The 134,643-nt window shown below is 44.2% G+C and overlaps 1 protein-coding gene across 1 annotated transcript; it reads left to right on the forward strand.

Annotated features, from left to right (window-relative positions):
• The first annotated feature begins 53,443 nt into the window (after window positions 1-53,443).
• Window positions 53,444-99,154, forward strand: GPX7 (glutathione peroxidase 7). Its single transcript, XM_020987786.2, has 3 exons — window positions 53,444-53,705; window positions 93,891-94,152; window positions 95,392-99,154. Exons 1-3 carry the CDS (start codon window positions 53,526-53,528, stop codon window positions 95,553-95,555), a joined length of 606 nt encoding a protein of 201 aa, XP_020843445.1. The 5' UTR covers window positions 53,444-53,525; the 3' UTR covers window positions 95,556-99,154.
• Window positions 99,155-134,643: the final 35,489 nt, after the last annotated feature.

Here is a 134,643-nt window from a genome sequence, read left to right on the forward strand (position 1 = left end):
TAGTTTACATCTTCATCAACTCTTGCCTGGACTATTGTGATTGCTTTCTAATTAGCATCCCTTCTACCAGTGTTTCCTCTCTCCTGTCACAACTGCCAAATTGTGCTTCTTCAAATATAGCTCTGACCATGTCATTTCCTTACTCAAAGGTCTTTAGTGGATCCCTATTGCTTCTGAAACAAAACAAAAATTCCTCAGCCTGACATTTAAATCCTCTACCTACCTTTTGAATTTTGTTTTCTATTACTCCCCTTCCTGGATTCTCTGTTCCAGACTGGTCTTCTAGCTGTTCCCTGCATGCAACATTCCAATTACAGCTCAGGCACCATCTCCTATGTGAGGGATTCTTTGAGGTGTTAGAACTCTCTTCCCTTTGAAGTTTTTTTTTAATCACTTTATATTCATTTAGGCATATACCTGGTTTGTCCCACTGGTGGGACATCAGCTGCTTGAGTACATGGACTGTTTTTTTGTTTTTTGTTTGAATCCCTGGCACCTACCATAGGACCTTGTGCATAGTAGGCACTTAAATTGGAATCAGATTGAATTGACAAACAGTTCATTACTTCCCACAGTGGTTAATTATACTTTCGTACCATTATAATTGTAGAAAGTCCTTCCTTGTCCCATGCTGACACCTCTTTCTCTCTTCTACCAGTTGTACCTAGTTCTGCCATGCAGAATCAGTCTATTCCCTTTTTTCCTATGACAGTTCTTCAAATATGTGGAGACAGTAAGCGTGCCTCTTTAATTCCCAAGCCTTGAATTCAATAGGTTAAACATTCTGGGTTGCTCCAATGGTTCTTAGGATAACATAGTTTTGAGTCCATTTGAGTTGCCTTCCTCTGGGCATTTTCTAGTGTGTCAATGTCCCACCTACAGTGTACTGATCCCAACTAGACACAACACCCTAGGTGTGTTCTAAGCCTTACAGAGTTCAGTAGGATTTGCATTCATTGTTTCATCCATTTCATCCAATTCCTTCACGTACCAGAATTTATATAGCTATCCCCCAACTGATGGGTACTCACTTTGTTTCTAGTTCTTTTCTCCCATACGGAATTTGATTATGAGAATTTTGGCATGTATTTTGCAATATCATCTTCCTTTCTTTGACTTCCTTTGGGTTTATGCTTGGCAATCAGATCTTTCGATCAAAAGGTGTGGACATTTTAGTCACTTATTAAAAAATGTATCATTCCAAATTGTTTTGCAGAAGGTTTGGCCTGATTCTCAGCACCACCAATCGTGTATTTCTTCCCACAACTCCTCCAGCATTGACCACCTAGCACATAACTATTGTGTATTTACTCACTCTATACTGTACATACTGTCCTTATGTATGGAGTTGCTGCCTGCCCCATGCCCCATTGGAATGTGAACGCCTCATAAGGGAAGATTGTTTCTAGGTCGTACCTGGCTCATAGCAGCCACTTCCTGGTGCTTGTTGATTGCTAGCTCGGTCTTTTGTTGTCAGTGCGGCACAGAAGAAGAAGAAGCAATAGTTCTGGAGTCTGAGGAGCCAGGTTCAGATCTTGCTTCTCTGATGCTCACTACCTGTGTAAGCTTGGGTGAGTCATTTTCCTTCCCTGGATCTCACTTTCTTTATCTGTATAATCAGGATGTTGGATTAAATGGTTTCTGTGGGTCCTTCCAGCTCTGGGTCTAGGATTCTATGGGTATCATCCCCTTTCTTTTTTTGGACACTGGACTTCCATTAAGGTCACATTAGCTCTTTTGGCAATTATATCACACTGTTGACTCATATGGTCTCCCCCACTAGAACATAAGCTTCTTGAGGGCAGGAACTGTTTTGTAGCCCCTCTTAGGACACACACAGTAAGAATTTAATTAAAATTAAATTAAGTTAAGTCACTGCCTATTGACTGATAGATTGGGTTTGTATTTTTTTTAATTTTATTAATTTATTTTGATTTATCAACAATCATTTCCATGTGCTTTTGAGTTGGAAATTTTTCTCCCCCTTCCTCTCCATCACCCTCCCCAAGACAGTGCACAATCTGATATAAGCTTTACATTTACATACCCATTAAACATATTTTCACATTAGTGAAGTTGTAAGTAAAAATTAAAACCAATAGAAGGAACCATCAGAAAGAGGAAACAAAACTCAACAGAAGGTAAGAATAAGTGATAGCGATTAGACTTCCATAGTTCTTTCTTTGGATGTGGACAGCATTGTCCATCCCGAGGCCTCTGGAGATGTCTTAGATCCTTGTAATGCTGAGAAGGGTTCAGTTTAACAATCTTAGTCATTGCATAATGTGGCTGTTATTGTGTACAAAGTCCTCTTGGTTCTGCTCACTTCACTCAGCATCAGACCATACAAGCAGTCTTTCCAGGTTTTTCTGAAGTCAGCCTGTTCATCATTTCTTATAGCACAATAGTATTCCATTACATTCATATACCACAACTTGCTCAGCCATTCCCCAACTGATGGGCATCCTCTCAATTTCCAGTTCTTTGCCACCACATAAAGAGCTGCTATGAATATTTTTGTACATGTGGGTCCTTTTCCCATTTGTTTGATCTCTTTGGGATATAGCCCTAGAAGTACTATTGCTGGGTCAAAGGGTATGCACATTTTTGTAGCCCTTTGGGCATAGTTCCAAATTGTTCTCCAAAATGGTTGGATCATTTCACAACTCCACCAACAATGTGTTAGTGTTCCAGATTGGGTTTGTATTCAACTAAATCCATCACTGTTTGTGCCATTGATTCTTTGAGTGTAAGTACAGGACACTTCGCATTCACAGTCATAGAATCATAGACTATCAGAGCTGGAAGGGACTTTTGAGATCAACTTGTTCAAGTACCTCATATTACAGTTGAAGAAACTGGGGTCCAGGAAGGGTGACCATCCCAAGGTCACACAGTACTTTAGTGGCAGAGCAAGAACCCCAATCTCCTAAATCCCAGTCCTACACTCTTTCTTCCAAACCAAATTGTCTTCTATTCACCTCTTATGGATTTTACCTTAGAATCAGCTCATTGTTCTGATCTGTTAAGATGGCTTGGGTTTTTGTTTGTTTGTTTTGTCCAGGCAATGGGGTTAAGTGACTTGCCCATGGTCACACAGCTAGTATCAAGTGTCCAAAGGTGGATTTGAACTCAGGTCCTCCTGACTCCAAGGCTGGTGCTCTATCCACTGTGCCACCTAGCTGCCCCATAGCTTGGGGTTTTGATCATGCCATACTGTACCTTAATGATCCTTCCAGGCTTTCTATAATCCTCAGATTTGATAAAGATTTTGTGCATGTTTCTCCTTCCAAGTCACTGACAAAGATATTCAGGGTCCTGTGCTACCTAGATGTGGAAGGGGATACTGTGATGATGAAGGAAGTATTGTTGCACTTGAATGAAGTAAAAGATCGGTGGGGAACGTAGAACATATTGATTATGGAACAATTCAAGGCAACGTGGGCTTAATGACAAATAATGCCTTAGATGGGAAATGTCAAAGAAAGAAATGACCACCATGAGCATAAATTTGGTGGAGTGGGAGGAAAGGGCAGGAAATGCTCCCCAGGAAGTCATGCCATGATTCGAACCTTTAAGGTTGAATCAGATTTGATCAAAAAAGAAAAGGAAAAGGGTGCACCTAGAGAGGGGACTGGATAAAGGCAGGCAGGTGGGGATACACTTGGCTTGCTCAAGAGGGTAGTGAACAAATCAGTGTAGCTGGAAAAGAAAGCTGTCATAGGGTCATGTGTATTAATGTGTTGGGGGTGGGGAAGGAGATAACGGGTTGGAAAAGTAGGTTGGCATCAGTGGAGGTTTGAATGCCAGTTTACAAAGTGTGGAATGTGTTCTTCTCATTGGTATAGGCAGTGGGGACCCATTGCAAATTTCTGAGCAATTGTGATTCACCCCGGGAGAGTGCACGGATGTTTTGCTAAGGTCACAGTCCCCAGATGATTCATGGGATTCTAGAATCACAGAATGTCAGAGTTGGAAGCAGCCTCCTAGATCAACATGTATCCCCTCTACAACATACATGATAAGTGGATCTCCAGGCTTCCCTTGAATACCTCTACTGAAGGGGAACTCACCTTCTCCCAAGGCAGCCCAGTCCACTTTGAGACAGCTTTAGTTTTTAGGAAGTTTTTCTAACAATCCAGCCACAATTTTCTAGCTCTGCCCTGAGGGTCCAGGCAGGGCTGGTCTAACCTCTTTTCCATATAACAGCTCTTCAGATGCTTGAATATACGTATCATGTCCCTACCAAATCTTCCTCTGTCCAGATGAAATGTTTCTAGTTCCTTTATCTGATCCTCAGATGTCATAAACTCAAGACTCTTCACCATCCTAATCTCCCTGCTTGAGATGCTTTTCTTCTTATCAATAGCAATACATATTTCCCAGAGCGGGATGCAGTAGTCCAGATGAGTCTGACCATGTCACAGTACAGGGAACCATTACCTCCCCTGTGCTAGGTGAGGGGCACCCTGGAAAGTAGTAGGAACAAAGTTCCCTTGAGCCTCTCACCCATGCCATCAGGCACCCAGGCTAGCCATAAGATGAAAAGTGACTTTGAAATCCTGTCAGGGAAAGCCAATTTCCTCAGAACGCAGCAACGACCACTCAAGAACTGTCTTCACATCCTTCACAAGAACGACGTCTGAAGCTTCTGGCCCAGCTGGAATAGAATTCTAGAATCAAAGCATGTCCGAGCTTGAAGGGACCTTTGGGTCTACCCTTGTTTCTACAGATAAGGATTCTGTGGTCCAGAGTAGGAACTGACTTGTTCAACTCCCTCATTTTACAAAAGGGGAAATCGAGGCTCAAACAGCTAATAAGTGACAGAGTCAGGATTTTGGTAGTGTGACTCCAAGCTCCCAGATCTTTCCACTACACCTTGCTGCCTACATCCACTGAAACAATGCATATCAAGTGCTTTAAAAACCTTGAAAGTGCTCTATAAATGTGGGGTAATATTGTGACCTTGTTTCACATAAGTGGGTCTTGTTTCCCCGACTCCATTCATTCATTCATCCAACAGATTCTTTTGGGGTTTTTTCCCTCTGAAAAGAGTGCTGGCTAGTTGAACAAAAAGTAAAATAAAAGTGATAAAAATGTTTATATAGTGCTATAATATTTGCAAAGCACTTTAAAAATATTATCTTATGGGATCCCCACAACAACCCTGTGAGATAGGGGCTGTTATCATCCCCATTTTACAGATGGGGCAACTAAGAGAGGGTAAATGACTTGTTTAGGATGTCACTGAGGCAAGACTTGAACTCAGGTCTTTCTGACTCCAGTTCTAGCATTCTATCTACTATGTTACACTGCCTCTCAAAGGCAAGGGCTTGAAAGTAGGAAGTGTGTGCTTTTCTTTGTTGTCAAGTTCTTTTTGTCAAGTCAGTCAAATCACCAAGCGTTTATTAAACATTGTTGTTGTTCAGTCATTTCAGTTATGTCTGACTCTCCACGACCCCATTTGGGGTTTTCTTGGCAGAGATACTAGAGTGGTCTGCCATTTCCTTCTGCAGCTCATTTTACAGATGAGGAAACTGAGGCAAACAGGGTGAAGTGACTTGCCCAGGGTCACACAGCTAGTAAGTGTCTGAGGCCAAATATGAACTCAGGAAGTATAGTCTTCCTGACTCCAAGCCCAGAGCTCTCTCCCCGGCCACCTAGCTGCCCTTAAGACAAGCTTAACCTGAGAATACAAATATAAGCATAAAGACAATTGCTGCCCTTAGGGAACTTACGCTGTAGTGGGGGCAGACAACACACAAAGGGAAAGTGAAAGGGGGTGAGAAAAGGGGAGCGAGGTTAAGTGCTGGGGCAAGGTCTACAGCGTCTGGGGACTCAAGAGTGCAGCCTGGAGAGGAAGGAAGATGGGGCTGGCCAGCGCATCCTCCTTAAAATGGGGGAGCAACCAGGAGAGAGAAGGGTCTTGAGCTTGTGCTCAAGGAGGAAGTGAGATATTCAGCCTAGAGAAGAGAATATTATTGGGATCATGATAACTATCTCCAACTACTGGAAAGGCAGCCACATGGAAAAGGGATCAGCTTTATTCTACTTGGCCCCAGAAGGCTGAACTAGGAGTAATGAATGGGAGGAAGCTGCTAAGAGACAGATTTTGGCCAGATGTAAGGAAACACTTCCTAAAAATGAGAGCTAGCCTTGGGAAATAGTGGACTCCTCAGCACTGGAAGTCTCTAAGCAAAGGCTGGGTGGACCATTCGTGGCCCGATGTCGCAAAGGGGACTCCTGGTCATGACATGAAGCTCAAACTAGCTCCCTTGCCCTTCTTTGGGCTTGCAGGTTGAAGAGGCTTCTTCCAGGCTTGCCATTGCAGGATTCTGTGACCAAAGGTGCTAAAAAACCTTTCCCAGCAACATCACATGTTGCTACAGAAGTGGCCTCTATGAGTATTCCAGTGCATTGTTTCCATTAAATAAGAAATAAAGGGTGACCTATTTAAAACAGACTGCCTATAAAGCCACAATTATGCAAGAGGAACTGGGCTGCATAGATGGTTTTATGAAGAAAAAAATTGCCTAGCAGGAATGATGAACTAGGCAGAGTGAGGTTTCTCCATCCTTAGAGCAGGACATGGAGGCTGATTCTTCTGCATGTTGCTTGGAATGATTGATTCCCAATAAATTCAACTTCCGAAGGGGTCAAATTTGACCATTTTTGTTGATACGTGCCATTCCTGAGAAGGCTAAGATTACAGTGGGTTCTACTGGCTTCAGAAGGAGGAAGTCTGGGGAACAAACGTGTAGTGAATCTGCCCTGGAAACTAGTGAAAAGACCCCTTAAAGAGTCTTCAGGCCACAGCAATGGACCCAAAGCTTTCTTGTCATCCCTAAGGTGTGCAGAGTATCAGAGCTATGCAAAACCAGCTAGAGCTACCCTTTTGGCAGACAAGAGTCATTTTTCTTGGCAATTTATCTCTTTTCCTTTTCCATCCCTTCTTCATTGTCCCTTTAAATAAGGGCAGCCTGCAATGTGCTGTTTTTAGCTGTCTTGTTTTCTATCTCTACATTTTCTCCCTTGATGAGTTCATCCAGTCTCAGGACTCCAACTATCACCTCGTTGTAAATGACTCCACAATCCATATCTCCAGACTTAGACACTTGCTGGATGACCAAACTTGCATTAATAACTGTTTGCTGACCATCTCCCCCTAGGTTTCCTGCTGACTGGTTCCTCAAGCTCAGCAATTCAACTGTGAGCTTGTTATCTTCCCACCAAACCAGCTCTGTCTCTTAATTTCCCATCTTCCTTCTCTAATCCACTCAAAACTTCAGAATGAGTTCTTTCTTCTCTCTCTCTCTCTCTCTCTCTCTCTCTCTCTCTCTCTCTCTCTCTCTCTCTCTCTCTCTCTCTCTCTCTCTCTCTCTCTCATCTTCCATGCCATCAACCATCAAGTTCCACAGATCCTTCTTCCTCATATCTTTCACTTCTTGCCTCAATTTTCCATTCTTGTTGTTGTGACCCTTAGCTCAGATTTTCATTGTCTCTAATCTGAACCATCGTGACAGCCTCCAAATAGTTCTCCCCACCTCCACTCTCTCTTTTCTATTCTTCGATTGCAATTGATTCTTCATATGCTGTCAGCTTAATCTTCCTGAAGCATACCTCTAATCACATCACTCCCTTGCTCAAAAATAATCAATGACTCCCTATCATCTACCAAAGTCCAAATCAGTCAACCAATCAGCAATAAACATCCATTAAGTGCTTACCATATACCAGATTCTGTGTTAAATACTGGGGCAACAAAGACAAAAATGAAACAATCTCTTCCCTCAATGAGCTTACATTCTAAAGAGGATGATGGCATATAAATAGATTAGATAGATAGATAGATAGACAGACAGACAGACAATATGATAGTAGCGGCCTGGTCTATGGTGGGGATAGTACTTAAAGTATATGCAGATTTATTCTGTCTGCACATTTCCAACCAGGAGTGTCTCAGGGGTTGATCCTGTATGATGATGAAAAATCTTCTAATTGGCTATAAAGCTGGAAGAAATGACAGCTCAGGAGTTGTTGAGCTAGAACTGATACAAAAGAGTGTTTTGCCCATCTCTGTCTCTTTCTTCCGTGGTGGTAAGTCGACAGGACTATTCTATGCAGGTCCTGAGAACTGGATAGGAGAAGAGCTCCAGCCCTGTTTCCCATCTAACCATGGCGGCTCTGAGCATATGACCACTTCTGTCTCTTTGTGTTTATTATTTTCTGATATTAGGTAAGTGAATACTTTGAAGTAAACATGTCAGACAGTATCTTTGTGGTTGCAGGAGATCCTGAGGTCCCACTGACAACCACAGTTAGTGGAAGCAGCCACAGGAGTTGGAAGTTGGTTGAGTAGTAACCTTGAGATAGATGTGCCCAACTGCCTCCAAGTAAAATCCTTTTGAACACTGCAAAGTTTGGAGAGACTGAGGGGTGACAGCTGAGCAGTCTAGCCCAGCATCAGCTAAGCCTGGTGGGGAATCAGTGCAATAGCCAAGAAATGTGCTTGGCCCATCCCAACAGCTGAATATCATATTCTAAGCCTTCTGCTCCTTTAACATGGTAGTTGCTAACTCTTATGTGATCCTGACTATACTTTTGCAGTATTTGAATGGTTTCTTTCTGGCTGCTTGAAGTATTTTCTCTTTAACCTGGGAGATCTGGAATTTGGCTATAATATTGTTGGGAGTTTTCATTTTGGGATTTCTTTCAGGTGGTGATTGGCAGATTCTTTCCATTTCCATTTTACTCTGGTTCTAGGATATCAAGGCAGTTTTCCTTGATAATTTCTTAAAATATAATGTCTAGGCTCTTTCTGTGATCATGACTTCCAGGTAGACCAATAATTCATAAATTATCTCTCCTCAATCTATTTTCCAGGTCAGTTGTTTTTCTGATAAATTATTTCAATTTTCTTCTATTTTTCTTTTGATTTTGTTTTATTGTTTTTTGATGGCTCTTCAAGTCATTAACTTCCATTTACCCAATTCTATTTTTTAAGGAATTCTTTTCTTCAGTGAGCCTTTGTACCTCTTTTTCCATTTGGCCAATTCTGTTTTTCAAGGTGTTATTTTTTTTTTCGTATATTTTTGTGCCTCTTTTACTAAGCTGTTAATTGTTTGCTTGTTTTTGTAATTTTTTTCTTTGCTTTCATTTCTTTACCTCATTTTTCCTCTACCACTCTTATTTGATTTTGAAAATCATTTTTTGGGGGCTATTCTGGGAATTCTTGTTGGTTTTTGTTCAGTTCCCATCTTTTCTTCGAGGCTTTGCTTGTAGCTGTTTTGACTTCACTGTCTTCTGACTTTGTGTCTTGCTCTTCCCTGTCACCATAGTAGATTCTGATAGGTTCTTTTTTTTAATTGTTTACTTATTTTTCTACACTATTTTTTTTTTTAAATTTTGAGCTTTAAAGTTGAGCTCTGTTCCCAGAATGGGGGTAGAGTATGAGGGTGGAGGGAGGAGCACTTTCCCAAGGCTTTTTTCACACTGCTCTTTTCAGAGACAGATCTAGGGTTTGGAAGTTTTCAGTATGTGCAAGATGGTGTGATCTAGGGAGAGGTGTGGCTAGTGCTCTCCTGGTCTGCCCTCTGGTTCTTATCCAGTGTTACAGGTAAAAGATGAAATGACCGATGAAAACAAAGGTTTGATCTTCTGAGTGTATCAATTTATCGAGCAACGCATGCCAGTTGCCCCACAAACTGGGACCAAACCTCTTCAGCTTAGGCCTGGACCCTGAATAGAGCAGAGAAAGGCTTTTATACATAAAAACAATTAATCAAATAAAGTTAATTAATTAAAAGGAAACAATGCTACATTAGGTAATCTTTTTTCTAATTGGAGGAAGGATTAGGGACTTTTCAAGTTGGAAGGGGGGGAGGGAAGGTGAACAGGTAGAATCCTCTAAATTCAGAAAAGGAGGTGTCCTACTCCCCAAGTATTTGTAAACAATCAAAGGAACATGGAAACAATAACTGGCTAATCAGTGTGGGCCAGTTTTCAGATAAGACATATGGGTTGCTTGAGATGTACAATTGTGAGAAAACTCCTTACACAATCTTTGGATCTGGCTGAGGTTCTGGTCAGCATACCCAAGGCCCTTGGTTAAGGGTCTCTAAACAGCAGGTAGAAGTGATCCAGTTTCTCAGACACACAGGGCTAGGTTCACACAATGAAATAAGATTTTCTCCCAGTTCTCACAATTGAATAAAGTTTTCTCACAAGACAGAAGTTGAATTAGACCCATAATTGAATAGAAATAGAACTGAGCTAGCTCCAGAATTGAGTCACAAGATGGAGTCAATGTGGTTCACTCAGTTCTCACAATGAACCACTTGCTATCCTAATTCCTAAATTTCCTCAATTTTCCTCACCAGGAAGGACCCCTGATCCCTTGAGATTGCAACTGACATTGCTCCTCAGTGCCTATGTTTCCTTGGGATGGGAAGTGATTTTGTACTTCAAGGTCCCTGATCTCTCATGATCAAAAGCAATACTGCTCCTCAGGGCCTCTGCTCCTTCTCGACTGAAAGTACTCCTTTCTGCTTTTGAACTGTACCCAGAGGTGGTTATGGGCAATGGAGTTGCCCAACAATGTTTGGTACTGCATCCAGTGCTTGCACAAGGGTCCCCTGTAATCTCTTTCTTACCAGTTGCCAGATTCCTTTGCTATCTCTGACTTGAGAGCTCCCAAAGATGCTGTTTCTTCTGTTACCACCACCTAGTCCCACCACTGGTGTTTCATCCATGTGTACCCTGGACCAGCCTCCACTTCCATGTCACAGATCTCTCTTTCTGATCTCCTAAGTTGTCTTGGACTGGAGGATTATCTCACCCTGACCTTTTGTTGTCTCTGCCACTCCAGAATTTGAATTGAGGCATTATTTTAAAGTTTTATGGAGGGGAATGTTGGGAAGGTTTGGCTTAGTGCTTTCTCTACTCTGCCATCTTGGTTCTGCCCCTGGAAGTCCCCTTTCAGCCAAGACCCCAGTCCCTACAAAGAGTAAGCTCAGCTGAGCACCAGAGTAATTATCCATCACCAGTGTCATACCTCACAGTGAACTTCATGAGGGCTCTTTAAAGGGGCTTCTAGGATCAGGAATCAGGCACACATGTGTTATTTATTGTTTCATTTTAAATCTGAGTCTATTCTTCCCAGGGACCTGTTGCGCACAAGGAGAGAGTTAGCCTCTGGTTTGGAGGTAATGCTTTGTACCAATTATTTTTACTATACCTTCTCAGTAAAATCCTTTTCTAAAAGCTAATGGAGTCTAACTGGTTGATTGCTAATGGGGATCACGCTAATGGGGGCTCAGGAAAAGCAGTTACCTTCTTAGGCTTATCCCCAGAAGTTAGAGGGGTGCAACATAAATGAGATGAAAGGGGTGCTATATGAAATGAGTTCAAAGTAGTTGGGGGGGAGCATTAGTAAAATGAAGGATCAGGAAAGGCTTCATGCAGAATGAAGTGTTTGATCTGAGTCTCAAAGACAGCTAGAAGTTCTAAGAGATGAGAATGAAGGAGAGCATTGCATACATGGGAGACAGCCAGTACAAGGGCACTACATGCGTGAAAACAGAGCATCCTATGGGAGGTACAAAGTAGGAATAGTAAGTAGGTCCGTATGGCAGGACCTAAATCTAAACTCCTTAGCTCGTCATTCCAGGCCTCAGTCTACCCCTCCAGGCTCATCTCTCAGTTCTTCCATACACATATCCCTTATACCAGCACAATAAGATTGCTCTTTGTTTTCTAAACATACCTATTTCTCCTGCTGCCTGTGATTTTGCTTGTGCTGTTCCTCACTCTTGGATTATTATCCTGCCAACTCTTCTCTTTGACTGTTGAAATTCTATCCATCCTTCAAGACCTATCTCCTCCTGTATCCTCTTCTATGAAGCTTCCCCTGAATATCCCAGCTAGAGCAATCACTCTTCTGATTAGGTGTGAGCTCCTTGAGTCTAGAGATCCCCAGCACCTAGCACAGAGCCTGGAACATAGTGGACACAATACATTCTTAGGGTTGGGTTGATTGATTGCTCCTATGTCAAGTGGCATAGTAGAAAGAGCCCTGGACTTGGAGAGGACCTGAGTTTAAATCCTTCCTCAGGCATTTATTAGCAGTGTGACCCTGGGCAAGTCACTTCTCCTTTCTGAGCCTCAGTTTCCTCCCTTGTAAAATGGGGATGATTATGGTCCCAACTTCCCAAGATTTTTGAGGGCATCAAATGGAATGATAAAGTTTATAAAGGGCTTTGTAAACTTTCCAGAGTTATATAAATGTAAGCTGCTATTACCAAAATGACTCCAATTTGAAGTGAGTTATAATCACACTGGGGTCTTTAGGGACACTACCCCATTGGGGGAGACCCAAGTGCTAGCCTAAAGTCTTTCCCCAGTTATTTACCAAATGGTTATGGAGATACCAAGCAGAAATCTGAGGATCCAGGCATGTTTCTCTTGTTTCTGGGTCAACAACACACTAATCACATACTCAGACTCTATCCCTTGGACCTCCTTTTTGGAGTTGAATCAGCCAAGGAGAGCTGACAGCTAAGGTAACCAGTACCTTTGGTAAAAGACAGAGGAGAGGGAAGCCTTCTTCTTTTGTATTTTTCCATATCCTCATAAGTATGGCCAGGGTACAGAATCCCAGCCACCAGACAGTGGCTATACCACTGAACGAACAGAATCCTATCAATCTTGACATTCTTGCTATAAGTGAAACCAGAAAACAAGAGGAAACTGCAGAGGAAGGATGGTTCACAGGTTCTCCTTAGAAAAGCAAATAAAAGAGTTGGCAGAGTTGGCTTCATCATGCATCCAAAGGAAACAAGAAACATCATTTCATAGGACAGCTGGTCATCTCGGATTTCAGTGCTCATGATAAATATTTGCAAAAAAAAAAAAAGACCACCCTGAAGTTAATTACAGCTTCTGGGCCAGCATTCCTTGTAGAGGATAAGGAAGCAGAGAAGTGCTACAAAGAACATCACAAGACCCTCCAAACTAAATCAACACAGACTCTTACACTCTGTGACTTGTAGTGCAAAGGTGAACATGGGGAAGATAGCAAAAAAAGTTGGAAAACACGGTTAATAAGAAACAAGGGTGGCCAGAGCCCTAGAGGTTCTATAGAAGTCACATATTCTCAAGAAGAGAGTAGAGAAGTACTGGACATGGTGAGCACTAAACAATATTACAAAAAAAAAAGTGATTTTACTCTAACAGGCAGGAAATTACTGGTTTCCAATATGATGGTTGTTTCCAAAATCAGCTGTCTGTATAATCAGAGCACTAACTTTCCAGAGCAAAGGTCAAAGTCAATGCCAAATTAGAAGAAAGAATGTGAAGGAGAACATATGGTGCCTACTTAAGACAACTCTAACCGTGGTGTATTTTAAGGAGATGGTAATACTAAATGTGGGAAATAGATGAAAGAACCAACATTAACACAAACTATCACCATTTCCTATCGAATTTTAACCAATATAAACCAATTACCATATTGAGAACAGCAAAAGAGATCAGAACTTCCCCTCAGTCAGCCATTATTATCCTTGCCACACAGAGAGATATGGCTGTTTGGACAACAATGCTTTAAAATATAAACTCATTTGTAAAAGCTTTATGGACAAGAATGGCGGAAGATTAGTGTAGTAGAAAGGGTGACAAATCTTGAAGGATAGCACCTGGGTTCAATTTGGGTCTGCCATATACAACACTGGACAAGTGACTTAGCCTTTGTGGGCCTATTTCATCATCTATAAAATGAGGGTGTCAAATAGATGACCTCTAAGGTCCCTTGCAATTATGACTAGGAACAGCATTTCCTCACAAAATAGGAAGAAGTTGAGGGGAGTAGGTGGAAATAAGGTAACAGAAAACTTGACAAGAGAACATAGTGAGCACTTAATAAGTGTTTGATGACTTGACTTGTTGATCAATTGTCAGATTATCCCAAGAAAATTTAAGGATGAAAATGAAAGAAATACAACAAACAGGTGGAAAAGTAGAAAAGATCTGTCAAGACTCTCATGCCAAACCGGGTTTTTTATCCATCAATGATAACTGAGTCACCATATTTGAAATCACATTACAATTTTTCACTTGCTACATAGAAAGTAGGAATAGCACAAAAGACAGAAATGTCAGAAATATATTGTAACTACTAGTTGGTCTAGAGCAAGTAGATCAAGTCTATTTTGAAGGTGACACAATTTTAAGGACACTTAGGGATCAATTCTCGAGATATCTGAAAGAGAAGACAATATCGAACTTGTATGTGGGGGGGATGGAGGGGGGGAACCAGACATTACTATTTTTTAAAAAAAGTCAGTTGAGAATATCTATCACCATCAACCTGCATGCATACTTTCCCACCTCTACAATATGTCTATGTTAATAATCTCCCCCTCAATGGAGGCACTCTTGAGTGTTATATGAGAAGAGAACAGTTGGGCATCATTTACAAATTATATTCTACAGTTGATGACATTTTCACACTCGCAAAATGGACTAAAAGGTGTAGAAGATACAAAATCTCACCCTGCTTATTGTTGTTGGACTATAAAAAAGGCCTTTGATTCAGTAGATCAAAACATCACCTGAAGGTTTTCCTCCAATAAGATGTCTCCTTTGCATATGTTAAAATCATGTAGGATTCCTTGAAAATATTAGCAGTCAAGTTAACTTTGTTCAACTAATGGATTGTTGGTGGAGTTGTGAATTGATCCAGCCATTCTGGAGCGCAATTTGGAACTATGCTCAAAGGGATATAAAACTGTGCTTACCCTTTGACCCAGAAATACCACTTCTAAGTCTGTATCCCTAAGAGATCATACAAATGGGGAAAGGACCCACATGTATAAACATATTTATAGCAACTCTTTTTGTGGTAGCAAAGAACTGGAATTTGAGGGGATGTCCATCAATCGGGGAATGGTTGAATAAGTTGTGGTATATGAATGTAATGGAATACTATTGTGCTATAAGAAATAATGAGCAGGTGGATTTCAGAAAAATCTGGAAAGATTTATATGAACTGATACTGAGTGAAGTGAGCAGAACCAGGAGAACATTGTATACAGTAACAGTAACATTGTGTGGTGACTAACGTTGATAGACTCAGCTCCTCTCAGCAATGCAAGGATCTAAGACATCTCCAAAAGACTAAAGATGGAAAATACTATTCACATCCAGAGCTATGGAGTCTGAATGCAGATCAAAGCATACTAGTTTCTCTTTTTTTGTTTTTTCTTCCTTGCGGTTATTTCCTTTAGTTCTGATTCTTCTTTACAACATGACTAATGTGGAAATATTTTTAATATGATTGCATATGTATAGCCTATATCAGATTGCATGCTGCCTTGGGGGGGAGGAGAGGAAGGAGGAAAAATTTTAAACTCAAAATCTTATAAAAATGAATGTTGAAAACTAAAAATTAATTAATTAATAAAAATAAAAAATAAAATTAGAAAAGGGGCATGACCAAAAAAAGGATGACTGTTCAAAAATGCTCTGGACATTAATATTAAATGAGGCATAAACTAGGGAAATGTAGGTTTGCCAAAGACATTTGACTCTTATAATGAAAGATGCCCAGCACAGAATCTACTCTATGGAAAATGGAACTCCTATAGATGACAAAATCCTCCAAATGCTCTTGTTTGTAGACAACCTTGTGCTTGACTGCATCAAGCCTGGAATGCTGCATAGGTATCAATAAGACCCATAACGGCTCAAAAGAGACTGACCTGACTATCCACACAGAAAAAGCCAAGTGGATGAAAAAAGCTTATGGTCCAGACTATGACATACAGTTAGATGGACAACCCATAGAGATATTCCATCAGTACATAGATCTTGGATAGATACACACTAGATGGCTAATGAACAAAAGGAGGAGAGTGGGCTAGATTAACTTTCAGAAACTATTATACTTGAGTTAAAAAAAAATCAGCATCATAGGCACAGTATGCGAGAGGAAGGAATAGGCAACCATTTGCCTGAAAAAGATCAGAGGTTTTTAGTGGACTCCAAGTTCAGTGAACAGTGCGGTAACTAGCTAACACAGTCTCAGACCAGGAATAGGGAGGTGATAGTCCCTCTGGCCTCTGGCCTGTTCAGACTACATCTGGAGTATTGTGTTCAGTTCTGGATGCCATGACTTAAGAAAGACATAGACCCGCTTGATACTTACTAGTTGCTCGACCCTGGGCAAGTCACTTAACCCTGATTGCCTCGCCGAAAAACAAACAAACAGACAAAATAAGACATAGATCTAGAGGAGAGCAACCTTAGGAGCCTTGATTCCGGGTCATATAAGGATCAGTTGAAGGAACCAGGTATGTTTATCTCGGAGAAGGCTCACGGGAAACGTTGTAGATATTTTCAAATATTGGAAGGGTTGTCTTGTGGGAGAACGTTTCAGATTTATTCTGCCTAGCCCCAGAGCGCAGAATCAGGAACAGCTGGGTAGAAGGTGCAAAAAAAAAAATCAAACTCAGGCTTGCTGCTGGGGGAACCTTCCTCATAATGAGAGCTCTTTAAAAGTTAATGGGCTTCAGACCTGGTGGATTCCTCCTCCTGGAAAGACTTTCAACAGATGTCGGTTGAGCTGTTCACTGGGGCTTCTGGCCTCATTGTTCAACTGAAAATGCTTGCACTGGGTTACTCCTTGAGGATGGTCTGAGCAATCTCTCAATGACCAAATCTAAAGATGTTTTCTCAACCTTCCTCTTTCTCTAGTTCTCTCTTTAGCATTTGACGCTAATGACCAGTTTTCATTCTGGCCACATTCTTCTCCCTAAGTTTTCATCACACTGCTGTCTCCTGGTTCTCTTCCTGCCGGTCTGCGCCCTCCTCCTCAGTCTCCTTTGCTATATTTCTGTCCATGTTCCACCCACTAACTACTTTTGAGACCTCTTCTATTCTATCTTTGAGGCAGCTGGTAGCACAGTGGATAGAATGCTTGCCCTGGAGTCAGGAAGATGTGAATCCAGTTTCAGATACCGACCAGCCATGCGGGCAAATCACTTCACCTATGTCACCTCAGTTTCCTCAACTATATAATGGGGATAACAACAGCCCTTCCCAGGGTTGTGGTAATGATCAAATGAGATAATAATTATAAAGCACTTAGCACAGTGCCTGGCACATAATTGGCATTATGTAAATACTAGCTACTATTAATGTTGTTATCATAATCATATCTCTACATTCTCATTTGGTGAAATCAGTTTCCCATGGGCTCAATGATCACTTCTATGAAGGTGACACCCAGGTTTATACATCCAGACCTAGCCCCTTTCCTGAGCTTCAGTCCTGTGTTACCAACTGCTTTTTGGATCATCAAAGTGAATTTTCTATAGGTATCTCAAACTCAGCATGCCCAAAACAGGAATTCACATTTTCCCACAAACTCCTCACTCTTTCCAACTTCCTTATTACTGTTGAGTGAACATGACCTCAGCGCCATCCTTGTCTCCTCATTGTCACAATACCCACATGGCCAATTGCCAAATCTTGTTATTTCTTCCTCCACATCTCTCCAAGGTGTCCCCTTTGCTCCACTCACAGTCACCACCTGGTACAGGCTCTCATCACCTGTTACCTCAACTATCGCAATAGCCTTCTGATTGGTTCCCTTGTTTCAACTTCTCACCCACTTGGGTCCATTTATAGCTACCAAAATGACTTTCCCAAAGTGAAGGTCCATCCATAGTACTGCACTACTCAATAAAAACTCCAATGGCTACCTACTACCTCTAAGATCAGATATAAACTCTGTTTGGCATTTAAAGCTTTTCACAACCTAGTCCCTTTCTGCCTTTCTAGACCTCTAACATTCTCCTTTCCTCCAAGTACTCTACAATCCAGTCATGCTGGCTCACTTGCCATTCCTCACATGTGATACTCCGACTCGTGACCTCACAGACCACAGCACACCAGGCCCTTCTCTCCTCCACTGTCTCCCAAAGCATGTCCAAGTTCAAGATCCTTGTTCCCATGACACTATCTATCCATCTCATCCTCTGCCATCCCCTTTTCCTTTTGCCTCCAATTTCTCCCAACTTTAGGTTCTTTTCCAATGAGTCCCATCTTCCCATTGTGTGGACAAAGCATTTAAGCTTCAGTATTTGACCTTCCAGTGAATAGTCTGAACTAATTTAAGTAGTGACTGGTTTGATCTCCTTGCTGTCCAAGGAACTTCAAAAATCTTCTCCAGCACTGCAATTGGAAAGTGTCGATTCTGGAACACCCATTTCTGTGTCTTTATACTGGCTAGCCTTTATGCCTTTATCTCTATCTCTTAGAATTCCTGGTTTCTTTCAAGACTCAGTTAACATACCACCTTTTCTTAGACACCTTTCTTCATCTCCCCAGGTTCTAATGCCTTCTCCTTGCTAAGTTTCCCTTATCTCTGCTTCCCATATTGCTTGTATATATCTCTTCGGTACATTTCCCAACACTCTCCCCGTCACCATTAGAATATAAGCACTTGGAGGGGAGGAACTCTTCTTGCTTTTTCCTCGTATCTCTAGTGCCGAGCACAATGCTTGCCACATGGTGAGTACTTAATAAATGCTTGTTGATCCATCAATTCCTTTGGGAGCGTGGATGAGATGGCTGCTGAGAGGTCCCTTGCAAGCCTAAAATTTTGTGATTCTGGGACCAAAGCTTCTCCCTGTAATGAAGGCTCATCTTTTTAACATCTAGATTATTCCAGTGATGCTGGATGGCTGCGAGTCATGGAACACTACAGTCTCCAAAGAATTCAAGCTGTGGGTCACCCAAAGGGCAATGCAGAGGCCTGTGGTGGGCGTGAGCGGCTGCAACCAATTTCCAGGAAGAAAGTGCACAGGAGATATATGTCCAGATTGTTCTACTGGCATCCATGCAGCATCAAGAGAGCTCTGGGGAGGTCCCCACCATGATGGGGGGTGGGGTGGGACCCTTTGGAGGTTCCAGGAGAGGATATGGATAAGAGATTGCTGAGGAGAAGATGGTATTTGGATGGGTTGCAATCTACACCTCTGGAAAGGGTTCCCATGCCCAGAAGAGTACAGATCTGTTAAACAACAATTTTGCTAGGGAGCTCCATCAGGACAAAATTCCTTCACTCGGCCCTGTGTGATACTTATCCCTCTCTGCCTTGGGTTATGGTTTTTGGAAGGATTGTGATTTTCCTCAGGGTAGAGATTCGCTCTGGGGCTGCACCCCACAACCACTTGGTGCCTCTTCCTCTCATGGGATCTTTATCCAAGTGTTCCCGTAAAGCCTCTTCTCCGTAAAGGATTTACCCAATTTGATGAAACCCACAAAACATCCAGACAGATCATCTAAAATAATTCTATAAAGAGGAGCTTTCAGTAGGATTCTGGTCTTGGAGTTAGCTGAGAGGGACTTCTGAGGCCAACCCCCTCACCTGATAGCTAGGGAAACTGAGGCCTGGAGAGGCAGAGTGAGTTGCTTCAGGTCCCACAGGTAGTCAATGAAAAGGCTGGGATCCTGTGCAGCATTAAACAGATAGAGCTCTAGTCTTGGAGTCAGGAAGACCCAGGTTTGAATTCCACCTCAGACACTTACTAGCTGTGTGACCTTGGGCAAGGCATTTTACTCCTCTGGGCCTCAGTTTCCTCATCTGCAAAATGAGAAGATTGGTCTCAGTGATCTCTAAGGTCCCATCTAGCTCTAAATCTGTGATTCCCTTTCTATTACAGAGACAGGATAGAGACTGGAGCTGTGATTTCATTGGTTTAGGGAATTCTCAAAAGAGGAAATTCCCTCTACCAATGCAGGTTGGCACATTTTCTGCAACTTATAATCTTAAAGAGTTGCCCAGAGTTGTGAAATGATCCAACCATTTTGGAGAACAATTTGGAACTATGCCCAAAGGACTACAAAAATGTGCATACCCTTTGGTCCAGCAATAGCACTTCTAGGGCTATATCCCAAAGAGATCAAACAAATGGGAAAAGGACCCACATGTACAAAAATATTCATAGCAGCTCTTTTTGTGGTGGCAAAGAACTGGAAATTGAGAGGATGCCCATCAGTTGGGGAATGGCTGAGCAAGTTGTGGTATATGAATGTAATGGAATACTATTGTGCTGTAAGAAATGATGAACAGGCTGACTTCAGAAAAACCTGGAAAGACTGCTTGTATGGTCTGATGCTGAGTGAAGTGAGCAGAACCAAGAGGACTTTGTACACAATAACAGCCACATTATGCAATGACTAAGATTGTTAAACTGAACCCTTCTCAGCATTACAAGGATCTAAGACATCTCCAGAGGCCTCGGGATGGACAATGCTGTCCACATCCAAAGAAAGAACTATGGAAGTCTAATCGCTATCACTTATTCTTACCTTCTGTTGAGTTTTGTTTCCTCTTTCTGATGGTTCCTCCTACTGGTTTTAATTTTTACTTACAACTTCACTAATGTGAAAATATGTTTAATGGGTATGTAAATGTAAAGCCTATATCAGATTGTGCGCTGTCTTGGGGAGGGTGGGGGGGAGGAAAAGGGAGAAAAAATTTTCAATTCAAAAGCATATGGGAAAAAAAAAAGAGTTGCCCAGAGCACTGAGAGGGTCACATGACCATTACTTGGGGTTTCTCGGGGTCACATGACCATTATATGTCCAAGGCAGGACTTGAACCTGGCTCTCTATTTTCTACACCTCCCCACTGCCTCTCTTTTGTACTATGCATTATAATCTATCAGCTCTTGTTTTCCCCATAGGGCCATCTCACTTCCTCTTCTGGCCATATCCTCAGTCATGTTCTTGTTGTCACTTTTTGTACACAAGTGTAAATGCTGCAGACCAATCACAACCACTGGGTATCTTTTCTTTGTCCTCTGTGTTATTTGTCATTCTGAGATGCTGCTGCTCTCTGATTTACAGCCCAATCACATCCCCAGAAGAGTATTGGGGTTGAAAAGATGAACTTCTAGAGTCATCAGAAAATCGGGGTCATCAAAACACTGCACAATTTCCCAAATTCAAACCAGTCTGTGCTCTTCCTCCTCAATTCATGGCCCATCTTATTATCGCTCTCTAGTATCTGTCTGAGATTCACCTGTTGGTCAGCTCAGTCAATTGACTTCCCATCCAGCTAAATGTTATCACCTGAGCAATATGAATTTTTCATCCACTTTGTTTTTCTGTGTAGATGGTTAGACCAAGCTCTTTCACAAGTTCATAGATGATTAGACCAAGCTCTTTCACATGAGAATTCATCTGAAAAGGATCTGGGGGTTTTTGTGGACTGCAAGTTCATTATAAGTCAACAGTATGTTGTGAAAAGCTAACAAGATCTTAGACTGTACTGAAAGCTAAGGTATCTAGAGCTAAGGAATTGATTGTCTCACTGTACTCTGTTCCAGACTGACCGCATCCAGAAGTGCTGCATTCCATTCTGGGGGCTACATTTCAGGAAGGACATTGATGAACTGGAGAGTGTCCAGAAAAGGGAACCGTGGAAGGATGATGCCATGTTAGAATGACTGGAAGGAGCTGACAGCGTCTAACTTGGAGAAGAGAAGAGTCAGTGAGGAAATTGTATCTGTCTTCAAGTGTTTGAAGGTCTGTCATGCAGAGGAGAGATTACTCTTGTTTCACTTGGTCCCTGAGGTCAGAATCAGGAGTAGCAGGTGGAAACCACAAAGAGGCAGATTCAGGCTTGGGATAAGCCAACATTTCTAACAATTAGGACTATTTGAAAGTGGAGTGGGCTGCCTGGGGAGTTAGCGGTTCCCTCTCACTGAGCATCTTCAGGCAGAGATTGGAGGACCACTTGGGAAGTTCGTTGTAGCAGGAATTCTCGTTCAGGGATGTGTTGTGCTGGGTAGCTTCTGAGATCCCTACCAACTTTAAAACTCTATGATTCCTCAGACTGACACGACTCGGGTGCATCATGCTTGCAGGACCACAATGTCATCTGCCAATGGAATCATTTAGAGCTTGATCCCCTCTGTGGAAAATTCTTCCTTTCTGTAGCTCTTCCATGAAACTAACATATCTCTGGAAAATACGCAGCTCCTTGCTTAACACTTCTGTCATCGTCAGTATCAATCAAATAATCTATCAACAAACATTGATTAGATATTCACCAGGTGCCGGGCGCTGTGCTCCATTCTGGATGGGGCTCAGTTACCTCTGCATCTGTGGCTGATACAGGGCATTGTATGGTGCTTATTTGAAATGAGACATAGCCAAGATCGCAAAACTGGTAGTGGAGGGGCAAGACTGGAATTCAAAAATGACGCACAATGGAAAAGGACTGCCTTTGGAATCAGTGGATATGAGTTAAAATCCTGGTTCTGCCTCATGCTACTTATGTGACCTTGGACTTCTTGTACCACTGAGCTCTTCTGGGTCTGTTTCTTCAACTCCAGTGGAGAGGATGATGGAGATAATGTGTGCTTCATCCCATCCCCACATGGTGTAGATTTCTTTGGCTGGGTTTCTATATTTTGGAAGCATTTTGTAAGGGTGCTAAGTGGTAGAATCAGGATTCGAACCCATCCAAAATCTGAACTCATTTTCCAGAAAGGGATATGCTTAAGCCCAGAGCCACCTGCGCCCGTCTTGCAGGTGAGAGTCAAAGAAAGAACCTTCCTGAAGCACAGATAACGGGACTGTCAGGATGAATAGAAACCTTCCAGAGGCTCATTTAGTCCAAATCTCTTCTTTTACAGATGAGTACATTGAGGCCCAGGGCAAGGGAGGAGTGTGAGTGGAAAATGTTATGCATTTGCCAGGAGACCAGGGTACAGATAGAGAGCTTGTGTGTACAGGTCAGATGCATGGAATGCTTTTTGTGGTCCAAGCCAACCTGCCCATCCCCCAGAGCCAGCTCCAGCCCTACCCCTGACCATTCTCTCTTTACTGAATTCTTAGAGCACCTTTTGCCCTCACTGCTCCCCTCGGGATTGTTTTGCCTTTTGGCATTGCTCTTTTGCTATCTCTGGGGGAGCTATTAAGGAGCTCACAATTGAGGTGGGGCTCGAGCTAGACCCCTGTAATAGTCTCCCTGAGGGGAAGGACTGAGGTTTTTTTGTTTTTGTTTTTCTTTTCCACATAAGTCCATTCAAAAAACACTTGTAAGCTCCTACTGTGTGCTCAGCAGTGAGGACATGAAGATGAAAAATTATACAGCCCCTGTCCTCTAGAAGCTTATTATCTAATAGAGGTGGGGTGGGAAGGTATAAATAGGTCCACAAATAAACACCAGGTCTACAAAGGTGTAATACGTGCCAGTGCAAGGAAGAATGCCTGAATGAAAAGACATTTATTGAACACTTACTATGTGCTAGGCACAGGGTATATATGGTGAATGCGATGGATTACAAGAGGCATCCAGACAAAATACTCTAGGAACACTGGGGGAGAAAGCGATCGTTTTCAGTTGGGGGTGGGGCGGAGAGGAGAAGGGGAGATTTCATGGAGATAGGCGAGAACCTGAGCTGGGTTAGGACTGGGAGATGAAGCTGGGGAGAAAGAAGGCTATTCCTTAGTGTTGATTGCACAAGCGTGGGCTGTTAAGGAGTGATCAGGACAGTTATTCATCGCTGATAATCACATGGTAGAGGGGATGTCATCCTGAGCCTGTCCCCTGGGTGGTTGGCATAGAGCTGTTATTAAGAAAAGAGAGCAGCTATTGAATGAGATGTGAGAGAACATGTGAATGGTGTGTGGATTGTTGGGGAAGGTGAGTGTGTGCAGGGAGAAAGAGCTCCAGGATACGTCCCCTCCCCCATCAGAGTCACTTCTGTGGTAGCCCCAGCTGGACATCCCTGGGACAGATTCTGTGGTGGAGGCACAAGGTGGGGGTCCCAGGCAGAGGAGCAAAGAGCTCTGGATGCTAGAATTAATCCCTACCAAGTAACCCAGAAGGTGGGCTTGTCTCGGATAGGATTTTGCTTCCTCGCTATCTGCATGTGAATCAACAGGCATGTATCTAAAAGGCAGTGTCACATAGACTGCCTGACTCATATGCAATCAGGAAGACCCAGGTCCAAAGCCTTTCTCTGGAACTTACAGGCTCTGTTACCATAGACAAATCACTTAAGCTCTCTGAGTCTCAAGCAACTAAAGACAGGATTTGAGGCACTATGTCCGTGGTGAGAGTTCCCACACTGATTGAATTATAGGTTATTGATGGGTTGGCATGTCTGTGTCAACATTTCTAACCCTCCCCCACCCCCACCCCAAGTCTCTAGAGAGAGAAACCAATGTGCTCAGAGCTTGGAAAGTGTTCTCTGGGATTGTAAACAAGCTTGATCTTGAAGGAGGAGGAGGATTTTAACAGAAGGACGTGAGGAGTGAGTGTATCCCAGGCAAGGGATGGAGATGGAATAAAAGCCTGGACAAATGTAAAGAGGCAGGAGAATGCAGGTCGAGGTCAGGGAATGCATTGCTTGCCATTTGACTGGAACAGAATGTGTGAAGAGGAGTAATAGGAGCTAAGTCTGCAAAGAGAGTGAGCAGGGAACTAGACAACTGAGAACCTTAAATGCTGGATAGAGCCCTAACCAGGGTGGAGTGGCTGGGATGTTGTCCCAGGGTCCTTAAATTTAAGACAGCAATAACAGCACTTGCCCTCCTGAATCATAGAAACAACTGAGCTTAACAATTACTTAGCAAGAAGAATTAGTTAAAATAAAATCTGCCAGATGGTGCCTTCACGTCCTTCCCTATCACAGGCAGAGTACTCTAGGTGAGCTCCTCCAGAGCCTGCCCTTCACTGCTTCCTGACCCCCACTCCAAATTGGCCTCACAGTGCCCAAGGTCTCTGTTTCTTACCCCTTCAATAAAATTTCCCCAGGTGCTCAAATTATTTATAAACAAGATGCTGGAGGCTAAGAGTTTGCATCTTATCCTTTAGACAACAAAGAACTGTTGAAAGTTTTCTTTGAGCAGGGGAATGACATGGTTAGATTCATGTATTAGAAAGATTATTTTAGCAGCTGTGTAGAAGATGGCTTGGAGAGGAAGAGATGGTAAGCAGTCCAGGAAAGAGATTGCGGGTCCCTACATTACAGTAGAGCTGATATCAGTATCAGCTGAGGGGCTGGATGCGAAGGACATTGTTGAGATATGGTCCAAAGGGCTTGCTACCTGAGAACTGAGATGACTCAGGTCTTGTGCTTGGGTAACTGGGAGGATGCTGGCCTCATCAACTCAATTCAATTCAACAAGCATTTATTGTGCACCTACTATGTTCCAGGCACTGGACTAGACACTAGGAATATAAAGACAATCAATCAGGAGGCATTTGGTGAGTGTCTAATTTGTGTCAGGTGCTGTGCTAGACATGAAGGATACAAAGACAAAGTGAAACGGTCCTTCCCCTCAAGGAGCTTACATTCTTTCGGCTTAGGGAAGTTGAGAGAATGGGCAAGTTTGTTTGTTGTTGTAATTTAGTCTTTTCAGTAATATTGGACTCTTTATGACCCCATTTGGGGGTTTTCTTAGCCAAGACATTAGAGTGGTTTGCCATTTCCTTCTCCAGCTCATTTTACAGATGAGGAAACCGAGGCAAACAGGGTGAAGTGACTTACCCAGGGTCATGCAGCTAGTAAGTGTCTGAAGCCAGATTTGAATTTAGGAAGGTGAACCTTCCTGATTCCCAGCCCAGCACTCTGTCCATTGGCTGTGGACTCGCTGAGTTTTGAGTGGCAGGAAGGATGTCCCTGTAAAGAGTCCAGTGGAATACTGGAAATCACAGGATTATAGCTTTGGGGCTGACGGGGCATTGAATGCAATCCCCTCATTTTTCAATTGAGAAAAATGAGACCCAGAGAGGGTAAACAATTTGTCTAAGGTCACACAGCCAGTAAAAGATCTGGGATTAATTATTTGACTCCAAATCCAGCACATTTTGAAGTCTATCATGTATTTTAGAGGTTTTAGAGAAGCAACTAGGACTGAATGTAGGAGTTGTCCAAATGAAGGTGAGATGTGCATAGATGCACATGACATCACTAAAGGAAAGAGCGTATAGAGAAAAGGAGATTCAGGATGGAAGCTGGATTGCTTGTCTACACGTAATCGGGGGCAGTAAGCAGATAATGAACCCACAAAGGAAGTTGTGACAAGGTGGTGGGGGATGGAAGAAAAGTAGGAGAGATCGGTAGAAGGGAGGAGAAAGTATTCGGAAGAAAAGAGAGGCAAACAATGGTACATGTTTCAGAAATATCAAGGGTGGTAAAGACTGAGAAACAATCACTAAATCTGTCAACTAAGAGGTCATTGGTAACCTTGGAGAGATTTAATAGGAAGGTATGTCTGGAAGCCAGATTATAAGGTATTGAAGAGTAGTGGGAGAAGTGGAAGCGTTGAGTGTAGACTACTTTTTCTACAAATTTAGCAGTGAAGAGTAAGGGAGATCTATGTAACAGGTTTCCCACTTGACCCTGGAATCCCACCATTACAATGTCGAGGCTTGTGTTCAGTTCCTGGCCCCCACCCAGTCCATTCCCTCCCCACACACCAGGCAGGAACCTTAATCAAATAACAAAGAATTTAATTGGATCACAATTGCACAATAAGTAACGAGGAAAAAGAATTGAGCAATAGAAACATTCTCAGCTCCTATGCACAAATGAGTACAGTCTCCTACAGGCTCCCAAAGGATTATAATCTAATCCCCCCAAACCCCTAACATATGGGAGGAGGGAAACATTTGCCTCCATGGCTCACATGCTCTACAGCTCCGGGGACTGATGTCTCAGCTTTCTCTCTCAGCTTTGTCCAGTACCCAGCACAGAAACTTGGTAAGGGTTTAGTTATAGGGATCTATCTCAATTGGCTCCAAAGTCATCAGGATTATTTTGGACTCCTAGATTTGGGAACACCGTGGCAATCTTACTCCATTTGACTCCTGTTTCCTTTTCTTCCTTTGACCAATTAATCAATCAATCAACAACCATCTGTCAAGGACCTACTATGTGCTAGGCACTGAGACTACAACAGTCCATGTGAAGCAACATGTACATATATGTTTATGTAAAATAAATGCAAGATGATGTGGGGCAAGGCTGTAATAGCCCCAAAATATTTTTAAGTAGGAGGTAGCACTAGGGATTCTATAGAGGCCAAGGTGAGGAACAGATCTAGGCATGGGGGAGACACATAGTGCAGACATCAAGGCAGAAAATGTCATGGGTGAGGAAAAGCAAAGAGCACAGTTGATCTAGATTGCACAGAACATGAAAGGGAACTGGATAATAAGTCTGGAAAGCCAGACTGTGAAGACTTTCAATACTAAATAGAGGAATTTACACATGATTTTGGAGAGAATAGAGAGCTACTTCAACTTAGTAAGTGGGGAGCAGTAAGGACCAGACTTGAGCATTAGGAAAATCATTTTGGCAGCTCTGTAGAAGATGGATTGTTGAGGAGAGAAGCAGCATCTGAGGAAGGAAGACTAATTAGAAGCCTTTTTAGGTAATGAGGGCCTGAACTAGGATGGTGGCCATGGTAGAGAGAAAGGGGACAGATATAAGAGATGTAGTAGAGAGAGTATTGACAAGACTGAGAAGGGTGAAGGAGAGTGAAGAGTTGAGGATGACTGAAGATGGAAGCCTTGAATGGAAGAATAGTGGTACATATCCCAGATCATTCTGTATCGCAAAAACTTTCTGCTTCTCTTTGAAGACTTTCCAACAATGAATCTTCCCTTCATGCTCTGTGCCCATACATGCAAGCCCCTGAGAAATGCAGTCTTGGGGATTTTTGCCCATGAGTATTGTCCTTTGGGCCCTTTGTATCATGGGAGATGAGTATGTCTCTATTACATCTTCCCCTCAGCAAAAATTCTTGCAGTCCCTACAAATTACAGCAGGTGCACAGGTACAAACTGTAGGTACATACCATAAAAAAATCCATTTGTTTGCCTAGAGCACAGTCATAGGCAATTATCCTATACACACAGGCCACATGTAAGAACACAGTATATAACATCCAGATTAGAGTTTTGTGCAATAGGTTATGCATAGGTCACATGCAGAAACAAAATACATAGGTTCACGTAGCAAAGTTCTATATGGAATATTAAATACACATTAGACACATGCAACCATGTAGTATATAATAGCATCACGTGTAAGGTTGGTTACAGGCCCCAAACCTGATTATGTCCTCCTCAGCTTTCACCTGGGCTGCAGCCTTCTAGGAACTTTTCAGTGACCCTTATCACCTTTAAGTTAAAATATAAACTCCTTAACCTGACATTGAAAAACCTTCACTAGCTTACCTCTCCAGACTTATGTTCTTCTTCATTCACTCTAAGTTCCTCCAGCCAAACTGACCTGCTTATTGTTCTCTGAATTTATAATTTTGTCTTTTGCCTCCATGCCTTTGCCCAGGCTGTCCCCCCTTCCCCCCCCCCCACCCCATGTCTAGAATGCTCTCATGCCTCACTTCTAGAATCCTTAGAGTCTTTCCAGGCTCAGTTCATGACATCTATTTAAAATCTTTCCTCATCTCCCAAGATACCAGTGTTTTCTCCCTCCTCAAACAAGCAGGGTTAGCAATCTACCAGGGCCATCTTGCCATCTTCCCTGCTGCCATTTTACTTCTCTTGAGTGGAAGAGTATCCTCTGAATGTGGCCTCCAAACATCATGCCCCCGGGGAAGTTAGTCTACTCAGTTTTGGAACGCCCTCCTGAATCTCACCTATCTTGACTCCAGTGATTCAGTGCAAACTCACTTAACCCACTCTATCTGGCCATGGCCAGACACATCACATTTAGTCATCTAGTCCACCAAGATCATCTTGCATCTTCCCTGCTACGATTACCCCCACCCCTCTCAATCAACCAATTGCCCCTATGACTCCATTCACCATTCTTTGGACTCCCCAGACCAATACTTTTCCCCATTCACTAACTTCTCTGTAAATGTTGTCTTCTATTAGAATGTAAATTCCTTGCAGGTAATCAATCAATCAGCCAGTCAATTAACATTTATTAATTGCCTACCATGTATCTAGGGCCATTCCACTTGTATTTTTATTCCCAGCACTTAGTACATATTAAGAACATAATTAAGTCCCTTCAGTCTTTCATCTATTAAGTGTTGTATCTTCCTAGTAGAATGTAAGCTTCTTGTGGGCAGGGATTATTTTTAACTTTGTTTTTGTTTCCCCAGTGCCTAGCACAGTTCCTGGTATATCGTAGGTGAAAAAATGCTTGTTGAATAGGACTGGATTACAAGTTCATAACAGAACCTTACCTGTTGGAGTTTTATCACACGTACCTCGTCAATAGTTATCATCAGGCTATATGTGTAATGTTCTCACCTATCTCCCTCAGTACACCATACATCAGCCTGGTCAGGGGCTGGGTCGTCTTGGCACTCTTGAAGTGACTCACTGTTGGTGTTACCTGTAGGGCCTCTAAAGGCCCACTGGTCTGTATACACAAATCTGGCTCAGGATTGGACTCCACAACTTCCTGGAGCCTTCGTTGTTGGAATTTTAGGCAGGAGCCGGTGGGCCTCTCCCTCTTTCTACCATCTGGGAAGAAGTCCTGATCAGTACAGGGCAGCCTTAGCAAGCTTCATCAATCCCCAAGATAGTACCAGCCTGCAGCTTCCTCTGCACCTGGACCCTTTCCATATAGACCCAGCACCACCTGTCTATCCGCAACTGGTGAATAAGCCCTTTCTTGGACACCATTTCCCCAAGCCTCTGTTGCTCCTATCCTACTGATCTCCAGAGAATCCAATTAACTCCTCTATGGGCAACAGGTGGTTAGGATATGCTGCCTTTACAAGCTATTTTGTAGAATGACGGATGAGGCAACTTTCAATGACTTGGGCTAAGGCCACTCCTCACTAATTCGCCATCTTGTGTTTTCCCCAAGCATCGGGATTTTTTTTTTTGTATGTCACTGTCCTGTGACTGGAGTCAGTAGGATCCTAGGATCAGAGGTTTAGCCGGTAAACAAACATTTATTAGGGGACACACAGTGCTAAGCAATGAGGATACCAAAAAAGAGGTTGGGGAGGCCTGCAGGTCCTGGAGAAGGTTCTGATACCACCTGGATACTGCTTGTCCTTCCCGTCTCCTTCTGGGGATTAGAAATCTCTGCAGCAAGCTCCAAAGGTGTTTGGTGTTGGGAATCCCCACCCCAAGAGGCGCAGTGAGACTGCAGCATAAGACACCGAGTATGGAGTCAGGGGAGCAGGGTTCAAAACTCATCTCTGTCACCCACTCATGCTGTGATCTTGGGCAAGTCACTTCATCTGTTGGCCTCAGTGTCCTCATCTGCAAAATGGGAAGAGGGTTGGATTCACTGGTCTCCATGTTCGTTTCTAGCTCTAAATCTATGTTCCTACCTCAAGCACAACTCTCTCACATCTCTTCCACACATCCTCTGCCAGGTTGGGCCAGTGGAATCTGTTCATTACCCACTCTTGTTGCGCCAAATGTCCAAAATCATCATGGAGGGTTTCACAGATAGCCTTTGGAACCCCAAGCATATTCTCCTACTTCTCACAGGTGGGTTCACATCCTGGCCCAGGACTCCATTCGCAATTACTCAGTACTCCAAGCTGCAACGTCTGTTGCTCCCTCAATAGCAAGAAAGGAACCTTCTGGGAATTGAGACTCAAGCTCCCACCCACCCAAGAGCCACGCCTCTTGAGGCTGTGGAAAGCACCACACTTGGGATTGTGGGACTTGAGTTCAAATCCTCACCCTGCCATTTCCTACTTGTAGGACCTTGGGTCTATCACCTCACTTCTCCAGACCTCAGTTTCCCCATCTGCAAAAATGAGGGGGTTGGACCAGATGACCCCTGAGGTGGCCTCTTCCAGCTTTTATATCTCCATGCTTAATCCCATATCTATAACCTTACATGTGATCTTGGGCTGGTCCTTTCTCCTCTCTGGACCTCAGTTTCCTTCTCTGTAAAACAAGGGCATTGGACTTAATGGCCGCTAACTAAGGTTTCTTTCAGCCCAGCGTCAGAGATCCCGTGCCCCCTTTTCTTGGCCTGTAGACATCCGTCCTGCAGCTGCGCACACTGCCAATCACCCAAGGACAACTGGGGCGGGGGCCCTGGTTGAGTGCTATCACATCTCTCCCCACCGACGGCTCTCTCCTTGGCAGGAGGCCCAGGCCCTTGGCTGTGCTTTCTTGGGTGAGTGGCCCAGCTGGCTCGCCTTTGCCCCTTACATGGTCATCATGAAGCTTTCCGATGCGTGTGCAGAGGGCATCTACAAGGTATGGGGCATCTGCATGAGGGCTTGACCTCCCTGGATGGTAATGTGCGCTGAACTCATGGTTGGGTGGTGCCACTACCCAGCTCTGATTGGTGGCTTGCAGCTTAGCACTTGTCAGAAAATAAATCAGGGAACGAGTGTCCGTCCATACTTGGAGTCAAGCTCTATGCATAGCTTTGGAATTCACCAGTGACAATGTACACCAAAGCTAAGGTCTCCAGTTTGGGGACAGAAAAACTCAAGCATCTCCCTGTCAGCAGGAGCAAGCAGTAGGCCCTGCCTTTGGCTGGCCATCATCCCCCCTGCTCCTCCAGACCGCCCCAGCAGGGCGACATAAAAGGCCCACATGGGCCCGCCCCAACCCCTCTGCTCCTGCGCTAGGGGCCCAAGTGAGGTCCACTGGGTCCTCAAAGGCCTCCGCACGTTTCCCATCCTCATGATTTCCAATGAGGCCGGAAGATCTGGGCTGGAGCTCACTTGTAGCTCGTGGGGAAGAGGACAGAATTGTTCATAGATTCCCAACAGGAGCCCTTGCATGGCATGGTGGAGGGGCACCGCCAAGAGTGTGTTGGGTTTGGTATCCTGGAAGGCCTGGGTTTGAATCCTGCCCCTGCCACTTACTAGCAGTGTGACCGTGGGCAAGTCCTTTTACCTCACCTCCCTCCCACCATGGGCCCCAGTTTCCTCAGCTGCAAAATGAGGGGTGGGGTTGGACTTGGTAGTCCCTGGGGCTCCTTCCAGGTCTATCTCTTGGATCTTGCCCTCTTATGACTCCTCAGACGTGGCAGGGGAGGCGAGCGAGCTGGATCTATCGAGGCCAGGGCTCCCTCCCTGCTGCTCTATGTTCCAGGTACCAGACAGAGCCTCTGCAGACCTGGAACTTGTCAGCTGACAGCAGGAGACCAGAGGCTTTGGACTGATCTAATTCCTTCAGCCGTCTTTCCCCATGCTCTTCCAGCATCTTTCCAAACACAGTGAGATCACCACAAAGCCGTTCCCATCACCAGCCGCTTTTTCCATGAGTGGCTGGACAGTAGTTGGAGGGGGGGGGAGGACGAGGGTTATGGGGGAGGGGCAGGAACCCTCAGGACCTACGCCCAAAGGGGCAGGCTCCCACTTGGCCCACGAAGGCTGTTTTCCCTTTTTTTCCTGTGTCGTGGGGATCCGTTGAAGGGCTCCAGCCCTGAAAACCAGTGGCTGCTCAGAGAAAGTCCAGGGCATTCTTGACTTCGGCTTTGTATACACCTACATTGGTACATGTGGTTGTCTTTGTACCCCTAGAACCTAAAGAACATCAACTCTTTGAGAGAAGGGATGGCCTCAGTTTTGTCTCTGCATGTCTAGTGCCTAGCACAGTGACTGGCCATTCAGTGCCAATGATTGTTTGAATCGATTGCAGTACTCTGACAGTCCCTTGTAGAGGCCAGAGCTGACCCTGATCAGTGTCGAAACTCCAGGAATGTTTGCTGGGTCTGGCTCTACTAGAGTTATAGTGTCCTTCTTTCTGATGCTCACAATTCACCTAGGAGATTACAGACCCACTCTAACATAACCCAATATGGGGAGTCTTTCTCATTCAGTCCATAGAGACCAAGACCCCTACAGGCTGTAGACGTGTATGGTACAAGTCAAGTCATACCTAGTCAACAATCATTTATTGAGTGGTGCAGTGGATAGAGCACCAGACCTGAGTCAGAAAGACCTGAGTTCAAATCTGGCCTCAGACACTTACTAGCTGTGTGACCCTGGGCACATCACTGAACCTCTATTTGCCTCAGTTCCTCTTCTATAAAATAGGGACACACCGGAGAAGGAAATGGCAAACCATTCCAGTATCTCTGCCAAAAAAATTCCTTGGACTTTGTCCATGGGGGCATGTAGAATGGGACATAACTCAGCAACAACGATAATGTGCCTAGCTCTGTGCTAAATGCTAGGGATACAAGGAAGGCAAAAAACAGTTCCTGCCCTCAAGAAGCTTATGCTCTAGTGGAGGAGACAACATGGAGACAACTGTGTAACCACAAGATATACACATTATAAATGGTAAATGATTTCAGTGGTGGAGAGGAGTGAATGGGAAGGGTCTCCTGCAGAAGGCAGGGTTTGAGCTGAGTCCTGAAGAAAGTCTGGGGAACCAGGAGGTGGAGGTGAGGGAGGAGGGGCATGGAAAAAAGTTAGTGCAAAGTCGGGGAGTCATGGGATAGAATGTGTGACACGGTCAGTCACAGGGTTCACAGAGGGGAACGAAGGGTGGGAAGGCTGGAAAGGCGGGAGGGGGCTAGGTTACGAAGGCCTTCTAAAGCCCCCAAAGCATTTTATATTTGACCCCAGAAGTAATGGGGGGTCTCTGGAATTTATCACGTTGGGAAGTGACACGGTCAGTCCTGCGCTTCATGAAGGAAGATGACTGTGGCTGCTAAGCAAAAAAACGGACTGGAGCAGGGAGAGCCATGAGGCAAGGTGACCGATGAAGATGCTATGGCAGTAGTCCAGGTGACGAGGCCGTCCTTGGGCGCTGGCTATGAGAGTGGAGAGAAGGGGTTGCTTTTGGAAGAGGTTATGAACACAGCAATTAGAAGATCCGACAATCTGGCTGCGTGGGGTGAGCACCAGTGAGGGATCCAGGATGGTACCGAGCTTGTGAACAAGCTTCCTTAATGAAATGGCTGGAATATAGCCATCACTTGGGATCCATTGGATATGCTAACTCTTTTATCCGTGCTATCACTGCCAGTCAGGGTCCTATAATCCAGCCGGTCAATTAATCATCAAGAAGTTATTAACCACCTACTACGTTCCAGGCTCTGGGCCAAGGGCTGGGGCTAGAAAGAACACCAAAAGCCATGGCCCCTGCTCTCAAGTTGCTCGCAATCTAATGGGGGAGATGGCATGTAAATAAAAATGCACAAAGAAGATAATATATGCAATTCTCCAGCACAGGATAAGTTGGCAGTAATCTCAGAGGGAAGGCACTAACACGAATGAAAAGTGCTTTGGAAGACACATAGAGGACAAATTGAAGTGGGGAGGCAAGGAGACCAATTATGGCCATTACTGTAGTCTCAGTGAGAGGTGATAATGATCATAAAGAAGACGGTGGCCCCGAGAGTGGAGAGAGGAGGTGTTGGGGATCTCGAAATGACAAGATCTGGTAAGCAATTAGACATGTGGATATTAATGTCCAAGACAGATGTGTAATATCGATATTAGAAACAATGTGATACTAGATATGTGATCCAGAGTCAGAGGTCAAGCCTGACGTTGAAGTTGTGAGCCTGGGTGATTGGGGTGGAGGGGTGCCTTCAACAGAATAAGGAAAATTGGAAAACAGGCAAGTCTGGGGAGAAAGAACAAATTCTGTTTTGAGTAGGAAAGAGTTAGGAAAGCTTGGTGGGGCAGGGACAGACAAGCACTTTGGGGTCTGGGGTGACCCCTGCCCACCTCTGTTTCCTGAAACAAGTCCAGGGAAATTCAAAAGCCATCCTGAATTCCTCTCTGAAGAGCTGTCAAAATGTATATATCTAACTCATCCACAGTTGTAACAGAATCCAGCTTGGCCTCTTTGCACTCAGCTGATGCTATTCTTGAAAAGGGATGCCTTGGCCTGGGGCCTTGAGCCCCTTTGACATTCAGGGAAGTGCAGCTAGGCATACAATTTATCTTCAAACTGCCTGGCCTGACTTTCTTTGGTGAGCAATGGTCTGTCTGGGGCAACTTCTCTTTTGATCATTATGCCCAAAGACATGACAAAGATCCATCCTTTATCCCCTTGTCCATTGTCATCATTGTGTCAAGAACCCTAAGTAACCAATGGACATTTGATCAATCAAAATACATTTCTTAAGCACCTACCTTGGGCCAGTCACTCTGCTCAGCCCTTGGGAAACAAAGAGAGGTAAAAAACATGAACAAAACAAAAAACCAAAAACATGGTCCCTGCTTGATGCTGGAATATAAACACAAAAATGAAATGTTCCCCACCTTCAAGGAGCTTGGGTTCCTTAGGGAAGATAACATCAACTTCTCTGTGCCTCAGTTTCCTCTTCTATAAATAAGGGGACTTGATGGCCCCTTCCTATTCTAAATCTAAGATCCCATACACATATAGGAGGGAGTATGGAATAAATAGATGCAGAATAAATACAACATCAATACGAGGTTGTGAAATGCGGAGTAGTTTGGGAGGGAGGCCACAGTGAGGGGAGCAGGAAAGGCTTCATGTTGAAGGTGATGGCCGAGCTGGGTCTTGAAGGATGTCAGGGATTCTGTGATCCCTGGGAGATGAAGAGAAGATTCATTCTGGTGCTTGTCTTTTTCATTTGAGATGACCCCCCACACACATACACACATACACACTTATACTGTGTGTACCTTGTAGGTATGTAGTTTTTCTGCATGTTGTCTCTCCCATTAGAATGTCGGCTTCCTGTGGAGAGAGATTGCTTTTACCTTTTCTTGTATATGCTGGGAATAAGGCATTGCCAGGGAAAAGACACAAAGATGGGAGATGGTGTGCAGTGTGTGAGGAACAGAGAGAAGGCAAATTGGACTGGATTGTAGAATACAGGAAGGGTTATAATATATGACAAGGCTGGGAAAATAGGAAGAGGCCAGGTTGTGAAGGGCTTCAAAAAGTCAAGCGGCAGAGAATATGTTTTATGCTGGAGGAACAGGGCGCCATTGGAATTTATTGAGTCAGGCAATGGCACGGTCACTTAAGGAAAATCACTTTGGTAGCTGAAAGGTGGATGGAAAGGAGCAGGGAGGCAAGGAGGTCAATTAGGAGGCTATTGAAAAAGTCCAGATGAGAAGGGATGTGGGCATGAACCAGGGTAGTGGCTGTGGGAGTGGAGGGAACGGCTTGGATTTGAGAGATGCAGTAGAAACAGCAAGCTTTGGTAACTCATTCAACATGTGGAGTGAGGGAGAGAGAGGTCTTGAGGATAACAACAGAGCTATGAACCTGGGAGGCTGAATGAACAGTGGTGCCCACAACAGATACAGGGGAGTTGGGTAGAAAGGAAGGTTCTGGGGTAGGGGTGGGATAAGATAATGAATTCTGGTTTTGATAGGGTGACTTTTGAGATGTCTGCAGGAGAGTCAGAAATGTCCAATGAGGACTTGATGATAGAGAAGTGGAGCTCAGGAAAGAGACCAGGGTTAGATATATAGACTCATAGATTTAGAGCCAGAAGGGACTTTACAAGCCATTGATTCTAACGCCCTTGTTTTACAAAGGCAGCTAGATGGTGCAGTGCATAGAGCACTAGGCTTGGGATCAGGAAGACTCATCTTCCTGAGTTCCAGTCCAGCCTCAGATGCTTACTTAGCTGTGTGATGCTGGGCAAGTCACTGCACCCTGTTTGCCTCGGTTTCTTCATCTATAAAATGAGCTGGGGAAGGAAATGGCAAACCATTCCAGTATCTTTGCCAGAAAAACCCCAAATAGGGTCACTGAAGAGTCAGACATGACTAAAATGTTTTATAAATGAGGAAACTGAAGTTTCCTCCTGGTCTAGGGCCATGCAACTAATGAGTGTCTGACGTAAGATCTGAACTCAGGTCTACCTGACTCTAAGCCCAATGCTCTCTCTGCTCTACAACCTAGACAGATGCCTACCATTTGAGAGTCTGCTGCATAAAGATGGTAGTTGAACCGGTGGGAGCTGATGAGATCACTAAATGAGAGGGTCTAGTGAGAGAAGAGAGGCCAAGGCAGAAGGGAGAGGGATGCACATAGCTAGAGGACATGACCTGGAGGAAGATTCCACAGAGAATACTGAAAAGCAGCAGTCAGACAGAAAGGAGGAGAACTAGGAGAGTGCAGCATTCTGAAAACTAAGAGAGAAAGAAAATATTCAAGAGGAGAGGCTGGTTAAATTAGGGCCGCTCACTGTAGCAACTGAAATCAAGGCCCCTTGAGTTCAAGGAGTTTAAAAATGAGGAGGAGACTTAATCGGTTTCTCCAGCCCATTTCTTTTCTTTCATTTGGCAGCAAATACAAACCTCTCCAAATGAGTGATTATGTGGTAACCTTGTGTCTGCATTCAGGAGGGGAAAAGGAAACCCACACATAAGACTTAAGTGTCCAAAGGAGATTTATGAAAGGATATTCTTTACAGCCGGCTGGAGACAGGAATGGGAGGCTGTAGGCCTCCAAATCTTCGTCCAGATTGGGGTGGCGGTATGGCAGGTCCCCAGATGGGGGTCACGTGGAGGCTCCCTCTGAGATGCCTTCCCAGCTTTCACTCTCTGTTCAGGAAGCCCCATCTCCAATGTGTTAGAGATGCTCCTTCCTTCTCCGGGGTTCTAGGAGGGTGTTTGGTGGGGAGCAAGACGTTATCTGCTAGTTTTGTTTCCAGATCAAGGCTTTGGAATCTCTGAGCACAGTAAATGGTCGAGGGGAATGAGAGGATGGGACTGTGATGTTCCCTGACGTTCTCACAGTGAACTAAATAAGGGGGATGTGGAGGGTCTTATACTTGAAGCTATATGCTAAAGGGCTTTCTGAGCTCAGGCGAATACTTTATCTACAGGTTTACTATTAGGAAAAGAGGGAGAGACTTTCTCAGCCAGTTACTTTATAGGGTTATTATTAGGAAAAGAGGGGCTTTTTTTGGCCAGTTTTAGGGGCAAAAGTAAAAAAAAATAAGCAAGATAGATTCGATACAGAATACACGTCAATTAACTAGCAAGAGTCAGGGTTGTTCTTTCAAGAGAGGAATCAAAGGCCTCCTAGAGATGCCAATATTTTCCCCACTTTGGCTTCTTCATATTAAGTGGCTTCTGTTGGGGTAGGGGGTGGGGGCTGAGAAATGACCTTCCAATATACAACGATCCTAATAGGAATGAAGGCCTTACTTTTTAATATAGCTATATATAGATGTGTGCCCGCATTATTGATTCATTTGCATTCCTCAGAGTGAGGAGGAAGCTCGCTTATTGTGACAAAGTTCTAAGAAGCCAAGCCAAGTCCTCAGACACATAATGAGAAAGGGTATAGAACTCCAAAGAGCTGACCTTGTGGAAGGCATGGGAGCACTTAAAGTTTCTTGGTCCAGCCACAGTGTCAAGCACAGAAGAAAGACTGAGAAGGATAAGGATGGAGAAATGACCATCAAATACAAAGTAATTTCAGGAGAAGGGAGAGCGCTAAGTATCGGGAGATCTGCAAAAGACTTCCTGAATGAGGGGTGAGTTTTCAAGACATCGGAGGATTCTTCAAGGTGGAGGTGAAGAGGGAGAGAATGCCAGGCTGTCTACAGGCTGGAGTTGGAATGCCATGGACAGTATGCAGGTCAGTTTGGCTAAAATAGAGGGTGCATGAGTGCAGATTGTCAGAATGTCACGCAGGGTAATGGTCAATCCGTCTAAAAGGACAGGTCAGAGCCAATAGGGGAATTTGAATCTTATCATAAAGAGAATGGAGAGTCACTGAGGCTTCCTGAGCAGAGGAGGGACATTGTCAGGTTGGTGCTTTAGGAATGTCTGTTTAGGAGGATGGATCACAGAGGGAAGAGATGGGAATCAGGGAGGCCAATTAGGAGGCTAGTGCAATGATCCAAGCAAGAGGTGATGAGAGTTTCAGTTAGGATATTGTGTGAATGGAGAGGAGACTGCCCCTTTCATCACTGCTCTTTGACCAAGCCCTTCTGCCTGAGCACAAAGGCAGAGGCCAGCCATTTCCCCCTCGGTTGGAGGGTGTCAAGGAATGCCGCATAATTGCTTTATAAACCCTCAGGGCCATCACATTGGGTGTCCAGCCTCTGCAAACACTTCTGAAGACCATGGCTGTGAGGTGCTGTGTCTTTAAGAAGTACACAGGGTTACAGGCTAGTCTCTGGAGGGTCTCCATTGGTGTCCTCTACTTCTCTGTCATCAGATCTCTGCTATTCCTACCCCTCCATGTCATGTCCTAGCTAGGACTGTAACAGGCCCAGGGACCACCTCCCTGAGGCCCTTGTAACTGGACTGGTTGTCTCACAGTCTGTTCCTTTCCTCTGGAACTAAGCTCTGCCACCATTTGCTTTAGTCAACCTGCATTTATTAAGCACCTACTATGGGCCAGGCACCGTGCTAAGCCTGAGGATACAAAGAAAGACAAAAGACAGTCCCTGCTCTCAAGGAGCTCCCAGTCTAACGGGGGAGACCACATGCATACAACTGGGTACAAATAAGATAGAGCAGGATGAGTTGGACATAATCAACAGAGGGATTAATGCTAGGATTTAGGGGGATTGGGAAAGGCTGTGTGGCAGAAGCCCTTAATTCTTGGCCATTGAGAATGCTTTCTTCATCAAAAGTCATTGATATCACCTTTGGTCTAGTCTGTTCTCCCCGTGAAGAAGTTAAGCTCTTTCACCAGCTCCTGGTCCACTAGACCACATGCTGGGACAGAAGGAAGCAGCTAATTTCACAGAATCACAAATGTCCCCACTGGGACAGCTCTGGACGTTAGGAAGTTCTCACTGACATCAAGCCTGAATGGGCTTCTTGGCTGCTTGCCTTTGCTCCTCCTGGTTCTGCCCTCCGTCTAGTTCCTTTCCCATATGACAGCCCTTGGGATACTTGAAGACAGTTCTCGTTACCCCTGAATCTTCTCTCATTCATGCTAAGCCCTCTTAGTTCCTTCAACTGGTTTTCATGTGACACAGACTGCAGGCCCCTCCCCAAGCTGGCTGTCCTCCTTTGGGTACTCTCCAGCTGCTCTAAACTGCTATACCCAGAACTGGACACAAATTCCATATATGTTCTAAGGAATGCTTACTTCTTTATTCCCGGAGGCTGTACCCCTCTTAATGCAGCCCAAGGTCTCATTAGCATTTTCTTTAGTCGCCACATCATGGCGCTGACTCATATAGAGCCTGTAGGCCACAAAAGGCCGTGAATCTATTTCAGAGCACCCAATGTCTAACCATGCCTCCCCCATCTTGTATTTGAGAAGTTAATTTTTCTTATCTAAGTAAAAGACTTTACATTTATCCCTACTGAATTACATCCTATTAGATTCAGCCCAATACTCCAGGGGTGGGGAACCTACGTCCTCAGGTAGCCCTGTAGGCCCTCAAGTGCAGCCCTTTGATGCACTTGAGGACCTAGAGGGCCACATGTGGCCTTGAGGTGGCAGGTTCTCCACCCCTGCTCTAGCCCCTCTGTCATCCAGTATGTCAGTTCTCCCTCCTAGCTTGGTGCCATCTTCAGATTTGGTGATAATACCATCTATGTCTTTGTGTATCATGCCCCTGCTAAAAATATTAAGCATAGATCCCTAGGACACTTCACTGGAGACCTTTCACCAAGCGGACACAGAACCATTAATGACTATTCTTTGAGTCCAGCCCTCCAATCATCTCTGAATCCATTGGACTGTCTTATTGTCTAATCCACATGTCTCCATCTTCTCCTCAAGAACAGAATGAGATATTTTATCAAAAGTTTCGCTAAAATCTAGGTAAACTATATCCACGGCATAGCCTTCATTTACTAGCTTGGTATTTCTGTCATTATGGGAAATGAAGTTGATCAAGTTCTTGATGAAATCACATGGGTGCTTTGTAATGACTGTTTCTCTTTCTAGATGGTCACCAACTATCTCTTCAATGATATACTCTAAACATTTCCCATAAATCAAAGTCAAGCTCACTAACTTAGAGTTTTCAGACTCTGCTCTTTTTCTTTTTTTTCCTTGAAAATCAGGACATCTGCCCTTCTCCATCCTGTGGTCTCTCTCCCATTGTCCATGGTCTTTCAAATATTTCTGAGAGTGGCTCAGTAGTCACATGTGGCAGCTCTTTCAAGACCCAAGGATGTCATTCATCTGGGCCATCAACGGCAACTAGGCTCTCATACTTATTTATTTCGCTTATCAACTCCCAGTCATTTTTGTTCTGTTGTTTTCAGCACAAAGGTCATCCTTATTAAGCAGAGGCCCTATCTCTTCTTTGATTCTCCTATCTCTCCCAATATAGCCCAAAAAATCCTTTTAAAAAAGCCTTTGCTTCTGTCAGCAGCCTCAGATCATTCTGAGCTTTTGCATTCCTCACCCTATCACAGAATTGTACCTTACTCTTCTATTAACTGTTTATTCCCTAGCCTCACTTCCATTTTCCTTACATTTCTTTTAAAAATCTAGGATTATTGTATAGTTCCCAGCGCATCTACATCAATGTCTTTAGACAAATCTCATTTCCCTCCTCATTGGAATTATTTCCTTTGGTGTCTTCAAAATTTCAACTTTGAGCATCTTCCATCCTTCTTGGCTAATATCACCTGTGAAATCTGATACATGGGATTCTACCTATTTTTCCTCTGAAATCTTTCCTGATTCCTCCTTGCTACTAGAGCCTTCCCTCTATTGATTATTTCCAATTTATCTGGTATATATTTTGTTTGTACGTAGTTTTTGTATGTTGTCTCCCCCATTAGACTGTGGACTTCTTGAAGATGGGAACCATTTTTGCTTTTTTAATTTTTTTTGGATCCCTGACCTCAAAATGGCCCCTGTCCTCAAGGGGCTTATGAAGAGACAATTTGTGGGGGCATCTAGGTAGCGCAGTGGATAGAGCACCAGCCCTGGATTCAGGAGGACCTGAGTTCAAATCTGGCCTCAGACACACAATAACACATACTAGCTGTGTGACCCTGGGCAAGTCACTTAACCCCATTGCCCAACCAAAAAAAAAAAAAAAGAGAGACAATTTGTGCCTAAGTATAAACAAGATACATTTGTAATACGGGGCTGGCCAACTATGCCTACTCTTTTTGAGCATGTGCGGAGTACTTGGTTGATGTAATCCTCACATGTACTTTGGAATATGCACAGACCTTCTATAACTGGTTTCAGTGTGCTAGCCATATGAAGAGGAGCCTTTGTGATTGGCCACGTAGCTGGAACTGGGGGGTGGGGGAAGGGGCACCAGTCCATGGAAACCAGTCCTTCTTTGGCTAACTTCTTCATAGCTGGTGGCATTCTGGTGCTAGAGACAGAGACGGTGCTAAGGAGGGGAAAGGCTTCAGGATGACAGGTAGCCCACGAATACGGACATCACTTTTTTGTGTTGGTATTTATTCTTTCCATTTTAGGTGAAGTATATTAGAGATGCTTGTGCCCTTGTGAGCTTCTAGAGGTTAGGAAAGTGATCTACCTACCCAAGGTTCAGGAGTGGAATTCTTGCTGGATTTTGTAGCCAGTCTAACCTAGGGGCATTGAAGTGAGCAATGACTATTGGTATCTGAGACATGGATTCAACCCATGGCAACACTACATTTGTTCATAACCTTGGTGGGACCGATGTCATGCAAAAACTATTCACCTCAGAGACCAAAGGTACCACCCGCTAAGAATGGCAAGCAAAACAAAGCAAAGTAGCAAGCATTTATTAAGGGCTTACTGTGTGATAGGTACCACGCTAAGTACTGAGGATACAATGTAAGCACAAATACAGTCCCTGCCCTCAAGGGGCTTGTGTTTTAATGACGTAAGATAAACCACAAATAGGAGCTTTTAGGGAAGAAGGTGGAGGAAGGTACCTACGCCAGGGAGTGGTGTCAAAGTCCAGAAAGTTCAGAATCAGAACCAGGAGAAGAATAAAGTTTGGTCAACCCGGACACCCCCTCAAAATGAAATCCCCTGGACAAAATCACCAATGGGAGATAGGGGACAGGATGGTAGAGGGATGCTCTAGGGTGATATGACAGCTGAAGCACCATAGTGGCAAGGTTCAGAAAGTCAGAAACAAAGCTGGGAGGGGAATCCAGCAATCAATCAACTCACATCATCAGGCAGCTGACAAGATTTGAAGGATCACAGGGAGGAACTGGTGGGGTGTGCTATGCAGATGTTGTGCAGAAGGATGGCATAGGGGTGGGTGAGCTCCTCTGCAGCAAAGATACAGAATACGCCCTGCATATACTGGATGACTCCAAATTCCATTCTCATGAGGATGAAACTTTCTTAATCAGAGTTTATCCAGAAAAAAAAAAAGCACCAGCTATCTATGGCCATTCCTGCTTTAGGTCTGGATCAAGGGGCCATGGTTCTCTATATCAAAGCAGTGGTTCCCAGACTCTAGCTGTCCCTTTGCATCAAACTGAAACCACTGATGATTTGTGTATGTGTGTGTGCATGTGTGTGTGTGTGTGTGTGTGTGTGTGTGTGTGTGTGTGTGTGTGAACCAAGTTGCTTTCTGCTTGGAATCTATAATCTAAATTGATTTAATGTCTTAGGAAATTTTAAAAATAACTTTTTTTTAAGGAAAAACTACATACCATGAATGGCATAAAGCAGAGTGTTCCCTCAGTTGGGGAGGAAAAATATTTGTAATTCTATTCTTGCTATATCTTCAAAGTAAATATCCCTTTGTAAAAGATAATTGATGTTAATTGGTTAAATGGAAGTCAGGAATTAATCACTGGCAGACAAATTGGGGGGGGGACACACATCAGAATGAGTCCATAAGCCAAGAACATTAGAGAAAAATACCTGCAACCCCTCAGACAGTACCCCTAGGACTTGAGGGGAAGATCTAGCTGGCCTCATTCTTGGAGTGTGAAGGCAGAGCTATATTTACACAAAAAAGATCATATTTGTAAAGTGCTTCATAAACCTTAAAGCATTATATAAGTGTTAGGTATTGTTATTGTTGTTGTTATATACACGCAAAATACAGAAAGAAGGCAAATAATCTTAGAGGAGAAGGTTCTAACAGTTGGGACTTTGTAGCATAATTCCCATGGTATCCTCGTCACCACTTTACAAGTGGGTGATCCCCATTTACCCCCAATCAATAGTCCTTGAAGAGGGTCCAAGTCAGGCTCCTAAGCACCAATTCTATAATACTAGAATAGGTAAAGTAGTTATTCATACCGACGCACTAGCATGTAATGTGCCTCGGACCTTCTACAAAATACGCCATGACCCCCTCACAAAGTCAGCAACAGGACTTCAATAAAATATGCAGGGTCACTTTAACATAAGCATAGACTGCTTTCCTGAATCAAAGGGCTTGGATTGCCAGCATGATTTACACTAGGAAAAAAAAAAAACACTGCTGCCAAATTACTGGAGACTGAGGGGAAAAAATTCTCAATGCTACCAGTATAAGCAACTTAAGCAATATAATTTACTGCCGCTCGCTTTCTGCAGTAGCAAAATAAAAGAAAACAAAGTGGGTGCCTATTGATTGTTGAATGGCTGAATGAACTGTGGCATGTTGACGTCCTGTCATGTTATTCCACTCTATAAGAAATGACAACGATGAGGAATTCGGAGAAACATGGGAAGATATGTATGAACTGATGCAGTAGGAGATAAGCAGAAATAGGAGCACAATAAACACATTGCAATCCTAAATGATGCTAAAACGTACTAAATGATACTAAAATGTATGATACTAAGTGATACTAAAAAAGTAGCTAAACTCTGATTGTTTGGTCCCAAGAGACAGATGGTGAAACGTGTAGTCTGCCTTATCTATGATTATAAGGGAGAAGTCAACAGAGGTTTATCAGGAAAGGACTGGTGTAAAAAAAGAAACCATTACTAAAAATGTCTCAAAAGGGGAAAAAAATGATTGCTACTAGTATCAACAATTTACCATTTAAATTTTATAGCCAAAACCTCCCTCTCCCCGCTCCACAGTTTCAATGGATCCCTGTAAATACTCTATCCAGGACAATGCATTGTATATTCATAAATAACATGAGTTTCCAGGATGAGCCCCCACCAATGTAAGGAGTCACTCACTCAACCCTACACCCTCAGTACTACTTTGGTCCAATGTGGAAACTAATATTTAGATTTTGCCTCTGTTCATTGTATTCTCTCCCAATACGCCTGGGAAATATTTACCTTAATCAGGTGGCAAAATGTTTCATTGGAACAGAATTACACAGTAAATACCAGAGAAGGAAAATCAAGCAATAGAAACCTTCTCAGTCCCAATGAGCGTCCTTGCTTATAGACTCCTCAAATGTTCTAGTTTACTCTTCCTTTAATCCCATCTAATAGCCTCCAGCATTTGGAGGAGGGAAACCATTGTTTCTAAACGTGTGCCCAATGGGAAAATGCTTAGGTTTCAGTGCCTTGAATTTGTGGCTCCTCCTTAGGAACTGGCAAGGGCTTTTGGCAAAGCCTCTGCCTTGGCTCGTTCTGGGGTTCTCCAGATTCTGCTGGATCTAGGAACACCATGGCAGTCTTACTCCATGGAGCTCCTCTGCCCAAAGTTTGGCTGGTACTTTCTGTGCACTCTCGCGTGTTGGCTGGTCTACCTTTGAGACCGCCCACTTCTCCCAAGACTTCCCACCAATCAGAGTCTGTGACTCATTGTGCAACCACCTGCACCCAGACATAGGGCCCCCTGGGAAATGGAGTCCTGGGAACCTCTCCCAATGAGAGTTGCTCTCTGGGCCCCTAGCATTATGGGGGATGTAGTCAGAGGAACCTGTCCTATCTGTCCCATCTGTTAACAGAGCCACAACAAGGAATTTCAGCACCTGGGACAAATAAAGTTGAATTGAGGAGGTTTGGGGGAGGGGCTGTCTAAGGTATGAAGGCTCTTTTGCATGGTTGAAACAGACTAGAAGCAGAAGTCTTTTGGGGAGCTTTTCCTCTGACTACTGCCTAGGTGGAGGAAACTGAGCAAAGTGTGGAATAGCCACAGTTCTCACAGGAGCAGATTCAGTGAGTATTCATGTAGCCGAGGGAGTTAGCCGACACTATGGGTGTCCAGAGAAAAAAGAGAGTAGTTTTCCCCTCAGGGAACTTATAATCTAATTCAAATTCAATGTCTGCCAAGTGAGAGGGAAGGGACTAGAGTTATAGGCTTGAGGAGAGAGGAGAAAGTTTGGAACAGCTGCATTAGGAATGTGTCGGGGAGTCAAAAGTGAATAAAAGGATTATTGTACAGCCGTGAGAAGCTTGCTGAGGTGAGAGAACATGAATTGTCAGGAGACCTAGTCAGTATGGGTTCATGACTTCCTTCTTCAATCAATGTGGAATTAATATTCTTTTCTTTCTTATACACACCCTTATCACTCCCCACCGGAGTCACCTTTCTTCCCCTCCCCCCACCAAAGAACTTTCCCTTGTACCATTAAGCAAAATCAATTAACATGAGCTTGCCTAAATAGATATGCCTAGCTCTACACCACAGTCCACTACCTCTTCGCCAAGAGGCAGGAGACATGCTTCCCAGTCAGCCCTTTGAAGTCATAATAGGCCATTGCCTTGATCAGAGTTCTTCAGTCTTTTGAGATATATATGTGTGTGTGTGTGTATATATATATATATATATATATATATTTCCTTTGCTTTAATGTGGTCATTGTGTAAATTGTCCTGGTTCAGCTTCTTTTGCTCTGTGTCAGTCCACCCAATTCTTCCTTGATTTCTCTGAATTCTTCTCATAAGTCTTTCCTTGTGGCTCAGGAATATCTCATTATGTTCACATCTCAGAATTTGATCAACCATTCCCAAATCAGTGATTGTCAGCTTTCTTCTACTCTTTGCTACTACGAAAAGCTTCATGACTTCTGTTGTCTAGACAGTAGTACTGTAGGAGCAGAGAAGGTACATGGTGCCTCAGGATTGGTATTTGTAGAAGTCCTTTTTTAAAGGAGAAAAAAACCATTACTGTTAGTGATATAAACACTGCACAATTGAAAATGTCAATTCAGCCAAGACTTCCTTTTCCCTCTCTCCCCCAGTTTCAAAGCGGTGAGGGACCATGGGATCATAGATCTAGAACTAGAAGAGAGCAGAAAATATCTAGCCCAACCCTTCACTTTACAGAGGAGGAAACTGAGGTTCAGAGAGAGTGAAGTAACTTGTCCAAGGCCATATAGAGAGTGTCAGAGATGAGATTTGATCCCAGGACCTTTGACTTCAGAGGTCATGATCCTTCTACTACACCATGGAACCTCCTCTATTTAAGGGTGGAGGACAGTGCCTGATTGAAATGGTTAATTATAGAGTCAATAGTCAAGATTGTGAAGGGAATGAAGTGAAAGTGGACTGGAAGAAGAGGAACTGAGCAGTCAGTCAATAAATCAATCAACACTAATTCAACTCTTACTATATATACTAGGTGCTAGAAATAGAAAGAGAAGCAGTCTTTACCCTCAAGAAGCTTAGATTCTAATGGAGGAGTTAATATGCAGATACCCAAGGATAAACAAAATGCATAACAAACAGATTCAAGGTTATGGTAGGGGGAGAGGGAACTAGCAATGAGGACAAAAAGCCTTCATTCCAGTGGAATGAGATCAGGGAAGAGAGAAAAAGACAGGAGATAGGGATCTCAGTGATGAATTTCAGAATTCAGGATCTCTGCCTTCAAGGCACCTTCTATCACAGTGCTGGCACATATTAGGTGCTTAGGAAATGTTTGATAGATTAAATCAGTGGTGAAGCAACTTCAGTTGATGGAGAAGCCTAAGATCTATGACCACATTTGTGGGAAGCTGAGGTGGGCTGGATATGGAGGTCCTAGGATTTAAAGAGGGAGGATCTGAGGGTGTATGTTTGTGGTGAGGGAAGGTATCAGGGCTGACAGGCAATATGGTATGGTAAAAACGGCATTGGATTTGGGGTCAGAGGACTTAGGTTCAAATTCTGTCTGCATGACCCTTGACCCATTTCATCTCTCTCTGAGTCTGTTTTCCCATCTATAAAATGAGGAGGTTAGATCTCAGATCTTATCGTAGAAGATTCACCATAGTACAACACCCTGCTATAATGATTAGCTCTTTTAAGCCCAGTAGGCAATATTATGGCCTCTAAGGTCTGCCTGGTTTCCTTCTCTTTGACTTTTGGGACTTTATTTTAGAAGAAAAATTCTGAGTTCAGTCACAATCACTTCAAGCCCCTCATTTGGAAAATTTCTAACACCTAGGCAGAGGTTAGGTTAGGTTTTCTGCTTAACCTTATTTTTACATCTGTCTCTAACTCCTGATCGCTTTGTGGTTGAGGCAAAACGGAAATTACTGGAAACACCTGGGTAATAAAACAGCAGATTATATTATGGTATCTGTGACTAACAGGCATCAGGATGGGGCATTGGGGAAAGAAAGAGCAGACCTTTTCTTGGGACTTGCTTCAACCTAGATTGTCCGTTCTGTGATACCCATAGAGCCAAGAAGTCTCCCAATATAATCTCTCTCCGGCTCAGCCTTTCCTTTGCTCCATGAGATGCTCAGAATCTCTTCTTCCCTGATTCTGAAATAGATTCTCCCTTTAATATGAAGGCTTTCGGTTATGACCTAGTCACTCATATAGTGACTTTGATTGACGGAAGAGGTGTACTGGCTGGTTTGCACTCTCCTGATTATTTGATGCCATTTTAAAAAAAGTGTTTATAACTGGCCAAGGCACCAGAACCAGACAGGATGATTTTGATTCCACTTTTACAATAAGGTCCCAGATTAAGAGCTGGAAGGAATGTTAGGGACCCAAAGTCCAATTCCCTAATTATATAAAGAGGTTAAATGATTTGTTGAGGATCACATACTAATAAGTGGCAGAGGCACAATTGAATCCAGGTCTTCCTGACTCCAGGTTTAGAGTTCCATTCCCAGTATGAATACTGAAGTCATCAAGATGATGGGGCAGAGATCACTTCACTGCCAGATGTGGGAGACAGTCCTTGAGCAGGGTGGGAGAGGGACCTGGAGGTCAGTCAAGAGTAGCAATAGGCATTTGGACAGGGCAATAGAATTTGGATAGAATAAACTTCAAGGTGTGTGTGGGGGGGTGTCGAAAAGTGGCAGTAGAGAACAAGGAATCTATTGGCTCTTCCCTCTCTGCCCCTGGCCCCACCATATGTGAGACAGTAGGAAAGGAGCCCTGGAAGATGGTGGCATGAGGTGTGCAGTCTCTGGGAGACAAAACCAGGTTTCTGATGGTGCCAGGATATGGAGGGATGGAGAGAGGAAGGGCTCCAGGATGAAGGGAAGTCTATTAGTGGAATGGGCACAGTCTGGAGGGGGGGCTCCCTGACCATGCCTTCTGACCCTAATCAGGTCAGAGATCCTGATGGCGAGCCCCCCTTACACCAACAACACATTAGGTGTCCCAGTGGCCAAAGAAGGAAAAAGACTGGGGAAGATATTGGGCTGAGGTGGCCAGGGATGAGGGTTTGTCAGGAAAGCGATTTTTGCCTAGACAGGTGGCATTTCTGAATGACAGGGATTAGAGGATCAGAAGGATTTGCCAGCTCTGGAGAGAGGGGGTACCAAGGAGTCAGAAGCTTGTAGCATGAATGGACTGCAAGATACCAGCTGGAATGCTGGCAGCCTGGGTTCTTCGGCCATGGTCTCCTTTTCCCTGGTGGCAGTCCCTTAGGTGAACAGAACAGGGTCCTGCACATAGTAGGGGGTCAGATTATAGTAGGTGAGCCAAATCACAACCTGCTTGAGAGTAGCAGCTGCCTCATTCTCTGTACATGCATCTTCAGGCCATAACAAGGCCTGGGACATGGTAGAAACTTAATATATGTTTGTTGATTGATTGATTGAATTCAAATATCCCAGGCCCTAGAGGACTAGGCAGCAGTATTTTTCTCTTGTTACCCAGTGTCTCCTAGCACAGGGCTCGATCAACACTCCCTGGATTGAATGTGCTCCAAGAGGGGCTACAGCTAAGCCACCCTTTGCCCTGTTTCCCCTACCTCGTGAGAAGTCAGAGGAAGGACTAGTAAAGTCCTCTTCACTCTTCCCAGAGACAGATGAAGCAAGGGATGCTGCCAATTTGGCCTAATTAAGCATAGTCATAGAGACCCCAGGGCCATGCTGAGCTCAGAAACACACCAAAAATTGGATAGAAATTTCTTTGAAAATAGAGTGCAAAGCAAAAGCAGGATGAATACTAAATAGCAGAGAAGAGGATTCAGTTCAACTGCCAGGCACTGAACTACGCTTTGGGGATACAAAGACCAAGATGCCATAGCCCCTGCCCTCAGGGAGCTTGTATTCTATTGGGAAGGGAGAGAAACAGCACGCACGTGGCCAAGTCAGTACAAAACAGAGGATCGATGACAGTGGGGGAATCGGTTAGAATCAAAGAAAGGTTCTTGGAGATCACTGTGTCTAACACCCTCATTATACAAGTGAGGAAACTGGAACTGAGGACAGGGGAAATGACTTGAACACGGTCACACAGCACATTCATCCCCAGGTCTCCTGATTTCCAGGCTGGGCTTCTTTCCATTAATACTTTGACTCAGGTGAAAACTCTGAAAGGAAAAGCCTTCAGGACTGGGTGATATCAATCAAGAAATGCTTCTTTATTCAATATTTCCTGTGGGATTTGAATCCGGTTCGGTATTTGGGAGGGGGAGGCAAAGACAAATCAGCCAATGAGAAGTAAATAAGATTTTGAGGGGCTCTGAGATCAGTTGGGAAGACAAGACATTCCAGGACTGCTGAGTTTGAAGGGATCTCATAGATCAGTTAGTACTGTCCGCACCAAAACATAAATCTCTCCAACTGCATCCCTACCAAATAATAATCCAGCCTGCACTGGGAGACCCCAGTGATGGGGAGCCCAGTACCTCCTGAGACATTCCATTCCATTTTGAGACAACTCTCATTGTTGTCGGAAGTTTTTTCCTTCCATTGAGCCAAAATTTGCTTCTCTGTAACTTCCCCCCATTGTTCCCAGCTCTGCCCTCTGGGGCCAAGCAGGAGGCTGATTCCCCTTCCACGTGACAGGCCTTCAGATACTTAATCGTCCCCTTCTTCCTCTCCTCCCTCCACCCCCAAGTCTTCTCATCCCCAGACTAACCATCCCCAGCTCCTTCAGTCAAGTGACAAGCTCTTTCACCATCCCAGTCACCCTTCTCTGGACATGTGCCATTTTATCAGCATCTTTCCAGAAATAGAGCACCCCAGACTCACAGAATACTCCAGACAGGGTCTGACTAGGACAGTGTGCAGCAAAATGACCACTCCTCTAATTCTGGACACACTGAGACTCTCTCAATACAGGCCATGATTAAATGGGCTGCCTTGGTCACCATATCACACTGTTGAGCTTGCTGTCCACTAAAACCCCCAGATTGTTTTCCAAATGAGCTTTAATCTAGTGATACCTCCCCTGGCTATGCTCCAGAAATGAAAATCCGTGGCAAAACACCATCTTTTTAACGAGCTGCTCATTTCTGAAAACTTTCCTTGCTTTGCTTCATTTGTGGTGATGAAAGCAACACTTGTAGCTGCTGAGGCCTTCAAGTTCTAGTCCAAGGCTTCCAGCCCTTACCAGTGCGTTCTAGCATATTTGAGAGTTGGAAGGGACCTCAGCAGCCATCTAGAATGGTCTATATTCTCAGGAAGCATTCAGGCAGTATCATTTATGCCCACATGAACCACCCGAAATGAGTAGATTATGGCTATCCATTCAGCAAACATTTATCATTCACATACATTTATTAGGCACTGGGAAAGAAACAGAGTTTATATAATGCATGGTCCCTGGCGCTTACAGCCCAGTTGAATAGATAATCTAACCCAACTTCTTTTACAAATGAGTAAACAGAAGCCTGGAAAGGCAAATAATGTTCCCAGATGAAGAAACTGAGGCTGAGTAAAGGGTCTGTTGAATGAATCCATGGATGAGATTTGGCCAAAGTTATTACAGCAGTATCCATAAAGAGGCAAAAGAGGGCTGGGAGACTAGAGATGTCTAATTTCTGATCCTGGACCACTAACTATTTTGTGGCCTTGAGCAAATAATCTCTCTGGGACTTAGCTCCCATTTCTTCTCTCTGTGTCCTAGTTTTCTCCTTTGTAGCAGACTGGAACATCTTTAAGACATCTGCTAGTCCTAATATTCTATATTCCATGTTCAAACATTTAGAGTTCTAAAGTATCTGCCAGGTCTAATGTTCCATATTCTATGTTCTAACATTTCGTCCATATACTGTGGTCTAACATTTCATTTTCTAAAGTTTTTGCCAGCTCTAATATCCCATGTTCTAAAGTCCCTCTTAGCCCTGGAATTCTGTTCTAAGGTCCTATCAAGCTCTGACATTTATGTGGAAAAGAGAAGACATTGATGAGAAATCGCGCTGGGCAGAACGCAACCCTTGTCGGTTCTCTGGTAGCACACAACCTTGTGGGAACTGAAAAGGAGACAGGTAGATGTAATCACTAGCTTGGAGTCAAAATATCTGAGTTCAAATCTTGGACACTTCTTCCTAGCCATAAGACCATGAGTAAGTCAAATGTTCCTTCTGAGCTCCTAGGGAACTCTTAAGAAGAGACCTTCATCTTTTCTGGGAGGGGACTTTGGATTCTCAAAACTTCTACCATTAGAATGCCAACCCCTTCCAAGAATCTCACAATCAAGATCTGAAAGGGACCTGAGAGGTCCTCTCATCCCAGACTTTTGTTTGACAACTGAGGAAATGGGAACCCAGAAAGGGGAGGTGCCCTGCTCACCACCACACAGGGAATCTGTGTCAGAGCCTGACAGCCCGCACCAAGCCGTCCAGTTTTTCCACCCCCCTACACCATGACTACCTCCTTTAGACAACAAGGGCTGAAGTCCCTGAGCCAGAGGAGCTCCAGGGAGGGAGAAGCTGCCATGGGCCCCACACCACCAGAAGTGGTGGCTGCTGGTGAAGTGTCATGGAGAAAGTCCTCAAAAAGGAGCGTAGAGGAACATTGCATCCCACCAGCCACTGGTCAGTGGCATTACCAGGTTTCCTGGAAGTGGAATGCTTGGGAAAAATTCAGATTCAAGGATTAGAGTTCCAATCCCAGCTTTGCCATTTACTCTCTGCATGATCTTGGTCAGGTTAGTTCCCTGGTATGGGCCTCAGTTTCCTCATTTGTAAAATGAGGGGTCTGGCCTCTCAGATCTCTTCCCATTCCTTTCTAAAATCTCGTCATCCTATGACCTGGATTTAAACTCAACGCTACTATTTATTATCAAGATGACCATGGGCAAGTCCCTCTACCTTCCTGGGCCTCAGTTTCCTTCTCTGTAAAATGAGACTTGGCAGCACCTCCAAGTCTATGATCAGCCTCGGGTTCTTTGTCCTGTCCCCCACCAGGCCCTGGCCAGCCCTGGTTGGGGGACTCCCCATTGGCTGCCTTTGGAGTTAAACTTCGTGCATGGGCCCCGAAGGCGGCCTGCTGCCCCGAGCGCTCGGGGGATGGGGGGGAGGGGGCAGCGCCACGCAGCCCAGCCCGAGCCGCCGCCTCCTGCGCTCCTCCTCCTGCCCGGCCCGGCCCGGCCCGCCAGCCCTCCCTGCTGCAGCGCCCCGAATTGAGCCATGCTCGGCCGCCAGACTCCTTGCCGCCCCCTCCCCCTCGTCCCCCTCGTCCCCCTCCTCCTCTTCCTCCTCTTCCTGGCCTCCCCGGCCACTCCGGGGCCCAAGGAGAGTGACTTCTACAACTTCAAGGTGGTCAATATCAGGGGCAAGTGGGTGTCCCTGGAGAAGTACCGCGGCTCGGTAAGTGCGTGGGGCACCGGGGCATTCACCATCCGCCCCCACCCCCACCCCCACCCCTCACACCCCTCACTCTTCCTGGCCCCTGGCTTCAGGCCCCAACTCCGAGGGGCCCAGGCTGGCTCTGCAGCAGGGGCATGACTCCGTAGGACTCGGGCCCAACCCTAGGATCCAGACAGGATGAAGGGGACTGGGGGGGAAGAGGGCTGTTTGGAGGGGGCGGAGGAGGGGGGATGGGCGCGCCTCTCGAGCCGCTGGAATCCGGCTCGGATTTCCCCCCAAAGCGGTAGAGCTGCTCAGAGCCCTGGCCTCCTGAACTCTTCTCCGCTAACTGCCCGGCCCTCTCCCACCGGCCTCCCTTGGCCGGCCAGCAGCCCTGGAGTCTACGTGGCACGCCCCCGCCCCGGGAAGGGACTCAGCCCCATTCCCACCCCCCGGCGTTTCCAAGGGGGTTAAAGACGGAGGATGTAAGGAAAAGGGCTCTTAGGCCTCACTCGGTCAGGGGCTTGGTCCCCTGGGGCGGGGCTAGGTGCTGTCTCATCTCTGAACCTCAGTTTCTGCATCAGTCAAATTGAAGTGCTGCTCCCTACCCCACCTCTCCCACCGACAGGGTTACGGGGAGAATGAAGAGGGAGACACACATCTGTGCCAAGACTGCATGGTCCAGTTAGTGGGCAAATCACTGGGTTGGAAACCAAGGGACCAACTTTGGCAGAGACCAAGCTGGTTAACTGGTCCAGTGGTTTCTCCTCTCTCCCTGCCTTCATTTCCTCATTTGTACAATAGGCAAAACCTCCCTGACCTGTCCTGGATGCACATGGGCTCCCACTGGGCAGCCAGGGCCCTGGCAGCAGGTGGGGATGCCCAGGTGGGCAGCAGAAGGAGCTGGTGCTGCTTTCGCAGTGTTACAGACACTCCAGGCTGGAGGGACCCTCCAAAGGCAACTAGTCTGGGCCTGGGCCTACTGGAGCAAGAGTCTTCCTACATGGTGAAGAACACCTGGTCATACAGCCTCTGCTCGAAGGCCTCCTATGAAGGGAAAGCCCCTGAAGGTATGAGGGATGGGCAGCCTGTGCCACAGAGGGACAGCTCGGAGTGGAAGAAAGCCTTTCCTGACGTCCCACCTAAATCCAACTCGGCAGCTTCACTGCTCTGGGGCCCAGCGGAACTCATGTAATCCCCCAGATGTAGTGTGGAAGGAGAGCTGGGCTTGGAGTCAGGAGGAATTTGGCCTTGGGATTCTGGCTTGGATGCTTCCTAGGCTTCACAACCTCCTAACCCAATCTGGTTTAAATCAATCTAATTTGACAAGCAATGTACCAGGCACTTTGCTCGTGCTGAGCATACAAAGACAAAACCAAACATTCCCTGCCGTCATGAAGCTGACAGTCTACTGGACACATGGGAGGTAGGGATAGATAACACGTGTAGCCCAGTCACTAGAAGCATTTGAGCTTGGAGAACTCGGGAGCACCTTCTGCTAGCAGATGGCTCGTTAGCTGAGCCTTGGCAAAAACCACCCAGTGACTGCCTTCAAGGAGCTTCTAAACTAGAAAATGAAGGGATCAGGAGAAGCCTTATGTGGGAGGCAGGGTGGAAAAGCCCAAGTCAAAGGACCTGGGTTCAGATCCCATCTCTGACATTTCTATGGGACTGGGCAAGGCAAGTAACCTTGGGTCTCCAGATGTCAAATGAGGGGGTTGGGTGAGGGGCAATTTGGGGCTATTTCAAGAAGGGCACAGCTTCCAGGAATAAGGAGGTGATCCTCCACTGTCCTCTCCTTGGTCACACAGCACAGTTTTGTGACATTAATAAGCTAGAGGGCCAACAGGGTGGACAAGTGTCCCGAGTCCATGTTATATGAGCGTAAGCTGAAGGAACAAGGTGTGCTTAGCTTGAAGACAAGGAAGCCATTATGGCTATTTCAAGGATTTGAGGGAAGGTTATGTGGAAGAGGGGATAGATGTGTTCTGAATAGCTTCAGAAAGCAGAACCAAACGCAAGGCAGGAAGAATTTCTGAATGGAGCTGTCCAGAAGTGGAATGGGCCGCCGTCTGCTCAATGAAGGCATCAAACAGATGTTGGATGGCTGCTGCTTGCATATATCCCACCGTAAGTCTAAATGGCTGCCAAGATCCCTTCTAACTCTCAACTTCCATGACTCAGTGACTTCTAAAGGCTCTTTCCTTTCTAAGAAAGAGTATTGACATCACAAAATATTAAAGCCTTAAAGGACCCTAGACACCACCTCTCTCATTCTTCTTGGTTTGACAGAGGAAGAAGCTGAGGTCCAGAGGGGTGGTAGCTTTTGGAAATGAATGACAAACTTGAACCCGGGCCAACCAGAATCTGGTTCGGAGGCCAGTGGTCCTTCTAAGATGCTATGATAGTCAATTCAATACAATTTAATTAAATTGGTTTCAACATTTATTCTAACCAGATCAATACTACCTTTGCTGCACAAAGCATCCCATCTTCCACCTCTGTGTCTTTGCATGAATTGTTGCCCCCATGCCTTGACTCTGTCCCCTCCTCACCTCTGTGTACACCATAACCTTCTTGAAGACAGGGATTGTTTGGCTTTGGGCTTTAGATTCCAAGGGCCCAGCCCCATGCCTGACAACAACTAGGCACTTAGTCAGTGCTTTTTCTTTCATTCATTCATGCCTCCATTCATTCTTTCAAGTGCCTTCTAAGTGCTGGGTGCTGGAGATGCTGAAAAAAGGAAGGCTAGGATGAGAGTGAGCAAAGCAGCTGATACCTTACCGAGCAGTTCCCATGCTAGAGGCTGTACTCCACTCCTGCCTGTTTAGGTAACTGTTGCTGGAGGACCCTGTGGCCGGCTGCCCCAGACCCGAGCAGAATCTTGAAGGGGGCAAAGTTGGTCTAGTGCCCTGCCTGTGTTGTTCCCCTTTGCTTCCTCCCCCGTTTCAGAGGCTCAGAGCATTTTAATAGGAGACCTCAGAGATCATCTAGGGAAGCAGTATAGTAGGGAAGAAAGGATGCTGGTTTGGGATTCATGGGACCTGGGTTCAAATCCTGGCTCTGCCATTACACTACCTATGTAACCTTGGGGAAGTCACTTCTCAGTGGGTCTCAGTTTTTTTCATCTAAATGAGGGGACTGGAATAAATGGCCTCTGGGGTTCCTTACAGTTCTAGAGCTAGGAACCTAGCCCAACCCGTACTGGATAAGAATCTCCACCATGACATCCCCAGCCAAACAACAAGCATTTATTAAACACCAACTATATGAGTGATGGGATAGAAATACCAAGAATGAAACATTACTACTCTCAATGAGTTACATTTTAATGAGATGGACAAGGACATTTATAGCTATATGCAGTATAAATATAGAGAGAAGAAATACAAATAATGACAAAGTACAAGATAATTTGTGAGGGAAAGCACTAACTTTCAGTCAACAAACATCTAGCGACGTGCTAGGGAAACAAAGAAAAACAACAACACGGCACCTGCCCTCAAAGAGTTAACATTCTATGTGTAACTAACTAGGTACATACAAGATGTAGCCAGTGTCGATGGAAGTTGATCTCAGAAGATAACGTCTTTGAGCTAAGTCTTGAAGGAAGCCAGAGAAATTAGGAGGGGGAAAAAGATGAGGCAGAGCATTAAAGGCGTGGAGGGTGGCCAGTGCAAAGGCAGAGGCTGCAAATGAAGTGTCCCTGAGTGAGGAGTAACAATGAGGCCAGAGTGATTGGATGGCAGAATACGTGGAGAAGTGTACGGTGAAGTGGAAAGGTAGAGGGGACTTTAAATGCCAAACAGGGGACTTTACATTTGATCCTGGAGGTAATGGGGAGCCACTGGAATTTATTAAGGGGCAGGGGGGACACGATCAGATCTATGCTTTAGGGGAAATCACTTTGGCAGTTTCCTGGAGGATGGATTTTAGTAGGGAGAGACTTGGAAGCAGGAAACTCGTTAGAAGGCTGCTGCACTAGTCCAGAGAAGAGGTGACAAGGATATGAGCTAGGTTTGGGTTGGATATGTGGAGTGACTGCATGTAAGGAGGTGAGGATGATGCTGAAGACGCAAGCCAGGGTGCCTGGAAAGATGGTGGTGCCCAATAAAGAAGCTGGGAAGAGGGAAGGGTTTGGAGGGAAAGATAATGACTTCTATTTGGGACTTGTCTATAGGACATCCAGTTTGAAGAAAGCCTCAGGGGAGCATTGCCACAAAATCTTAGAGACGAGAAGGTGATTGTCAGCATCAATGGCTGTAGAGAAGCCAAGAAGGCTGAGAACTCAGAAAAACCAGGAGATGTGGCAATCAAGGGATCATTGAGAACCTTGGAGAGAGTAATGAGATCAGAAGGCAGCTGGCAGGAGAAGTAGAGGAAGTGGAGGCGTCAAGTATAGACCTCTTTCTCAAAGAGGTCAAAGAGAAGCCAGGACATAAAGTAAGGAGCCTGATAAGACAGGTTGGGGCCAGGTTGTGTAGGGCTTGAAAGCTAAAGAGGGGAGCTTCTATTTTATTGTAGAGGCAGTAGAATCGCTTTTGAGAGTACCATGGTCAGATCTGTACTGCATTAGCACTACATGGGGTATACTGGAGTGGGGAGAGATTTGAGGCAGGAAGACCAATTAGGAAGCTGTTGCAATAATCTAGGTGAGTGGTTGTGGAGGTCTGAACCAAAACGACAGCTGTGTGAGTATAAAGAAGGGGACAGATGTGAGAAACGTGAAGATTGAAGTGGCATCCAGCCACTGTCGAGAAGGACCCCAGCTCCTCTTGGGGCAGCGCATTCTAACTTTGGACAGCTCTGACTGTTACAGAACCTTAACTTACTCTTCTGTTCTTGTACTTGCTCCCCGGTCTCCTTCACCTCCCTTTCCTATTCTCATGGTCATTTCATTTCTGGTCATTTCAGTGTTTGAATTTGACAAGGAGATCCTAGAGAAGAGAGAAAGGAATGGATGGCTAAAAGTGAAATGTAAGAAATGGCAGCATCTGGATGGTGGAGAGAATTTGGAAGATTCACAGAGCCTTCCCAGTGCTCCTCCAATCATACTAGGTTTTTAAAAGGTTGATTTAGGTCCTCATCCCTCCAGGTACTCAATGATTGAAGACTCTCTGGGCTAAGGATTGCCATATTTTTGTCTTCTTGACAGTAGGTGGCTTTCAAATTCCAATCCCAATCAAGGAGATGCATAAACTGGACCTTGCAACCCACTGTGACTTGAAATGTAGATCCTATGAAACTTCACAAGCCTTTACAGTTGGAAATGGGCCTCAGGGCTCACTGAATCCAACCCATGTCTAAAGCATAAAACCTTTTTATGATGTCCCCAGAGGTCATCCAGTCTCTGCTTGAAGACCTGAAATAAGGAGGATCTTCACCTCACAGGACCCATTCCACTTTTGAAAGGTTTCCTTGTCATTAAATTTAAATTTGATTCTTCGCAATTTTCATCATCTGCTCCTGTTGTCCTCTGGAGGCCAAGCAGACCAAATCTCATCCATTCTCCCTTCATCCATTAGCCCTTCAGATACATGAAGAGAGCTATTATTCCCACTGAGTCTTCTCTAAGCTAAACAGTTCCAATTCCTTCAACTGATCCCAAAATAACTATGGGATCCTACCTGTCCTTTCTCTGAACCCTTTGAAATCTGCTCTCCTATGTTAAAATCAATGTGCTTGTTGTCATCTGTACCTAGCTTTCCTCTCCATCTGTATTGAAAATTATAAGATGGAGTAGTCACTTCCCACCATCTCTCACATGGTTTCCACTATTTCTACCCCAGCAACCAGTTCCCCCTTGTTGGTGAGAATCAGAGCCAGCATAGAAATTTCCTTCACTGGTTTCTCCACCTTTTGAAGGATGAAATTATTACTTATTAAGTCAAGAAATTATTAACTGCTCTTCTTTTGGCAGAAAAAAGAGCTCCAGCAGATGTCTGGATAACTGAAGTTGTCCATCTTACTATCTCATGACTTTATGCCAGATCTATGGTCTGTTTCCCAAAGACCTCAGCTATTTCTTCCTTCTGCTGGTGGTCCATAATATATGCAGCCAATCATATAATCTCTCTTTCTTCCTTCATTGATCTCTCCCAAATACTCTCTATCATGTTTCCCCTTTTGGTTCCTAGATTTCCTCATAAGTATATCTTCTTAATATTTACACATATGCATATATGATATATTATATTGTGATATTGTATTTTCTCAATATATAATATTACAAAAGGCTTTTCAGTTTAATTAGAATTATAAGGTTCCAGGCAAATAGATTCTTATCAGTCCTTGGTAGGTGTACTTCATCCCTGGCCAGGAGCCTGTTACTTTTGTATTTTAAGCTATGGTCCAGAATTCCAAATCCCCTTCTCAGATACCATATTTTGAACCAATTGTTCATGTTTCAAATTTGGCTTTCTCATTGGAAGCCCTTGCCTTCTATCACAGCAAAGAGTGATGAAAACACTACTTGTCCTCCTAAAATCTTATTTTTTGCCTAAAATCTTATTTCATCATTTTTAGCAATGCTTTCAAGGCTCCTTCTGGAAGGATCATTTGTGCCAATAAGTATCACCAGACATAGGAGAGAGTAGTCCTCTGGTTTGACAAGCCTTCTAAAGTTCTCTGTCACATCTTGAATATGTGCCAAGGGAAGGAAGCAGACCTCTCTATTTTTTTGTGATTTGAGTTCACAAATGGTTGCCTTTATACCCCTTAGCAGGAAGTTACTAACTACTAGTCTGCTATTGTTCCTCTGACCCTTTCTGAATGGTGGTAGCTAAGCATTACTTGAATGATGCCTCCCAGTTCAGAGGGTTTAGCTGTTTTCTCTTCAGGCAGTGAGTGCCTCATACCTGTTACTGAGCTCCAAGTGTCCAGTGACTCTTCTTCTTCCGTTTCTCCACTGTGTCACACTCTCCTACTCTCCAACCTCTTGACACAGATAAAGATGCCTATCTACCTCTTCAGGGAGATAACAGTCACTTGGCCATAGTAGAAATGGAACTAGCAGTCCCTGCAAATTACACCGTGTTCTCCATACCTGCTGGGAGTGAGATCTCCAGTTATTATTTTTTCTTGCTGGTAGAGCCCCTGGAGAATTTTTTTTTCCCAAACTGTGGGGAATCTTTTGTATTCGTTTCATCTACTCTGTTCAGAGCTCATATGTACCTAGTTATTTACATGCCATCTCCCCCATTAGAATGTGACCTCCTTGAGGGTGGGGACTGTTTTCACCTTTCTTTATATCCCCAGCTTGTAGCACATGGCTCGGCATATAGTAAACAATAAATACTTGCTGACTAACTTCTCAATGTTTTCGGACCTTTTCACCACATGGCACGTTTCTACCTTGTCAGTACCTTGATGTCCATGACTAACTTCCCTTCCCTTATCTTACTAGCTTCTTAGCTCATTTGACTAACTCGTCTTCCCCACATCCTTAAGGTTCTTCCCCCTTGTGTCTTAGTTCATCTCTTCTTTCTCAAGTCCTCCTTCAGCTTGAGTTCTCAGATTCACAGAATCTCAGTGTTGGAAGGGACCTCACAGGCCATCTGGTTCAACCCATACCTGACCAAGAATCCCTTTTACAACATCTGTGACATATGGTCATTTTGCATCCACTCCACGACCGTCCATGAGAAGAAATGCATGATCTCCTGAGGCAGGCTGCTTCACTGTTAGCTCTCATTGATATTTTCCTGACATCCAGCCTAAACTGTATCTCTACAACTTGCACCCATCACTCCTAGATTTGCAGAACAAGTCTGATCCTGCTTCCATAAAAACCCTTCAGGTAGTTAAAGCCCCCTACCACCTTCCCCTTGAAACTCCTCTTCTCCAGCCTAGACATTCTCAGATCTTTCAGACACTGCTTGAGAGTGTGTTCTTGACCCTTCTCCCCACTCTGTGTGCTCTATTCTAAACATACTACAACTTGTCTATATCTTTTCTCAAATATGGTGCCCTGAACTGAACACAGTGCTCTATAAGCAGCCAGCTCTCTGGTCCTTCTCCTTTAAATCCAACTTATTTTGTGCCTTCATCTCAGACCCCTTTGCTTGAATCCTTTTCCTTCAGATCAAGGTCAAATTCGTCCCAGTTCAAGGTCAAGTCCATCTCCTTCAGTTCAAGTCTGTCTCCTTCTCTTCTAGCTTTTATCCTTCTGCAGCTCAAGCCTCACCATCTCAGCTTGAGTCTTACTTGCTCATCCTCCTTCAGCTTCTTGAGTCTTTCCAAATTTGCCTTCCCCAAATTCCACGCTTGGTCCTTTTTGCAACTCTCACCTAGCCACAGGAGACTATCTGGGCATCTTGCCATCTGCCCTGCCACTGACCCTCTTCACCCCACTGGGAACAGCTACCTTTGGGCCATGAACTCCAGAGACCATGCCCCACCTCCGACTCTGCATTGGGACTCTGCCCTGAGGCTGAGCTGTCCTGATTGGTGAGTGACTAAATGAGTGCAAACTCACCTAGCTCACTCTATCTAGCCAGCTCAGACCAGGCTCCACATTCCATCCGGCCACAGGAAACCAAGACCTACCCAAGAGGCTTACTATCATCTGCCTGGCAACTGTACTAAACATAACCCTGCTTCCTCCCCTCACTCCTTGTGCTCCTGGATTTCTACATCTCACTCAGGGGACACACTGGCACAATAGAAAAGAGCACTGAATTTGGAATCAGAGAACCTGAGTTAAAATCCTTCCTCCATCATGACTTGTTTTATCTTGGGCAAAACATTTCACCTTTCTGGGTCTCAGCTTTCCCATCTGTAAAATGAGGCAGTTGTACTAGACAGTTTCTAAGGCCCCTTCAAGCCTCAGACCTGTGATCTCATCCTGGGCTCAGGAATCAAATCTGTATTGTGACTGCCTATGGAAGGGCATGACAGTGACTGCCCTTGAGCTCTTCTGCTCATCCAGTGACGCTTTCTGGCTCCCACTCCCAGAGAGGTATTGTGTCCCCCAGGAGATACTCAATGAGGACAGGGATGGCCTCACTTCTGTCCCTGCATTCTCAGTGTTGAGCACAGTGTACATTGTAATCACTTAATGAATTCTCATCCGTCCATCCATCCATCCATCCATCCATTCCCTGATCCCTCCAAGTCTCCTTCTCTCTCTCTTTTTTCTCCTTCAGATCAAATCCTTCTCCTGTCCTCTCTCCTACAGACTCTTCTCCCACCAGATCCAGAAGTGGAAAGCTCTTCTTCACATTGAGCTAAAAATCTGCTTTTCTCTAATTCCCCTCCCCCTTGCTCATAATTCTGCTCTCTAGGGCCAAGCAGAATAAGTCAAATCCCTTTTCCACGTGACAGCCTTCCAGATACTTGCAAGCAGTGACCATGCCCTTCCCCCACACCTACCCTGTCCAGCCTTAAGTCTTCTCCAGGCTAAACATCCCCCATGTTTTCAACTTATTCTGTCCCCAAACCATCCTGGTTGCCCTCTTCTAGACATTCCAGCTTATTAACGATCCCTTCAAAATTGCAGCTCTCAGAATCGTACACAATATGCCAAATGTGGTCTGACCAGGTCAGAGAATTGAAGGGCTATCAACTCCCTCACTCTGGATACTGTACTTCAATGAATGGAGCCTACAATCCCCTAAGCTGCCTTGGCTGCTGACTCTCATCGATGACTCATCCGGAGCTTGCAATCCAGGAAACCTTTAGGTCTTATTCACATGAATTGCTTTCTAGCCATGTCTCCTCTGCACTCAGGCAGTTGCTTTCTTGAATTCAAGGATAAGGTTTTATATTCACTCTGCCTCTCAGAGATGGGAAGGCTCTCCCTTGGACAACCTCCTACAGAAACGCTGTGTACAATAATTCTTACCTTATCCAGCATCTTCTGTTTATTTGTCTACCCTGAATAATAATACCTCCAGTGACAAGGAATTCATTAATCAACCTGGCAAGGAGCATTGATTAAGCACTTGGTGATGTGCCAGGCCCTGTGCTAAGTGCTGGGGAGAAGAAAGACAAGAATATTGTTCCTGCCCTCAGAGAACTTCCTTTCTAATGGGGGAGACAACATGTAAATAACTGAGTCTATTCAATACATACATATATATACATATATACATACTGTGTATATATATGTATATGTAGATATGTATGTAGATAGAGAGATAGACAGAAAGAAAGAAAGAAAGATAGATAGATAGATAGATAGATAGATAGACAGACAGATAGAAAGAGAGAGAGAGAGAGAGAGAGAGAGAGAGAGAGAGAGAGAGAGATGGTGTAAATAAAAGGGATCTCAGAGAAGGCACTAGCAATGGCAAGGTGGGGGGGGTTCTTGCTAAATCTTTTTTCTTGCTAAAGGTGGGCTTTGATCTGAGTCTTGAGGGATGCCAGGGAAGCTGAGACAGAGTTAAGGAGGATGAACATTGCAGGCAGGGGGGAAGGTAGAAAGTGGCCAGGTTGTGAAGAGCTTTAAATGCCAAATAGACAAGTTTGTTTTGGAGCCACTGGAGTTTACTGAATAAGGAGGAAGGCTTGACATGGTCACACCTACAGTTTAAAAAAATGACTCTGGTTGCTGAGTTGAGGAAGGATTGGGGTGGGGAGAAATTTGAGGCAGGTAGACAAATAATAAGGTTATTGCAATAGTCTAGTCATGAGGTGATGAAGGTTTGAACTAAATTGGTGACTATGTAAGAGAAGAGAATGTCTATGAAGGATGTGAAAGCAGAAATGACAACCTAGCAACAGATTGACAATGAGGGATGAGTGCAACTGAGGAGTTGAGGGGGACACTGAGGTTGTGAGCCTGGGTGACTGGTGGTGCCATCTATGGTAATGGGGAAGTTGAGAAGGGGGGAGGGTATTGGGGAAAAGATAATGAATTCTGTTGAATTTGTGTTGCCTATAATGCATCCAGTTTGAGATTTTGAAAAGGTGGTTGTTGATGTGGGACTATAGCCCAGGAGACAGACTAGGGTTAGATATGTAGGTCTGGTAAGTATTTGCATGGAGATCATAATTGAGCCTGTGGGAGTTGATGAGATTACTCAGAGAGATACCATGGAGAGAGAAGAGAATATGGCCTAGGACAAATCCATGGGTTAGCCCATGGTTAGTGGGCATGACCTGGATAGAGATCCAGTGAGGAAGCCTAGGAATGAGTAGTCTGTCAGGTAGGGGAGCTAGCATTGAATGTGGACAGTTTTCATGAGTAGTACAGCTGAGAAAGTCAGGAGGAATATAGGACGATAGCTTGTGGGGATGGATGGATCATGTCGGAGTTTTTTAAAGCTAGTGAAGGGGATACATGGGCATGTTGGACAAGGAGAAATAGAAGATGAGTGAGAGAGTGGGGGTGATGAAAAGGGCAAGATGGGAAGGGATAAGATCACTTGTGCATGTAGAGGAGTTTGCCTTGGCCAAGAGAAGGGCCACTTCCTCATGAGAGAAAGGGCTGAAGAAAGAGTCAGTGGCAGAAGGCATCTGGGTCACATGAGATGAGGAGAGGGGGAGAAGAGGGAACTCTCAACAAAAGGCCTTAATTTTTTATTAAGTATGAAGTATGGTCTTGAACTGAGATCCTGGCTAACTAAAACACAAGGCTGAATCTAAGATGGTGAAATTAAATGGGGATAAATGTAAAGTGTTAGGTTAAAAAATCAGTTTTATATATACAAGATAAGGGAGGCAATGTTAGACAATAGTTTGCTTTAAAAAAAAAAGATCTAGGGGTTTTAGTGGACTACAAGCTCACCCTGACTCAGTGGTGTGATGGGATACCCTTCCCCCTCCAAAAAAAAAAGATAATGTTATTCTGGGCTGCATTAAGTAAGAAAGCAATTGATCTTCTATTTCCTGCTTTGGTCAAGCCACATCTAGAGCATCACGTTTTAGGAAGGACATTGATAAGCTAGAAAGTGCCCAGAAGAGAGCAACCAGGATGATGAAGGCCTTTGAGATGATCTCATCGATGGATCAGGTGAAGAAAACAGGGGAATTCAGTCTGGAGAAGATAAAATTCAGAGGAGATACTGTCACTATCATCAAATATTAGAAAGGTTGTCATGTGGAACAAGGATTAGACTTGTCCTTTTTTGCCTCAGAAGCCCAATTCCTAGGAAAATTTTAGAGCCGATCATTAGAGAGATGGTTGGTGACCATCTGGAAAAGGAAATAGTGATCCCAAAGAGCCAGCATGGCTTCATCCAGAACAGGTCATGCCAGACTACTTCACTTACGTTTTTGTCAGGATTTCTCAACCAGTAAATGAGGGAAATACTGTGGCTGTAGAATGTAGCAAAGCCTTTGGTAAAGTATTTTGTGCTGTTCTGGGGAAATACAGAAACGTGTGCTGTGTTCTTGGAGAGCAGAACCAGGAGCAATGGGGGAGGGGAGGGAAGAAGAAGCAGGTTTAGCTCCCTGGGAGGACAAGCCTTCCCAATGATGAGCAATGTGCTGTCCGGGAGTGGAACGACTCTGCCCCTCCCCCTCTTTGAGGTCTTCAAGCAGGGGCTGGTCGACTTCTTGTTGGCTATGGGACATTGCTTTTGGGTGTGGGTTGGATTTCTTGGCCATGGAGATCCTTTCCAACTTGGAAATTCTGTGAATGGCTTTTGCTCAGAGAGAGGTTTTACTCTTTTTCTTCCTCCCCATTCAGCTTGGTGCTGGGCTCCCACTCTTGCCCAGCCCCCCTTACTTTGAGCATCCTGTTCTTCAGGTCTTCCTGTTCCTCAGCCTCTTCAGCTCCCATGGCCTCTGTCTGCCCAGGATCATTCTCACCTTAGACAGCCTCCCCACCCCCACCCCCACAAGCAGCAACACAGATTGTGCTCCAGGTGCCAGAATTTTCCATTTGGAGTAAGGGTCTCTGGAGGGGAGCATTGATCCCCCAGCAGCTGCTCCCTCTCAGGTCCCATGCAGGCACATCTCTGTCACCTCCCTTCCCTCCTAACAAAAAAAGGGGGGGGGAGGCATTCTCAGGACTCCGAAAGGAGCCAGTGAAGCCGTGCTCTGCCTAACATCTCTATTCCTTGTTGGAACAGGAAAATAAACAGCATGTTAATGAAATCTGCAGATGTTGCTAAGTTGGGAATAGTTACAGACATCCCTGAGGATAGAACAGGAATGCAAATGGACCTTGAGAGGTTAGTCCCAGGCAGAGCACTGGTTTGTTAGCTGCAGATGTAGCAGAAAGGACTAAGGACTGGGAGACAGCAAGCAACCTGGGTCCTGCTCTCCACACTGCTTCCTGAGTATTGTGTGACTGTAGGCAAACCACCTTAGTGATACGTAGATAGATAGATAGATAGATAGATAGATAGATAGATAGATAGATAGATAGATAGATAGATAGATAGGTGGAGGGATGGATGGATGGATGGATGGATGGATGGATGGATGGACAGATGGATGGATAGATGGATGGATGGATAGACAGACAGACAGATGGATGGATAGACAGATATATAGATGGATGGATAGACAGATAGACAGACAGACAGACAGATAGATAGGTAGATGGATGGATGGATGGATGGATGGATGGATGGATGGATATAGATCAATGAATAGATAGAGCACTTAATAAGTGATTATGTGCCAGGCACCATGCTAAGCCCTGGGGCTACAAATATAAACAAATAAGACAATCCTTGTCCTCAAGAAGCTTACATTCTAGTGAGAGAAAACAATATACAGGAGAGCTGGGGAATGAGGAGGGGAAGAAAGAATATCCATGGCAGGTGAAGAAGGAGTCCAGGGTGAGTGATGTGAACATGGCTGGGGTCCTTCCTAACATGGTTGTCCTTGGGGAAAATCATCAATCAGGAGAGGAGAGTCTCAGGGGGAAGTCTCAGGGTGGCAATGTAGGTGAGAAGAGAAGGAGGAGTCTGGAGAAAGAAAGTCCAGGAGTGAGTGCTGCCCCTCAGCAGAGGCAGTATGGTGTGGTAGATAGAGCACCAGATGTGAAGTCAGGAAGAGCTTGGTTCAAATCCTCAAATCCTGCTTTTGACACTTACTAAGTGGTGTGTGACCAACCATGAGCAGGGCAATGATTGTGAACCTTAGTTGCTTTATCTGTAACATCGTGGAGTTTGATTAGATAGTCTTTAAATATCTTTCTAGCTCAAGATCTATAATCCTCTTCTGAAAAATAGGGAGCAGAGAGAGATGGACTACATGTCACAAAAAAGTCAGAGTTTCCAAGACACCTTAGAAAGGAAAGGAAGAAGCATTTATTTAGCACCTACTGTGTGCCAGGCATTGTGCTAAGTGCTTTACAAATATCATCCCATTTGATCTTCACAATAACCCTTGGTGGTAGATACTATCATAATCCCCATTTTACAGTTGAGGAAACTGAGGCAGACAGAGGTAAGTGATGCACAAGGCCACACAGTACATGTCTGAGGCTGGATTTGAATTCAGGTCCTCCTGACCCAAGGGCTGGCACTCTATCCACTATGCCACCTAGCTGCCCCATCCACTATGCTTTTCTACTTCTAAACATGGCACGCACTTTCCATCATTAATTTGGCATTTAATCCTATCTTGCCTTGTGTCTTCTCTTATACAGTGATATTGCAATTTAACATCTGTGTGAAGGTCTTGTCTCCGAGCAGACCATGGGTTCCTCCAAGGCAGGAGGTGTGTCATTTCTGGGTCTCTGTCTCCTGCCTCACACAGCTATAGGTAAAGAAGAGGTACTCACTCCATAAATAATGAATGAAGGCAGCTTCTGAGAGGCTGAGTGCTTCCCTGCATGGGGGACAGAGGGGACAGAGCCCCATTCTCCTCCCATCCATCTGCTCAGCGTACATCCGTCTTGAGTATTGAAGTGCCAGCTATGCCCCAAAGTTGCTTCCTTTTGGACACCTGCTTATCAAGCACCATTTCCAATGTACTGGGCTAGGCACTGGGGCTCCACAGACAGAGAGGACTAGGCCCTGCCCTCAAGGGGTTTACAATCTAACAACAGAGGGAGACATAATAATGGTAGGAGGGTAAGAGAAACACGTGTAGAAGAGAGGACTGAGCATGGTGAGATAGGGACTGGGTGATGACAGATTCAAAGACTTCAGGAAGAATGCAGCATCTGAATTTGGTATTGAAGGAAAATCTCTTTGAAGTCTGCCCTTCACACTTACCTCTTCTACATCACAGCATGGTACAACAGAAAAAGCACCAAGCACCAAGGGAGTCTAAGAACCTGGGTTCAAATCCCAGTTCATCCTATGTCTTAGGTGAAGGACCTTAGGAAATCTGCTTCACCTCTCTAGATCTCTCTTTCCTGATCTGGCAAATGCAGCATGACTGGGTGGCAGTGAAGGTCCTGTCCAAGCTCAAAGGCTATGGTTCTCTGAGCTGGAGTCCCCATCAATTGCTCCCTTTCTCGCCCACTCTGTCCATAGACCTTTCTGCAGCTTCTACCACTCACTTTGAAGCCCTCGAGCATATATGAAGCTTCACTGTTCAGTTTCATAGGATCCAGTGCTTGAGATCTTAGTGGCGATCTTGTCTAGCTGCATTTTACTGAACCGAAAGCCCACAAAAGGAAAGGGACTTCCTGGAGGTTACATCAGTAGCAAGGTGGTCATGTCAGCCTTGTACCCAGGGCTACTAACTCCAAAGCCTGGGCACTTTCCACCACACGATAGCTCCATGACTAGAGTGTAAGCTCCCTGAGGGCAGGAACTGTGTCTTCTCCTTCTTCCTTATCTTCCACACCCTCAAGGACAACTCTGGGCACAGAGTGATCATCCAATAAGGACTTAGGGAAACACAAAATGTTCACAGGGAAATAGGGGCTTAGGTAACACAATTTTCTTTCCTGGAAACAAGGGAGATGGACCAGGTGATATCTAAAGTAGTTAGGTGGCACAGAGGATAGAGCACTGAGTTCAAGTCCAGCCTTAGACACTTGCTGTGTGACCCTAAGCAAGTCACTTATCCCTGCCTCATTTTCCTCATCTGTAAAATGAGCTAGAGAAGGAAGTGTCACTCCAGTGTCTTTGCCAAGAAAACCCTAAATGGGGTCATGGAGAGTCACACACAACTGCAGCAACATGGTGGACAGAACATTGGACTTGGAGTCAGGAAAATGGGTTCAAAGCCTGTTTCAGACCTTTACTATCTATGTGAGCAAGTCACTTAACAGCCCTGTGCCTCATTTTCCTCATCTGTAAAATGAGAATCTTCTTCCAATCAAGCTAGATGATACAATAAGCCTATGAGTTCAGAGGAGGAAGAGATCAGTGAAGGCAGAGGGAGAGCGATTAGGGAAGGCTTCACGTAGGAGGTGCTCTGTGACTCACCCCTTAACAGGTAGGCAGGATTTGGATAGGTAGAAAAGAGAAAGCAGGTTTGTGGTTCTCCAACTATAGCTGGGGATTAGTGGCAAATTAACAGGCTGAGTAAGAATCAGCCCACCAGGTAGAGGAAAGAGAAAGAGTATGGTCACAGCATCTCTCCCCACTCCTGAGAGCAAAAGAAAAATGATTCAGTTGTTCCAGAAATCCATGAAGGTAATAGATCTATTAGGTTAGACAGAAGAAGGTAAGCAGAGTCCGAAAGCAGCCAGTCCAAAGCTGGAGGGTGGTGGGATATTTACAAAGTAGAAAGTCCCAAATACACCTAGGAGGGTAAGACATGGGCAAAGAATCCGCATTCAGCAGTGTTTTTCTATGTGGACAGTATGGTACACATGCTCCCCCACACACACCATATAAGTGCATATGCCTCCCCCAAGCTCCAGCCTGTGGCATGTTGGGGTTTTATTGGTGGAAGGTTTTATTGTTGTTGTTATTGTTTTAACCAGTGCCAGGATGTAGGTTCCAGTTTTTCCCTTGGGACCATAGCTCTACCATAGCTCACAGGACCGTAGCTCTACCATAGCTCACAGGACCATAGCTCTACCATAGCTCATAAGTATGAGCCACATCTATTTTTTCCACAAGTCCAAGATTACAAAGTGGAGGCCACTGAGAACTCAATGAATACAATCTAGGATAGAGATGAAGCTTTCACAGCAAAGTCTGATGGAAAGTGGTGTGGATGTGTTACAAGGCAGGTAATCCTGGTTGCTTGGCCATGAGGTCACCAGCCATTTGACTGTGAAGGGTCTAGGTCATCCTAGTCTGTGAGTTTTATGAAGGGTCTGTCTGTGTGCAGGTTTCAGGTAGCTGGCCAAACCTCATCTGCTACTCTCAAGATCTCCCTAGGGGTGCAATGTCAATTGGCTCCCTGATCAATGTGGCCTTCATTGTCCTGGGTGATATCCAACTCCCCAAGGCATCTGGGACTGAGGCAACTGGGACACAGCTCAGCTAGAGCTGAGCTTTCGTATTGCCTGTCATAAGATAACAATGTGAGAGACAAATCCACCATCTTGTTGATGCCTACCCATTTCTCTGTCCTTACACTGACTCTCTGGCTTTGGATCATTATTTATACCTCTTGTCTTATCCCTGGGATTGGGTTACCCCATGATCTCTGACATAGATCACCTGGAGAGGAAAAGGAATTGTTTGAAAGCTGGGGATTCAGGACTGTTTGGCATTTCATAGACTCAGAGTTGGAATTCTCTGCCTCCCAAGGCAGCCTGTCCCATTTTTGGATGGCTCTTGTTGCTAGGAAGTTTTTCCTTACGTTGATCCTAATTCTGCCTCTCTCTCTGCAGCTTTCATTCTCTCTTGGCTCACAACTTGGACGAAGCTCTCCTTCCCCATGAGGGTTCATTCTCTGGGTCCTGGCTAATTAGCCCCTAATCACCCATATTTGACTATATTGATGCCCCACCCAAACTAAAACAACTTACATTCGGCCTTCGGGCTTTGGGGGCCAGAACCACTTGCCCCTTGCCAGCTCTTTATCTGGGGGTTCCAGGGAAATTGATCTTTCAGCTCTAGTTGGCGCGGACCTCTGAAGAACTGGCGAGGCTCCGGGGGAGATTTTTGTAGCCTTGTAGGAAGCAGAGAGTGGTTCCGGAAGCGGGTGGAGACAGCTGCCCTGCCTCCCAGAAGCACAATGAGTCCCCCAGATCTTTTTACCGGGTAAGCAGAGGACCTCCCAGTCTTTCTGGCCCAATTCAAGCTGTTTATAGATCTTCATCCCTGGGGACGCCCCACAGCTTGGGCCAAGGTGGCCTTCCTTATATCCCGGCTGGCAAAGCAGGCTGCCCAGTGGGCCAACCTCAAGCTCATGGGAAAAAGTCCCTGATTGGCCCATGTGATGAGGCTCCCCAAGGAGCCCAAGGCAATTCTTGACCCCTCCCATCTATCCAAAATTGGCAACTACCAGATTTTCTGGCTCACACAATGTAGACTCTTCCAGCTCCTTCTGGACCCTCAATCAGGATTTGTCCTGGAATACTCATTCCCTGGAAGATCAGTTTTTGAAAGGGTTGGCCCTGCCCATCTGCACTGTACAATCCCAGGGCAGGTAGCCACGAACCTACCCATGCTCAGCTGGCAATGTGGCCACATCCCATCCTGTCTTTGGTCATGGCCAAGCTATGAGGACTCCGCCAGTATTCCCCTGGCTCACCCTCTGAGAATCCAATGTGCTCCATTGGGGAGGCTGACCTACCCTGCCACACAGGCCTCAAGCATTGTTCAAGTCCAAGGACATCGATGGACCACCCCGCCTTCCCCCTCCCACTAGTCCCCAGGCCTTCCCCTAAATGCCTCTCTCCATGGTCATCAGAGGCAGTGTGGTATGGTAGAAAAAAGCCTTGGTTCTGTAGTCAGAGGACCTGGGTTCAAATTCTACCATCATACTGCCTGATTGACCCTGGACAAATCCCTTCATCTCCCTGGGCCTCAGTTTCCCCAGTTGTAAAGTGAGGATCTTTGACCAGATGACCTCTGAGGTCCCTTCCAGATCTGGATGCTGATATTCCTTACTATCAAAATTCAGCTTCCAAACCGCTGGGTTTGGAAGCCAAAAAAGCCAGTGTGACCTTGGACTGTATTAAGAGAGGCAGAGTTTCCAGGAATAAGGAGGACAAAGTCCTGCTGTCCAGCTTACTGAATAAGATTCTAACTTGATCTGCATTGGTGGAAAGAGATTTCTCACCAGGAGTTCCCCACATCGGTAAAATCACAGGTCTGGAGCCCCGCCTCCACCTCCCTTGCTGTCGTCTCTCTGTTAAGCCTGATTGGATTCAGTTCTGGACACCATCGTTTAGAAAGGACATCAGTGAGCTGCCGAGTGTTTAGAGCAGAGCAGCGTGATGGTGAAGAGCCCCCTGAGATTGTTCAGTCGGGAGCTTGTGAAGGAACTGGGGGATGTTTAGCCTGGAGAGGAGAAAACTGGAGGTGGGGGAGGGGAGAACAACACATTATCGATGACACAAGTATTTGAAGGACTGTCTGTCATATTAAAACAGAATTAGCCTTGCTCTGTTTGGCCCCAGGGAACAAAACCAGACGTAATCTGGAGGGTGGGGGAGGGGAGAGTTGCAAAGAGGCTAATTTAGGTTTAATGTAAGGAGAGGCTAATTGACAAGGAGAGCTGGTCCAGAGTGGAATGGGCAGCCTCTGGATGTAGGGCGCTCTCCTCGCTGGAGGTCTTTGGTCAAAGGCTAGCTGATCATGGGCTGTGCATCTTATGTTGGAGGAGGGCTCTTTGGGGGGGTAATGGAGCCAGACTACGTGTCCTTGAGGACTCTCTGCCTCTGTGAATCTCCAGCCAATCCGGGAGTCTCTTCTAATAACACGAGCCGTTCACTCACCCCTAAGACTCCCTCTACATGGATGATGATTTCCATCCCCAGTTTCTCCCTGTTCTCCCCTGACACCCTGCAGTCCCTGGGTGAGTTAGACTCTAGTTTACTGTGTGCCTTGCGGCCAGCCAAAGGTTTATACAAACCGGAGGCCAACTGCCATCTCACCCCCGTCAGCCTTAGGTGTTGGGGATCAGGTCTGGCTGCTTTCCTGAACCGTATGTACCAATAAATCTTCCTAGAAACAGCCAGGTTATTGTGGCTGAGGCAGAGCACTGCCCGGCCGGCCTCTCTGGGGGGAGGGATGCACAACGTTGCCAGGAAAGGCTCGGGAACTGGTTGGAGGTTGACCCTCCTTCAGATACAGGAATGGTGCCAGTTTGGAGCTCAGACAACTGGGCTCGGGTGGAGGCGGGGAGCAGATCTGGTGGGTCCGCCTGGAGCTGAGGGGCTGGTTGGTGGAGGGAGAGTGTGCTGGAGGGCTCTCGAGGTGGCAGCTCCTCAGGGGCTGGATTCTGGTTTCCTTGACAGCGCACTTGCCCTGGGGTGGTGTGTTCCTGAATGTTGAAGGCGCTCTCATTATCCCTGCTAAGAAAGAGCAGCCAGGGTGACCTGCTGTTGGTTGGTAGGACTGCCAGTCTGAAGGGGATCTAGATTCTTAAGGTCTCTCTTGACTCCTCCCAGTTCCTAGTATTCTGCCTCCATCACTTTGTATCGACTTTCTATCTGTCTATAGATGTGTGTGTGTGTGTGTGTGTGTGTGTGTGTGTGCGCGCGCACGCACGTGTGTTGTCTCTCCCAACACAATAGAAGCTCCCTGAGAACAGGGTGTGCTTTACTGTTTTCTTTGTGCCCCCCCCCCCAAATCTATCACAAAGCCTGGTATGTAGTAGGCACTTAATAAGTGCTTACTGACTGATGGATTGATGGTCAACAGGGATGATATTAGAGTGCTGGGTGCTGTGACTCTGGAGGCACCGATATTTACCATGAGCTGCTTGTTAGGGTCTGAGTAGATCAAGACAGAGCCAAGATGGGACGAGAGGCAGTGTTATTCTGGACTTGGAGACAGGAAGACCTGGGTTCAAATCCTGCCTCAGATAATTACTAGCTATGGGATCTTGGACAAGTTAGTTCACTTCTCTGGGCCTCATTTTCCTCATCTGTAAAATGGGGGGACTGCACTCTCAGGTCTTGTCCAGTACCTATGATTGTCATGTAAGTTCACAAAAGTCCCTTCACCTTTGGTGTCCCACAGAATGCCTTAGAACATTTCATGGGTGGATGACAAACACTGTCAGAGTTGAAAGTTTAGGAGTGCCTATGGGGTTGGCACTCATGTGGGAGTCACCCCTGTAGCATCACCTCTATGCTTGTGGATCTGCTCATACTCCCCATGGAATTCCATCTCCCTCTCTCAATCTGGCATTCCTCCAGATTGGCTTCCCATCAGCATCAGCAGACCTCCTGGAGGATGGCCCAGACCAATTTGTTGGCCTAGGTGGGGTCCTGGGAGTAGATTTAACAGTTTTATTATGTGTCTACTATCTGTTAAGCTCTTTTAAAGAGATGAAGATGAAGAGCATCCTGGCCTTTGTCTTCAAGAAGCTTGTATTCTGGGGAAGGGGGCAGGATATGACACATAAATATGATATGGGGTACATTGTGATAAGGAAAAGGGAAATCCACACAAGGGGCTTCAGAAACATTTGAGAAGAGAGATGAGACTATTCCCCCCTTGGGCCATCAGGTCTTGAAAGGTTGTGTTTTGTGGACCTCCGCAAGAGTCCACCACCCCCTGAGGCAGCCTAGTGCACCTTAGGATGACCTCAGTGGTTGGGAAGTTCCTCTTGACATTGAGCCCATTGGCCCAACTTCCTTCCATTGCTTCTGATTCTGCCATTTGGGGCCAAACAACAAGGCTAATCCTCTTCCTGCCCAAGAGCCCTTGCAATACTTGAAGACAGCTACCATGTTCCCCCTGAGTCATCTGTCCTCCAGACATGCCCAGTTCTTTTAGCCAATCATTATGCGGATAGAGGGGGAGTCGGCACCAGAGCCATAGCTAGTGTTTTTTGTGCCAGGGACAAGCTTCGCAAAAGGAACCAGGCAAAAAGAGCATGAAAAACACCCTCAAAACAACTTTTAAAGGAAAATTAAGGTGAGGTGGGGAGACAAAGTCCCCAGGGCACCTGAGTAGATTTGAGAAGCACATGAGGAGGCCCCAGTGGTGACAAGGATGGGTAGAGCTCAACTCCAGCACTGCAGATGAGTCATGGTCACTTCCTAGTTTAACATAAGATTCTTGCTGGCTACGCATTCAGGTCAGTCATTTTTACAGATCCTGAAGAAGTGTAAATGCTGTCAGTGCCCTACCAATTTTGACACCCTAGGAAAACATTCCAGTCACTCCCCCCTAGTTACAACTCTGGTCTTCAGTTTCTTATGCTGTGTTCAGGGCACTAATGGGGACAGAACTGTAACTTCACAGTGGCAAATTGAAGGGCCAAGGGCAATTTCAAGGGTGACACACAGTTCTGCCATTGTCTGAAATAGGGGGTGAGTTTGTTTATATTTGGGGCATAAGACAAGATTTTCCTGTCCTGCTCAATCTAGAGGGAAGCCACCAATGTGTGTCAGGAATTTTGTGACAGAAGGAGGGAAGAGTGGATTAACAGGCTGACAGGTAAGGAGACGGTTATTCTGACTGGGAGTAGAGTGGAAAAGAGCGTAGTCTAAGCAGAACACCCTGCCAAATTCAGAGAACAAGAGAGTAACCCCTCAGCTCTTCTGTAAGTTAACCCATAAATCCATGCCAGTGGGACAAGGAAGTATGGGCTGAGGACAGAGCAAGATCAGAAAAAAATCATCTCACAACAAATCAACCCTAGGCAGCTCACAGCTTCTTTGTTCCAGCCATGCCTCCTCTCCACCTAGGAGAAGAGAGCACACAGGATTAAAGGCTCCCACAAGGGCAAAATTGGATAATGGTGTGAGCACAGGTGTAGAGGTGAGAATGGATCTGACTTGTTGAAATGCATTCACTGGCTCAATACAATGTCCTTATGAGGGAGCCCCATTTGCACCCATATCTTCACAGTGATGGAACACAGTGGCTCAGCCTGATTCAATTCATTTCAACAAATATGTGTTTGCTAAGTGCAAGGCACCACTCTAGGCACTGGAGATTCAAAGAAAAAATGAGACCATCCCTGCCCTCCAGATGCTTACATTCCAATGGAGGAATATGATATTCTTGCAGGTAAAGAGATACAAAGGCTATACAAAGAAATATAAAGTAGTTTTGAGCACTAGAGAGCAACAGTAACCAAGGAGGAGAGGCTTTGTCAAGGGGTTGGCGCCTGGCCTGAGCTTTGAAGGAAGTGCTGGATTTGTAGAGGTAGAGATGAAGAAGGAGTTTACTCCAGGCATGGGAAAGAGCCTGGGCAAATGCACAGAGGTGGCAGTGTCATGGACGGGGCACAATCACTCAACCAATTTAATTGGAATGCAGAATGTGTGAAGGAAACAAGAGGGCGAGGAGGCCAAGGAGGATGTTTCTTTTTGAATTTAAAAGTATTTATTGCATTATATTCCATCAAAGCCCTTCTCAGTTGCCTCGTTATAGCCTAAATGTGGCCCTGGGTACTGGAAGGCTCTGTCATTGGAGCACCAGCTCTTCGGGGTTCAAATACAGCCCTAATGACCGATCAGAGCATGTGCTTCTGGCGTCTGAGTACCAGCCTAGCTAAGTGCTGAGAGCCTAATTACCAGACTGGCCTCAGGCAGGGAAATCTTTCAACCACAGTTACTTTCAAAAACCATCTCTCAAGTCTGCAGCAGTTTTGATATGCATCTGTAGGAGGGATATCAGTACAGATGAAATCATAGGGTCACAGATCTGGAGCAGGGAGGGACCTCAGAGGTCCCAGAGTCCAGCTGCCTCAGTGGGTAGATGAGGAAACTATGAAAAATGAAGCTCAAGGCGCTATGTATGGGTGGCAGAGCTGGGGTTTGGACCCAGACTTCTGACCACAAGTCCAGCATTCAAGGACCCTTTCAGGTCAGAGCATCGTAGAGTCAGAGCCTTAGTAAGGATCTTGGAGATTATCTAGTCTGAGAGGAGGAAATTGAGTCCCAAAGAGCCCAAATTCACACAGGTAGTGGCTAAGCGCAGACTAAGCAACAGCCTCAGACTCCAAATGTGATGTTCTCCCCACTGCACCACGCTGCTTGATGCTCCAGTCCTCGGATCCTGCACTAGCCTTCCATACCAAAGCTGATTCCCTCTCATGGTTCAGCAGTGGTAAGTCTCATACAATAGACCTAGTGACCTCTGTGGAGCTCTGCATGCAGCCGGCACTTAACAAATGTTTTTTGCCTTGTATTTGATTGACCTGCCCACTTGCAGAATTCTAGAATATCGGAGCTTCCGTGAAAAGTATGTGCATTTATTAAAAGTCACATGCAAAGCATACCCTGCATGCTGCATCCTGGGGGCCAGCCTGTTCTGCCCACCCTGTCCCTGCTGCCTCCTGATCCTCCTTTGTCTCCTGGGTGGCTTGCTGGAGGGGGATGAGCAAAGGCAGGCTGTCTCAGCCAGCAACTCCAGAGTTGTCGGTTCCGTGTTGGGTCCTCGCCAGTTTGGCCCCAAGTGAATCTGATTGCTAAACCCAACTTCCTAAGAACCATCCTTCTATTTATGGGTTTGCACGGTCCCCCAAAATTGTGAAGGCCCACGAAGGAGGAAGGATTGTTTTCTTTCACCCAGGAGGACCCTGTTAACAGAGAAGCAAGCCGGGTGAAGCAGGAATGAGGTGACCAAGCATCATTTCCATCCATTTCCTCAATAAGAAGTCAACGATTCTTTATGGAGCCCTGGCCACAAGCCCAGCTCTGTGCAAGTTGCTATGGGCGAGACAGGAGATGGAAAAATCAGAGCATGCCAGAGCTGGATGGGACCTTAAACTATAGAACATAGAATGTTGGGGCCAGGAGGGCCCTCAGGGCCTAGGATGTCAGGGCTGAAAGAAACTTCAGAACAGATACTGCTGAAACTAAAAGAGACTATAGAACATAGAATGTTGTTAAGACACAGGACATAGGGAGTTAGAATGTAGCTGGAGAGGATTTAAAACAGGATATCAAAGCTAGGAGGACCTTGATGATAGGGAATTTTAGATCTGTGAGTAGTCCAACTCCTTCATTTTACAGAGGAAGAAACTGAGGACCAGAGAAGTTAACAGGCTTGCACAAGGTTACAGAGTATTAGAGCCCAGATCTCTTGACTCCAATCTAGGTATTTCCCTACCAGACTTAGTCATTCTTTCAACAAGTCTTCTATGTGTGCAAGCCCTGTGCTGGATACTGTGAGGGGAAATGAAGGGAAGACATGGTCTTTGCTCTCTGAGAGTTCTCAGAGCAGTTGAGTTGGTCAAGAGTTCAAGTCATGGGAAGGTGGTGGGAGGAGGGAACCATTCAGACAAATGTATGGAGTCAGGAAAGGGCAAGGCATGTTTGGAGAGAGACTTAGCTGGAACAAAGAATAGGAAGGATAATTACAGGGGAGCAGAGGATGACTTCTGTGGCTCTGTCCAGATCTAAGGCTCTGATCTTCTGGTCCTATGAGACAAACCATGACACCTTCGAGGTCATAGTCATGCAGTTTGTCTGCCCTCAGTAGCCAGCCTGCCTGGGGAGGATCAGGGTCCTCCGCTGAGATGCAGCAAATAACTACAGAGTGTATAGAAGGGTGGAACACAAGCCAAACTGGAAATGTCTCATTCCCCTACTAGACAACAAGCTCTAGGAGGGCAGGAACCTCTCCCAGGACTAAACACACAAGCATTCAATCAATCCAATCCAATAAATCCAATAAACATTTATTAAATGCCTAGCTGAGCCCGGGGGACACAATTACTAAAAGTAGAGACAATCTCTGCCTTCAAGGAGCTTGCAATCCAAAGGGGGAGACAATACACAAAAGGAGGCATAAAAGCAGGTGGGGGGAGAGATGGGACATCAGGAGGTACCCAACATGGGGGCATCTTCTTCAATGGAATTGAAGCCAGGCTGAGCAGCAGATGCAAAGTAGGGTAAGCTGCGAGTTTAGTTTCTGCTCTCTGTGAAGGAAGCATTGGGAGGAGTGTATTAAGCACTTAATGTACGATCCAGCCCTCCAAAAAGAGGGAAGAGGAGGAGGCTGAGGGAAGTAGGCTTCAGTTAGCAGCATGATGGTGAAATTAGAAGTGATGAACTTATCGTGATAGAGGCATCTTGTTCTGTGGAGTTGAAACAAGGAAGAGCAGCAGATATTTTGGGGGTAAATTAGCATAATGGATGACTGAATCAATTAGTATATGAATCAATGAATGGAATAAGAGGGTGCTCCAGGTATGAAACAGGGCATGAGCAAAGGTGCAAAAGTGGGATGATTTCTTTTTCATTTTTGTGATAGAACCTAAGACCATGTTGGATGTTTCTGGAGACTCATAAAATGGCTTCTGATGCTTGAGTTTCCATTTAAGGACCATGGGGCCAGGCAGGATTTGAAGACAGAAGATACAAGCCCATTTGTATTAAATTTCAATAAGCCTTTACTGAATACCTACTATCATGCCAGGAACTGTGTGTGGTGCTGAAAACACCTAGGCAAAAGCCAAAACAGCCTCTGTTCTTGAGGATCTTACAGTCTATTGGAACTATCCAGTCATCTTGATGGTGAGTGGCATGGGATCTGAGATACTTTTTAAGGGTTGGGTTCATAAGCTCAGTGTGGAGAGAGTGTATGTAAAGAGGGGGCCAGAGCAGAGCTTTGGAGGACACCCACACATAGGGAATGATAAAGGGATGATGATAATCAAAGTCCAATAGGTAGGAGGAGGGCACAGTGAAGAATCTAAGTGAAGAATGTGTATCCAGGAGCAGGTAATAGTAAATAGTGTCAGAAGTTGCAGAGAGGCAAAGGAGGATGGACAGCTAGGTGGCCCAGTGGAGAGAGTGCTGGACCTGGAGTCAGGAAGGCTCATCTTTGTGAGACACTTACTAGCTGTGTGACTCACTTCACCCTGTTTGCCTCAGTTTCTTCACCTGTAAGATGAGCTAGAGAAGGAAATGGCAAACCACTCCAGCATCTTTGCCAAGAAAATCCCAAATGTGGTCATTAGGAGTCAGAAATGACTGAAACAACTGAACAACAAAAAAAAAAGGATGAGGACTGAGAAAAGGCCATTAGATTTGGCACGTGAGAGATCATTGGTAAAGACCTCAGAGAGGCATAGTTGGACTAGAAAGAGGGCCTCTCACGTCCCTTCCAATTCTGAGATCCTATCAGTACAGTTTCAGTAAAGTGGAAGTTGGAAGCCTGATCATTAGGTGGTTGGGAAGAGAGTTGGTGAGCTATGTAACTTGTTACACCCATTCTGGAAAACAACTGGGAATTATGTGACTAAAGCTTTTGACTCACCCCCCCCGTTCCATGGCTGTATATATACCCCAAGGAGGTCAAAGGCAGAAAGAAGGGTCCTATATAGCAGCACTCTTCATGGTAGCAAAAAATTGGGAACAAGGTGGGTGTCCATTATTGGGGAATGGCTAAACAGATGGTGTTACATTTAGCATACATAGAACACAGGAAGCACTGAATAAATGTTTTTGACTGGTTGACTGAATGTAATGCAATAATATGATGCCATAAGAAATGATGAATATGGGGGATTCTTAGAAAGCTGGAAAGACTTGTCTGAAGTGGTAGAAAGCAAAGAAAGCAGACTCAAGGGAACAATATACCCAGTGACTCCAGCAAAGCAAATATAAAAGTAAAACAACTAAATTGGTTCTGGAGAAGAGAGGACAAACACATCCTTCCTCTTGGCAGAGAGGTGAGGTAGCGCAGGTGTGGAATGTTTCGTATTCTCTCCGATAGATTGGCTTTGTTGACTGTTTTGTTTAATTGTATTTGTTACATGGCAAGATTCGATGATGGGAAAGGAAGTTAACAGGGGATATTTATATACAGAGAGAGAGGAACTGTAGATGATGAAAAAAACCACCAAGAGGTGAGTGAGTGGTAAAGAAGAGGAGAGCTTTAGGAACTTGATAATGAGACAAGGCAACAAGCATTTATTAGACACTTACTATGTGCTAGGCACTGGGGATACAGATGCAAGCAAAAATAGATAATTCCCTGCCCTCAAGGAAGGCCTTCTGATGGGGAGGGGAGGAAATGTAGAAGATGAGAGTTTGAGGTAATGTCCCTCAAGGTCTAGATATATTTGTCTGAAGCAGGGAAGAATAAATCAATCACAAGCATTTATTGAATGCTTACTCTGTGGCTAGGCACTGTGCTAAGCTTTGGAAAGCCAGTAGAATGAGAGAACGAAGATGAAAAAAAAGGAGGGAATGGCTGGGTACAGTGGTTAGAGCATTGGGCCTGGAGTCAGAGGGACCTTAGTTCAAATCTGGCCTTACTAGCTGTGTGATACTGGGCAAGTCGCTTAATTACTATCTTCCTCAGTTTCCTCATCTGTAAAATTAGGATAATAACACTTCCCAGAGTCATTGTGAGGATTAATTGAGATAATATTTGTAAATGCTCTGCAAACCTGTTGTTATTGTTATTATTATTGGGATGAGGTCCTGGAGGACTCTGAAGAGGGTGGGTGAGTGCCCGAGGAGAGTGATTGACCTTGATGAAAAAGGCTACCATTTCTTGGAGACTGTCCATCCATGCAAAAGAAGAGCTATAGGAAAGTTTTGAAGTGTGGGATAGGGGAGATGAGGGAGCTCGTAACAGATGGCCCTTTGGGTGAGGTCAAATGCTTTGAGAGGGATTTGGAGGTGACGTAGGGAGACTGCAAGAGAAGTATTGGAATAACTGCAGAAGAGGAAATATGGATGGAGGATCGTGGGAGGAAAAACAGGATTGCCATGTAGCAATGGAGGCCCAGTTGAGATTAGATAAAACAGATTTGTGGTAGATCCAATAGTACCCCAAAAGAAGCCATTCATTAGGGCAAAGATCAATGGAGGGGAAAACAGAAGGAATACTAGCATTTGCATTTCCTCCAGACCACAAAGGAAAAAGATGGAATGAGAAGAGGTTTGGGAAACACACCTGACATAAAGGCATGCCATAGCAGTGATGGGACTTATGGTTATTCAGATGTTGGTTGGCTCTCTTCATCAGACAAAAGCTAAGAATGTTTTACTTTGCCTTCCTGGTTATGTCATCCATCCTTCAAAAGGTAGAGAAAGCACCTAAAGTAATTGCTATTTTGTATCTTATTCTCAGCAACAAGGAGGAACTTACTGCTGGGAGATGGGGAGGGGAAATGAAGGGAAAGTTGGAGGCTTGCTAAGAGGAGAATTGTCTAAAGAGACAGATGTGGATGCATAGGGAGCTCACTAGCCAACACAGATTTTTAAAAGGATGAGTACAGGAGATGAAAGTAAGAACAGGAGACAGGTATGTGACATAGTGCTGTAAGAATCATCTCAATCTCTCTAAAGCTCAGAAGGAGCTGAGGCTGGTGAGGTATACTAAGTACAGTGTCTCCTTTTGTAATGCTTCCATGGAGCTGTGATCTCATTGGTGTAGCTCTTTTCAACCTCGTATATTATAACTCATTCACATCTTCTCATCTCATGTCAACTGGCATTCATTAAGTGATTGCTATGTGCCAGCACTGTACCAAACTATGGGACTCTTGTCTCTATGTCTTCCCTTAAATAATCGATACACAGTCCATCCAGTGTGCTGGAGGCCTTCTTTTAGGTTTTTATCATTATTTGGATATTCATAAAACACTTGGGCTATGGTTGGGGAAGCTAGGTAGATATCTCATTGGATAGAGTTCTGGGCCTGGAATTAAGTAGATGAGTTCAAATTAAACTTCAGATACTTCCTATCTGTGTAACTCTAGGCAAATCACTTAATCCCTGTCTGCCTCAATTTCCTTTCCTATAAAATTAGGATAATAATAGCATCTACTTCCCAGGGTCATTGTGAGCTTGAAATAATATATTTGTAAAATGCTTAGCACAATGCCTGGCACATAGTAGGTGCTATATAGAAGTTAGCTATGTATTATTATCATTATTATCATTATTATTGTTATTAATTGGGTTTTCTTTTCTCCACCAAGTCCTACTCCAATGCCTCATCAAGGAGGGGAGGTGACCAGGAATTCTCATGGGCTATGCCAGCAGGGTACAAGCTCTGTTAGGTTCTACCATGTTGGAAAAGCCTTGAGTATAATCCTAGCAATAGACTGCATCTACCTTCTAAGGACCAGCTCAGCTAAGTACAGAGGGTCTTATTCCCAATAATCTGAGAACAGCAACCTGTGACCAAAGAAAAATACAAAATGGCATGGGTTCTGTGTGCCCACCCTTCCATTTCTATAGTAATGGTGGCAAATAGGTAGGAAAGGGGAGGTAGGGTACTATATGAATCCCACTGTTTTTAGACCATCAATAATTAATAACTTAGATGACAGTTCTCAAAATGTGAGATCCTTATCCAATGACCAGCATGTCATTCTACTGGAAGGAACCAAATTACATCTTCCTTGACACTTTTTCTGCAAATGGAACCAGAAGAACAAAGGCAGCTACAGCTCAAGGGAAGGACACAGGCTTTTCATGAAGCAGCAAAGAAAGGAGTTAGCAGGGTTGGTTCAATTCCATACCCAGAGGTAACGAAAAACATCATTTCATGGGATACTTGGTCATCTCCCATTGCAGTGCTCATGATGGGTATTTGCAACAAGACCATCATGAAGGTATTTACAGCTTACATCCCAATATCTGTTACAGAGAATGAGGAGGAAGATAAATTCTACAGAGAATGCAGTAAGCCTCTCCAAATTACATGAACATATGCTTTAATATTTGAAGATTTCGGTGCCACAGTGGGCATAGAGGAGGACAGTAAAAAAAAAAAGTGTTGGAAGACACAGTTCAGGAGTAAGAAATGACAGAGACCAATGGCTGATAAATACCTGTATATCATTAAAATTTTCTGAAGAAGAGAGTTGGAAAATGCAGGATATGGTAGGCACTAGATAGAGTCATTGACGTAGAGCTAGAAGAGATATTAGAGGCCATCAAATCCAAAATCCTCATTTTACATATGAGGAAACTGAGGATGAGAAATATTAAGTGACTGGCTCAGGGTCATCTAGCTAGTAAATGTACAAAAATGGGATTAGAAATCAGGTCTTCCTGACTCCAACTCCAGTGCTCTACTGGTTATATGACCTTGGACACCTGTTTATTTCCATTTTCTCACCTGTAAAATGGGGATAAAAATAGCACCTCCTAAGAGTTGTTGTGAGGATCTAATGAGACCATATTTGTAAAGCACTTAGCACAGTGCTTGGCACACAGTAGGTGCTGTATAAATGGTAGCTATTCTTCTTATCATTAATTATTCACAGCACTACCCTGCCTCTCCGGGAAAATGAAAGTGTTAAATGCGTATAGACAGGAAATGACTGGTTACCAAGGTGAGAGCCTTTTCCAAATCAGCTGCTTGTGTCGTTCAATCCATAGATTTGTCAGAGCAAAAATCAAAAGTAACACAAATTGGAAGAATAAAAATAGAAGAAGATATGGTATTATTGAGACAAAAAACAGCCTGACCTATGTAATTGGGAAATGGATAAAAGAAACAGCATTAACACAGATTATTACCATTTCTTAAGGATGCTTAGGATATAAACTAAATACTACAATGAGGATAGCAAAAGATCCTAGAAACTGTCTCCACCAGCAAATACTGGATCTTCTTGTTAAGAGAAAAGATGTGACAGTCCAGGGCAACAAAGACTTAGAATATATTTGTACAATCCTACAGAAGAAGATGATGGAAGAAACAGGGCATTATTGCCTAATAAAATAGTAAGGAGCAGTATAGAAGAAAACAAATTTAAGGAGACAAAGTGTATGCCTATCAACTGGGGAATGAAAGATTATGGTGCACACACACACACAATGGAATATTGTGCTTTAAAAATTGTGACTACAAAGAATTCAGAAAAACATGGGAAGATTTGTATGGGCTGATTCAGAGCAAAGATGAAACTGAAGAGGCTAGATGCTGAGCTCCTCCAGATGTTCTTGTTTGCAGATGACATTATGCTGATTGCATCCAGCTCTGGGACATTGCTGAGCCCCTTCGATGATATTCATAATAACACAAAAGACTGTTCACACAGGAATAAACAAGGTGAAGGATATCTATTGTCTAAAATAAGTGAGGTTGATGGACAATCAACAATTCAACAAAAATGATGCACCCATACATAAATCTTGAACAGACACTGCAGATGGACAATGAACTGGGATCAGAAATGTACAGGAGGAAGAGACTGGTCTGGGCTGACTTTGGAAAATTGTGCAATGCTTTTAATAACCTCAAGCTTTCCCCTGAAACAAAAGCCCACCTTTTTTACATCAATATTCTTCCATGATGCTGTATGGCCATGAATCATAGAATACCACAGTCTCTAAAGAATTAAAATTGTGGGTCACCCAAGACGCAATGGAGAGGCCCGTAAGGGACATCAGCATAATGCAACATGTTCCCAATGAAGACTTGTGCAGGAGAAGCAGCATAAAGGATGTCATCAGAGAGAGGCAGGACTGTGAGAGGAAGGGGCTGGCATGAAGGCAAAATTAAGGGAAACCAATGGCTATGGGTATCTGTGTTCTATTTTGCTATACAGGGAACGTCAAGCACAACTACTTCATGCTTTAAGGGTCTGTGATTTAGTCAGTGAGCAAGTCCAACCTTCGGTGGAACAGATTTTAGCCCCTCTGTGACTTACTGTGCTTCAGGAACTACTGTGTCTGAGGCTGAGTCAGGCATAGGCTGAGTCTTTCTGCCTTAGCTACACTGGTTCCTAGGAGTCAGGACAGCCCAGCATTAACCCCTTCAACTCCACTGGCTTAGCCTTTGAGAAGTGAGGTTAGCTCTGTGCCTTGAAGAAGCCTTGGGAAAAGACTTCAAGGAAAGATCAATGGCAAGGCATTTGATAAATGTCAGATATTAAAAGGGGAATCCTCCCCATCCTTTCTTCTGGGCTCATTGTAAATGCTGGCTCCCTCCTCCCAGGAAGCCTTTCCTGGTTCCCCCAGCTGAAAGGAATCTCCTCTGATTGTAACACTTTATGCCCTTACTACACAGTTTTCATCTTTCCTTTTGAATTATGGTCATTTATATACATGTCATGTCTTCTGAACCTTGAACCTGAAGCTTGAACCTCCTTGAGAGCAGGGACAGAGTTTTATTTGATTCTGCATCTCTCCCAGCACCTAGCACCAGGTTGAGCACATAGTAAGGCTTATAAAGGTTGAATGAGTGAAACAAAAATTCTCTCTTATGGGTCTGGTTTTTAATTTAATTTAACGCACATCTATTTCAGGACCACCACGTACAGAGACAACATGAGATAAGAGAAGCACGGACTTTGGAGCCCTACTCACCCTTGTGTTGGAGGGCAGTTCATGCCCCCTCACTGCGCTTTAGCTTCCCAATATGTAAAATGAATTAGGTCCTTCCCATCTTTGACAGTTTTCATTCTAAGATTCCACCCAACTGTGATGGGTCGTGTGCTAAAGTGTATCTTGGGTGCTTAGGTGCTTGTCACAATGTTTAATAAATGCTTCTTAACTGACTAAGGAAGGTCCCACCCAGTACCGACATTCTGTTTTAGTATTTTTTGTTCTCAGGACTTTCCTAGCTTTATGTTCTAAAGCTTCTTCTGGCTTTCAGCACTATCTTCCTTGCACCTTGGCATCTGTGTTCTAAGATCCTTTCCAGCTCTGATAATATATATTCTGAGGTCCCTCCCAGCTCTGATGATTCATGTGTTCATCTCCCTTCCCACTCTAACAATCACTGATTGCCACTCACGATGGTCACTGCAGCCCTGGCCTTCTGGGTTCTAAAGTCCCTCCCAGCTCCCAAGTTTGGGGTTCTCACATTTTCTGTTCTGAGGTCTCTTCTAGTTCTGATGGTTCTGTAGACCCTCGGGGCCCTAACATTCTGGGTCTGGAAGCCCCTCCCAACCCGAACTTTCCAAGCTCCGTCCCAGCTGGGCTAGTCCATCTTCTTGGGTCTAATGCCCTTTGTTCTTTAGCCCCTGCCAGGCCTCAGTCCTCTGATCCTATGATGTGGTGCCTGACATTCTTTCCCTGGAAATCCATCCCCCTCTGGGCTAGGCTAAGTCAGCCCCCTGCTTGAAAGCAGAGGCCCCTGCCGGCCCTGCCTGCCACAGTGACCAGGGCCCCAGGCGGGCAGCTCCCTCCCTCCCTCCTTCCCTCTAAAACCCGGGAACCAGGAGACCCTTCCAGCTCCCAGGCTGGGCCCCTGCCGCCATCAGAGGGTGCCAGGCCCATAAAGGCTGGGGAGGCCACCAGCGAGGGCTGGGAATGGGGCCCGCCACGGACCCTAACACAGAAAAGGGCTTCAGAGCTGAAAGCCGCAGCTGTTGGGGCCTCCCGGCCTGGCTGCCCCGCCCTGGCGGGAAGACAGTCTCCACCCGTGGATGGGAGGGAGGGCGGCTGGGCAGCCTGCCAGGCTCCCCAAGCGCGTAGGCTGGGGAGGCCCCGGCGGGGAGGCGCTGGCTGGGGCCCTCCCGGCCAGCCCGGCCCAGCCAGACGTTTGCAGAGGCCCAGCGCCAAGGCCGCCGCCGCCCCCACCCCCGCCCCCCGGCCCCCGGCCCCTCGCCTGAGATGGCTGGGCGGGGAGCCAGCCTCAGCCGCTCCCATAAGGCACCGCGGCACTGCGGCATGGGCACGGCCATGAGGGGGGGCCACTGCGGCAACTGCAGCTGCTGTTGCTACTCGGCTGCCGGCAGGGTCCGCCACGCCCAAATGCATCATTCTCCCCCTCCCACCCCAGAGCCGAGGAACAGCCGGGCTAGGGTCCCTGGAACAGCTGGCGTAGGGTCTCCAGAACAGCCGGGCTAGGGTCTGCGGGTCTGGGAGGTGGGGTCCACAGGGCCCGGGGGCAGGAGGTGTGGAAATGGGGGGCTCTGCGGGTACGGTCTACCGCCGCCTCCAGGCAAGGTCCGCCGCTGCCGCAGCCATGCAGGTGGGGTCCGTACAATCCCCCTGCAGAGCCTCCTGGCGCATTTATCGGGAATGAGTTTATCAGATTAGCTAGTCACCCTACTCCCCCACTGGCTTGGGCCTGCAGACCCCCAGAACCCCCCGGGGCGGGCCCAGCTGGTCCGCTCTGTCAGAACCCCCTGATTGGCAGCTGCGGCCAACCGCAGGTGGTGCGCTCCAGGCGTCCTGACGTCAGTGCGGGGCCCAGCAGCCCAGGGGCTCTCTTTTATTAATAATTAATAACAGCCCTCCCCCCACCCCCTGGCGCTTCCCGGCCCCAAGCGTTATTTTTGCCAGCATTCTTTCATTTGAGCCTCCCAACAGCCATGTGACTGGGGCGGGAGCCAAGGCCAGCAGGCAAGGGCTCTTGCGCATGCGCCGTCGGCGGGGCCAGCGTGGCAGCTGCTGCCACGGTGGCGGCTGCTGCGGGTAGGCGGCGGCCACTTCCGGGGAAGCTGCCTTCCGGGGGGCGGGGGGCGGGCCCAGTGCAGATGCTGCTGTCACTCTGTGGCCAAGGCCGAGGCCAAGGACGGATGCGCACGCAGCCTTGCTACATTGACACCTGCTGTTTGAGCTAGAAGAGCAGGCAGGCAGGCCCTAAATGGAAATAGCGTGGGCCTAGAGAGCCCCTCTCTGTGGCGAAAGCCAAGGCTCATAGGCCTAGAGCTCCAAGTGACCCCAGATGCAGCTAGTTCAGCCCCCACCCCATTTTATGCAAGGGAGGAAGCAGAGGCCCAGGAAGTGGATTATTCTAAAAGTCATATAGCTAGGATTGTAGAAATATACAGATAGGAGGGACTTCCCAGGAAATCTAGTCACACTCAAAGCAAGTGGCAGAGGCAGGCCTAGGGATGCCTTCACTCCTTCGGGGCTCCCCCAGGTACACTGCAAGGCCAGGCCACAGCCTGCCACACCAGCCAGAACTGAGGGGGCCAGTTCATAGAGCCTGACTTACAGTCCAATCACCTAAACTAGCCCCTCCTCTGCCACTATTTAGCCCTGGGTCTGACCGTGGCCTGGTCCCTGCTCCTCTCTGAGGCACACTTTCCTCCTCTGTAAAATGGGCATAATTGGCCACTGCCAACCTCAGAAGCTATGGGAAGAAAAGGCAAGGACCATCTCACATTTGCTTTTTCTATCCTCGGTCCCTGGCATAGTTCCTCATCCTATAAGTCCTTAATAAACATTTGTTCATTGATGCCTGATTGAGCCCGAAGAGTTCTATGCTGTTATGTCAATAGTATGTTATTATTTATTATAATATCACAGAATTATAAAATTAGGGAAGACCTGAGGAGTGTATTCATTTAGTCCAGGGGTTCTTAATCTAACGTACATACGTGGAGAGATTTCAGGGAGGTCCATGAGCTTGGATGGGAAAATTTCTCTTTATTTTCATTAAACTCTGTCTTAAATTTAGCATTTTAAAAAATTATTAAAAAACCACAATTCTGTGAAGGGTTCCATCTTCTTTCCTAAGTTGCCAAAGGGATACGGGATGCCACGAACCCCTGATTTTGTCCAACCTATTCGAGCAATGAGGCACACAGGTGATACTTGAAGACCAGGGAGGGAAGTCCAGGACCTACCTCCTGAGGTCGCCCGAACCACTTCTCAAAGGTGCGGAAATTTTTTTTTTTCTCAACCTCAAATCTAAATTGGCATCTTGGCACTTTCTAGCCCCTCCCAGTTCTGCCCTCAGGGGCCCAATTGAACAAAGCTAATCCCTCTTCCACATGACAGATTTTCAGCACCTTGAACTGAGCTCTCCCATCCCCCCTCGGCTCTTCTTTTCTCCAGGCTAAACACGCCTAGGTCTCTCCACCAATCCTCATATGGGGTGACCCTCACATGGAATGGACTCAAGGCTCTTCACCAGCCTAGCCATTTATGGTCATCTGTTTGGATAATATTAGTATCCAAATGGCCACTTACATACCCTAAGCCTTACCTACTAAGTTATAGACAAGTCGCAATCTGCAGCTGTCGGACAAAATCACGGGCCTGCTGTATGGACACCCTTCCTCCTTATAAGGTAAAGTGGGGAAGTTCACATGACATAGGATAGGGGAAGCAATTTAAAACCCAGCCTGGGCCTGAATGTGTGCTATTATTATTCCATTCTGACAGATAAGGAAAGCCAAGCCCAGTGTGAAAATGCAAATATATTTTTAAAAGTACCAGCCAAGACAACTTTGTGATATCGTGGAGGTCAGATTTTGGCCCTGCCCCGGAGGTCTGACCTTTTCCTCCCCTTCTTCCTGGAAGAGTTAGTGCTAATGCGCAGAGAAGACAACCCAACTCTAAAGGTGGTCCCTGAGAATGAAGGATTTCTTTTTTTTTTTTAATGGAAGAAGTGCAGGTTGAACTAGAGGATCTCAGTTGTTCCTCTAAGCCTACCTGCCATGCTGTGATTTTTGGGATAGTCTAAGGACCCGTAGGCATGAGAATTCTATAGGTTGTCTATTAATGTGCGTGTGTGTGCATGTGCATACAGTGTTTGTGCCGTGTACATTATGTTCATGTCTGGGAACATATTTATATACATGTTTGCGCATCTTCTATGACACTGGATATCTGTGCTTGTGTAGATGTGGTCATGCTCCTACACATGGTTCTCTGCTTATAGGTATCTGTGTAAGCTGTGAGAGGCAGTGTGACAGTGGGCAGAGAGCTCTCCTTGGAGAGTCTGGAGGACCTGGGTTCTAGTCATGCCTCAGACTCACCCTGGGCAGGTCACTTGAGCTCTCAGTGCCCCAAGCAACTCTCCAAGACTATAAGTTGCCAAGAAGGTGCCAATCTGCTTTGGGAGAGGGAGTTTCTTCATCTGGGAGTGCCCTTCACCAATGAAATCATAAGTCCAGCCATATGTGTCTGGGTGTGTGAATACATACACCCCCAGAAGCAATGCTATGAGAAGCAATGCTACCTAGTAGAGAGAGAGGAGTCCTCTGAGTCAGAAAGACCTGGATTCAAGACCTGTTTCTAATATATCCTGGCTGTGCGACCCTGGCAAATCGCTTCTCAGGGCTCCATCTACATCTGTCAACTGCATGAGGGAAGGGAGGTCCTGGCTAAGAGCTCAAAAATCACAGAGCTAATCCAAAAAACCAAATTGGTTTATGGTGAAGGGAAGGAAAGAAGCATTCAGTAAGTGGCTACAATGTGCCAGGCACTGTGCTAAGTGCTTTACACATTTTCTCATTTGATCTTCACCACTACCTTTCAAGGTAGGTGCTATTATTAGCCCTATTTTACAGTCAAGGAAACTGAGGCAAACAGGTGAAATGACTTGCCCAGGGTCACTCAGGTTGTAAGCCTCTGAGGTTGGATTTGAACTCAGATCTTCCTGACTACAGGCCCAGGACTCTATCCATTTCGACACTTAACTGACAGTATGAAAATCAGAGTCTGATGTCAATCAATCCACAAGTGTTTATTAAGCAGGTACTATGTTCCAGGCACTGTGGTGGGCCCCCAAACCTTCCCCCCTTTCTAACTTTCTAACTTCCCCATTGCTGAAAAAACACTGCCATCCTTCCAGTTGCCCAGACTTACAGTTTTCTCAAACAAGATAGCCCAATTGCCAAGTCTTTGCATTTTCACTGGAATTCTTTACTCCTTCCTGGCTTTCCTAGCTTCCTTAAAGTCTCAGCTAAGATCTCCCCTTCTGCAGGAAGCCTTTTCTTATCTCCCAGGATGCTGGTGCCTTTCTTCTGAGATTATCTCCAATTTCTCCCATATAGATCTTGTTTACAGTTGATAAACATTTATTATGTGTAAGGCACTGTGCTAAAGTATAGGTTTACAAAGAAAGGCACAAATAGTTCCTGCCCTCGAAGAACATACAATTTAACGCAGGGAGAGGACAAGCAAACAACAATTTACAAATAAGAAACATACATGTAAATTGGAGATAATCTCAGAGAGAAGACCCTAGAATTAACTGGGGAACCCAGAGAGACTTCTTGCAGAATGTAGGATTTTTTTTTGAAGTAATGGGGGTTAAGTAACTTGCTCAGGGTCACATAGCTAGTAAGTGTCTGAGGCCAGATGCTGCCCTGCTTCCTTTTTTTGAGGCAAACAGGGTTAAGCAGAAGGTAGGTTTTTTTAGCGGAGACCTGAAAGAAGCCAGAGAAGTCAGGAAGTGGAGATGACTATTCCAGACATTGGAGAAAGCCAGTGAAAACACTCCGAGTCCAGAGATGGAGTATCTTGTTGGACAAACAGCAAAAAGACCAGTGTCACTGGATCTTAAAGTACAGAGAGGAGAGGAAAGTATAAGAAAATTGGAAAAATAGGAAGGGGCTGGGTTATAAAAGTCTTCAAAACCCAAACGGAAGATTTTCTATTTGATCCTGGGGGCAATCAGGAGTCACCGAAGTGTTGTCGTTGTTGTTGTTGTTTTTAAATAGGGGAATGACAAGTGAGACCTGTACTTTAGGATGATCACTCAGATGGCTGAGTAGGATAGACTTGAATGGGGAGGGGCTAGAGGCAGGGACGTCAACCAGAAGTCTATGGAAATATTCCAAGCATGAGGTGATAAAGGACTGTACCAGGCTGGTGGCAATGTCAGAGAAGGAATGGGGTGTAGGAAAGATGTTGTGAATTTAGAATCAACAGAACTTATGAACTGATTGGGTATGGGAGGGGGTTGAGAGACAGTGGAGTCAAGGATGATACCCAAGTTGTGAGCCTGGGTGACTGGGAGGATGGTGGTTCCTCAACAGCAATAGGGAAGTTCAGATGAGGGGAGCACTTGGGGTGAAAGGTGAGTTCTGTTTTAGATATGTTGCATGTATGATGTCTATGAGACAACTGGTTGGAAATGTCCAGTAGGTAGCTTGTGAAATGATACAGAAATTCAGAAGAGAGAGCTAGGGCTAGGGTTTATTTGCATGGAGATGATAAATTATATATAAATATATATGCACATATATATGACTGGATCTATGATATCTACAATGAGACAATACATAAAATGAGATCATATGTGTAAAGCATTTTGTAAAACTTAAAGCCCTATATAAATGCTGCTATTATATGTATATTTATGTATGTGTATATAGATATATGCTATGTCTATATCCGTACATGTACACATACATGTCTTTATTAGTACATATAATTCAACACCGTGTCTCACACTTAGATGTATTTGTGTCCTATTAATCTACTAGACTGTAGGCTCCACGAAGACAGCGACTGAATCTGAGTTAAACTATGTATCTCCCTTAGTGCCCAGTTGTTTCTCATTGCTGTCATACCTGTGCCTGTGTTCATGACTCCATATGAAACTATAGCTCTTCCTGCATGTTTGCTCGGCCATCCACTTCTGTGAGTAGGTGTCAATCAGTCAATAAGAATTTATCCTCTTTCCCCAGGTGTCACTGGTTGTCAATGTGGCCAGTGAGTGTGGCTATACAGACCAGCACTACCGAGCTCTTCAGCAGCTGCAGCGAGACCTGGGTCCACACCATTTCAATGTGTTGGCCTTTCCTTGCAATCAATTTGGCCAGCAGGAGCCAGACACCAACAAGGAGATTGAGAACTTTGCCCGGAAGACCTATGGAGTCTCCTTCCCTATGTTCAGCAAGATCGCTGTCCGTGGTACTGGGGCCAATGCTGCCTTCAAGTATCTAATTGGTGAGCTGCATCCCCTAAGGAACTCAGGGCCAGTCTAGGCATCCTAGCAAACGGTGTCTCAGGTTTCTCTGGTCCCTTAGGATTGACACATCTTACTCAAAGCAATCTAAGGAGTATTTATAAAACAGCTACGAGGTCCCGCCTCTACCACACACTGGGCAAGTCACTTACCCTCAGAGCCTTGGGCAAATTTCTAAGACAAGTACTTAATAAATACTTGTTGAATTGAATTGGGTTTGCTTATCTGTAAATATCCAGCATCCCTTCTGTGGAATGTAAGCTTCTGGAGGGTAAGGATTGTTTATTTTCCTTTTTGTCTTAGTATCCCCTGGGCCTGCTTAAGTAAAGTTCATTAAAGACCCAGGCCCTCCCTTTCACCTTGATTCACACACTTTTTCCAACATTCCAATGTGGTATAGTACAAATAATTTATTGTTATTGTTGTTATTCAATCAATTTCAGTCATGACCACTCTTGGTGACCCCATTTGGGGCTTTTCTTGGCAAAGACATTGGAGTGGTTGGCCATTTCCTTCTTCAGCTCATTTTATAGATGAAGAAGCTGAGGCAAACAGGGTGAAGTGATGTGCTGGGGGTCACACAGCTAGTAAGTGTACAGTGCCAGATTTAAACTCATGAAACTGAGTCTTCTTGACTCCAGGTTCAGTGCCACCTAGCTGCTCCAGTACAAAGAATTCTGGAGTTGAACTCAAGTCTCCTGAGTTCCCTAGTTGTGTGACTCTGGACACATCCTTTCATGGTAATACTCAAACCACCCACCTCAAAGGCTTGTAGCGAGGAAAGCACATTATAAACCATGAACAATTCAGAAATAGGAGCCTGTAACTTTCTTCCTCTACCTCTCACTAGCCAAAAATAAAGGAGAAAAACACAAATCCAAACATTTGGAAGGGACCTCAAAAGCTTAAACATCGCTTGTATAGGTTACCCTCATTATCAAGACAGTGCTCTCAGGAAAGGATCAGAAAGACACTCACACTGAGGAGTCAGTGACTGAGAACTCCATGTCTCAGGACATGGAGTGTTTTTTCACAGGTTCAGAGCCAGAGGGATGAGTGCTAATGGTGAAATTTCCGGAGGAGCGGAGAAGTAATTGGAGTAAGAGAGTAGATGGTCTGGTCTGTGGAACCTAGAAACCTTTTTCCCCACCATCTCCCTATGGTAGGATATGAAGACCTACCTGAGTTTATGGACTTTTCTCATCTTCCTTTTTATCCAGAATCCTCCGGGGAAGAGCCAACTTGGAATTTCTGGAAATACCTAGTAGCCCCGAACGGAAAAGTGGTGGGAGCCTGGGACTCAACTGTATCAGTGGAGGAGATTCGGCCCAAGATCCATGAGCTTGTGGGGAAGCTCATCCTGGGGAAGAAGGATGAATTATAATCACTCCTGACTTTCTCCTTGGCTTCACAACGTCAAATGTGAATACTAAATGTGAATGCCAAATTTTTTCCCACAGGTGCCTTGCAGGGAGAGATTCCTCCTTCCTTGCTCTTCAAACATGGGGAGAAAAACTTGGCCTTTCAGTGGTATATTTTCTACTTTTAACTAATAAGAACTTGAGACCAATAAGAACTCAGCTGGTAAGAATTTGTGACTGCTAATATCTCACAATCTCTTCCAAGTTACAACTTGGGACCAATAAACACCCAGTAGCCTACAAGAACTTGTGACCAATAAGGTCTCAGCAGCCTATAAGAACTATAGGCCAATAAGAACTCAGCAGCCAATACGAACTTGAGATCAATGAGAGCCTAAAAGAATTCAGGAGCCAAGAAGAACTTGTAACCAATAAGAATTCTTCATCAGCCTTTAAGAAGTTGTGGCTATGGGCAGCTAGGTGGCCAGGTGGATAGAGAAAACTGGCCCTGGAGTCAGGAGGACCTGAATTCAAATCCAGCCTCAGACACATAACACTTACTAGCTGTGTGACCCTGGGCAAGTCACTTAACCCCATTGCCTAGCCAAAACAAAAAAACCCAACAAAAAACAACAAAATACAAAGTGAAACACATTCAGGCATATGTTTAGTGACTAGCTGTGTGTCTATCTGTGGGGCAGCTAAGTGGTGCAGTAGATAGAGCACCGGCCCTGAAGTCAAGAGGACCTGAGTTCAAATCTGGCCTCAGACCAAAGACTTGACACTTACTAGCTGTGTCACTCTGGGCAAGTCACTTAACCCCAATTGTCTAAAAAAAAAAGGTGTGGCTACCAAGATTTCAGTAACTAATAAGAACTTAGAGACAATAAGGATTCAGCAGCCTCTAAGAACTTCTGGTCAATCAGAGGTCAAGAGGTAATAAGTACTTGTAGCCAATAAGATTCCTCATCAGCCTATGAAAACTTGTAGCTATTAAGTTCTGAGTAACCAGTAAGAACCTGTGATCAATAAAGACTCATCAGCCTATAAGAACTTGTGGCTACTAAGATCTCATGAAACAATGAGAACTCGTGGCCAATAAGAATTCCTTATCAACCTATGAGAACTTGTGGCTAATAAGATCTCAGTAACCGGTAAAACTTGTGCCCGGTAAGAAGTCCTCACAGCCTATAAGAACTTGCTATTAAGATCTCAGTAACTAATAAAAACTTGGGCCAATAAGGACGCAGCAACAAGAAATAATAAGATCTCAGTAGCCAATAATAATTCATGGGCAATAAGGAACTTATAAAGGATTTGTAGCCAATAAGAACTCTTTGACCAATCAAACCTCTCTAGCCAACAAGAACCATAGTCAATGGAAACTCACAATCAAAAAGAACTAACTAGTCAGAATTTTCCACCAGTAAGAAGGTACCAACCAACTTCAAAATGCCTGTGTGAGCAGAGCTGAGAGTAAGTGCCAGAGAGAGTGGGGAAGAGAGGATGGAAGATCCTAGTGCCTGTGGGAGGAGGAGGGAGAGAGAAAAGGAGGGGGTGAAGAACCCCAGTAAATAACAAGCCCCAGGATGATTCCCACTGCTAAGAAGCCCAAATTGGAATTAAGGAGGCCTGGTGCTAGTCCCAGTTATAGGGCAGGTACAAACTTCCCTCTGTCATCTTGCACAGGTTGCTTCCTTTCTCTGGACTTCATTTTCCCCACATGTAAAATAGGGCCTGGTTGAACTAGATGGTTTCTGATGCTCCTTCTATTCCTAACATCCCAAAGATTGTTGACAGTCCCCCTTTATCATGTTCCACCACAGGGCCATTGTGACTATGAAAGCGACCTCCTCCCAGGACCTCGCTCCCCTTATAGCAGGGCCCCGGAAGTAGGATTAAGGAGTTTGCCACACTTGGAATCCAAATCAGGATGCCCCCCTTATCATTCACAGTGTGTTATTGGGTGAGGGAGGGAACCCTGATGACCATGCCGCTCAAGACCCTCAGAATCTCCTCAGAATTTCTGGGCTGGAAGGACCCTCAGAGACCGTCAGAATCTGAATAAGTCACTACCATTGACGTGACTGCTGGAGGTTTTCAATATGCTTTACTTACGCAATCTCATTGGATTTAGTCCAAACTATACCCGACCAGAAATCCCCTCTCTAACCTCCCTGACAAGTGGGATTTTACAGAGGAGGAAACTGGAGCCCAGAGAGGAAAAGTGCCTTGACCAAGGTCACACAGCAAATCAGGCTGAGCCAGAACTAGACCCCAGATCTTCTGTCTCCCTGTTCGGGGCACTGGCTTAACCCTGCTCACCTTTCACCAACTCAGTTCATGAAGAGGTGAGCTGCTTCATTAGCATGGTTAGCAGCTCCTCTGTGGCCTTTTTAGAGGGGGAGGAGTAGGAGGAAACTGGAGGCTGTAGGGTGAAAGAGGTTTGGGCCAGGTCACACAGTGAGTCAGGAGGACAGAGAGGTCTATCAAGGCCTAGCATCTTTCACGATAATCTCCAACACCGCCCTCCCTAATCCCTTCACAATAAGCTAAGTGCTACCTGTCCGTAGCCATGGCCACCCTGACGGTGCCCAGAGCAGAGGGGCCCAGCTCCTCCTTGGTGCTGATTTTACCCTTGATGATGACTCACTCCATGTATGCAAGCACATCCATTTTGATAATAAATGGCATTTGGTTTTGATAATAAAGGCATATGGAAAACAAATAAAACCCAGCCTGTCAGAGTGAGGGGCACCTTGGCACATGGGGTGAAAAAAGGGTAACTATTAGGGACTTCCAGACCCAAGCATGTCAAATGGCAACACTTAGAATGACCTTAGACTGTAGGATTCTAGAACAGAGAATATTAGAGCTGCAAGCCTTAGAACATAGAAAATTAGAATGCAAAATGTTAGGATTGGGAGTGACCTTGGAATGTAAAAGTTAGAACACAGAATATTAGAAGTGTAAATTACCTAGAACATAAACCATTAGGATTGGAAAGAACCTTAGAATAGAAAATGTTAGAAATAGAACATTAGTGTTGTAAATGACTTTAGGACCTAGAATACTAGAAAATAAGGTGTTAGAATATAAAACGTTAGGACTGGAGGTAACTTTGTAATATTAGAAGAGAGGATATTAGCATTAGAAGCAACTTGAGGACTTGTAACATTAGAATATAGGATGTTAGGACTGGAGATAACCTTAGAATATATTGAGTGTTAGAATGTAGAGTGTTAGAGCTGTAATAAGGGCTTAGAACTTGGAACATTAAAACGTAGGATGTTATACCATAAATTACTAGAGCCGCAAATGACTCTAAAATATTAGACTTGGAAGGCCTTAGAGCATAGAATCTTAGCCTATAAAATTTGATAGCTGGGAGGGACCTTAGAAAGACTTAAAACACAGAATGTTAGAACTGGAGACCATATCGTCCAATCCCCTCATTTTGTCAGAGAAAACCAAGGTTTATCGAAGTGAAGTGATTTCCATAGAACATTATTGGCAGATTTGGAAGTAGAACCCCAGTCTACAGGCCATGTTCTTTCCACCACATCATGTTTCTCTGTCTTTCTTTTTCCTCTTCCAGTAAATAAATGTGCTTTGACATGAATGACCCTGGGAACTAGGTCGGCCTGAGACAAAATGGTGATGTTTGTCTGTGAAGTCCCATATTTTTTTTCTGTTTGCCCTTTTTCTCTCTCCCCTTTCAGCTTCTGTTTCCCATCCATACCTTCCCCCATCTCCACCATTTGGCTTTCCCCACCAGATGGCCCCCTGAAATTCCCTCCTCCTGACAGTTAAAGGTTTTCCTGTGGTCTCTTTGCCAGGATTGTGTTTCCTTTAAATGAACGGTAAAGAGGCATCATGAGATTTTTACTCCCAATTTCTTGTGTGGCCTGAGGCAAGTTGCTTCCCCTTCTTGGGTCTGTTTCCTCTTCTATTAAATGAGAGGGTTGTTACTTGTAATGGGATGGTTTAATTAAAATTAATTAAACATCAAAAAAAATTCGAGGGTTAGCCAGATGATTGCTAAAGTTCCATCCAGGTCTGACATACTATGAAGTCTCCAATAGTTTTTGTGGCATCTGACTGGAGCCTGAGTAGGAAACATGTCTTTTTGTGGGGTGCGGAACATCTTGGGACCACTGAAATCCCAGAAGTCCTTCCCTGAAGGGTTGCATTCCACTGTGCCAGAGGGCAGCCAGGGCTGTTGCCAAAGCCCTTGTGACTGAGGCAAGGGAACTTGCAGTTAGTACAAGGCTGTACTGTCATGCATCTTCCTGGGGACAAGCTGAAGTATCTCTGGGGACCGTGAAGTGACCCTTACTATGGCACAGGGAAAGGCACGCATGAGTCTCACACCATCTCCAGGATACTTTGCCTATGCTTTAGAGGTCTCCTCTTAGGTTTTTGGTACATGATGGAGTTGGGTGGGACAGACAGGGGATGTTGCTCAAACAAGTAGGATGCTGGCATAGAACAGTATGGAGGAAGCCAAACCACCTGGGCAAAACTTCAAGCAGACTCCTATCTGATCACATCTCCCGCACAGAACCAATACTACAAGTCCCATGTACATCACCAAGGGGCATGAAGCCACCTGAGAGTTAGACAGTCTGCAGATACAACCCCATAACACCACAATCCCCAGATCCATCACACGCTGGAGGCAGGTTAGTTAATTTTGCATGTCTTTTGGCCTATAAAGCCTCCAGACGGACCATGTCTAGCCTCTACCTCCAGTGGGCTGGGTACCCAATTTCTGATTACCAGAGAGACAAGTCCCAAGCCCACAATACCTCCAAACCCTTCTTTCTTCCTAAGGCCCAATTCATCTAGCCATCTCCCTGTGTCCCCCAGGGTCAGTGCTCAACAGACTTTAACAGCTTTGATCTTTTCACCAGGCATTCTTTCCCCTCTCCCCTCGCTTTAATGAAGATCACTGACATCCTTTATTCCTCCCTGGTCCTCATCTCTAATATCCAATCAGTTGGTCAATTCTTCTTCTACAACATCTCTCAAAGCTGTCCCCTTCCCTCCAGTCACACAGTCATCAACCTCTTTATGGACTATTGCAGTAAGGTCCTAATGGGTACTCCTGCCTCTAGTCTGTCCTCTTTCCAATCCATCCTCCATATAGCAATCAAAGTGATTTCCCTAAAACGCAAGTACACCCTTGTCATTCCTCAAGAGACTTCATTGGCTCCCCATTGCCTTTAGAATGAAATACAAATCACCCTTTTTAGTATAACACTGGATTGCTCCGCCCCACTTCCTTCCCCTTCTGAAGCTCGGCTGTGTTACATTTCACCCCTTCTGCAGGGCTCTCCATTAGGGGCCCTCTGCCAATGGGCCCTGCCAATGGTATTTTCCCAAGTGGAGGGGGTAGTTCCCCATACTCCAGGTCCATTTAACCACTAACATTTTAACTTTTACGGAGGAATATTTACTGCAAAAATTATAATCACAAATATGTGAATTTACTTTCTGACATGTGGGGCTTAATCCTCCTCTTCCTTTTCATCACTCCAGTCTCTGGGGAGAGGAAGGGGATTCAACTCAGCTTAGCTCAGTTCCTATAGAGCATGTAGTCCTAAACTCCAAATCTAACCCTGCCTCGGGCTTGAGTCTAAGGCCTCCTGGCTTCTCCAGGCTTCCCTGCAGGGCTGGCTGACTGCAACATCCCTCCTGGGGTCCTGGCTCCAAGGTCACTGTGACTTGAGCTCCCAGGTCCAGGAGGTACCTGGAAATGGCACCAGCTGACATAGGAAAATGAGGACAAATGACCCAGCACAGAGAATCAAGTCCTACTTCTCAGAGCTGGGGTAAAAAGATGGGGATATATCCCCCATTCTGGTTCAGTCCATGGCTTCCAGGTTGTGGGTAAATGGTGATCTTCATCCTCTGGAAAGAGCAGGAAAGAGAAAAGCTAGCACCATCTGGTCAACTTTAAAGACATAGCCTGTTCTAACACCCTCATGGAAGGAAAAGGCGGAATACGAGGTGCTTCCATGTTAGGAGGTACTATGCTTCAGAGCTCCATTACGTTAGCATTTGAAACCCTTTCCATCCCGGCTCTTACTTTTCTTTTCAGACATTTGGAAAAGACACATAAGAAGGACTGAGCCAAGGGCAGACAATGGGAAAGAATGGGGTCAGGAGTGTTAAAGCTCAGGATAGACTGAGACCAAGAGATGTAAGGACAAAATATAGGGCCTTTTAAAGCTACGTTGAGAGTGAGAGGAAGATCCAAAAAGGGAGAGGATGGTCACTTGGGGTGGGTGGGAAAATCAATCAACAAACATTGACTAAGTGCCTACTGAGCGCTAGTCACTACCCTAGGTGCCAGTGATGCAAAGACCAAAATGAAGCAGTCCTTGCCCTCAAGGAACTTCTGATCATTATGGATAACAAAAGGAAGGCAAAACTACTGGACTCCTATTTCACTTCTGTCCTCTACCGAATAAAATGATCTTGGGACTGAAAAGAACAGAATGATAAGGCTGATAAGGATGTCTAAGCCAATCTAGTGAGGCGGGTAGTTAGAGAACATCTGGCTGCTTTCAGCGAGTTGGAGTCATCGGGACTGGACAAACTATTTCTCAGGATATAGAAAGAATTGGCAGACATGGTTTCTAGCCTCTGTTGGTGGTCTTTCTGAAGTCATGGAGAATGGGTCAGGTGTGTCAGTGCTGGGCACAGGGAAATGTCCTGATTTTTTAAAAGGGGAAGTGGGTGAAATTTCATGGAAATAAAGACAGGGGAGCTAGTTCTATTCCAGGTACAATCCCAGCCATCTTAGGTGGTCCAGGTACGCACCAAATCCCTGTTACATGGCTTAGCATGAAATTTTCACTTGACTGGTCTGTGGAGAACACATAACAATAACTAGCATTTACATAATGCTTTAAGGTCTGCAAAGTCTCTCATGCAATCCTCACAACAACCCTGGGAAGTAGAAGTTATTATTATTCCCATTTTACAAATGAGGAAACTGAGGCAGAGGTTAAGTGACTTGTCTGGGGTCACATAGTAAGGGTTTGAAGTGGGATTTGAATTCAAGTCTTCTTGACTCTAGAAGTCTGGCACTATACCACACATAGGCTATGGGTTAGACAAGGCCTGTTTGTACTACCCCCAAGAAACCAGGGGCTGGAATTTTTTTCTAGGCTTCCATGAAGATTGCCAAAAAGATGGCGGTGTGTCTTGGAGTCCTCTGTTCCCAGGGCACCAGTCCTGGAGCTTGGTCTGGGAGCTCAGTCATAGCCACAGGGACTGGATGGGCCAAGTACCATTCAAGGAACCAGGAAAGAGCCCTAGATTTGGAGTCAGAAGATCTGAGTTAGAATCCTAGTCCTATCACATACTACATGCCCAGTCCAATCACATACTACATGCCCTGAGCCTCAATTCCCTCATCTATAAAATAAGGGGCTAGACTAGATCATAGGGTCATAAATTTAGAGCTGGAAAAAACTTCCAAGGTTATCTACCTTAAAAGGTAGATTAAGTGACTTGTTCATGGTCACACACACACACACACACACACACACACACACACGCACAGAATCAAAGTCACTGGCTAACCTAGATAGCCCAAAGGTATCTCTACTCCAACATACCCAACAAGTAGCCTCTGCTTGAAGAATTTCAGGGAGGCAGAAGCCACTCCCTCCTTAGATAGCTGATTCCACTTCTAGACAGTTTTTATTGGTCGGAAGTTCTCTCTGACATACTTTAAATTTATCTTTTTGCAGCTCCCCTCTTCACCCCCATTGTTTTTGATTCTGCCCTCTAGGGCCAAGCAAAACAAGTGTAATCATCAAGAACAAAATACTAGTAAGTGGTGGTGGGGACAACTCGAATCACCCCCACTCCCCACCCCCTGCCAGTGTGACAGCTCTTCAAATATGGATTCTGTCTGAAGTCCCTTCCCATCAACCAGTCGAGTCAAAAAGCTTTTGTTTAACCATCTACTACGTACCAGGCATACTATGTTAAGTACTGGGGACATGATGAAAGGTAAAAACACTGTCCCTGTACCCAAGGACTCCTGGTCTAATGGGGGAGAGGTCAATTCAAGCACCAGGCTGCACAGATATAGGCAGAATAAATGAGAGGCAATCTCCAGGGGGCGGGAGGAGAGAAGCACTAGCTGCTGCAAGGACCAGAAAAGGCTTCATGCAGAAGGTAGGATTTGAGCAGAGACTTGAATGAATCCAGGGAGACTAAGGGGTGTAAACGAGGAGGGAAAGCTTTCCAGATATGGACAGCCAAGGCATAGGCATAGAGATGACAGATGGAGTGTCCTGTTTGAAGAACGCTATGTAGCATTCATGGAAGGGAGGACCCATGTCATGAAGAGCTTTACACATCAAACAGAAGACTGCATAGTTGAGCCAGGAGGTAATAGCGAGTCATGGGAGCTTGCTGGGTAAGGAGGTGACATGGTCAGAAAAATCACCTTGGTGGCTGAATGGAAGATAGATTGGAGGAGAGACCTGAGGAGAGTCTTGGGGATCCAGGGACCTCTGCTCAGCTCTTAGATTGGGGTCCAGCATCCCTCCAGCACAGGCCAGCTGTGTGACCAGCATGAGCTACAAGGACTTGAGTTAACCTTACAACCTTCTTCTCCATTAGACTTTATAACTCTCAAAGGATCTTTATGCATAGTTGCTAATTTGGTCCTGACAGGAAGGCAAGGCAGGGTTTGTTATCCCCATAGAGATAAGGAAAACAAAACTCTCAGAGGGAAAGTTACTTGTCCTGGGTCACAAAGCTATCAAGTACAGAGGCTGGGACTCAGACTGGAATTCATTTGCTGGAGTGTTCTTTCTTCTCTGTCTCTGTCTCAATCGTCGTGTGTCTCTCTTTCTCTCTGTCTCCCTCTGTGTCATTCCCTGTCTCTGTCTGTTTGTCTGTCTGTCTGTCTGTCTCTCTCTTTCTTTATCTGTCTCTGTCTGCCCCTGTCCCAGAAACTTGTCAACAATCAGAGCTGTCCCACAGTGTGTGATGGAGTGAGTGATGAGCTCTCTCTCCTTGGAGGTAGGTCTTCAACTAGAGACTGGCCTGGATCGGACTAAATGGCCATCAAAGTCTGCCTGTGATTCTGGGGACTTGACTTCACCACGTGTAATCACGGCTGGCATCTGTGTGGCACTGTCAGGTGTGTGACGTGTGTTACCTCATTGATCCTCACAAATGCTGTGAAGTAGGTGGTCTCATTGGCCCTCATTTAACACAGGAGGAAACTCAGGCTTAGAAAAGTCAAGTAAAATGACTTGCCTAAAGTCACATGGCTGGTAAATGTTTGAGGCTGTATTTGAACTCAGGATTTCTTGCACTTTATCCACTCTAACAACCTAGCTGCCTCGATGTGGAGTACAAGGTGACCAGCTCAGCCCCCAGGGGCCTAATCACCAACTCACTCTCCTTGCGCTTCAAGGGTCTCAGCTTGTAAGAGTTCTGAGCATGGGGTCTCTGGGCCACTATTGTTACAAGAACATAAGGTTGGGAGTTATGGATGTTATCAGTTAATCATTCTTTATCTTGTGACAGTTAAGTGCCTAGCTCCCACTGCCCTCATCTGCATGTTTCCAAGCCAACGTCACCTCTGCTGAGGTGAAAACCATCTCCTTATCTTTCTCTCTACCCTGTCCTTCCTATCTAGCTCAGCCCTACCTCAGACGTCGTCCATGGCCTCCTCTGACCTCCCTTTCCATTGCATTAGGCTCGGTTGCTGAGAAACTAGATTGTTCCTGGTTTGTTCCCTTTCACACCTGTTCTGCCCTCTTGCACTAATGGGAACCTGGTTATCCCCAGGAGACACTGTGTCCCTGGCCAAACCTTCAATCAGTCAGCCAATAAACATTTATTCATCACCAGCTGTGTACCCAGCACTGTGCTAAGTGCTGGAGATAGAAAGAGCTGCAAAAACAGGTCCTGCTCTCAAGGAACTCTCAGTGTAAGGTGAGGGGAAACCACATGCAAACAACTTAAACAGAGAAGCTATGTGCACGATAAATTGGAGTTAGTCAATAGAATTAAGGGGGATCATCAGAAAAGGCTTCCTGTAGAAGATGAGATTTGAGCTTTAGCAAAGCTAAAATTAGCCTTAACCAAAAATGGTCCTTGCCTCAAGGAGTTTCATCTGAATAGAGGGGGACAACTTGCAAACAAGCTTGTACATACAAAATACAGTGTAAATGGGAAGTGATCCCAGAGAGAAGCCACTGGGGAGGGAAGATATGTAGCGGGATGGCTGGGGAAGTCCTGCAGGAGTTGGGATTTGAGCTGAGCCTTGAAGAAAGCCAAGAAAGCCATAGATGGAGAGTGAGGGAAAGTACTCCAGGAGTCAGGATGGGGAGGGAAGACAGTCAGGGAAAAGGCACAGAAATGGAAGGTGAAATACCAAATGCTAAGAACAGCAAGGCCAGTAGGGATGGATCACAGAGGAGGCTAAAGTGTAGGAAGACTAGAGAGCTAGGAAGAGGCCAGGCTATGAAGGGCTTTCCAAGCCACAGTTGACTTTACATTTGATCCTGTAGGGGATAGAGTCACTAGAGTTTACTCTGGTCCACTCTCTGCTTTAGGAAGATCCCTTTGACAGCTGAGAAGAGAATGAAATGGAACGGGGAGAGACTGGAGGCAGACACACAACTAGCTGCCTAGTGCAATGATCCAGGTGTGAGGTGATGAGGGCAAAGGGAATGGATTTGGAAGGAGCAGAACAGCCTTTCCGTTGGGATGATGCAGCAGAGATTGTAATGGACTCAATCAGCATGGTTTCCTGATTTCCTCCAGCTCCATTCAGCAGCAAGTAAATAGTGGCAAAGAAGGGAAATGGTGAATGTAATTCCTAGTTGGGGGTTAGCAAGGCATGAGAAGGGATAGTGCAAGGGGGCAAGGAATTTGAGAATAGAGAGTATTGTAGAGTTGACCTGGTTCACCAAGGGGTAAAAATGGGGAAGAGAGGAGACTGACGCCAGTGTGGGAGTGATCACCTTGGAAGAACTGAGGGGTGGAGGGAAGGAGGTTATGGTGAGCACAAAGGGTGATGAGATTCAGGGAAAGGCAGAATGATAAAATGATCTGGTGATTTGATAAAGGAATTTTGGCCAATCACATTTGGCCCAAACCCAACCTTCAGGGCACTGTAAGGTTACCAATGAGCTCATAACCACAAAATCCAGCAACCTTTTCTCAATATTCATTTTACCTGACTTTTCAGCAGCTTTGGACACTGTCAGTTAATCCCTCTTCCTAGAAACTCTCTTCTCTCTCTGCTTCTATAACACTGTTTACTCTAACTCTCTTCTTTCTCTCTGCCCATTCCTTTTCAGTCTCCTGTGCTAGATCAACATCATCTCCTTCCCCACTAGGCCTTCTTCTTGTCTCTTCCCTTCCCCTTCCTTCCCTTCTCTTCCTCTCCTTCCCTCCTCTCTCTCTCTCTCTCTCTCTCTCTCTCTCTCTCTCTCTCTCTCTCTCTCTCTCCTTCCCCCTCTCCTTCTCTCCTCTTTTCTTCTTCTTCTTCTTCTTCTTCTTCTTCTTCTTCTTCTTCTTCTTCTTCTTCTTCTTCTTCTTCTTCTTCTTCTTCTTCTTCTCTCTCTTATCCCAACTCTATCATCTATTATAGTCTATGTGTCTCAGTTTCCTCATCTATAAGATGAGAGAGGTAGACTACATCTAGATCTTTGTGATGGCTTATATATCTACATCTATTATCCTCTCATAAAAGGATTTTGAGAACTGAATAGCATTTGGAAATTTGAAGTTCAGAGGGACAAGCATTTTCTATCATCCCTGAGAGTAATTTGGACTATAGTGATCTTTGAGCAGGAAGGCAAATTGAATTGTACCCAGGAGTTTTGAGAAAGACATACACAATTTGCAAGAGAGCAGACTGAGAAGGAGACTACATGCCCTGAGTAGCAGCAGAAATACAAGTCATAGCACAGGGGTAATGGAAAGAGAGAAGAGGAGAAGAGAGGAGAGGAGAAGGGAGGAGAGGACAGGAAAAGGCAGGAGAGGAGAGGAGAGGAGGAGGGAGGAGAGGAGAAAGAAGGAGAGGACAGGACAGGACAGAACAGGACAGGAGAAGGCAGGAGAGGAGAGGAGAAGGGAGGAGAGGAGAGGAGAGGACAGTACAGAACAGGACAAGAGAAGAGAGGAGAGAAGAGGAAAGGGGAGGAGAGAAGAGAAGGGAAGAGAGGAGAAAAGAGAAGGGAGGAGAGGAAAAGACAGGAGAGAAGAAGGGAGGAGAGGAGAGAAGAGGAGAGGAGCCACAGCACAGGGGTAATGGGTAAAGAGAAATGAAAGCTGAACTGTGTCAGAGAAGGGAGAGATTGAGGTGGGCCATAGCATCACTACAGGCATGTGTCCAAAACCAGTCACCTAGTTTTGCAACTTCCGGATTGTCCTTAGCTCCTCATTCTCCTCCACCCCATATATCCAATTAATTGCCAGATCTGATGGATTTTACCTCCACAGTCTGCCTTGTATCTGCCCTCCTCTATCAGTCACACAGCTTCTGCCTTTTTGCCTCTTGCTTGGAGCATTGCTAACGTCTTCTAATGGGCCTCCCCTTTCCATTTTCTCCCCTCTCCAATCTAGCCTCCACCTAGCTGCCAAAGTGACATTCCTAAACACATCATCCCTGACTCAAAAATCTTCAATTTTCCCTTGTTGTCTCTAGAGTAAGAAACAAATTCATCAGCCTGGCATTAAAATTCTTCCCAGTCTAACTCTTCACCTTCCTCTCTGGTCTAATTAGACTGATTCTGACTTACCTCTCTAGTCTGATTTCATCTTATAGCCTTCCCACACTTCCCATTCTAGTCAAACTGGCCTGGAGACTGTTTCCTGCACACAACATTCCAACTCTGTGTGTTCTAAGGCTAATCTCAGGTCTGATATTCTCTGTTCTAAGGTTCCCTCCCAGCCCTGACCTTCTGTGTTCTAAGGTCTCTCCTGGAACTGGCATTCTGTGTTCTATGGTCCCTCCCAGCCCTGACATTCTGTGTTCTAAGGTCTCTCCTGGCACTGGCATTCTGTGTTCTATGGTCCCTTTCAGCGCTGACATTCTAGGTTCTAAAGTCCTTTCCAGCCCTGACATTCTGTGTTCTAAGGTCTCTCCTGGCACTGGCATTCTGTGTTCTATGGTCCCTTTCAGCTCTGACATTCTAGGTTCTAAAGTCCTTTCCAGCACTGACATTCTGTATTCTAAGTTCTCTTCTAGTTCTAACATCCTATGTTCTAGCTGCAAGCATGTAAATGACAAAAAGAAAGGTCCCATAGTCACACAAATATTTAAGAGCAGCAGTTTTTGTATTAGCCAAGAATTGAAAACAAAGCAAGACCCCACTGGTTGGGGAATGACTGAACAAGCTGTAGCCCATGAATACAATGGACTATTACTGTGTTGTAAGAAGGAACAAATAGAATGAATACAGACAGAAAAGGAAGGAGCTTGAACACCAGCACTCCCTCAGTTCAGGTTTGACATTGGGACCAAATGAGTCACTGGCAAGATGTTGGCTAACCGAAGGAGGTATTCTTTGTCCCAACACAGGAAAGCTAGGCAACCAGGATGCAGTGACACCTACCTTCTCTGGACACATGTCCCTTTCATCTCCACCTGGAAAGGTGGGCATCAGGGCAGGGGTCTGGTGAAGGGCATGGCATTCTTCAGAAATCTACCCAGTTGGAAGGGTTCCAACTGCATATGACCGGGATTTTTTAACGCCCTTTAGGTACCAAGTGGTTGTGTCAGGGAAATAAGGGCCAATCAGGTACTTGGCCCACTTTATCTCCTTTTAGGAGAAACTAAAAGGATCTTTGTCACAGGAGGAAAAGAGGAGGGGTGGGCCTAACCCCTGCTAGGAGAAATGGCTGGTGGGCTCTTAGTACTGTCACGCAACATACACAATGACTATAACAAGATAAATGGGAAGAAGAACAAAAACAATAAAAAATGATTCTGAAATGATAATGACTGAGCTTGGCCCCTAAGAGATATGAGAAGACACCTCCCCTGATACTTTGCAGGGAAGGGGGACCATGGATGTGGAAGACTTCTTGGATATATTGCTTAGCTTTTTAGAAAATGTTTTCTTTCTTCCTCTTTTAAAAAAATCTTATAACGGAAGGCTCTCTGGGACAGGATAAAAGAGGGGATTCAGTGGGAAATGTAGGTAATATAAAAATAATTTTATTTTATTTATATTTAAATTATATTTATAAATTTATTTTACCTTTAAATTATATTTACCTTTGTTTTATTTATAAGTTTAAATTTATTTATACATTTAAAATGTATTTTGTAAAAAACAAAATCTATGCTCTAAGCTCTCTCCCAGGTCTGAAATTCTAGGAACTAGCATTCTTCTCAGCTCTGACATTTTACATTCTAAGGTCTTTCCCAGATCTAACATTCTATGTGTATTATTCTAAGGTCCCTCTCAGTTCTGACATTGGATGTCCCATATTTTAAGGTTCCTTTTAGATCTGACTTTCTATGTCCCAAGGTTCCTTCCCTGCTCTGATGCCATATGTCCTGTGTTCTAAAGTCTCTTTTAGGTCTGACATTCTATGTCCTAAGGTTCCCTCTCTGCTCCAATACCATCCGTCCAGCATTCTAAGGTCCCTTTTAGGTCTGACGCTCAATTTTCGTCAAAATCCTTTCAAAAATGCCCTTTCAGTGGCTCAGTCCTTTCTAACCTGTAAAGAGCCATGCACACGTGAGGGATTATCTTTATTATTGCTGTCTGTTTAGTGGCTGAAAGTGCCTGCCCCGATACTAGGATTCCATCCTCACGAAGATTGGCCTTCTGCCAGGGACTGAAGTTAAGGACATCATGTTCCAGCTTCACAATGAAATGCAAATCTCCTGTTAGCGGCCAGCATCTGCTGAGGCTGAATAGGACGGTCCTTACACAATAATTCCCAGATGGTTAAATTGAGAGCACACAGAGAAGCGTCACTGACAGCATCTCATCTAACTACTCAGCAGGGCGAAAAGGTAGCCCGCTGGGCGAGGGTGGAAGGTGCCTAATAAACATTTGTCCCACCATGGACTGAGGGCTGCAAAGTCCAAACTCCTCATTTAGCAGGAGAGGAAACTGAGGCTTCCCCCCTGCTCACACAGGTAGAACGTGGCAGGGTCAGGATTTGAACCCAGGTCTTCCTATTATAAAGCCCCTTCCACTACATCATGCTATTTGCTAAACTGAATTGAATTCATTTTGTTAGTATCAAGAACTTGAAAGTGGCTTGGAGATCATCTGGTCCAGGCCCTCATCATACAGATGAGTAAATCCTGGGCTCATTATCGCTACTCCAGCATCATGTTCCTCCCTTTTCAATCTTCACTCTTTAGTTAACTGGCTTAGCTTTCCTCTGCTCTTGAATCCCTTTCCCTCATGTCCTAATGTACTAATCCCCTGCTAAACCCCAGCCCCGCATGACTCCCACCATCCACCACCTCTACCTCAATTCACATGTAGCTGGATAGAAAGTTACTCCATTGAACTGTCTGGATCCACTTCCAATTTGTTATCTAATCTCAACTGGGCCCTCGGCAAAGCAAGACAATCCCCTTTATTCCTCCCTAATTGATTCTTTATCCCACTCAATATAGTGGCTGTTTTTGACCTTCTCTTCTCTCCTTAAACCTCTCCCTCGAACAATCTCCTCACAGCTGGAGTCCTGGCCTCTTGCTTTACTGAGCAAATAAAAGCCATTTGACATGACCTCTTTCCTCTCTCCATCTCTATCTCACAAAGCCTTGGCATCATCTTCCATTCTCTCCTTCTTTCCCAACCCGATGACCAGGGGGCACTTCCCTGAGGTCCTTGACCTCATCCCTCCCATCTTCTCCAGCAGGTCACTCTTTTCTCTCTCACTATTTTCTTCAATCATTTTCAACTCTTTGTGACCCCATTGGGGGTTTTCTTGACAAAGATGCTGTAGTGGTTTGCCATTTCCTTCTCCAGCTCATTTTACTGATGAGGATACTAAATATCTGAGGCCAGATCTGAACACAAGAAGAGGAGTCCTCTTGACTCCAGGCCCGGCACTTCATTCACTGTGCCGCCTTGCTGCCCTCTCTCTCACTAATCCTAGCCCTAATCTTTGCTGATTAGGCACAGTGGATAGAGTGCCGGGCTTGGAGTCAGGAAGACATGAGTTCAAATCCAACTTCAGACGCTTACTAGCTGTGTGACCGTGGGCAAATCACTCTGCTTGCTTCAGTTTGCTCAACTGTGAAAGGAAGCTGATGATGGCACCTACCTCGCAAAGTCCTGATGAGGATTAAATGAGATAATATTTGTAAAGCACTTACCACAGTACCTGGCATGTAGGAGGCCTTAATAAATACTTGCTCCTTTCCCTTCCTCAACTGCTGGCTCTTTCCCTGCTGCCCAAGCATCCTCCATCTTTGGAAAAACCCTCATTAGACCCTATCACTCCTCTAAGCTCTCTTCCTTTATCTCTCCTCCCTTTCTCAGCCAAACTCTCAGGAAAAAAAATTGTCTACACTTGATGTCTCCACTGCCTGTCCTCTCCCTTGTTGCTCAACCCTTTGTAATCTGGTCTCTGACCTTATAGCTCCACCCAAACTGCTTTCTCTAAAGTTACCAAGGAAATCTAATGCCAAATCTAACCCCCTTTTCTCAATCCTCATCTTTCACAACCTCCCTGCTGCATTTGACACTGTTAACCAGCCTGTTCTGAATGTCTCTCTCCTCTCCAGGTTTTCGTGACACTGCTCACTCCTCCTCCTCCTCTGTCTCCTTTGCTAAAGCATCATCCATACGACACTTTTTAACCACGGGTATCCCCCAAGCTTCTGTCCTGAACTTTCTTCTCTTCTCTTTCTATACATCTCTGCAGACAATTCCTAGATCTAGGCATCTAACCCCAGTCTCTCTCCCGAGCACCAGTGATATATCACCAACTGCCCATTGGACATTTCAGACTGGATGTTCCATAAGCATACTAAATGCAACACATCCAAAATTGAACACGTCCTCTTTCCCAACAAATCTGCCCCTCTCTAGAAATTACAGTGACTCAGGTTTGTAACCTTAATGTCATCCCTGACTCCTCATTCTCCCTCACTCCACATGTCCAATCTGTTACTAATTCTTGTCATTTCTACTACTACAACATCTTGAGTATATATTCCCTTCTTGTGTAATGATAATGACAGTTTTCCCCTCCCCTAAACTGAAGAAGATATACAGCCCTCACTTTTTTACAGAGGTGGTGGGGTGTGCTGAATATGCTCTCAGACTTGATTGAAGTATTTATTGGTTTTCCTGAATGGATTTTTCTTATTCTTTGTGACAAATGTTGACTCTTTTGTAGGGGAGGGAATGTTCAGAAATAAAAATGACCTAAAAACAAAATATACCATAAAAATAATATTTTTAAAAATGAAAAAACCACATTGGCTTGGGTTGGAGGATCTTATTGAGTTCTTCAAAGAATTTTTCTCCCTCTTTGTACACTGCTGTGGATCATAAGATAACAGGTGTAGAGCCAGAAGGGTCCTCCAATGCCATCCAATGGCAGGAGGAAGCTGAGGCCCAGAGAGTTTAAGTGACTGATCCAAAGCTACACATACAATCCTAGATCCCAATGGGAAGAGACCCCAAATGCTACCTAGTCCAACCCCATCATTTTACAGTGGAGGAAACTAAAACCCAAGGAGGCCAACTTCTGAAGGACCAAATGTGTCAATTAACACAAACATTTTTGTAGACACTTGAAACTTGACAAGGCTTGGGTATTTCTACATCTTCGTTATCAACATCCCTTCACATTCTAAAGATTTTTTCAGATAATGAAAGAAATAAAATATGTGGTTCCACCTCTAAGGACCAGATGTGTCAAATGATGCGTATGCTTAAACACTTTATATTTTTGTTGTAAATAAGAGGAAGTTCTCCTACATTTATTTCTAATGAATCATTTCTTTGCCTATATTAGTCTTTTCCCCTTGGAGTGTCAGTAGAATTCATCAAACATTTATAAAACTTTGTGAATAATGTATTTGTAAAGTAAAATAAAAATTTATCTTTGCATGTAGTTTCTATTATCTTACTAATTTTTTATTTTCTGGTTTTCAGATTTTTGGAATTTACAGTTTGGTTGCCATGATGATATAGCTTTTTATTGAAAATTGTCAGAATTATTCCTAACATATACATACATATATATATATGTATATATATATATGTGTGTGTATATATATATATATATATATATATATATATCAAAAAGAGCTATTGCTGCCTTGAACAACACACTGTAAATTTATTCAATATATATCAAACAAGCCAGACAAATTTGGCCTAAAATTTTGGTTGGCAATGGATGCTAAAAACAAATTCTTGTTTAACAGATTCCCTTACTTGGGAAGGAAAGAAGCATTTATTAAGCACCTATGGTGTGCCAGGCACTGTGCTAAGTGCCTTAAAAGCATCTCATTTGAACCTTGCTTTGGGAAGTAGGTGCTGTTCTTATCCTCATTTTATTATAATCCCCCATTTTCATTTTGCACAGGGTCTCACAGCTGGTAAGTCTCTGAGCTGGATTTGAATGCAGTTTCTCTGACTCCAAGCCTTGTGCTCTGCCCACTGCACCACCTAACTGCCTCTTCAATAAAAAACAATTTTTTTAAATGATATTAGAAGCAATGATACAAGGGTACCTACAGATATAGAAATGAAGCTCATAAAACCACTATTTCATGAGGGCTACAACGTAACCTGAACAATTATTTTACATCCCTTGATCTTTTCTTAAGACTTACAAAGCAAAGGTGAAGCATAATTAGGATTATTTGTCAGAACCATAGAGAATTTCCAGAAGTAACAGAGGCCACGAAATGTGTGAAATTCTGGTTTTTCAATCTACAGAGAAGCCTACAGGGCCTTTATACCAGTGTATGAGATCTGAGTCTGTCACTATCCTGAGTACACTCCATCTGTATGTTCAGACTCTAGTATAGAAAAACCAAACCCAAAGCAAAAGCCAGATACTCTCCTATTTTATGACCAAATGACAAGGTGTTATTTGAGGAAAGCAACAAGTAGGAGATGGTCAATGCATGTTTCTGCAGTGTTCTAGATATGGTCCTCATCAACAGCTGAATAATATATTTAAATATATTTTTTGAAGTTTGGGTTTCAAACTTCAGCTGTTGAGAATAGATGCAAAAAAGATGAGTGAGGAGCTTACTGAAGATTGTCAAAGGCCAAATTGGAAGATACAGAAATTGTGGTTGAAGGTCAAAATACATCACACTTGTGACTCTACAAAGGGTTGGAACAAGACCACAGATAGATGTTTCATTTGCAAAAAGCCTGTCTGTGACAAATGCATGACAAAAAGTGTGCAAAATGTGATACTTAAATAAGTGATTTTACAAGTGATTTTGATAATAGATATTTTCTTTCTCCTATCTGTGTAAATGTATTTTAAATACAAATAACTATAAGCAGGCACCATAATTTTACTTTGCAATAACATTTTTTTTCATCCTACTATCTCTATTCTATTTGCTGTATGGATTTTAAAAAATGCACTTCATCGATCAATGCTACTTGGTCCTTCTAGTATTAAGTGATTTGCCCAAGGTCACACAGTGATTAGAAGCAGAGCAATGAAGTAAACTTGGATTTCCTGAATGTAATTCAGTACATTTTCCTTTATACCATGCTGCTTCAGGCTTTAAGGACTCAGGAGTAACACCAGTCCCATTTGAGGCCAGAAAAGTAATGTTTTCTCCTAATGTGACCTACTGAGGCCGACTTGTAGTGGGTGGAGTTTGGAGTCAGAAATACCTGGGTTCAAATCCTACCTCAGACACTTATTAGCTTCATCACCCTGGGCAAGTCACTTCATTCTCTCTTAGCCTCATTTTCCTTATCTGTAAAATGTGGGTGTTGAATTTGATAATCGATACAGTCCCTATCAACTCTAATTTGTGATCCTCTCTGACTACTTCTCCATATCAAACAGGATCTTAACCCCAACTATCTCCTTCTCTGGGGCAATAGAGCTGAGAACCTGATCCTGGGATTTACACATACTCAGTTAGGCTCTGAGGGAGCAGTACTGACTCCCTCCCACAAAGGGGTAAAAGGCGCAGGGCTCACACAGTCTTTTAAGTCCTCCTCTGCAGTTGTTTCTGTGGGGTCTAATGTGCTGGAGTTACCATGATTAATTTAATGGTGTTTGGCTTCTGGCTCCTAAGACCTCTTCTTAGGCTTTTCATTTTGTAACATTTAGTATTTTGTGACTGCAAGTGCCATCCTTTCTCTGGGGGATGTAAATATGTCATTATTGCTTGTTATAAAATATCTACATGCATTTACACATTTCTAATGTCAACAATAACAAGAATAATAGTGCACGTTGATATAGTGCCTTACTTTTCCCCATAGGGAAGCAGGAAAGTTCTCTTCACGGTTGCCATTCCACCAGCTAGTTTTAGATATGGATCTGGAGGCTGCTAAAGTGCTCCCATCTCCTGCATTCCTGATGCAAATTCCAGTTTCATCATTTAGTAGTTGTGGGACCTTAGTCAAGGCATCTAATTACATTGAGCCACAGTTTTCTCATCTGCCAAATGGGGGAAATGGTATTTCTTGCTATAAGGACTGCTGTGTGCTTTGTAAGCCTTAAAGTGCTAATGATAGAGGAATTCTTATTACTATTATTCTAGCAGGATGGAAGCTTCTTGAGGGCAGCATGTGTTTCACTTTTGTCTTTGTATTCCCTGTACCTAACATATTTATTAAGGGCCTACATCAGGCTAGGCCCTTAATAAATGTTTTGTGATTGACTGGGTCAGTATGTTGTGTTGATTCATCTACGTCCACATTGTTTGCCCCAGTAGGCTGTATGCTCACTCAGGCAAGGATTGTTTCAATTCTTTGTATAGTAGTAACTGTTTTGTATTCTAGCATCCCCTTACGTTCCCATTAATATCCCTATGTTGAATGGAATGAGATTTAATATCTCCTATGAAACTTTGTTGGTTTCATGGTAATAGGAGAAAACATATTCCCTTTTTACCTTCACTTCCCCAAATTGCCAATTTCCTTTGAAATTTCTCTCAAGTTCTACCTTCTCTGTGAAGTCTTTGCTTATCTCCCTACATAATAGATTTGTTTGTCCCCATCTCTACCTTTCTTTTATTCATTCATTCATTCGCATATGTGTGTGTGTACATATATATATATATATATATATATATATATATATATACATATATATATACTGCTGTATTTGTGTATATGGAATGGAAGCTCCTTGAGGGCAGGGACTATTTCACTTTTGTCTTTGAAGCCCCAGAGCTCAGAACAGTACTTGGCACAGACGTTAGTGCCACACTTAATCAGCGCTTGTTGAGTGATCTAATCTTTGCTGAAAAATCAACCATCTGAGTTCTTTCTTTCTTTTTTAGGGGGTCAAGGCAATTGGGATTAAGTGACTTGCCCAGGGTCACACAGCTAGTGAGGCCCGATTTGAACTCAGGTCCTCCTGACTCCAGGGCCAGTGCTCTATCCACTCTGAGTCGTTTCAATGACAGCAGTTCCTCCCTTCTATATCAGTGTCCAAGAACTCCCTTTCTCTCTGGCCTTTGTCTTAACAGTTGATTCCCCTGGGCAGCAGTGGTAAGGGCTTTCCTGACACTCAGCCCTGTCAACATGAGGAGATGGGATAGTGCTTGCAATTGATGGCAAATATTAAAACTTTACCAAACCTTCAAATGAGTCTTGTGTCTAAAAAAGGGAAATATAGGCAAACGCCCAGCCCACCCACAGGAGTGGCAATCCAGAGCAGTAATGAAAACCTTGTACCATAATAAGAAGGAAATTGTCATGAGCCAGTCATTATACAGAAACAATGGGTTCCAAGAGGAAGTATGACACAATGGGAGAGTCCTGGCTTTGAAGTCAGAGAACCTCGATTCAAACCCCAACTCTAATACTTCCTGCCTGTGTGACCTAGATCAACTCATTTCTGTGCCTCAGTTTCCTCATATGACTCCCTAAAATGAGAAGAATTGAACTAGATGTCCCCTAAAGTTCCTTCTATTCTGTCTATGATCTCCTGATCCTAGCTGTGCTATTTGCTACCCACATGACTTTGGACAAGCCTATTTAACCTCTCTCAGACCTCAGCTGTAAAATGAAAGGATGAAACTAAGTGATCTATAGGGTGGCTTCCAGCTCTGCATTTATGCTCATTATGGACTATACAAACCAGGGAACTCTGGGAAGGCACTGATGGAAGTCTTCTACTTTCTATCTCTTTGGTATGAGCCACTGCTGTCTCATAGAACCTCCTCAAGTGAGTCTGAGTCTTCCAAATAGCAACTTTTCTCTATTTTCCCAAAGAAAGCAAGGATCCTTAGCCAGACCTTTGTATCTTTCATAATAATGTCTTTTAGAACTATACACCTCAGGTAATAAAAGGACACTCAGGTGTTATTTGCTGAGCTGATCCCAGTGATTTCTAGAAAACCTCAGAAGGTGGAAGATTTGCCACCGGACTTAAAGAGTGCAAATGTTTTGATTTCTTAAAAAAGGAAGACAGTAAGGTCTTCAATGATAAGCTTATCTCTGTATCTTGGCAAGATTTTAGAAACTTAAAGTGCACTGTTTTTATTAAAATCAGGGGGAAATAATTTCATATGCAGAAATTTGCTTTACAAGTCTTACAGAATCCATTCTGTATATGTCAAAGGATGTGAATTTGGTTTGTGTATGATTATATAATAATGTGTTATCTCACTTATAAAATATCCGTATCCTAGGGAAAAAAATTCATAAATAATTTGAATTTTCCTGAATCAAGTGTAAGCTCTTAGAGTGCAGAAACTGTTTCATTTTTGTCTCTGAATTTCCAATGCCTAAACAAATGCTTGTTGATTGGGCAATATCTTAAAAATCAAGCCTTTTCTGCAAGGCCATAGTGCCCCTCTAAAACTGGAACTGGAATATAATCATATTTTATACAATTTTAGAATGTATTATTGATAGAATGGAGTTTGAGCGTTTAGATCACAAAGTACCAGCATGGCTTCTTCAAATACAGGTTTTCCTGACTCCAGGACAGCACCCTCTCCCCTCTGAAATGGTGTCTGTGAATGGCTCCTTCTCCCATATTTGGTGGAAATTCCTTTCCAGGATGGCTAGCTGGCTAGAGAATTGTGCATCTGCTCAGGACATGGGTTAGAGAGTTGTATTCTAAGAGAAGGTGAACACTGGATGCATTAACTTCTACAATAAACTACCTTTCCAGGTCTGGGTTGATAAATATGAGGCCATGATGGACCAGAGAAGAAGATGCTGAGTGCACATTCTGCCCCCAGAGTCTGCTAGAAAACCTTGATGTGTTTCAGCAGGTCAGTGAGATTGTTGAGGTCGAAAGCAACATCTGCCTCAATTAGCTTCTGGCCCTTTATGGCCAAAAAGAGTCTAGACGCTTTGGGAGGCGTTGGGGGTGGTGGTGGTGGTGGTGAGGAGGAGAGTAGGAGGGAATATGGGACAGATAGAAGAGAAACGGATAAGAACTGACTTTGACAGCTTCTCAGGATAAAAGGGTCATAACTAACTATAGCAGACAGCTCCCTGAAGCCGTGCTAGCGTTAGAGCTGTCCGAGGTGCTGATCGGACTCACTATCACGTTTATCGGCTCTTGCTCTCTATGGGACACTGCGCGCATCACAAATTCGGAGATATATATATATATATATATATATATATATATATATATATATATATATATATATATATATATATATATATATATGGATATATATATGAAGACACGTTCTATACCCCTAAGGAGCTAACAGTTCAGTAGAAGGGTAAGGCAAGACGCCTATATCATGTATGTGACAGAGTATCAGTATATGAGAAGAACTATGAGAAGATCATATAATTTACAGTCCAAAGAGGGCCTTAGAGACCTCTAAAATGAGGGGGTTGCCTAGTAGGAAGGATTTTAAGTTATAAAAGAAAAAAATAAGCAATTGAAAAAGAATTATAAGAAGCAGTGCCATTTAAGACATCTCATTTTGAGAAACTTTGCACACCAAAAAACAAGCCCACCTGATGCATTTATTAATATAGTTTTTGTTATAAACAATTATGTATGTTATTTTTCTGTTAAAGATCGGTTTGCATCCTAACAAACATTATTATTAAAAAAGATAAAACAAAGGGTTTGGACTAGATACTCTTTCTAGCTTTGAATCTATGATCTTATGATCTAGTCTAGCCCCCTAATTTTACATGAGGGGAAACTGAGACCCAGAGAGGTGAAGTAACATATTCACCATTACACAACCAACAAACACATAGAAGATCTGGGATTTGACACCAGGTCCAAATCAGAGTGCTGGTTCAGAGGTGAGAGAAAGTCCTTCCAGTTGGTGGGAAAAGAAGGTTAAGAACTAAAATGACTTCATATAGCGTGTGGCAATTTGAGCTGGACCTTAAGGCATGTATGAGAATTAGGTGGGACAGGGCCATGCCTGGTGGGGAGAGCATTCTAGGTATGGGGAATTTTGTGAACAAAGGGAGGGAAACAGGAAAGCCCAGAATGTGGTCAGTGAGTCATCCATTACAATATAAGTTCCTTGAGAGAGGGGATTGTCTCATTTTTATTTTTATTTCTAGCGTCTGGTACAGTTCCTGGCACCTAATTAGGACTTAATAAATAACTATTGCTCAACTTAATAGCTAAAATTTTCCGGGTGACCCTTGGCAAATAACTTCTTTAAGCCTCTCAGTTTCCTCTGGGGATAAGTACTGACCATAAAGCTTTAGGGAAGCTCAAATGAGATAATATGTGTAAATCCCAATTTAAGTTCAAGCTGTTGTTGTTGTTGTTGTTATTATTAAGCCAGGTAGGAGGACAAGACTCATTTAGCTGGCTGATCTACACCTGACTTTTGATTTCAAAGCAGAATCATAGAATGTTATAACTGAAAAGGACCTTCGTGATAGACCCTCTCATTTCCAGAGAGGTAGAAAGAGCACGTGAATCAGAAAACCTGGCTTGGAGGTTCAGCTCTGACACATGCTAGCTACTGACCCTGGCCAAGACATAGAGATTCTCAGTACTAGAAAGAACCTCAGTGGCTTCTAGTCCAATACATTTCTAAACAGGAATCCTCTCTATAGCATCTGTGACAAATGATGCTTCCACTTCAGTGATGGGAACTCAGTCTCAATTCATAACCTCCCCAGGCAGCTCATTCTACTTCAGGGCTGCTTACACGCAGAGGTGTGCTGGAGTCAGATCTAACTGGACTTTTAGGCCAATTGCTAAATATTCTGAACAAACATTTATTTATACTTTAGAAAATGTTGATCTCTATGAGTCAGGGCTTAATTGGCTTTTTACTATTGTCTAGACTTAAGAAAGGGTTGTTAATGCAGTTAAACATAAGAGGGCCAGCTAGATGGAGTAGTGGATAGAGCACTGGCCCCTGGGGTCAGGAGAACCCAAATTCAAATCTGTCCTCAGACATTTACTAGCTGTGTGACCCTGAGCAAGTCACTTAACCCCAGTTGCCTAAAAAAAAGTATGCATGTATACTTTTTCCTCCTCCCAGAAGGCCTGGTTGTTAAACTTTTACCAGCATGCCCAGGTATTGCTCTGTAAATATCGCTTGAACTCAGCAAAAAGTAGAAAGCTGGGTGAAGAAAGAAGAAAGAGAATGAAGTCATCACCCAACTGGAGGTCTGGTGACTGTAGGTCAACAAAAACAGCAGCCACAGCAATAATTGGTATTTATATTGTGCTTTAAAGTTTGCAAAGTACTTAATATCCATGATCTAATTTGAGCATCACAGAACCTCTGATTAAACCTCTCTGAAGTTCAGCTTTCTCCCTTTGTAAAATGGAAATAATTCTTACACTCCCTGCTTCCTGGTCGTTGTGAGGAAAGTGCTTTGTAAATTGTAAAGCACCATATAAAGCCAGCTATTGCCCAAGGTATGAAGAGGTAGAAGATGGCCTCCAATCCAGGTCTTCTCATTTCATCATGCTGTCTTTCCCCAGGAGCAGAGTGGGACCACAGCCAGGCTGTATAAGTAAGTGACTGACTCCAAGCCTCTTAAATTGCTTCTACCTGTGAAGAGGCTATCTTCCTGAGCTCGGTGCAGAGCAGACCCTCCCAGATGGAGGTTATGAAGGAGAGACCATGCCACTTAGCCATTCCTCTTGTATGCCTACCCTGTGTACTGTGCTGGGACCCCTGCCTACGTTGAATTACTGAAGGATGGTAAGTCACTGGGTTCCTTCTTTCAAGAGCTAATTGCATTTTCAGTCTTTTCTTTCATAGGAGACTGAAGTCCTTAGTTTTGACACACCAGGTTAGTAGTAGGTATGTTTTTCTTCATTGGGGTTTTCCTTGTTCCCTTGAAATCATGCTAGGCAGGAAGCTTATGAGGCCTTCTGTGAAACAGGTGTTTGCTTCTAAGGCCTCATTCAAGGATAGGACCAGCTGAATGGCCCCTTAGAATATACCAGATAAGAGATGGGGGGATCTTAGAACACAGAATGCCAGAAGTGGAAGGGCTCTTGCTATATAGAATGTGAAAGCCAGAAGGAATCTTACAACATAGAATGCCTGGGCTGGGAAGGACCTTAGAAGGGGGACCATCAGTTCTGGAAGGGATCTTGCAACATAGTATAGGATGTTAGAGCTTGAAGGGACCTGAGAATATAGACATTAGATAGATAGATAGACAGACAGACAGAACTTTTCTTAAGCACTTACTATATGCCAGGCATTGTGCAAAATGTTGGAAATACAAACACAAGCAAAAAAGAAAAATAGTCCCTGCCTCAGAGAGTTTACATGTTAACAGGGAATATAAAGGTAAGCTAGAAAGGGCATGGAACAGGCCAGGAAGTGATTTGGAGGACTGTGCCCTGTCCAAGCAGAGAAGGCATGGTGAGGAATGAGGTGAAAACATAGAATGGTGGAATTGGGAGGACCCTTAGAAAGAACATCTAATCTGAACTCTGCTTTTATAAAGGAGAAAACTGAGGCTCCCAGGGTAACTTGCCAAGATCATGCACCAGTTTCATAGCAGAGACAGGTTCAGGACTCAGGAATCCTGACTCCCAATTCAGCACACTTTTGACATCAAACTCCCTGAACCCACATCCAGCGATCATGCTGACCCCAAGAAACCTGAAAAAAAAGATGGCCAGGAACAGTACCTGTTGGCTCCAGGCACTGGCTGGGTTAGAAATTGGGATAATTGGATAGTCTGAGGCAGCTGTGTTGAACAGTCAAGGACTGATTATTTCTCCCTCATCCTGTGCAGCAACCGAGCGCATGTCACCAGCAGCAGCATTAGCCTGGGATTGGGCATCTGACAGCCGCTAGGCCACCTGTCGGTATCCACAGGGACTCTGGTGAAGACATCAGTTTCCAAAGCCACCTTTGAAGGCCCCCACCTGTGGCTGGCCCAGGGCTGTGCACTACAGCCAAGGCTCGGGATCTAGCCTTCCAGCCCTGCTGTTATCACTAAGGAAGAAGGAAGGAGTTTATTTCAGTTTTACCTGGATCATTCAGGTACATGGCTGGAATTACACAGACCATGATGATAGCAACAGGAAATGGAATAATAAAAATGATTCGCATTTCCATAGCACTTTAATTGAAACTACTTCATATTTATTTTATATATATATATTCATATTTATTTATATATACAAATATATATAAATATTATATATATATATATATATATATAGTATATTTACTTATCTGTGTGTGAATTGTATTCTAATAAAATATAGTCCCTGAGAGCAAGGACTATTTCATTTGTGTGTTTTAATTCATTCATCCCTATATTCATTTGGCATTTAAGTACCTGCTACAAGCAAGCCATTATACTGAGCATCCGAGATGCAAAAATAAACTTCAAACACTGTGCTTAGCAAGAACAGGTGCTTATTAAAGGCCTAGTGAATTGAATAAAGGTTTTTGAAAATACTGTCTCCACGTCCCCCCCATTAATTCTGTGAGGTACACAGGGTAAGTATCGTTAGTCCAGTTTTATAGAGGAAACTGACTGCTACAGAGGAAATGACTTGCCCAAAGCCATACAGGCAACAAGCATCAGAGTCTGAATACAAAACTGAGTCTCTGTCTCTATGCTCAGTACTCTTTAGAATAATACCCATTTCTCCATTGCTTTAAGGCTTCCAAAATGCTTCCTCACAACCATGCTGTGAAGTGGGCAGAGCTGTATTTTATCCTGATTTTACAGAGGAAACTGAGGCTCAGAGAGAAGGGCTTTTTTCCCCAGATCTCACAGCCTGCCAATGTGGAATTCAAACCCAGGTCTTTTCTGCCTTAATTTGTATCCCCAGTGCTTAGCTTGATACCTGACACATGGTCGGTGTCCAAATCTAGCCCCCTTTCTCCTACTTACAGCTCTAGAGCTATTGTTTCCTGAGGTATGTAAAAGTATGTCTTTCTTGGGATGTGGGACAGGGCCTATGATTTCTTATGTTTAAGGAACTCCAGGTATGGGAACTCCTCCTGATGTAGATCAGTCTTTATAATTTGCGGTTTTCTCAGGGTTTCTCCACCTTTTGTCTGTCCTGGGCTTCTGTGGCGGTCTGGTGAAACCTATGGACCCCTCATCAGAGTAACACTTACTTTTAAAAATTCATAATTGGAGGAAATGAAAAATTACAGTTAGAGTTTAGTGAAAGTAAAGGTATAGTTTTACCCCTTTAGGATTCCCTGAAATCTAACCCCCCAGGTTAAGAATCCCTAAATGTTTGGTCCCTGGTCACTGAGCGAATAAGAGTTGGAAGTGGGATTTGAGTTCAAATCTTCCTGAATTCAAGGAGGGTCGTCTAGCCACTTAGTGTACATCTTACTATCTTCATTTCATGGAGGAGAAAGGTGAGGTCCAGAGAAAGTGGCTAGTTCAGTCACATAACTAGTCTGGGGCCACAACAGGATTTGGTTCTAGCCCTTCCACTTCTAAATACAAGGTCTTTTTTTCATCCCTGATGAAGGATGACCACTGAACAAGCATCCAGGTAGGGGATAAGACCATAATAATTGTTTTAAAAGTTAAAATGAGAAACGAGAAACATTCCCAGAGTTTAAAGACCAGACTAATCATCTTTCCCTTCTTCAGGGCGCCACCTGGTGGTACAAACTTTCAGAAGCTCTGAGTTCCTTTCTCCTGCTTTTCCAGATGCCTCATTCATTGTCCAACGTCCCTTCACCAAATAGGTATGAAGCACCAGCTGTGTGCAGGACCCTCTTATTTTATTTAGGCTGAGAGAGAGAAAGTTCAGGTGATAAAATCTAGTCCATCTCTTCTGGAGCCCATGGACTAGGAGGTCATAACTCCCACACAAAAAACCTGTTAATACACAGTATTACATGATAAGTACACCAGAAAGGTCCAATGCAAGGGCTGTGTGTGATATGTAAGGGGAAAGGTCATTAGTGAAAGGGCAATCATAGGAGGCTTCCCTGAGAAGGCCTAGAGAAGGGAAGTGATTTACCCAAGGCTACACAGCTAGTATGAGGCCGAGTTGGGAGCAGTGATGTGACATTTACTAAGCACTTTAAGATTTGCATTGTTTCATCTGATCCTAGGATAGGTGCTACAGGCATTATTATTTGCCTTTTAAAGATAAGGAAACTGAGACTGGAACATGATGAAGGTACATAACCATGTTCATACATTTAGTAAAGGGGACAGAGGTGGGATTTAAAGCCAGATCCCTAGAATCCAGAATCTCCAAGTTAAAAACACCATTAAATCCAACTTGTACTTGAACAAGGATCCCCTCTGCAACATACTTAAGTGGTCATCTACCTTTTCACTGAAGACTTTAGTGAAAGAGACCCCAACACAGGCAGCCCATTTCACTTTTGGAGAATTCTAATTCTTAGAAAGTTTTTTCCTGACTTTTGGTCTATATTTACCCACCCAAATTTACAGCTTTTACCCACTCTTCCTCTGGGACCAAAAGGAAAAAAAAGCCAATTGGTCTTCCCCAAGACACTTCTTCAAATACTTGAAGATAGTTTTCGTGTCTCCCACTAAATTTCTTCTTCTCCAGGCTAAACATTTCTAGTTCCATCAACAATCGTCATGGCAGGATCTCAAAGCTCTTCACCATCTTGGCTGTCTTCCTCTGGACAATCTCCAGACTGTCAATGTACTTCCTAAAAAGTGGCTCACAGAGCTTAATTCAATTCTCAGTGTGGTCTGAGGAGGGCAGGGGGGAAGGCAGAGGATCATCACTTCCTTATTTATAGATTCTGTGGCTCTCTTCATGCAACCCAAGCCCCTGTTACCCTTTTTTGGCCAACACATCCCATTTTTGTCCTAATGGGTTTCTTTTTTAAAGAAAAAAGGAAGATCTGGTCATTTGAATGCTTAAATGACTTCTAAGAAAATCCTGAACTTGCAGAATAAACTTAAGACAATCACAAATCTGCCCCAAAATGCATAAAAGCAATATGACAAATGGAACCCCCCCTCCACAAATTATTTCACGTTTTTCTTAAAACACACAAAACATATGTTATATTGCCACTACTTCAAATATATTGTACCACATCACTTAACAAAATTAAAGCATTTCATTTAAATTCTATTTGGTAGGTATATTTATTTCTAATAACTACTTCATTATGGTCTGTTCTGTTTTAATTTAGTTGAATAAAAGATCTAAAAAAGCTAACGAAAACACTCTCTGGCCATTCTAGTTATGAACATAAATTATATATTACATATAAATGTTTTATGACTATTCAATAACACAAGAACAGGCATACTTTTTTCTTGTATATTGTCCTTAGTTTACAATATTTCTTCATGCAAAAATTATTAAAATACAGTATGATGAGCCAACCTGTAAATTCCATTCCAACCCAAACCAGTTCCCAATAAGTAAAACAGAAAAACTAACCTGTGTGTTACTGGAGTTCATTACACCAGTAAGTACAACAGGAATGGGTCCTTGGCAATAAGGAATAGGTTAAAATAAAACAAAAGGCATGCTTGAACATTTTGACCGAACAGATCATTTTCAATTTTCCCCCAACATCAAAATAGCCAATCTAGTAAATCACCCAAGATTGATCTGGCAGGTTGAGGGACAAAATAACACTGTGATCAATTCAAATTAACAGGCAAATTTCGCACCATATATAGACAGTGCCTAATACTAAGCAGTGTTAAATGAGATGTTTCTTTAATAAGTCATGGGAAATAGTTTTGGGAAAAAAATTGTATGAAAAAATGTTATACTCTAAAGGTTAGTGGGTATATTTTAATCTTGAATAATGCCTCCATTTTATTTTAAGACACAATGCAAAATTAAAAAAAAATAAAACTGAGGTGATGTTAAATGCATCATTGTCATCTTATTTCTCAGAGGTTGAAAATATCACATTCAATTAACAGGCAATATTACGGTTCAGGGACTATCGTCTCTTTAAAGTTTAAAGTGATCATTAAAAAATGATGTAACAATATTCAGACTTTTAGGAAAAAGTAAAAATACAAACTAAATGCAATATTATGATGGGCTGCGGAATGCTGGGCAAAGAAGCTATCATACATAGATTGCTTCTGCTGCTGGCTTCCAGGGTCCTGTTACATAATGTTGACAAAATAGAAAAAAATAAATGAAGCACGAAGCACATCCCATTTTTGAATCAAATTCTCACTAAAACACCCAGCCCCTTTTCAGACAAATTGCTATCCAGATATACTTCCCTTTATTTGTTCCAGTGAAGTCAGTTTCTTGAACTCAAGTGTAAGACTTTATTTCTATTAAATTTCATCTTACTAGATTTAGCCCAGCGTTCTCACCTGTGAAGATCTTTTTGGATCCTGACTCTACCAACTGGTTATCAGTCCTTCCTAGTTTTGTGTCATTTGCAAGTTGGATTTGCATGCCCTCTATTCCTTTAATCAAGGCATTGATAAAAAACGTTAAACATCACAGAACCAAGCATAGATCCCTGAGGGACTCCATTAGAGACTTCCTGCCAAGTTGACATCAGACTATTAATAACTACTCTTTGAATCCAGTTCCAAATACATCTAGATGTGCTGTAATCTAGCCCACATATGTCCATCTTTTCCAGAAAAAATATCATGAGATTCTTTATCAAATGATCTGCTAGAAATCTGGGTAAGGCATATCCACAGCATTCCCCTCATCTATTTAGTAGCCCTGTCCAAAAAAAAAAAAAGGGGTAGTCTGATACGACCAGTTCTTGATGAAACCAAGCTGTCTCTTTGGGATCCCTTCTTCTTTTTAAAAATACTAACCTCTTTTTAAAAAATAATCCAGCTCACTGGCTTCTAGTTTGCAGATTTCATCTTTTCCCCTTTTTGGAAAATTGGGACATTTACCATTCTCCAACTCTGCAATACCTCTTTCATTCTCTGTTATCTTTCAGTTATCACTGACAGTAGCAAGAGTTGACCAATTCTGCCTTCTCTTTATCATATCTACACCAACCAGCACTCCCATCCCTTCTTTGATACTTCTTTTTATTCATAAAATCATAGATTTAGAAATGGCAGTGACCTTAGAGGTCAAAGACTCCAAACCCTTCATTTTACAGACCCAGAAAGGTCATGACTTGTCCAGGGTCACAGTGCTAGTAAGTATCTGAGGAGGAATTTCAATTGAGGTCTTCCTGAACAGTAAGACTCCACGTCCTACAATTTATCCATTATGCCATATTCCTATATTCCCAATTTTTAAAAAACAGTCTTATTTTCCTTAGCATTCTTCACCAGCCTCGTTCATTTGGAGGTTTTAGTACTCATGATGATGATGGTGGTGATGATGATAATAATAACTCACATTTATGTAGTGCTTTAATATTTGCAAAGGACTTTAAAATATTATCTCATTTTAAACTCACAGCAACCCTGAGAAGTAGGTATTATTATCCCACTTTACAGTTGAGGAAATTGAAGCAGATAAAGGTTAAGTGAAAATATTATAGGACCATGCCACACTTTTTTTTAATCATCCCTCATTACTTGCCATTGGCTTCTATCTTCTGTATATGTCTTTTAAAAATCTAAATTGGTCAAAGAGTTCCTTATACGTTTGCATTGGTCTCTTTTGACTCATCATAAGAATTATTTCTCTTTGGGTCTTCAGAATTCATCCTTGAGGGTTTCCTCTCCCTCCTGGAGTGACTTCTCCAGTAAAATTTTAGACTATGGGTTTCAACATACTGCTTTTCTAAGCTCTTTGAAATGTACCTTCTCCAAATCTCAAAGGCACATCAGGTTTTGTTTGGTTTTCCTTTCTTTTGTTAAAGGTTCTGAGATGGGGCCATTCATCTCTACTTAGGATCTCATATTTAACAAATCATATTCAGAATGGAAAGGAAGGAAACAAACATTTATTAATGCTACTATATTTAATTTATTTACTTAATTTATTAATGCCTACTATATGCCGGGCATATTTACCAATATACCAATGTTGGGAGATAGGTGCTATTCTTATCCCCATTTTACAGCTGAGAAAATCGACTTGCCCAGGGTCACACAGATGGTGTCTGGGGCCACATTTGAACTCAGTTCTTCTTGACTCCAGGACCAAGGCATTGAGTTATTGTGCCACCTAGTGGCCCCTAGGTAGCATAGCAGTTGCCTCCAATTGTTCCTTTGCTCGTGAAAGAATGAAATCAATTTTCTGGTCTGTTTTGGGCCCAAAGGGATCACCAAAAGATGTCTTTACTACTGAAGTCCTCCATCATCACTGTATCATGCCTCTCTGCCTTGTGCCTAGCATAGCTCTTGGCAAATAGCAGTCTTTAATAAATCTTTGATGAATGGAGTCATGTTATAATTGTGAATTGTTGCTGTTCCTATATTCTGATAAGCATATTATTGCTTTTTTTTTTTACCTCAAATAGCCTTTATTCAAATACTTTCCACAATGCTTCCTTTCCCTCCCACCATGTTCCTGGATTGCTCCACATGAATCTATCTTCTAAACAGAAAATATTACCCTGTCCCCTCCACTTATCTGCACCATAGGGTCCTAGAGCTAGAATGACATCAGAGGCCAACTAGCCCAACCCTCTGGTTTTACTGATGAGGAAACATTTTAGGAATGAGGTCCAGCGAGGTGAAGGTCACACAGGTAGCAACCCTCAGAAATAAGATTTGAACCCAGGTCCTTGACTCTACAGCCTGGGCTCTTTTCACTGTACTATGCTAATCTATTCCTTTTGAATAAGATATGACCACCCAGAGGAATATTCTAATCATGGAGTTCTTCAGATCAAGGATCATTAAGCTGGAAGGTCGTGACCCAGTCCAATGCCCTCATTTTACAGCTGAGAAGACTGAAGCCCTGATTAAACGACTACTTAAGGTCACACAGGTAGTAAGTAGCAGAGTCAGGATTTGAATTCAGGTCCTCTGACTCCAAATTCAACCCTCATCCCACCAAGTTTCAGTAATTCTTTAAGTTGCAGGCTCTTGACTGTTGTCTAAACTTTGAACTGCATCAGCTGTCTGAGAACATGGGTGGTATTATTGGTTTCTTTCTTGTATTTTCTCTCCTGTGCTTTCCTTCGTGTTTCTGATGCCATTCTTCTTCTAGCTGGGTGGACTATTGTAGGCTGTTTTCTCCCTTCCCCTTCCTTTTCAGTTTAAAACCCTTTTGATTAGATTTTTTTTTGATAATTTAATTAATTTGTTTTGATTTATCAACCATCACTTCCATAAGCTTTTGAGTTTTAACTTTTTCTCCCTCTCCCTCCCCACCTTCTTCCCCGAGACAGCTAGCAATCTGATAAAGGCTATACATATACGTTCCTATTAAACCTATTTTCACATTAGTGATGTTGTAAGTAAGAATTAGAACCAATAGGAGGAACCGCCAGAAAGAGGAAACAAAACACAACAGAAGAAAAAAAAATAGCACCTAGCCTGCTTCGATCTGCAGTCACCCTCCATAGTTCTTTCTTCAGATGTGGATCCTTTTGATTAGATATGTGTAACTCCAGGCAAGTGTATTTTCACCAGCCCTCAGCCTGGAGCCTAACTTCCTTGTGTTTTAAGCCATAATACCAAAATCTAAATCCTGCTCTCAGACACCGCCTCCTGAAGCAGCAGTTCCCTTCCCAAATCTGCCTTTCTTTTATAAAGCCCAACTTTTATAAAGTCTGTGTTCAGCAGCAGTAAAACAAACAAACAAAAACAAAACAACAACAACGAAAACCACCACCTTTGCCCTTAAGGGCTTCAGTTTCTTGCCTTAAACTTCAGAATGTCTGGCAATACTTCCTAGGTTCCTCATGACAGTATCATTTGTACCCAGGTGAATCACCAAAAACAGGTCATAGTCATTAGACTGGGACATGACTGGGGCGAGGGCAATCTGCTGGAAAATACAGGAGGGGATGGGATCAAGGTATATGTAGAGTGGTTACCCTTGGCAAGGAGAGGGGTCACCTCTTTACCAAAGATTGGAATGAAGGAAATAGTGGGAAATGTCAAAGAGATGTGAGATGAGAAGAAAGGAAGAAGAGGGAACTCATGGTGGATGACCTCAGTTTTTTTAGTGGAGCATGAAACAAGGGCCTCAAATGAGAGAGGAGGGGAAGGGAGTGTTATGGGAGGACTGAAGAGAGAAAAGAAGGTTTAGAATAACACGGTGTAATGTAAGATGGATAGAGAATCAATTAGGGAGAAAGAAAAAGATTGTCTTATTGGAGTAAGTTTTGAGATTAACCAGTATGTATTGTGCTATAAGAAATTACAAAGGGGGTCAGAGAAACCTGGGAAGACTTGTATGAATTGATGCAGAATAAAATGAGGAGAACCAGGAGAACAATGTACACAGTAACAGCAACATTGCAATGATAGTCAGTGGTGAAAGACTTAGTAACTCTTGATCGATACAATGAGCCTCAACAATTTCAAAAGACTCAGGATGAAAACTGCTATATACCCCTAGACAGAGAGCTGCTGGACTCTAAATACAGATGGAAGCATATTTTTTTCTCTTTCTTTATTTCTCTCACTTTTATTTTTTTATTGACATGGCCTAATGTGGAAACATCTTTTTCATGACTTCATATGCCTTCTCAATAGGTGGGGGAGAGGTGGAGGAAGGGAGGGAGAGAATTTGGAATTAAAATTAAGAGATGAACCAACATAAATTTGTATTGGACACACTCAGTTTCTTGACTTCCTCCTGCCCTGTTCAGCAGTACGTAAGCAGGAAGGGAGGAGGCAGATGGTGGGAGTAATCAAGAGTTGGGACTGGCTCATGGTCTTCTCTACCTTAATTCCTTCCCTTACTAGGGGACTTTGATTTAACCCAGCTTCCCAATTCCTCAATCTCTTCAGTTCCCATGGCATATGACTCCAAACTACCTCATCTACCCTCAAGGATGGCCAGACATCACCTACAATGGTTCCACTTCCATGTTCAAACTACAAAATTGCTTTATCTGATTTGCTCTTTTATCACAACATTTTTTTGTCTTGAGAGTCTAATCATCAACTTCTGGATTCAGGCCTCAAGATGACAACAAATTTCTTGCTCTTAATGTCAAGTTGACAAATAGCTGCCTCAGATCCCCCCAACAGGGAGTCTGTCACCAACCATCACTACTTCTTCCTCTGTCCCTTAATAGAATATCTCTTGAGAAATGCAAATCAAAACAACTCCGAGGTATCACATCACACCTATCAGATTGGCCAACATGACAAAACAGGAAAATGATAAATGTTGGAGAAGATGTGGGAAAACTGGAACACTAATGCATTGTTGGTGGAGTTGTGAACTAATCCAACCATTCTGGAGAGCAATTTGGAACTATGCCCAATGGCATATATACCCTTTGACCCAGCAATAGCACTTCTAGGGCTATATCCCAAAGAGATCATACAAATGGGAAAAGGACCCACATAGACAAAAATATTCATAGCAGTTCTTTTTGTGGTGGCAAAGAATTGGAAATTGAGAGGATGCCCATCAGTTGGGGAATGGCTGAGCAAGTGGTGGTATATGAATGTAATGGAATACTATTGTGCTATAAGAAACGATGAACAGGCTGACTTCAGAAAAACCTGGGAAGACTTATATGGTCTGATGCTGAGTGAAGTGAGCAGAACCAAGAGAATGTTGTACACAATAATGGCCACATTGTACGATGACTAATATTGATAAACTTAACCCTTCCCAGCAATACAAGGATCTCAGACATCTCCAGAGGCCTCATGATGGAAAATGCTGTCCACATCCAAAGAAAGAACTATGGAAGTTGAATTGCTATGTTTTTTTCTCTTCTGTTGAGTTTTGTTTCCTCTTTCTGGTGGTTCCTCCTATTGTTTCTAATTCTTACTTACAACATCACTAATGTGAAAATAGGTTTAATAGGAATGTATAGCTATAGCCTATATAAGATTGTGTGCCATCTTGGGGAGGGAGGGGGAGAAAAATTTAAAACTCAAAAGCTTCTGGAAGTGATTGTTGATAAATCAAAATAAATTAATAAAATTTAAGAAAAAGAAAAAAAGAATATCTCTTTATAGAATGTAAGCTTCTTGAGGGCAATGACTACCTTACCTTTTTTTTTTGTATCTTTGTTGCCTAGCATAGTGCCTAGCACATCATAGGTGCTTAATCAATGCTTGTTGATTCATTAATTGATTGGTTTGAACTCAGAAGACAACCATACGGAATCCCCAACTGAAGAAGAAATCTTCATCCCAGGTGTTCCCTCCCTCATTGCCATTCACCTCAGCTCTCCCCACCTCTCTCCACACACAATGTCCCACTGCAGATCTGCCTGTCCCCTTCCACTGTGCCCTCTGGAACTCCTGTCCCACAATTAATAAACTGCCATCATTTTTAACCTGTTCCTCTCCAAGGCCTTCCATCTTCTGGCACTCGCTGAGACCAGGCTCCCTTTGGACTGCATTACATAACATTGGCCATCCTTTTCAGCACTTCTTGTACTTTTATCTCCCCTGACTCACTGGTCCTCGAGGAGAGTGAGAATACTCCTTGCTCAAGTATTCTCATTCAACTACCATCACCCAGTAATTTCTCTTCCTTTGAGGTTCACACTACCCAAATGTATCACCCAATCCAGACCCTGTGGCTGTTATCTACTGGGGGGAGGGAAGGGAACAAGCATTTATTAAACACCTACCATGTCTCAGGCATTATGTTAAGTCCTTATGGATATCCCATTTGATCTTCATAACAACCTTGGGAGACAGGTACTATTATTACCCCCATTTCACAATTGAGGAAACTGAGGCAGACAGAGGTTAAGTGACCTGCCCAGGATCACCCAGCTAGTAAGTGTCTGAGGCTGAATTTTAACTCAAATCTTCCTGACTCTAGGCCCAGTGCCCTATCCTATCCGCTGGGCCACCAAGTTGCCTCTCATGAGGCCCAGAACATCCTTCCTCCTTTCTCAATGAGTTTAATGCCTAGCTCACAGTCTTGCTCCCTGTTTTCATACTAGGGAAATTGTAAAATACCTATTGATGTATCTTCAAGTAGCCTGACTTCTAAGTTCTTCAATCTATTCATACTCTTTAGCTGCACACAGGGATGGCTGTACTCCTGATCTTGCCATCACCTACAAGTATCCCATTCCATGTTTAAGAACCCCAGATTTCTTTACTTGTTCATACTCTTTGATCATTCCATAGCTCTCCATGCCTTACTATCCCTAACTGTGCTCTTTTTCCATACCATGACTTCCAATCTCCCCATGCCTCAGTATCCACCCTAGCCCTCACCCATGGTCTGGCTACACTCTCCTCTCTTCCTAATCTTGACTCTTTGGTGAACTGGTTCACCAAGCCTTGTCAAGTCCCAAACCTGTATTACCCCCACCAAAAGCCTCCTCATTCCTACTTATGTCCTGCCAAGCAGAACTAGAGGAAGTGAGGAAATCCTGATGACTGGGTCCGATACAAAGATATGCTAGCTAGCCTCAGCCAGGCCCTTTGACTTCATACTAACTGATCGTCTCGA

This window comes from Phascolarctos cinereus, unplaced genomic scaffold, assembly GCF_003287225.1.
Source record: "Phascolarctos cinereus isolate Bilbo 61053 unplaced genomic scaffold, phaCin_HiC Scaffold_5;HRSCAF=322, whole genome shotgun sequence".
In the NCBI taxonomy this organism is placed as follows: domain Eukaryota; kingdom Metazoa; phylum Chordata; class Mammalia; order Diprotodontia; family Phascolarctidae; genus Phascolarctos; species Phascolarctos cinereus.

What these genes read in the sequence shown, in the direction of transcription:
- GPX7 (XM_020987786.2), top strand. Translation starts at nt 53,526, where the DNA reads ATGCTCGGCCGCCAGACTCCTTGCCGCCCCCTCCCCCTCGTCCCCCTC. An exon ending in TGGAGAAGTACCGCGGCTCG is followed by an intron (nt 53,706 to 93,890) that starts GTAAGTGCGTGG and finishes CTCTTTCCCCAG; the next exon opens with GTGTCACTGGTTGTCAATGT. An exon ending in TGCCTTCAAGTATCTAATTG is followed by an intron (nt 94,153 to 95,391) that starts GTGAGCTGCATC and finishes CTTTTTATCCAG; the next exon opens with AATCCTCCGGGGAAGAGCCA.